The sequence below is a fragment of the Mustela nivalis genome, assembly GCF_964662115.1.
Source record: "Mustela nivalis genome assembly, chromosome: 9".
NCBI classification, from domain to species: domain Eukaryota; kingdom Metazoa; phylum Chordata; class Mammalia; order Carnivora; family Mustelidae; genus Mustela; species Mustela nivalis.
The window spans coordinates 44,122,345-44,266,523 of NC_139028.1; the positions used below are offsets into that span (position 1 = coordinate 44,122,345).

Here is a 144,179-nt window from a genome sequence, read left to right on the forward strand (position 1 = left end):
CTAAAAAGTCCTTCTGTATATGATTGCAGCAGACGTTTCAGTAAATTCCCAACACCATGGGAAAGCAGGCATCCGTCTAAGGAGGCCACATCATACATCTTTATCAGAACAAAGCATTTCAAATTCCTTACCCATGCCTCAGGCTTTCAAACTGTTATCTTGCATGGCTCCACAACTTTCGTCATTACTGGGAGAGATGAATCCCTGATAGAAACCTGGTTTTGACTCTCGTCTTATTTGACTGGTCAAGAATGGGGCAGAAATATGTGTATGTGAAGAGTGACCATCTTTGTTTGCAACTTCATAGACCAGATTAAAAAGGGACGCCTTTTTGGGTTTGGGACGCCTGGGTGGCTCAGTCAGTCAAGTCTCAGACTCTTGGTTTCAGCTCTGGTCGTGATCTCATGGGTCGTGACATCGAGGCCCAAATGGGGCTCCCCACTTGGCAGAGTCTGCTCAAAGATTCTCTCCCTCTGTTCCTCCTCCAACTCTCTCTCTTTCTCTTGCTCACTCTCAAATAAACAAATCTTCTTAAAAATGGAATTTGGAAGGCACCTGGGTGGCTCAGTGGGCTAAAGCCTCTGCCTTCGGCTCAGGTCATGATCCCAGGGTCCTGGGATCGAGCCCTGCATTGGGCTCTCTGCTCAGCAGGGAGCCTGCTTCCTCCTCTCTCTGCCTGCCTCTCTGCCTACTTGTGATCTCTGTCTGTCAAATGAATAAGTAAAATATTTTTTTTAATTTTTAAAAAAATGGAATTTGGGGCAGATAATATATAGAATTAAAGTCCTTAAAGTAGTTAAAATTAGGAGAAATGGACCCAGTTGGACATTTATTTTCTATTTGAGATACTTGGACTACTTTGCTTCTGGAGTCCGTCTCTTCGGAGGTGTATTGTATTTTTATAAAGGAGATTTTAAACTTCTAAATACTTTAAAAATTTTTTGCTCGTCTAAGAAAGAATAAATAGTAAGTAGATATATTGCAGGCCAAATGTGGGTTAGAATGATAAAATATAAAGTTAATACCCAGAGAATAGGAAATTATATTGAAATTGTGGTTCATATATATTTCTGGAATTAAAAAATAGAATTAGGAAAAGAAGCTAAGTTAAATTATGGATTTCTGTATTCTTTCTATCACTGGTATTCTTTGTTTATCCCAAAACAATGCTCTACATTTTCATACCCTATCTTGACTTGATCTGCACTTGGCAACAACAGACTTCATATCAAAGAAGAAAATACAAAAAGGAGATTTCAAATAGATCTCTAGTATAAAAAAGGAAAATTGCAATGTGATCCTGGTATACGAAAAACAAAATTTGCAACCATGTCCTATTAGTAGGTATGGATGTTTTTTCCTTGTTTTGAACAATTCCATTCTCTAAAACTGAATCTCCCAAAACAAAGACTCTCAAACACATATTTTTGTTTTGATGAAGGGCACTTGGCTACCAACATCTCAAATAATGATTATAATGTGAAACTCAAAGATAGTGTTGTAGAGTGGAAGGCTCCATACCCCTGACTTGAAGGACGGTGCTTCCAGCCCAACACAAATTACTTTTGTGATATTTGGCATTTTACTTCTTCTTTCTTGGTTTCAGTTTCTTCAGTTGCATTCTGAGATGACTGAGCCAGATAATCCCTACGGCCTCTTCCAGCTCTACCTTTATATGAATTCACATGAATGAAATTAGTTTAAGTACACCAGAGAAAGATGTCACAACCTCTGTAATATTTTTTCCAAATTAAGTGGATTATATTTCTTTGGGAAAAAAAAAATATTTTATTTATTTATTTGACAGAGAGAGAGAGAGCAGGAACATTAAGCAAGGGAAGTGGTAGAGGGAAAACAGGCTTCCCGCTGAGCAGGGAGCCCAATGTGGGGCCCGATCCCAGGACCCCTATCACGACCTGAGCCAAAGGCAGACACATAATGACTGAGCCACCCAGGTGCCCAAAGTGGATTATATTTCTCAGAGCATTTCTTTTTAGGCTATGGCAATGTGGCAAAGCATAACTTTTTTCCCCCAGAAACATACATCATGCTGATGTCTGCTCACAAGAAATATATTGGTATTGTTAGTGAAAACATCTTGATATGTTTAGAAGGAAAATATAATGGACAAAGTGAAAGGAAATTATACAAGAGCAAAGATCTGGGTAATGACTCTGGAGGATTTCTCAGGACGAAAAAGGTTGCACAGACAACATAAATCTGGAGAAGTCGAAGTCAGGTCCAAACCAATCAGCCAAAGCGGGAAGGGTAGAGGAAGAGCTGTGGGTCAGAGTAGACAGAGTCCAGAGTCTGAGATCAGAGAATGGGTATTAATAGCACTGAAAAACAGAAATCATAAAGGAAAGATCAGATTTTAGGGCTTATTTATTTATAGTTTATTTCCTCTCTAGGCTGTTTATAATTACAGGTAGCTATGTCCCTGTGGTGCTCACTGTAGTCAGAATAATGTGAAAAGTATACTGATTAAGATACTGCCTCAAGTAAGATGCTGACAAAGATTTTGAAGGTTTGCTTTCCATCAAAGAGCATAAGAAGAGTAAGCTGATTTAGAGATACTGGAAGTAGGAGAGGAGACAAGATAAGAAAGGGAAAGCAATATGTTTTTCTAAAGCACTTATTTTGTCCTGGTTCCGTATGGAAGGAAAACAAGCCACTCACTACTGCCCTTTCACTCTCATAGAAAGCTGAACCAGTTGAGCTAGCACCAGGGACCATGATCCCGGTCATGAAGGTCAGGTCATGGTCCCTACCCTTGTGGAGAACTCCACATAGTGCCTGGCAGATTCCTCACCTCTTTCCACTCCCCAACAAGACCCTCCTGGTCTCTGCCAGAGCGGTGTGGAAGGCCATGCTACGTAAGGACTCTCTCTTATCATTTCCATCTGGCTCTGTGTGAAAATGGCCTCACCCATTCCTTACTCAAAAAGAAAGGCTTAAGAGAGAAGTTGTTACAAGAAGTACATGGCAACACAGAAGGCACTGTGGACACAACTGAAGTTCCTTTTCTAAAAAAGAATTGTTCTTCTTACCAATTGACTACTTGGAAAGGATGTTCTCATTTATATTTTAAATAAACCTTGCAGTTACCCTCTGGGGAGTGTACTTCAGGCAGCAAGAATGGAAGCAGAGAAACTAGTCAGTGTGCTTTTTTAGGAATCCAATCGAGGGACAGTTGATTCCTGGCTGAGACCTTTCTGTGCTCTCTTAGCCTCTGTAACTGTAGCTGGTAACATTTTAGATTGTGGATCCATTCACTCTGGAGTGAGGAAGAAGTAGAGCAGATCTCCCGCTGATATGCAATGGACGTATGCCCAAGTGAGAAGGAGACATTTGCTTTTCAAACCACAGAGATTTGGGGGTTATTTGTCATGCAGCATAACATAGCATATCCTAACCACTATTGATACTAACAGTAGAAATGGTGAAAAGTAATCAGATTTGGGATACCATCCAGAGTTTTGACTGGTAGGTCTTTCTGACAAAGTAAAGATAAGTGACAAAAGAAAGAAAAATTGAAGGTGAGCACAGCACAACCATGAGCCCGTAGCTGGCATTGTGACAGTTCTAGTTCTCTTTCCCACAGAGCTCAGCACAGTCTCACAATCCTCGTGAACACGGTGCCATAGAAATGTACTAGAGTAAGAAGAGATGGATGGCACAGCTTGCCACAGCTGAACTGTATGGTCTCTGGAACCTTCTAGTTCTAACAGTTTCTGACTCTATGAGGGACTTAGAAACAGATGATTAGAAATTTTTTATCATTGCATTGGGACAAAGCAAACACAACCAAATTCACTTCAACCTCCCCAAAAGTTAAAACCAAGGACATTTCTATATTATTACTATCTAAAAAGAAAATCAAGAAATCACTGAAGCATTGGAAGAAATCTATCTCGATAAATATTTTATCCTAACCAGAAATCAGAAAAGAGGAGCTAACTATTCGTGCATAGCAGCTGTTGGTAGATTTAAGTGCTCAAAATACTTTACCCTAAAACCAGGATTTGATTGGACTAGATTTACAAGGGAATTTCCCAAAGTCCTTTGCTGAAAACTCTTGCTTTCCAACAGGACTGGAGCTCTGACACCAATTGTGTGACTTTGGACAAGTCACTCTAACCCCTCTGAGGTTTAATTTAGTCATTTATAAACCGAGAGTAACGCTGAGGGTTGCTTTGAGAATTAAATTAAATAATGTGTATCAAACTCTTTGTAACCTATACAGTATGCGTCTAATATGCAAAATAATTAATATTTTTAAAGAGTGGAAGGCAGAGGGGTTTCCCTTCTCTTATTTCTGAGCCCATGTATAATCCTGATGAGGCCACAGAAGAAACATGAAAGATTTAAATCACCATAAATTCGAATCATGACACAACGGCATTCCCAATATATCACAGGCCCCCTGATCCCACATATCAACTCATGTGGGAGAAATTAAATCACTATTCACTGTGCACATTATTAGAACTAATGAAATCAGTAGAGCACGCACTCATGAATTCAAGTATTTGTTAAGCAGTTTATAGTAATAATCACATAGACTAATCTTATCTGCATTCCCCCCACCCCACAACAAACCCCACTTTTAAGAGGCTGAAAGAAGAAATATATCTGAAGCTGTTTCCCAAACTCACTCCAACACCAATTTCTCAGTTCTCTAGGTTTTAACAATGAATGACAGCTGAACACCAGAGATCAAAGGTATTAAAGGAAGACGAGGAGCTGACCAAATAGAATCTCTGAGTGACTTTTCAAGCTAACCCACGTACACAAAGCTCCTGAGTCATAAGGTTCAATTAGACATGCTACGGTTCTGTTCCAAGGCTGCCGTGAAAAATGGCATCAACTAATATCGGGAACAGTTTAGGAACATGTTTCAATCCAATAATGAGGTGATATGATTTTAAAAACCTTTTCTTTGGGATATTCAAGAACTTAGTTAGATAAGATGTGTAATGTCTAAGTCTATAAGTCATTTGTTTTAGTTAACAGCTAATTATGTCCTGGTTTTTTATATATCAAATTTCCTGCTTGTGTGTATCTCCAGGTTGACACAGCACAAAGCAATTTAAAAAGCAAAACAATTATCTAGCCAACATGGGAAAGTCATGGATAGGGCACATTAGACTCTGTATCTGCTTCACTGAAAATGACCAGAGTTTCTGTTTGTAGTATGAATTCACATGATAGTCTCTCATTCTCCATTATGACAATTTTAAGAAATAGTTACTGGGCATTTACAAGGTGCCAGACTCTTGTGTGTACCAGAAATGTGAAAATAATTTGAACTTCTCTGCCCTTAAAGTGCTGAGAGTCTAATGAGAAAGACAGAAACAAACACCATATTGACCCAATGTAGTAAATGTTCAGGGATCTGATGCAGCTGTTGCAGAACCTTCAACCACACCTCAGCTTCCTCAGAAATGTCACCTGAGCTGACTTTCCAAGACACATGAGAATTAGCCAGGTGAGACAGGGAAGAACATTTCAGATATGGGGAACAGCCTGATCAAAAAAAGTAGGAGCTGGCAGACTTAAAGGCAATAACAGGCTCAACTTGGGATGTGCTGTGGGAGAATAGAGTGATCCTAGAAGACATATTGATATAAAAAACAAAAATAAATTTCAGAGGAGGGTTATAGGCTAGGCATTCAGATTTGGAGATCATCAACGGATAGGGAGGACAGGAAGCCCAAAAAACACATGAAGGGAAAAGATTGGAAGGTGAATTGGCAAACTGAGGAGCACCCAAGCTTAAGGGGCAGAAAAAGGGGGAAGAATTCTCAAAGGGGCAGCAGAGGAATGATCAGAATGGCAGAAGAATGATGGGAAGAGGAATCTACCATGTTGAAAGTATCATTTAGAATCAGCCTAAAATAATATTCATTCCATTAGCAATATAAAGAGCATTTACAGTCTCTTATAAAGCAGTTTCAGTGGTGTGGGGTTTGGAAGAAAAGGAAAAGGAGTGAGTTTAGATTGTGTTTCTTGACTAAGAAGAGGAGCGAGATAAAAGGAACGTTAGGTCAAAGAATGATACAGTTTTAAGCTGGAGAAATAAGAGGGTGTTAAAGATAAAGGTTAAGAATCACTATAAAGTAAGAGGTTGACAATGTAGAGAAGATAGCAGATGGTGGACGGAATAAGAAGACTTGTGGAAATGTGAAAGGGTAGGGAGCATGGCCTTGACTAGGATGATCTTCTTAATCAGCATGGCGCACCATAAGAAATGCTTCTCACCCAAGACCCAGTGCACACACAAAAAATACATACAACCAGAGACATAAAACAAAGTTTAGGAGACCATATTTGTCCTTACCACATGTCACCTACCCTGAAATTGTCTTTTCTTCTCTAGTTTCCTCATTAACAATTGCTGTTCACAACCCCCCAAGTTGCTGTCATGCCTTACTGACTGATCAGGGCCCAACATTTGAAAAGACACTGGAATGAAAGAAATAGCTTTCAATCTCAAAAACATCAATGTCTAAATCTCTAAATCTTCCCAAATTAGAAGAAAATAACCTTGGGAAGAAAAGAAGATAAATCTATAGTCATACAGAGGATGCTGAGGCCTTTCAGGCCCAAGGCCTCACCTTTCTTAAAGTAGGAGAGAAGGTCATCTGTGGGGGCCTGTGAGAATGGAGTCAGAGAGCGGAGGGTTATACCCTTCAGTGGTAGAGAGTTTGAGGAGAAAGGAGAAGATCTGGAAAAGTCGCCGAGGAGAAGGAAAGGGGCTGCTCTGCCAAGAGAAGGGAAAGGCTGCCCCGCAGTCCTGGGGGCCCACAGCACAAGCTTTGGTGGTTTCACCCATCAGACTCTCAGAGCCACCAGACTTGCCTCGTTCATTCCTCTTTCACAGGACAATTTAGTAAACTCTCAACAAATTGTTACTGAATGAATGTTGGCTCAGAAATTCTCCATTTAGCTGAGCTAGTTCACTGGCTGAGTTAAAAATGTCACACTGACCATTTCAATTCCTGTCTCGTGGGCAGAAAAGATACAGGGCCCTTTCCTTAGAGCCTTCCCACCAGAACCCCCATTAAGGCCGCTCTCAGAAGCTTTTGCACACAGAGAATTGTTCAACTGTCAAGTTGACAGCACTAAACATGGCACTTGGCACCCTGTAGGTGCAAATTGTTGATTGATTGGCATCTAGTTTGCAAGATACTGTGGGAGTGTGCTATATAAGCAGTCTCTGTGTTTTCTACTGTTTGTCCAACAGAACAATACTTTGCAATGCAACTGTGACTGTCGGAGACAATCTGGCTCCATTCATTCGTTCAAATATTTATTGAGCACTGACTACATGCCAGGCACTATGCTAGGCATGGGATGGAGTGGGAGAGAAGAACGACATGGTCCCTGCACTCAAGGAGCTAGTGTTCTCTTCTGGCAAGGAGAGGAGATGTTTTTGATTTTGCTTTGCTCTGTGTGGTGTTGTTTTTGGGTGGGGTGGGGTCAGGATGGGGGTGGACAACAAACACGCAGGGAGAGAGAGCAGGGCGTGCTAGCTTAAGGCTGAGTATAACATGGAGCTCGGTGCTGGCATGTTCCCTGAACGGAGATAAAGCCAATGTGGCGACAGCCCAGTGAAGGATAGGACAGGCCCAGATTGCGGGCCTTGTAGGCACATCAAAGATATTCATCTCTCCCCTAAGAGCAAAGGGAAGCCATTTTAGACAGGAGGATGTGGAACAGATTGCCATTCCTGGATGCACCTCGGAGTCTGAGCCCTTATCCAATTGTTGATCCTAGTGAGGCATCTCTGCTGGCAGATGAGTCCAAGATCTGGTTTTCACTTGGCTTTGTTTTTGCTTTTGCCCCACATGCAAGTGTGGCTGAGCAAGGGCTGCATTTTGAGCCACTTCCATTCCACCCTCACGGTTCCCTTTAGCTGTGTGGGGTGCTTCTGCCTGTACCCACTCCAAACGGAGACAGACTCTCCGAGGTGGGAATTGACATCACCAAGAGCCTGGCGTTTGCAAAGCAGAGACCATGGAACCCTAGGGAAGAGTTCTAGAGGCCAGCTTCAATTTCCAGCGTCACAACCCAAAATGGGACGGATATATTTCCCTTTGTCAGAGTGGAGGCTTTTGCCTCCACACCGCAATATGGACTTCATTCCAGAGGGGAAATCTTGGAACTAACTCCATGTTGCCTTCCCAGTTTCCTTCTGGACTTCCTGTTGCCTGAGAGCCTCCAAATCCACAGGAGTGGTTCGCTTCCCTTCCTCAGCTCCAGGGGAGCCCACAGAGTGGAGCTGGGATGCAGGACCGCCACCAGGAAGCGTACCAGGCTGGGTGTGGCAAGGGAAATGTGAGCTCCTGGGTCCTCCCTGGGGCTTGGGTCTGGTAACTGCAAATCCCCAGGTTTAATGATTAATTGGAATGAAAACAAGTGTCCTGCTCAGTGGGATGCCCAGGATTCTAGCCCTGCTTGGACTCAGGAAGACCTCACAACCTTGCTCCTGTGGCCACGGACAAGGGATGGGATGCACTGCGGGGTTTTATTTAAAATATCTGCCCTTACCAGGGAGGCCTTGAAGCTAGTCTGGAGTGACCACTTGCATCTGATGAGGGTTGGGGGAGGAAGCTGTTCTCACCATAGGAGAAAAAGCAGGAGCTGGTACTTTTGCAATTACCTTCACTCCACTTGCTAACTTCCCCCCCCCCCAAGATTTATTTATTTTAGAGAAAGAAAGAGAGAGAGAGAGAGAGAACAAGAGCCCAAGTGGGAAGGGTCAGAGGAAGAAGGAAAGAGAGAATCCCAAGCTGACTCCTGAGCTGAGCACAGAGCCTGCCACGGGGCTTGATGTGGGACCTGATCCCTGGATCCTGAGATCATGACCTGAACCAAAACCAAGAGCCAGACACAACCGACTGTGCCACCCACCCGCCCTTCCACCGGCCAACTCTTGATCTCGGCCCCGTATGCATCCTGAGACTATCCCTAAATTCTAGGAATTTTTACATTTTCCTTCAATTCTTTCAAATCAAATTTCCTTTAATGTTTTAAAAAAAATGTTTTTTTTTTTTTCTGTGATGGTATCACAATGCAATTAACTTAGCAAACTGACCTGGCTTTGAGCCCAAGCTCTGTGTTTTACTATTCGCTCATCTAAACCTCACAGAACCTTATTTTCTCAATTATAAAGTGGTGGGGATGATAAAAGTCATCTCATTGGGTTGCTTTGAAGATTCAGTTAAGTGAGATAATGCAGGGTGCCCAGCTGGCTCAGTCCATAGAGCATGTGACTGTTGATCTCAGAGTTGTAAGTTTGAGCCCCACATTGGGTACAGAGATTACTTAAAAAAATAAAATCTTTAGAAAAGATGGCACATTGTGTGTGCTTAATAAAGATTAACTGTTATCACTGCCCTCCACTAATCTAGGCAAAAGGGAAGGATCTGGAAGATGATCTTCTATAGAAATCTCAGATTCTTTGGGTACGTGGGTGGCTCAGTCAGTTAAGTGTCCGGCTCTTGGTTTGGGTTCAGATCACGATGTCAGGGTCCAGGGATCGAGCCCTGCATCAGGCTCTGCAGTTGGCTGGGAGTCTGCTTAAGGATTCTCTCTCTTCTTTTCCCTCTGCCCCTCCCCCATGTGCTCACTCTCTCTTTCTCTCAAGTAAATAATAAATATTTAAAAAAAAAAAAGAAAGAAAAGAAAAAGAAATCTCAGATACTTGAAAAGGATCCAAAGTTTGTACACCACAGCTCAGCTCTGTGTATTCTTTGGTGGAGCAGAACTGAGACAGGATTTCCACTAGTTCTCACAGCCAAACCGAGGGGCTGAGTGGCACCTGCTAGATCCCACTCCGGGTTATGCAGTTGCTCCTCGGGACCGTGCACTCTTCCAAATAAAAGGATTCATGTCATGGAAACACTAACATCCTTTATTTAGAGTCAAAGTGCAGGGACAGGCTAGTCCCAAGCCAATAAACCCAGGGTTCCAAATTTCTAATTTCCTAGAATCTGGTGAAATCCTCCAGACACTGCTGGTGGGTAGGTTTGGAAACAACACTAATCAATCCCATGCTGCATCCATGTCTGTAGCTAATTCCACAGCCGAGTCCTCTCCTTCCTGTGGCTAAAAATCTTCTCACTGGGCCTTCTGGATGCTCATTTTCCACCCTCCATTGACGTGACTCACAACTTGTTTACTGAACCTTGGATGGGCTTCTGGGTTCTGTGCAAAGTGTTCCAGAAACATAACGCCTGTCCTTAAGTTCCCTTCAAATCTATTTGTTGGTAAAATTGTGCTTCCCTGTCCCCAAACATACCTGGTTCTGTCCTGCCTCTGGATCTTTGCTTGTGATGTTTCCCTCCCAGGAATACCATCTCCATTCCCTACTCTCCCCCCATTGCCCATTATCTCTCCTTGTCAAAATTCCCCCTATCGATTGGAGTTCAATTCAAATATCACTCCCTCTTGGCTGCATTCCTATTATCCTCCTGTATCTTTCTTCCTCCTCTGAGTTCTCAGCTTACAGTCCTCACCTTATTCAGAGAAGTACCTGCAGGACCATTTTCTGTGGATTCATTTCTCCCCCTTAATTCAGTACAATATACTCGGGAAAGAAACCCGTGCTATCCATCTTTGTGTCTCTCACAACACTTACAGGACTTGAGGAGCCTGAGTGGCTCAGTGGGTTAAGCCTCAGCCTTCAGCTCAAGCCATGCTCTCAAGGTTCTGGGATCGAACCCCGCATGGGGCTCCTTGCTCAGTGGGGAATCTCTTCTTCCTCTCTCTCTGCCTGCCTCTCTGCCTACTTGTGATCTCTCTCTCTTTGTCAAATAAATAAATAAAATCTTTAAAAAACAACAACACTTACAGGACTTAACAATAGGTGCTAAAGGGTTGAAAGAATTTATTCATTCAGCACATATTTATTGACTGCCCACTGTGGGCCAAATACTGTTCTAGGTCCAGGGGATATAGAGGTGATTAGAGAAATATGGAGCTCACATTCTATATGAATCATTTTCAGATTTGTTTAAAAGGAAGGACATGGGATATATACATATATTGTCATCCATTGTTAACACAAGGCAAGAAAGTATTGCACCTCTTCATTTTCACAAACCAACTTCCTCATTAGCTAATATTTATTTTAAATACTTATTTAAATATTTAATAATTATAATTTAATATATTAAAATCAATATATATTATATATTTATATACAGTTATATATAATGTATTATATATGAAGTATATAATAAAATATAATATAAAATTAAAATAAAATAATTTAAATATTTTTAAATATTTTAATATTTTAATAATATAAAATAATAAATACCATTTATTAATTACCATTTGTTGGAAACTCCACTAACTATTTAACAGAAAGCATTTTGTTTTATTCTCGCAACAATGCTAGACAGTAGGGACTATTATGTTTGCAGAAACCATGACTAGGTAAGTAACCTACATGAGCACAAGAGTGTAAGTTAATGAGAAAGCTTGAATTTGAACCCCACTCTACCTGTCTCTGAAGACATGCTATCTACCAACCGCTGTGTTACACCACCGTAAACTCTGGCGCAGGAGTCTCAATGCCAATAGAGTAAACCATGTAACGCAGAGATTGCATTTGTTGGTCTCCAACCAGGTATGGTATCCCTGCAAACAGACTTCATGGCTAAAACGTCACACACCTCTTTTGAAACACATTACCATGAAAAACAAGTTCTTCGTGAATTTCAACAAGTTCCATGGCTACATTTAGAAAAGTAGGTTTCCAGCAGTTCCCTTCTCCAAAGGTCATGTTATTAGGAGAACAGCTATCATTAACTTGTGGTTCATAATGTCACACGGAGGGACATCTTAACCTTGTGGCAAGATTGCCACACCCCACACGCCTAACAGTGCAAACTACTTACAATGTTTCCATTCTCCCCACACTGAGTCAATGATTAACATGTAAATTACATTCTAAAAATTCTTACTATTTCAACATAGATGTCACTACTGAGATTCAGTGTGATTTAGTCAATATCATCCCTTTGTTAACCAGATTGAAAGAGAATCAGTTGATTTTAGAGACAGATTCACACCATCCTCAAAAATAAGACACAGTCAAGTGAAACTCTTGAGAAAACAGACTGACTTTCAAATGTGCATCTTTACTGACTACTCTGGAACACACCCCTTTGTTCAACCAATGTCTGCTGAACAAACTTAATAAATAATTGTTTACTTTTTTAAATCACTCTGAAGATAGCCAAATATGAGATATATAATGTGCCCCAAAAAAACATTGACCCTATAGATTTAAAAAAAAAGTTTGATTCCTTCCTATTAAGAACTGTGTTGCATGGGACATACTGCCTATTAGCAAACCGCCTTTGAGTTGTACAGTAGGAATGGTGTTATTTGGTTTGACTGTGAAGGAAAACTAGCATAACCTGGCAGAGTACCCAACAGAGTGTCGATACATAGGTCCCCACTAATGTTTCTTCCTTCCAAAAAGGAAAATCCACTTGTTGGGTGGCACTTTTTTGTAAAATATAGATCAAAAGAGTTAGATTACATCTGGGATGGGCTCTTTTTATTCTTGCTTGGAAATTCTTGTCTTTTAGAGGCAGCGATTGTCTATAATCTTTTTTTTTTTTTTTAAGATTTTACTTATTTATTTGAGAGAGAGCACGAGAGGAGGGAGGGTCAGGAGAAGAAGCAGACATTTCCCCCTTCCACTGAGCAGGAAGCCCGATGATATGGGGCTCAATCCCAGGACCCCGAGATCATGACCTGAGCCAAAGGCAGACATTTAACCAACTGAGCTACCCAGGCACCCCAGTTGTCATCTATAATTTTTAAAAACCATTGATGGGCCAGTGGTGAGTGCTTGCCAGGTGATTGACTGTGGTACATTTTCTAGCACTATAAGTGATCATGCTGCTGGAAACATCGCAGGACTGTGAGTAACTGGGTTTAGCCTTTTAGCTCAGCAAACTTCGTAATAGATGGTGTTTCAAGTCACTGCAAGTCCCAATCCTCCCACATGGTGAATGTTCCTCTCACTTCCCAGAGCTTTCATCCAGTGATCGGATCTGCTAGCTCCAGATATCTCGGGGTTTGAATTAAGGGGACTTAAGTAAGCATGATTTCAAGAAAACACTCAAGAGTGACTGAAATGTAAGAAGATAAAGTCGGCTCATTTGACTTTTCCACCCATTTCCGTGGGCTCTGCCATCAAGAGTAGCTTGAAAGACTGTAGGTAAATCTCTGGGTGGATCTGAGCCGACTCTCAACAGATCTTACTTCCTCTCCTCACCCTTCTCTTCTGAGAGAACCTCATAGAAAGCCACAGTATTTGGGCAAACCCCAAAGGTGATCAAAGAAAGAGAAACAAAAGGGTACAGTGCAGTGGGTTTAGCAGCTATCAAGCTATGTGGCTTTGAGCAACGTTTTTCGCTTGTGTTATTGAGGGACAATCCCTTGCAAGTTAATTACCTGCCTATATCCAATTTTCAGCTCCATGAAATGGGACTTGTTATCCTCATGGTTACAAATAAGGACAATGATTATCAGAAAGGTTAGAAAGTTCCCAAGATTGTACAGTTTATGAGTGTTAAAGCTGGATTAAAACCCAAGGTCTCTTTGACTACAGATTATGGTTCTCTCCATTCTCCATATTTCCAGATCTTTGGCTCTAAAAGCGGCATCTTTCAGATCTTGTCCCAGCTCTAAGTATCTATGCGATTTGTTATTTAATCGATTCCCAAAAAATGAGGTTCTACTATGCCCTGTGTGGCTGAAGAATCAACATGAAATTTAAGATCAGTGTTGACACACACACGTGATAATCATAATGCAAGATAGAAGCAGGAACAGTCACCGTAGGGCTCTGGAAAAAGGGCTCAGGGACTTTAGGAGAGGGAGGACTTGGTCTTGCTGAGCAGACCAAGAGAGACATCCTCGTGGAGAAGGAACAGCAGAGTCCAGACCTCAAACGTCTGCTCAGTGCTCAAAACAAGAGGCCCTTCTAGGGCCGAAGTTCCCAAGCTTTCTCTGTTCCTCCATTAAGGTTGAGAGAACTCCTCTGGGGATGGAGAGCTTAAGATTATTTTCCACAATTCAAAGGCAAGAACTCCAAGCGCCCATTGTAAAGTACATTTCCAAGTGCTTGCTTCCAAAGGCCACAGCACTTAAGGTTCAGTTCATCTAAGTTCTTTCAATTCATCATCTGTGTCATTTCTTCTATAAATTGTGCATACATAGATATCCAAATAATACTGAACCTCACTGTCAGGATGCCCTCTAGTTTTGTGAAGAAAAGGGAAAGAGTTTAGATTCCAAATCTTTGACGGTGAATAGAACAATACTTGGTTAGAAATCACACGATAACAATAGCGAATACAAGTACCGCTCATCACGTGCCAGGCATGGTTCTAAGTGCTTTACATACTTTAATACATGCAATCATCCTATGGGATAGATACTATTAATATTTACATTTTACAGACGAAGAAACTGAGACTCCATGAGCTTAAATCAATTGCCAAAGTCACTCAGCCATCACATGTCAGAGCCTGGGTGTAAACCAGCAAAGCCTGGTTCTGGAGCATATGCTCAGCACCACTCTTCCACATGGTAGGCTTACCCAAATGCATTTACCTGGTTTCAAAGCAATAAAAGGAGAAAAACTAGCAAGATTCTAAATATTTGGGGAAGACCAAAAGTGCCATTAACTTGCTTGTTTACTGGAAACTTTTGGCTTGATACATAGTCATAGTTTAGAGGTCTAAGTTTTGTAGGCTTAGATTTGAAAAAATTTTTTTTAAGATTTTCTTTATTTGACAGAGAGAGTGTGAGTGCACAAGCAGGAGTAAACAGCAGAGGTAGAGGGAGAAGCAGGCTCCCCACTGAACAGACAGCCCAATTTGGGACTCGATTCCAGGACCCTGGGATCATGACCCAAGCCAAAGGCAGATGCTTAACCGACTGAGCCAACCAAGTGCCCAGATTTGAAAAATTATTATTAAAATATTTGTGTTGTTATTTTCATAACAAATCAAGTTCATTGTAGAAAAAAAAATTTAATATAGAATCAATAAAGAAGGAAACAAGTCACTTATGAGACAACCACTGTTCATATTTTGGAGTATTTCTTGTCAATGAGTTTTTCCTATGCATAGCTAGGTCTATGCCTTCTAAATAGGCAGATTGAGAATGACAGTATACCCACCCCAGTTTCTCAATCTTTGTCCCTGTTGTGCTTTATGACTAAAATTTCTTCTAAAGTCTTATCTTTTTTTTTTTTCTTAAAGACTGTATTTATTTATTTGGCACACACAAAGACTGAGAAAGATTGGGGGAGGCCGGTATAGGAGACGCTCCCAGGGAGATCAGAAACTTGGAGACTACTAGCAAATGGAGGCAAGGAGAGAGGAATCAGATGGATGAGAAAGGGATTACTGGGCAAAAAGCATAGCGTTGACTGGGATAAGGAGATTTGGAAGAAGAGGAGGAGCAGATCTGACATTTACAAATGAATTCTTTTTGTTTAAGATTTTATTGATTTGACAGAGAGAGTGAGAGCGGGGAGCCTGATTCAGGATTCAATACCAGGACCCTGAGATCATGACCTGAGCCAAAGGCAGAGGCGTCACCTACTGAGCCACCCAGGCGCCCCTAAAGTCCCATTTTAAGGGCAGAAAAATATTCCACCAAGTGGATATTCTATAATTTGTTTAATCAAACCTCTATTTTAGGCACTCAGGCTGTCTCCATTTCCCTTGTTAACATAAATGCTTCCATAAACATCTTTGTACATTTTTTTTTAACAGTATGACTTTTTAGGCTCTGTTAGCATTGTATCCGATTTAATTAATTAATTCATCCCACCAGTACTAAATTTCCAGGATGTGCCCACCAGCTGCAATTGAGGGACTACGGCCCTGTGGTGTTACTGGGTCAAGAAGCTTGACACCTGTGGGCAACCACCTCCTTGAAAGTTTGTTCCAGTAATTTCTCCTACGTAAGCTGCTTGAAGACTGCATTTTTGCTGTATCTTATATGGATGAAGGATCATATTTTCCAATTTGAAAGGTGAAAAATTCTATTTCATCGTCACCTTTGTATTTTTTTTTAAGTGAGGTTATACCTCTTTTCTGTATTTATTATTCATAAATGTTTAATTTTTAAACTCTTGTTCAGGCCTGGTCTAATTGAAGAAATTTCTCATCTCATATTTCTTTATAACTTGAGAAAATGCAAAAATACTCCCTGAAAGCCTTAATGTTGCCTTTTAGTACCCATAAAAGCCAAGGTCAGGCTTTTAATACATCTAGCTCTCAGAAGTCTGGGTCACTGGAGAACATCAGAATGAACCTACTATATGAACTAAGGACTCGGAATGACCTGGACAGGGACATTAAACAAAATTGTGCAGAAGGTATAAAAATCTGTTGGTCTCTCGGAAGTTAAACACATGCGGTATCAACAGTTGGAGTTCTTCTTTTTACAAAATATTTTTAAAAATCCCAGGTTTGTCTCTAGGACTAATTGCTGGTTAACATAACGGAATGTAAATTAATGTAGTAATGTTACATAAGTAACATGTGCATTTCACTGAATCCCATATGCATAACGTACTTCAAAAGACTTAAAAAAGCATTTTTGTAACCTAGTCTCAGAAATGACATCCCTTCCTCTCTGCCATGTTCTATTAGAAGTGAGTCGCTGGGTCCAGCTCTTACTCAAGTGATCACAGGTGGACCTGATCACCCAGAGGGGAAGGTCCTTAAGGGCCGTCTCAGAGGCTGCCAATTACACTCTTGCCTTCACTGTCTTGTAAGGGACTTTATCTGTCTTGTTTGCCACATCACCCCTAGAACCTCAACTGGAACTGGCATACAGTAGGAGTTAAATACAGACTGTTTACTTAATTAACTTATTAATCTAATAGCTTTTAATGGATTGGGAAGGAGCAAAGTCTATGAGATCAGACAACCTAAGTTAAATTTCCTGTCTTTGCCACTCACTAGCTATGTGACCTGAACATGCCACCTCAGGGTCCACATTTGGAAAATGGAGATAATACCTACCTGCAGAGTTGTTACAATTCACTTTAATCATATACACATATTGGTACATATCATACACATTCACTTCATATCATCTCTATCTACCTGCCTATCGATCTATCATCAAAATCCAAAAGATGGTTCTCCCAGCCTGTGGATATAACTAAGCCTCACAGTGATGCCTTGCACTGAGACCAGCCAGGAAAGGGAAGGAGTGTGTATGTCACCTCCCAGGAGGCTTGCTTCCTCCACACCCACCTAGGGCCTTGTTTGGCCAAACTTAGCCATGGAGAAGAAGGAAAGGGTACACACCAAACCAGAGACACATCCCAAAGGAGGGACCCACATTGCGTGGGGCCCATTTTGCATTACTCTCCAGCCCCAGCGACTGACCTCCTGGTGGGTCTATGCCGACCCCTCGACCCCTCACACTCGTTCACCCTATCACCGAGGAGGGGGGCCTGCCCTCCACTGCTGCCCAGGACCATCTGGGGTTTGGGAGCTGGCTGTGCTTAACCCCAAATAAGGGCAGGACTCTGTAGGAAACCAATCATTGGCACAGGTTTTGGCCCAACCGAACTAAACCGCTATGGTCACACGTGTTGAAATTTAAAAAAAGTTGATCAAGTTGGGGTTAAACTTTTCCACTTCCTGCATATGATTCAGAGAGTTTCACACTAATTAAACAAAAATGCACACAAACACTCAGAGTGATCATATGTCCATCATTTATCTGTCCATTTACCATGCAAGCATTTATTTGGTACCCGTGTGCGAAGTCATGTATAAAGCAAGAGGATGCATAGAGAATTGACATATAGTGTTCCCCCCCCTTAGCGGCAGGGGTTGCAACCTGATACCCCCCCAGCAGATCCCTGAAACCACAGAGACTAATGAAACCTACATACTCGGCACTCTCTCCTGTCCACACAGAACCTGCGAGAAAGTTGATGTTGCCAAGCGGTCTCAGTAAGACAGTAACAGCAAACACTCATAATAAAACAAGACAACTGTAACAACATACTATAATAAGTTATGGGAATGTGATGCTCCCCAAAGTGTCCTACTGTGCTGTACTCCCCCTTCTTCTGGAGATGATGCGAGATGCTAAGATGCCTGAGGAGAGGAAGAGAGTGACACGGCCATTGTGACAGAGCGATAGGCTACTGTTGGTGATCTGATGGAAGGATCATCAGCTTCCAGGGGGCTGTGTGACCGTGGGCCACTCTGGGTCACTCGGACCCTGAGAGAAACTGTGGAGAAGGGGGTACAAGTGTAACAAACTTGGGGCACACACTGGGGGCTCCGAGGGAGTTCCTAATTCAGGTATTCACATAGGTTAAAAAAAAAAAAAAAACCTTTGAAATGGGTCGCAAAGAAGAGAAGATTCCTTCCTTCGGTTCGTACTCACCAAGCTCTTACTCCATGCTAAGGAAAGTGCTAGGTGGGGTAGAAAAAAATTAGTGCAAAAAGTCACGTGGTCTTGTGGGAACTAAAAAACAGTAAGGGGAATCAATGGGTGAATGATTTTAGAAGAGGGAAGTTCGAGGCTTGGTTAGGAGATGGTAGTGTGGCTGGAATATGTAAGCCTGGGGATGTGGGGGAACTTGGCAGGGAGCTGGGGGGAGGCTGGCCTGAAGGGAGGGGCTTGGTCCTGACGTGAAGAGCCTCAGGCCAAGCTGAGAAGCTGCCCGTATTATTCTGTGGGCGGCCTTGGGCTGTAGAATTGGCATGTAGGGGTGGATGCTTTCAGACCTGTGTCTACAGAGATCCCTCAGGCACTCGTGCTATATACACAGCTTGGAGGGAAACCCAGTTTTGAAATTTTCCAGGCAAGAAATAACTGGGTCCTGAACCTCGAGGGCAAGTACAGCTGGAAAGATGGGAAGGATTCAAGAACTAGATGAGAGAGATGAGAGGAAGAAAAGCTATAAAATATCGGGAGGGCACTGCATAGTCTCGAAGGGTTTTTAGACTCTTTGCGGTCACCTGCTCTACCCCATTTCACGGATAAGAAAACTTTCTACCAGTGAGGTTGAGTCACCTGTCCAAGATCACATTACTGCCAGTTTATCTGTCTGTCAAGTGGGAAGAAGGCAGCTTCTTGAGTCTCTCTCCGTGGCGCAAAGGCTTGGGGGGACAATCTATGACATTCTATTTTCAGCAGCAAATGCATTTTTCAGGAGAAAGGCCCCATGGAAAGAATAGAATGTTAGCATTCTGTAGTCTTCTCCGTTGCTGACTAATGAGGAATGAGCTTCTAGAATAGCTGATCTGGTCTCGCCCAGGAAATGCACTCCCCGCACTTCCTCCTGCCTCCTCTGGGCACGACAGCTGCTCTGACCTCTAACCTGCCAGGACTTTCAGATCCCCACAGACTCTGTCTGCCCAGTCTGCAGAAAGGCTTTCTCAACCCCTGTGGGCATCAGCAGTACGGCCCCTTGAAGGACGAAGAAGGATGAAGAAAAGGAAGAATGAGAACAGGTTGAGGGCAGATCCTTCTGTGTTACATCCTTCTTGTAAAGCGTACCAGGGCTTTGTAGAAACATTCGAAGGCCCACTGCATTCCTCCCAAGGCTCCCAGAAAAGTGAAACTCCAATCACACTAAATCACCTTCATCTGGAGCTTGGGGTCATTCAAACAGAGCCTGGACAAAATTAAATTTTGTCCAGGCAGTAAGGATTTACTGAGCAAATTAATGCTAGAGTGTAAACAAGGCTTCTCAAGCCGGCCTAAGAGACTTTAAAGGACAACCTGCTTTCATGGCTCGGAAGCAATCCTTTTACATGCTAATTACAAACCCTTCGGTGCTGGTGAAAGCGGGTCCCTCCAGGATTTCTATTTGCCAACACGTTGTTTATTTCCAGTTTAAAAGGAGTGAAGGGTCTATGAATTATTGAGTGGCGATGCTGTGTTTTGCTGGTACTGGATGAGAGCTTGCTTCCCTTCGTCTTTGCTGGCCTCCTTGGAGCGAGCGTTACCCCGGTCTGCACCTGGGGAATGGAGACCTGGCTCAAGGAGCAGAGCAGGTAGGTCCTGATGCTGGGATTCAAACCCCTGGGAGCCTGCCCTTCTCGCCCTCCTCCAGGTCCTGATCAGCCTTTGAATGTATTAAGTCTGCTTCTTTCTAAAGCATATACCCAAATTCAGTCTTCTCAGTATTTCAGAATGGCCTGTCTCTAGCGCAGATTAGCTAGCTCTTGTAAACTCTGTTTTCATTTCAGTAACAAGAAGAAGGAGGCATTCAGCCAGGAGGCAAGCTGTCGGAGGAGAGGGAGGGTAGGGTGCAGGTCTGGGCTAATACCTCGTGGTCTCTGTTGCGTCCTGAGCTCTACCAACCACTCTGCAAGAAGACACGATGGAAAATCACTCCCTCTTTGTTATATCTTTTTTTTTCTTCTTTTGGGAAGATGTGTTTTCACACTGCCTGTGCCCAACATCCCCTTTCCTCCCCGCCCCCCACTGCAGGCCAGAAAGGCGAGGATCCTGACTGGGAAGTGTAACAGAGTGTGAGGGATGCCAACACTAAGGTAGGGAGGTTGAGCCCTTTGTACCTTTTCTGGGGACTGCTTACTCTGTCTACTAAGGTCAGAAACCCTGGCAACTTGTCAGAAGATTACAGCGTGCTTTTAGGATGACTACAGAGATCTACCCTCCCCCACCATGGGGCAACATCTACAAGTCACAGCATAACCTTCCCACTTAGACTTATTTTTAAAGCGTACGCAAAACACATTTTAGCGAAACTGGAGAACTGGAGCCTTCGACCCAGAAATGAAACAGCTGTTGGCTTCTATTCCTCTCGTCATGAGAGAGAAGCCCCAAAACATCAGAAACAGGTTCAAACCCTACAAGGTGCAGTATTCCTCTTTATATATGCACCAAGAGCTGCCCAGCAGCACAGAATGCACAAAACAGGTCTCAAACAATTATAAGACACCACATATAAATCAAGCATTTAAAATATTTATTGACACTGAAGTTTTTGAGGCCAAAAAAAAAACAAAAACAAAAACAAAAAAACCTCACTTGCTTTCATAGGACTCAGTACCCACAGGACCGACCGACTGTTTGGTTGCAAATAATCTTAACTGCTTGCATACCCATTGGTACCCTTTCAGCTAAGCAGCCATTCAGCCTCAGCTTCAAGTGCAGAGGAAGTGCAAATAGCCTCTGCACTTGAGAGCTGAGTTTGCTTTGCTAGGAAACGGTTGAGCAAAATCCCAGCACGCTCTGATTCATTCTGCCTGCTGATTGGCTGCTCTCCTGGCCGCTGACATCATCCTGTTGCTGGGTGGAAAACTGCCTCGCTGCCGTCCATCCTGACTTCAGATTCTGGTGAAGGGGACATTGTACTCAACAGGGAAACCAGACTGTAGCTCGAACGGAACGCTCTCCTTCTTGTGGGATCCTTCCATCACCCTCCACCTCTTAAATGAGAGTGTGCCTGCGCCCCCTTCCCCATAATGGAGCAAAAGCTTTTGTGTGGCGCTCTCTCCTTCAAGTTACCCAATCCCAGCCCCCTCTCGAATATCTGTCTTCTTGGAGTGTGGACGGTCCATGTTGCCTACATCTCCCGGATGAGGCTGGCTTTCTGATTAGTTTAAGTTTGCCTTTATTAACAGAACTAGAGTACGTTCTTACTTGCTACTGTGACTTAGCAGTAGTGAAATAGTACTTCGGACTTACTGTGATAAATATCTTCCCAGCCCTAATTATTCTCCCAGTGTTCTGTGAGGTAGTGATACAGGGGGGAAGGGACAGCAAAGGCCAACTGGGCTAGTGCCCTTTGCGATTTGCAGAGTGCTTTTTATGTTTGTTCTATCGGTCTCTTACAACACTCCTATGAACTAAGTATATTGCTTCCTCCATTCTATAACTAAGGAAACAAGCCCCCCCAATATTAAACACTCTGCCAGCCACATAGTCAAAAATAACAAAGCTGGGACTCAAATCCAGTCTTTCTGACTCTGCCCACTGGGACGTAGCATCTTTCAGCCTCAGGAGGCTTCTTGATTTGCAAGGGTCAATCCAAAGTGGCTAAATCAGTACCAGGACTGACCCAGCAACCCTCCTTCTTTGTATAAGACCTTTTATTCTAAACCTCTTGGGAGTTCTTAAGACACCTATTCTAAAGGTTTTCTTTAAGGATGTTCTTAGATACACATTTATTTTAAAAATCCCCAGGCTTTCACAAGCTTTTACTTATTAAGCGAAGCTCTAAGGGAAAAAAAAAAAAATAGAAGGCTAATAATTCAGATGCATATTTGCATACATTACATAAGGCTTCTATAAGGGGTAAGGTTCTCTAGTTGCAGGCTTATTTTAAGTTTTAATGGGATGACTTTGACAGAGCAGAAATAGCAGGCTTCGTACCAGCTCAGTGACTTAGGTGGCAAAGGCATTTCTGTGGTGGAAAGTGGGACTCCTCATCTCATCTCATCTCTGGAGGCAACACTGGATTTCTCTTGTTGATCTCCGGCTGGGATGATTAACAACCATTTGCTTGGCTTTCATCTCCCCTGGCTGGGGCTTTGCTTTCATCTCATTCATTGCTCCAAACCCTCCCTCTCTTCAACTTTTTTTTTTTTTTAAGATTTTATTTATTTATCTGAAAGAGAGAGAGTGTGTGTATGCAAGCAGGAGGAGGGTAGTGAGCAGAGGGAAAGGGAGACAGAGACTGCCCACTAAGCTTGGATCCTGATTCCAGTGGGCTGGATCCAGGGGACCCTGGGATCATGACCTGAGCAGAAGTCAGATGCTTAGGAGACTGGGCCACCCAGGCACCCCTCGCTTCAGCTTTTAATGCACATTTGAGATATGTCAGCCTCCCTAAGTTATTTTTATACAAGCAGAGCAAGAAACCACGGAGTCACTCCTTGGAGCCTACCACATCTGGTTTGCTTAGGCAAAAACAATACTCCCTCAGCCATCCTTATTTTTAAAGGAGACAGACTCCTTCCACAAGGACTTGGGAGACTTAAAATGTTGGAGGAGGGGATGAGGGAGTGAGTGGCCCAGATGACTCAGATGTGGAACTGTAGGTGTTTATTTTCTATCTTGATCTTTGTGACTGCAGCCCTAAAACATAGTACAGTGACTTACGCTTTGCAGTTGACATAGCTGATCTCAGATACTTTGCATGCTTCCACCATTCTCTCAATAGTAACCTTTTCCCTCTTGGGGGACATTGTGGGGCTCCGTGTCCCTCTCAATCTTCATGCTTCTTGATTCCTGTGTGCAACTTATATTTACGTGGGTCACTCTTAATTTCAGCAAAATCTCTCTCTGAAAGGCTTCATTTTATATTACTTCATTTTATATTACTCTCTGAAAGGCTCATGTTTTCACTGCCTCTGGAAGTACAAGCTTACCAATGCTTGTCTTTCGGTGTTATTCTAAAGTAACAAATCATTTTTCATATTGAAAACTAGATTCTTGATCTCACAAACTCTCCAGAGTGAACCTAGGCAGTCTCCACATCCAATTCTCCCCCCTCTCTTGAGCAAATGAACCCCATCTTTGCTCCTACTGTCCCTTTGCAAGAAATGTTGGTCTTCCAAAAGCATAGAGTTAGCTTTCAGTAAATGTTCAAGAAAAAAAAAAAAAAAATCCTACGGCTGTAATGCTAGTTCATGGTGGTTAAAACTAAAATTAGATCCCAATCTCACTTAAACAAGTATTTTTTGATGAAGAAATACGTTAACATAGGTTAGGACATTTGGACAACATCCAGCCCCTTTCCAAGCTCCAGGCATGAAATGTCTCTCCTGGGATCCCAGGAGCTGGATCACCCCTTTCTCTTAATCCACCCAACCTCCCCTCCCTGCCTTCTGATCTCCATTGGGAGATTCCTTTTGCTTAGAAAGTGACAGATAAACTCAGGCAAGGAGCATCCATCATGTTCTGGGCTAGATGATCTCAAAGGGCACTCCCAGCTTGGTTTCCCAGGTCCTCAGGCCCTTTGCAAATTCATGCCTACTGGGTTAAGAGTCAGGCTCTGGAACGAGGCCTCATTCAAACCTCAGTTCTGCAACACACCAGCAGACTGAGAGGAGGGACGGAAACCAATATAGACATGCAGATAATTTAACCTCCACCCATCTCTTTCTTTCTTTTTCTTTTTAAATAAATCAAGGGTTGTCATGGATGTACTTCTTACAGGCGAGGATTAAAGAGGAGGAGGCCCATGAAATCCATATCACAGAACCAGGATGTGAGATATGGAAGAATCCCAGTAAAGGTTACTGCGTATTTTTGCCAAACAGACAAAAATTCAGAGGCCATAAGGGGAAAAAAAAAAATCAAGATAATGAGGAATGAATGAAAGCAAATTTTAAGAATGAATATCAGTGGCACTCATAGTTCTGTTAAAGGGGGAAAAAAGTGAAATATGCAGGCATAGTATGAAAGACTATAAATATATCTAGATGATTAACATCAAAAAGAGGGGGTTTTGTTGCTGTTATTGTTCACGAGCTTTGCCAAATAAAACTGTGGCTTTTATTACATTTCTTAAGCCTGTTAATTAGAGTCCTATTGGCAAATTCTACCCCTTTTGATATCCTCAGTAAATGAAATTGGGGATCAGCGATGCATAGAAGGAGTTACACATCCCTTTCCTCCTGATTTCACTGCATCACTTGCAGAATCTCTAGGATAAACTACAGAGACTAAAAACTTTTACAAAATAGCAGAAAATGTTTCTAGAGAGCAAAGCCTATGGTGGGGTGGCTCTGACTCTATGAAACATACAGGAGCCTACATTACTAACTCGAGTAGACCTGGGCGGTGGCAGAAAGGCTCAACTTTGTATTTCAGTCCTGGAAATGTATCAGATAACCTGGCTGGTTTGTACAATCTCTGCAAGTCCATAAAAAATGATGCAGGTTACTTTCCCAAGCAAATGTGTCATTTGTGTCCACTATATACAGCATACACAGCATGGTGTGGGGAATCCAGGGATGAGTAAAACAGCCATTCCCTACGGACTGAAGTAAGACACAATGTTGCAAACACCGTGATCCACAGGGACCGTGGGTCCCATCAGTAGTGCGCTTCTCTTTGGCTACAAGATAGGGAGACGCTTCCCAAGATAAAAATACCGTCTGGCATCCAACACGTGCTGATTGATCAATCAATAATCCCCCCAGAAGGGAATCTCTCATACTGCCATGCTAGGGGACTTAAAGTCCCTCTAAGACCTGTCACCAATTTTAAAAGTAGGGTCTTAAATTAGCAAAAAGAAGACATGTTTATCCGATCAGCATATGGCAGAAAGTTGGGAGAGAGTTAGCGAATTGACGATGAAAGTAAGATTCGGAAAGATCGAGCAGGCTGGAAGGATGGCCTGAAACCAAGAAAAATGTAAAAATTTGTATTAAAAAACCAAATATATAAAAACGGGAGGAGAGAGAGAACTGGCTGGGAAGCAGCCTATGTGAGAAGACATAGGGAATGATTAACTAGAAGTTCTTCTTGGTTTGACTACAGGCTTCTTTAACGAAACCAAATGTCATCATTAAACCTTAGTTACAGGGCAGGGACCGCATCTTAAGTATTTTAATAGCCCTTCTTTGCCCATCATAGGACAAATACAGAGTATGAGCTCTATAGAACTTACTTAAACAGGGTCAAAAGTGAAAAAGCTTAAAGCAATAGGGCTCCACTAAGGAAGGGGCTGTGGTCCAAAGCCCCAGGAAAGGCTGTCCATGCTCCTCACCTGGACGACTTTCCTGAGGCTGCTCTGGGCTTTCTCCTCCTGTCCCCTTAAGCTGATAACCAAAATTAGAATCCTCTGCGTGACTTAGAAGGCTGACCTGATGCCTCCTGACTTGAGGGGACGCTGCTTCCTCACCCAGCTCTAGTGTTTCTGTTCCTCCAAGACCCCTGAAGGAGGGCTGGGCTCTGCAGGAAAGACTCCTCCCACCAGCCCACCTCACACACGTATTCTACCTGCTTCTCCTGCCTCCCTCTGGCATGTTACTTTAACTAACTCAGGGAACCACTCCCTGAACGGCAGCTTAGAGCCCAGCCCTCTACTGTACACTCTCCTGGTTCCCAACCATGTGTCCCCTTTCTAGCCCTTTCTGCAGTCCTCATTCAATGTCAGGCTCAGCCACGACACTCGCTGCTACACCATGAACTCCATGAGGGCAGAGACATTGGCCGTCCTGCATCTCCACCACTGTATACCGAGTCCCTAGGCCAGTGTTTCGCAAACTTGAGTGCCCATGAGTGACCTGGAGGACACTGGTAAGCAGCGGATTCTGATTCAGCAGGTCTGGGGTAACACTTGACACTGCATTTGTTCCAGCTCAGATCAGGATCCCAGGGTGCAGAGATTGAGTCCCATATTGTGCTCGTGGCTCAGCAGGGAGTCTGCTTCTCTCTCTGCCTGCCACTCCCCCTGCTTGTGCTCTCTCTCTCTCTCTCTGACAAATAAATAAATAAGTAATCTTTAAATAAATAAATAAAAACTTTATTTTTTTATATGACTTTTTTTTTTTTTTTTTTTTTTAATTAAAGACTGTCTGTCACCTTGTAGGAAGAAGAAACAAACAAATGAAAACCGAGTTTCTCAGTCTGGCCTTCAAGGCTTAACCTGCCTACTTTTCTGGTCCTACCTCTTCTGCATCACCAATCCTGCACCCACTCTCTTGGCCTCTCAAAGCTTTTGTGGATCCTTGAACTCACGAGGCTGTGCTATCCCTCCCTACCTTAGCTGGGGCGGTTGACTTTCCTTGGATTACCCTCTCCAGCTCCATCTGCCTGTCAGAAATCCACGCTCCTGATCTTCTATGAGAAGCATTTCTAGGATTCCTCATTCAATGTCAGGAATTGAATTGGCCACTCCCCAATTTGGGTTCTGCAGCAGCTCCTTGTGCTAAACCAGTTCATTTATAGGGCAGCCTTCTCCTTCCTGCCATGAGTCCTCCGAGTACAAAATGGTGTCTCATTCATCCCTGTAGCCTTCATGCCTGGCACGTGGCTGGTACATCAGGCATGTGTAATGTTACCATGCTCTGCTCCAAATGCAATATTTTAAGGGGGATTCTTGGACACAGTGGAGTCCTTCTAAGGAAGGATATTGGTATTGGTCCAAAATCCCCATGAGAAACAGTTCAAACAATGATCTAACATGAAGCCTAGAGAAGACGTGCTGGCACGTAGTAGGTGCTCAATAAATATTTATGGACTGAATGAACAAATGAGTCATAAGAGCTCTCTTCATTATGGAATGCTGAAGTAAAGGAAAGATTGCATGCATTCTGAATTATCTGTAGGTCAGTAGCTCAAACATTATATCAAAGGCAGAGATATCAGTCCAATAATAAGAATGAATTTTTTTTAAGATTTTATTTATTTATTTGACAGACAGACATCACAAGTAGGCAGAGAGGCAGGCAGAGATAGAGAGGGGGAAGCAGGCTCCCCGCTGAGCAGAGAGCCCAATGTGGGGCTCAATCCCAGGATCCTGGGATCATGACCTGAGCCGAAGGTGGAGGCTTTAACCCACTGAGCCACCCAGGTGCCCCAAAAGAATGAATTTTTTATCAAGACCAAGATGTACCAAATTTCACTTTCTCTAGGAGCCACCCAAATGATCTCGTTCCTTTTCAAATATAAAAACTAAGTGACACGACTTAAGTCTCTGGACCAGTGAGGGTTATTTTTGTGGCAAATGACAGGGAAAAAAATTAAGTTGTGTGTGATTTATTGCCTCAGATGGAGTCATTAGATGTCCCTCTTTCTCCTCCCAGCCCCGGCCTTCCCCTGTGCTGACTTCAGTGTGAAGATCCTCTGGCCCCATAACTCCAGCTCACTTCTCCCAGAACAAGGGAAGGACATTCCCCCACCCTACAGCTCCTCTGAAAGAACCTTCTGGAACTGTGGCCAAGAGAAGCCCATGGCCCCAGGAAAGCGGTTCTCTGATAGAACAGAGAATCACATAGCGATGTTGGATCCAGTGCACCTGAGGGAGGGGGACAGACACAGGGCTGAGAATGGAAGAGAGGGCAATTTCCCAGACTAAAATGGGCTAAGAATTTACCCAAAGGAAAAATAAAAGCAGGAGGACAAAACCACAGTTTGCCCCCACGGCCTAGATACTTGCTTCAACAATAAAGCATGTAACTGCATTCAATATTCCATTTCTTGCACATAATATAAATTTGGTTGACAACCACTGGTTATTAAATACACCCAAGCAATTCAACCTACATTTTACTAACCTGGTAAGAATTCACTAACCAGAGGACTTTTGTGCATTGACCTTCTTTATTCATTTCTTCAAAAAAATTTATTGTATTGAGGATATAATGATGAGAAAAACTGTCCTCATGAAGCTTACAATCTCATAGAGCAGGCAAAGGAGGACAAAAAAAATCACAGAGCAGGTGGCAAGTAGCGTGAGGAAATAACCTATCTCCATATGATCGTATCAGGATACAAAAAGATAAAGCCAAAGTTTAATCAAGCTTCTTCGTGACTAAATATCCATTTTCTCTGCTAACCTGACCAGCTGCCTCTCTGAGTGATGATACAGATTGGAAGGAAAGTTATTTTTTGCTGAAGTAATCTCAGTGTTTCGATGGCCCAACAGAAGAAGAAATGCTATCCGCTGGCTTGGAGCACGCAGTTTCAAACCCAACAAACACTCACGGACGTCCCATCGTGGACGCTGAAGTCACCACCTCCAGAGTACAGAAAACAACAGATTACTTTGATGAAATGAGCAGCTCCTATCCGTGGCTGGGTCTCTGAAGAATAAAAAAAGGAGAAAGTGAGGAGAAAAGCAATGTCTCGATTCCCACACCGTTTAATTCCTTAGGTCATCTGTTCTTCCGACTCTGGTCCTGTTTCCCTTATTTCTCTCAAGCGGATGCTTTGAACACCTACCATGATCTCACAAGGGGTAGGACCTGTCAGATGCGCCCTTTGCTGTGGACATTCTTTGCTCCATCTGTAGTGACATGGCTTCCTTCCTTCATACCTTCCGTCAGAATCTGCAGTGAGGTCTGAATGATACTCTTCCCTCAGGTGGAGAACACCGATGCTCTATTTTACTTGTCTCTCCAGCCTCGATCGTGTGTTTCAAGTTAGTTAGGTCCCAGATGATGGCAGGGGTTGTTGGGTTACAAAGTTTCCCAGGATTCTGCTCTCTGCCTTTTGCCTGATTTTTAAAAATTTTTCCTGTTGCTTATCGAAATCTGAGCAGTTATTAAGAAGCACACCGTACTTAAACTGAGTCGGGGAACATCTAGGAAATCACTCCGGATTATTTTGTTATCCCTCTTATAGGAAGCCCAGATGTGCTACACTCAGGTGATCTAAGAGGCAAGGGGTTCCATGGTAATTGCTGGCCCACAATGTGGGCCCAGCTGGGCTGACATTTTAATTTGTCTCTTTTGTGGCTTCCATTATCCTGGGGACCAAGGTATAAACGTGTCCGGAATCACAATATGTGGAAAGTTAGTAAAATTTTGGAACAGTGCCAGGACCATTCAGAGCTTGGGATGGATTTCTTGGAGTCTCTCCAAATGTATGGGCCGTCCATTGTGCCATGTGGCCAGACTTGAGTCTAGAGGAGACAATTAAGATGAAATTATGTTTACTGCAACCTAGTTGCACAATGGAAAAAAAAACTGAGGTGAGCGGTCTGGAGGGGGTTGCTTCTGTGTTTTAGAAGACTTTCAAAGGTTCCACAGAGGAATGCTGCTTGCGTGTGGTGAAGTTTGGGGATGCTTAGAAAGCAGTTACTGTATAAATATAAAAGGTGATTTAAAGGGGAAATGATGGCTGAGGCTGGAAAGGCTCTGGGTTTTTGGCAACTGTGCCGTCTCCTGAAAACGAAGGTGACTTGATATGATAAACAAAAGCATGGGATTCTGGTTTGGCCTGGGTTGGTAACCTAGCTTCCCCACTTGTTGGCTGTAAGCCTCTGAAAAAGTTCGTTGCTTCTTAGAAAAGCTACAGTATCATGAAGTTAGGGTTAAGTTAGTTAATACATACAAAACTTTTAGTATAATGACTGGCACTACGAAGTGTTCTGCCAAGCCTTATAAGGAGACAGTCTAAAACGTTCTATAAATCCAGGGGCTTATAAGGCTTTTGGGGTCTCAAAATTTCCTAGAAACTTGATGAAAACTATGGGTCCTTGTCCCGCAAGGGAAAATGTACATATACAAAATTTTTGTGCACGATTTTAGGGAATTCAAAGACACAAGGCTGTATAACCATAGACTTTAGGTTAAGATCCTTTGTTCTAGGGCTAGGTCCATTCCAAAAAGAGAGAGAAAGTCCTCAGTTTTATTCATTTTGTATAATTTTTGATCATTTATAATCACAGGTACATAGCTTTTAAGATGGGGAGGGATTTTTTTAAAATATTTTATTTATTTATTTGACAGAGAGCCAGACATAGCACCAGCAGAGGGAGGGGCAGAGGAAGAGGGAGAAGCAGGCTCTCTGCTGGGCAGGGAGCCAGAGGCAGGGCTCCATCCCAGTGCTCTGGGATCATGACCTGAGCCAAAGGCAGATGTTTAACCTACTGAGCCACCCAGGCGCCTCTGAGGAAAGGATTTTAGCTAGGCTAGATCCCTTCCCCTTTTTTCGAAGAACAACATTAGAGACAAAGGACAAAGACAACAGAGTTGAGGTGGTGCTGGCAGGTTGGGGCTAGCCTCAAGTCACCTCAGCTTCTCGTCCTGTTTAGGGGGACAGACCCTAGGGCTCCATTCTGAAGCTACTTTGGATGGCCAACATTACAGGAACTATGGCTCCAACACACCCACACATTTGCCTTCCCTACTTTGCTTTTTCTACCTAGAAAAAAGTCTTACCCCTTTTTGCTAACCTCCACATCTAGAACCCTATCCCTATCTGGCTAAGTATGCTCCCTAGTTCTTGGGGAAAGGGGAGACAGTCTTCTCTGTATTATCAGAAGAATCCAACTCAGACTTGCTTCAGCCCTTTCTTATCTGAGATGTCCTGTGCACTGGGCTAAGAACCATGTGGAAAAGCAAAAGTTATGTTCATGACATCCGAGGAAGGTGAAATCAACCTAATGAGTTGCTTCATTTGCTCAAGAGAACACAAGCATTTACTTAGGACTTGGTAATGCAGCGACCTTTCTTACATGCACCCATAATTTGCAAGCCACAATATTTTTGGCAGATGACTTGCTTATCTCCTCTCCCAGGGAACGCTTTGACAGACAACAGTATAAATATCCTGTAGCCTGGGCCCTTGGTTTCATAAACAACCAGGAAAGAAGCAAGGCATTTTGCCTGATGACCAAGGAAGACTCACAAATAGGCTTCTATAAACAGAGGGCAATTGTAAAAGGGAAAGATGACAGAAGTGATGGCTTGGTCCATCCTTTAAATATCTTGCCCACGACACCACCCAAAGGACCTTCTCAGCCCAGACCCATATTTCTAAAAACCAGACCTATTAATATAGTTGGGCTCTTGCTCGAGCCATACAGAATACATCAGGCAAATTTCTTTCATGATTTTGTTCATGACACAAGAGGTAGTTGCCTCCCACAGACTAAAACTGGAGATCCTTAGCTATGGGCTAGTAGGCAAAACACTTCGAATATTTCGAGGCACGCTATCTCAGAATTCCAGCTTTTCGGTGGAAATCATATGAGCTGGCCAACTGCAATTCTTCAGTTAAAACCCTAAGTAATAATGGTGACTGGCTATCTCTAGCTTAGAAAAAAAGAATTTATCCAGCACAAGACCAATAAAGGTATATACACATCTATGCACATGTGCACACATTCACCTGTACACACGTACAAGCCGAAGGTCCAGAAAAGATCTTTCTTCACCTAGAGGAGGTTAGAATGAGGAATACATTGCTGTCATCTCATTTCTGCAAGCACTTAGGTTCTTTAATAGCCGATGTTATCTCTGACAGGGAGTTCTCTATCTTGGAATGTGATTGGATAGGTTAATGGAAAACAAAAACGTTCTTTGCAAACACAAGGGCAATAAAAATGCTTAATGATAAACCTTGCATGTTATCAAGTACTCAAGGCCCCTTTTAAATCAAAGCAAGCAATGGTAAATGGTATCAGGGAACCCAAAACATTAAAATTCAAGTAAATTTCAATTCCTCTTGGAAAACAGAGTAATTGTTGTATGAAACCTTTTAAAAATAGTGATAGCTAGGTGAACCATGAGAGACTATGGACTCTGAAAAACAATCTGAGGGTTTTGAAGGGGCGGGGGGTGGGAGGTCGGAGTATCAGGTGGTGGGTATTATAGAGGACACGGATTGCATGGAGCACTGGGTGTGGTGCAAAAATAATACTGTTACGCTGAAAATAAAAAATAAATTTTTAAAAAAGTGATAGCTCAGTACTCATAATCGCATATATTTTTTCACTTACTCCTCAAAAAAACCCTCTAAAGTACTAAAAAATGAAATTTGAAGACTTTCGACCAGTGACTAGATGATGCAATCTTGTGACGGAAAAAAAAGTTTTCAGTTTCACCCTTACAGAGCTCTTAGACAATATATTCCAAGTCACAGCTAAAGTTATCCTTGTATCGTAGGTGAATGTTTCCCTGTGCTTCCATTCCTCAGCACTCTAGTTGCCGCTAGACATAGGCATCTCTGAATGTTCATGCTTTCTCAGAGAAGTAGAAAATGCAAAGTGACCCATCTTGTCTCTACAGAAGTAGTTATCTCATCCACAGCAAGTGCAATGCAACCAAAGACTTCCAGGATTGCTCAGGGAGAAGCACCATTTCCTTTGGTTCTGCATCCACATTTCCAAAGGTGTGGCAAGGCACACCTGTAAAGACGATCCTCATTAATAAGGTGAAATATTGCCTTCATTTTCTAAGGGCTTAACATAAACTCAGAACTATTTACCTAGAAGATAAAAGGTCAAGGGTTGCTGAGCTGCAGATGAGCATAATATAAAGGAGAGAAAGAGAGAAGGGGAAGGAGAAAGGAGAGAGAGAGAATGAGAGAGACTGATCTCAGCAAGGGGAGGAAGCAGGGGCTCCCACACAGACAAGGCATATGAGGCACGGCAATGAAAACCAAGAAAAGCCCAGATCTATTAAGGCTAGTGATAGGCTCTACACAAACAGCTGTCATTTGGGCACTTACCACATCTGGTAAATTGAAGCAAATTAAAACACTTATATATGGGGGTTGCCTGGGTAACTCAGTTGGGGTTAAGCGTCTGCCTTTGGCTTGGGTCATGCTCCTGGGGTCCTGGGATTGAGCCCCGCATTGGGCTCCCTGCTCATATGTGTTTATATTTTCAAAACAAAGTGGCCTCCTAGAACATGTCTGATCCCCTTTATGCCTCATGAAGACCACCACAGTGATCTTTAACCTGCAATTTGACACAAAGTCACCCTCGTTCACTTTATCTTTTTCCTCAGCTACTTTGTTCTTGGAAACTTGGAACCTTTGTTCGAGGAAATTAAACTTTGATTTGTTTCTTTTTACTTTTTAAAAATCTTTTGGTTCAAAAAACCCTAGACCATCATTAAACTGGGCCAGGATGCATTAGGTCTGAATAAAGGATAAAGACCTTGGGAAGGGAGAATGCTTTTTGCCTCTCTTCATATAAACACATTAGAATCACTTTGGCATTAAACACGAAAGGGAGAAGCTTGGGTGATGGATGACTGATCCCTACTCTCCAACTAAGAAGGCAAAAAGTTTCTAAAAACTTTGAGGTTTATGCAGAGCAGACTTTCTTAATGAAATGTGGTCTGTAAGAATTTTTTATGTGCAAAAACCAAAATGGGGTTTTCTGGCACAGTGAGTTCTAGTTCTTGCTTTGGGGATGTCTGACTTTCACATCCATTTACTAATGAGAACTGAAAGCAATATTTCATATTTGTAAGTGCTTGACATGAAGGAAGACTGTTTCAGTCAATCTTGTTTGGTTGAAAGAAAGAGAGGTGCACTCAATTTACTTCACAGAGTTGGCACTGGGAGAAGATGAGGGGGGGGTAGGGAATTGTTTCAAGAACTACCCAGCAAGGACCGGACAAGAAACACACCTGGACTGGAGGCATCCCTAAGTAATCCTGTCTTACCGCCTTCACTTTCTTTCTGTGTGTTACTCTGGCTTCCTCAACCTTCACTCTCTATCTGTTCCGATCCTTCAAAGTTTGAGCCTGCATATGGTTCACGGCATCCTCCCACAATCTGACTTGGATGCCAACTGGCTGAGTGTCTTAGCTTCCCATTGCCAAATCTCCAAGACAGGCATCTGATTGGCCCCACTTATCATTTTAAGCTATCTATACAGATGGCTGGCCGGGTTACAGAAAGGGCTGCCTTCAAATCAAGTGTCTACCCCGTTGGTCCACTCATTTGAGACAAGGGACAAACACGTAGCCTGGAGCATAACTATTTAGAAGGATTCCACCAGCAGAAGGATTTCTTTAGAGGAGCATTTGGATGGGACAGGTTGAGATAAAAATCTCTACTTTGCCAACCGATTATGTGGAAACCAGTGCACTCATCTTCCTTCTGAGAGGAGCTTGTCACAGCTAATCACCTTCATCACCTGAACTGCAAGTCCATCTACCACGGTCTCCACAACTGACCAAGCGCCTAGGAATCTGCATACTTCGATATCAAAGTATGAGGAATTCCAACAGAGTGCCAACAACAGTATTTTTCATGTTCCAGGACCACTCAATGGTTTTATTTTAAAGTAACACGCCAGCGGGCAATAAAATATTCAAATAGGGATAATAGATATTACTCGCCTATTCCCATGGCATGTATATTAATAGGAATCCAATTAAGGCAGGTGCCCAAACTGTATTTGGTGAGTGTTGGGAGATCTAATTCAGCTGACCCCACCATTTGGTAACCTAATACAGAGAAATAGTTCAAAGAATATTTATAATAGGGACGCTTGGGTGCTTCAGTTGGTTAAGTTTCTGCCTTCAGCTCAGATCAGGACCCCAGGGTGCAGGGATTGAGTCCCACATTGGGCTCGTGGCTCAGTGGGGAGCCTGCTTCTCCCTCTGCCTGCTGCTCCCCCTGCTTGTGCTCCCTGACAAATAAATAAATAAAATCTTAAAAAAAAAAAAAAGAGTATTTACAATAATGACTAATTGTAAATGCCAAGGCAGGGTTGCAAAAGACTATAAACCCTGGCATCAAGCAAATATGGCTTCAAATCACAGCTGTCTTATAATAACTGTGAGACTTTGGCAAAACTGTTACTCCCCATAAATAATTTGTAAAGTGGATATAATAATGAGCCCTTCATAGGGGTTTTGTATAGTTAGGCAAGACAATCTTTATAATATTATTTTTAAAAATAAATATTTAGACAAGAAAATTTAAATGTAATTTATTGCAAAATGACACGTAGTAAGCTCTCAATAAGTAGCAGTAATGGTTTCTATTACTATCACTATTTTGAGTATAATAGTTACCATGGGTGTTATGGGGATTGAGGAATAGAGATGAGAGTTGTGAGGATTATCTTCAAACACTATACAGTCTTAAGAATGATGATATAGACTTGTGTATTAGAAGTGGGGCATACCTAGAATTTGCACATGCACAAGTGGAATTCAGCACAATGGTGGAGTAAGTGGGAAATGTTATGTGTGAACTAATGTTCATTGATAGTCTCTAATCAGGAAAAGGTGGTTTAAATTCTGGTGAATTTTTTTTTTCTTCTCAAAGATTTTATTTATTCATTTGACACAGAGAGAGAGATCACAAGTAGGCAGAGCAGCAGGCAGAGAGAGGAGGAAGCAGGCTCCCTGCTGAGCAGAGTGCTCTATGTGGGGCTCCATCCCAGGACCCTGAGATCATGACCAGAACCAAACGCAGAGGCTTAACCCACTAAGCCACCCAGGTGCCCCAATTCTGGTGAATTCTTAATAGGGATCATGCCTCTTCGAAAAGAAAGGATTGCTCCTAGTGTAAAAATTTATCTGTGGTAATGTAAAAAGCCAGAATGCCTTATATTTTCATAACTGGAACGTGAACTCCATGGGAAGCATCGAAAACTGCAAATGGAAAGGACCCACTGGATGGAATACCTGGAAGTCACGGTCAGAAACCAGGGGATGGCCCACTGCTTGGGTATACATTTCACTTCCCCGGGGAAGCCTAAACCAAGCTAGACTCCCCAGCTATATGTTCTATTCCTGTGTTTTCCCTACTAAAATACTCACTACATAAAGGCATGACTTGTTTAAAGTCCATCTTCTGTGCTAGGTTGGAAGATCTGTAAGACCCTGACTCGCTATTCATCACTTTATATCCACAACTAGCACCTATTGGTACACGGTAGGTATGCCACAAACATACACCAAGTGAATGAGTACAGGAATGCAAGAATGAATTAAGTAATGTACATGGAATTCAGAGGTGATTTCATCATATATTGTTCTGCATTGTTCTCTAATATTTATAAGGGTTAGTCCTGACTTCCTGTTGACATTATAAATTGCATTGAGACACAGCAAGAATTCTGCATCCTATGTCTCTACCATTACAAGACATCCAATTACAGGCATAAATCCTCAAAGGGTCTTTCTAAGCTCTTTACTAATAATCTTTCTTACCCTCTACTCTCCATATCCTATCTTCTATTTTCTATATCAATGCAGAGATTACACCTCAGTCTCACTATTAGATTATAAACAGGGCTTTTGTTATTTTTATCACCAGGACTTACTGCTTAGTAAAGGTCCCATACATAAATGAGTGAGTAAGGGAATATTTGGACAGCATATACTTCAAAGCATACTATCAAAATGTGCAGACCTCTAGAACTTCACAAATTGCTGTTGTGATTCCAAGCTTTTTGGTAGAAATATAACATCTCAAGCCAACATTTTATATTTGAAATTGCTCTTTGTTGTTACCATTCTCACAAATGTTGAAAATTTCTTCTTGATAACAAGGCAAATTTTACCTTTGCATGAAAATATTTTTTAAAGATTTATTCATTTGAGAGAGAAAGAGAGTGTGTGTGTGTGTGTGTGTACATGTATATGAGCATAATGAGGGGGAAGGAAGAGAGGGAGAGAGGGAATCTCCAGCAGACTCCCTGGCTGAGTGCAGAGCCCAACGTGGGGCTCGATCGCAGGGCCCTGAGATCATGACCTGAGGTGAAACTAAAAGTTAGACACTTAACTGGCTGAGCCACCCAGACATCCCTGCATGAAATACTTTTTATAATTTTAGGATAACTAGAAAACTTCTGTTGGTAAAAATAACATACCCACTTGCTTTCTAGTTAACAAACTCTGATATAGCCAATCGTTTCATTCAGTAAGCTTTTTTGAGCACCTCTTAAGTTTCAAGCACTTGAATTAATCAGATGTTCCTGGAGAAGGTCAAAGTCTTCATGTACCATAGTCACCATCAGAGGGTCTGAAGGTTGAAGTGTAGACTGTTCTTTTTCAAGGATCCCTTCAGTCTCACCTCAGTCCTGCACGTTGACTCCTGCAAAGCCCTCACAATAGACCACTAGCTGTATTGAAGACTTCTGAGTCTGCAATGGTAACTCCTCTGTACTCCCACTAATTAGACCCTGGTCCCAAACTTCCATACTATCATGTGGATTTTTTTCTACTTTATTCATCCACCTTCCTTTTTAACACCTAGACAGCATATTTCACAAAAATCTTTCCTTAAAATATATAAAATATCTCTCTGACAGTGTTTCTTCATCTCTAAAAGAAGGGTATAGAGAATTTGGGACAATGGATTCAAAATACCAAGGAGACAAACTGGCTAACAAGGAGAAATAATCCCTGAGTGACAAAGGAAAACCAAACAACTCTAGCAATTTTGAGGACAGAACAAGTTTTACTTTCTTCCTGTCCACTTGAAGAAATGCTCCTACTTCCGTATCCTGCTTACACTAGATTCTCATGGACATACTGAGACAAAACAGATCCACAGAATTTTAGGATTTGAAGGGGTCTTTGCAATTCTCTACTCCAACATGAATTAGCCACAAATATAATGAACTTTAAGCCTTAGGGTCCATCGCTAGCATTGGCCCCTCCCAAGGCCTTGGGAGAGGTCCAAGCAATGTGTTCACATGGTCAAATTTTTAATTAAACATACCCATTATTGGTAAAGACCACAGTCTCTGCAGCCCAGTCTACCTCCTTCAAACTCACTCTCATGCTGGAGGAACTGGGAAAGCTGTGGGCATTTGTGTTGCTCTGGCTAGGGATCTGCTGAGGTGGAGATACCATTGGCCTGGGTTTACTGGGTTATATACACATATACGTGGATCTCAGCCACTTCAACATGTGGCTGTTCCTTTGAGCTGTTCCAGTGTAAGGATGAATTCTAAATAGTTCCATTGTCCATTGGGCCAATTTACTGGCACCAGGTCCCAAAGATATAGGATTAGGGGCTATCTCATGATATATATATCTCTCTTAAGGCACCCAACACTGGAAAGGAATGGTAGGGAAAAGATAAAATTACCTTTCTATTCTCTCTGGAGAGAAGAATATTGCAAAAATTATTGCCATATGAAGAGGAAATCAGCCCTCCAAATGTGGGAAATATGTAATAAAGCGTTGTCTCAAATAGCTAATTAATAAACATTTATTTGAATTTTGTGATGTTTATGGTATTTTTACCCTTTGAAAATTCATTGTGATTTTGTTACTGATGTTAAGTATTCACTTTCATAGCTAATTTTGCATCTAAAATTTTTATTTTATTTTTCTGGAAAAAAAGGATTATATAAGCATTAGTCTTCCTAAAACCTGGATTTTGCCCTTGGCTTATTTAATCTCCTCTTCACATTTAATAGGTGAAGCCAGACTATATCACATAGTTCACAGCAGCCCCTGAACCAACCTAGGTCTTCCGGCTTTCTGTTCATTGCTATTTTAACCCACATTATCTTACCTTTTTTTTTTTTTTTAGATTTTATTTATTTATTTGACAGACAGAGATCACAAGTAGACAGAGAGACAGGCAGAGAGAGATGGGGAAGCAGGCTCGCCACGGAGCAGAGAGCCCGATGCGGGGCTTTATCCCAGGACCCCGGGATCATGACCGGAACCAAAGGCAGAGTTAAACCACTGAGCCACCCAGGTACCCCCACATTATCTTACTTTTGAGAAGTACCCCAATTCTTTTTAACTCTTTTAAAGAACTTTTTAAGATCTCCACTTAAAAAAAAAACAAAGGCAAATAAAAGAAAAATCCCCTGACCACAGTATGTAATAATAGTAAACACTTATATAGCATTTCTTATACGTTAGGCATTGTTCGAAAGTTTTACATATAGATCATTTAGTCCTCAAAACAACTCTGTGACTAAGCTAATATAATATCCTCATTTTCAGAACAGAAGTTTGTCCATAGATTGGCTAAGTAAGTACAGCAAAGTCACAGTGTGCAGAGACCAGAACATCCTCTATATTGTGGAGCTAGCAGCAAACATTTTCTGAGACCTTACGAATGTTCTAAGCATTTTGTTGAGAGCTATAGTGCATTATCTCATTCAATCTATGTAGCATTATGACCTTGTCTCAGAGACGAGAAACGGAAATGTAGAGAAATTAAAGGACTTGCCCAAGGTCACGTGTCTCACAAGGGGCAAAGTCAGTACTCAACGTCCCAAGCATGACTCTAGGGCCAGGGCTTTTAGTCTCCACATGATAATGTCCATCAAAGAAAACACTTTCAATGTCCTTCTACTATTGCCATATTCCCTGTGGTCCCTCTCTCCTGAAGTTACAATTAGAATGGGTACATGGGCAGAATTAAAGATTGGGGTTAGCAGCATAAAGGACATAGTAACCTGCTTAGACATCTGTCCTCCAACTTGTGGGACACACACACACATACATATAATCCCAGTGTACACACATACCCATTTGGATCTTAGTGGAGTATGTGTTCTTTGGAAAATGAGCTCTGGTAAGAATTTTCTTGGTGGAGATGTGGAGGGGGTTGGTGAGGGCATGTACCTGTGTATGATTTTCCTTGCATCTGATCCCTGTCCTCAACATCGGTTGTACCTTAGAGATGGCAAATTTATTTTTGATTCATATTCTGTGATAAAGGTAAGAATGGCAATCAGCAGATTAGTGATTGAGATGTGGAGGAAACTTTATAGAGGCTGCAAAACCCTACATATGGCAAAAAAGATAACATAAATACAGTGGCAAAATGTAACCCCCAGGGAGTAAGAGTGACCTTGGCAAAGTAGAGAGTACTCCAAACCCTAATAGCAGGTACTGGGCTCCAGCAAAAGGAGCTTAGTGTGACCAGATCACACAATTTTTCAAGAGAAACTGGAAATTTAGATTTGGGGTGTAAAATCTCCTCACTTGTAAAAATTTTAAAGTAATTTTCTTTTTCTCAAAAAAACAAAAAAACAAAAAAAACCCTGTGCTGGCTCACATTGTGGAGGCAAACACCAACAAACCCTACTATCCGTAGGCCTCTCTCCAGACGTCTGCTTTGAATGGAATTAAATTCAGGGAACTCTGAAATGGGAAATTACGAGAAACAACGGACAGAAATTTGGATCTTGGTAGAATAGTGGTTCTTTGAAAAATGAGCTTCAGTAAGAATTTTCTTGGTGGGGGTGGGTGATTCTGGGCGTGGGATGGAAATGGGCACAAAAGCCGTAGCCCGTTTGGATCAGATCCTCTTAATTTCTCCTTTGGAGTAGTAATGGTCTTGGGCCTTGGGAAAAAAAAAAAAAATAGCAGGAATCTAATTAACAGCTCAAAGGGAGCAATCAATTTACAATTGTGTGAAGTGCAAATTCCTTTGTGCACAAAACAAATTACAGTATTTGCAAATTTGTAAATAATGCAGTACTTTCTGCTATCCAAATGCTTTGGGTGCCCCAGGGAGAAGGAAAAAGAAGTCTGAGAAGGCAAAATGTTAGAAAATGACCTATTGTCTCAAGAAATGGAATTTTAAAAATATCTTTAGCAATTGATTTTTTTCAATTGAATCCTTATTTAGGAACTATAATGGGGCCCAGTTCTTGGGTCAGTAGGAGAATATCTAGAGAAGTAAACAATTTCAAGTCCAAAAGTCACAGCATGTTATTAACAGGGTACCTTCTTTCAAAATTACTGAACAGGAAAAATGGCTCCCAACCCTCCCTACACATTGAGTTTCTGGCATTTTATAAAGGCAATAGCAAGGCCCAGTCATAGTAATCATTATGTTCAATGTCAGACAAGGAATTGGTGACAGATAACGACATGAATCCAGCCAATCTGCTCTGAAGCAATGGTTTTGTGAAATGCTCAATTCACAAATCTTTACTGGGGCCCTTTTATAAGATGCTATCACTGTTGTTCGAGATTCAAAAGATACCCTGAAGAATGAATGGTAACACATTATTGAAATGAAATGAAATGAAATGAAATGAAAGTAACACATTATTTTTTTCCAATATTTTTAAATCTTGGAAATAAAATAAATCATTATTCTTTTCCAAGATTTTTAAAGCACTTCTGTACCTGTTGAGCTAGGAATTGAGAATACAAAGTAGAGGCACCTGGGTGGCTCAGTCAGTTAAGCGTCTGTCTTCAGCTCATGTCATGATCCCAGAGTCCTGGGATCAGCCCTGTCCGCTTCTCCCTCTTTTTCTGCTGCTCCCCGCCCCAAATAAATAAATAAAATCTTGAGAGAAGAAGAAGATGAAGATGAAGAGAAAAAGAGAATACAAAGTAAATGTAACTACATCCCTGCCCTCAAGGTGTTCAATCTAATGAGAAAACAGAATTTAAGCCAATCATTTCAATACTGAGATTGTGCTAAAGAAGAGATAAGAGGGTGACACCATAGACACTTGGACAAGTGCTTGACTCCACTGGAAGATCTTTTTTTTTTTTTTTTAATTTATTTATTTGACAGAGAGGGAGATCACAAGCAGGCAGAAAGGCAGGCGGGTGGGGGGGGGACATGGGGGGGGGGGACAGGCTTCCCGCCAAGCAGAGAGCCCGATGTAGGGCTCAATCCCAGGACCCTGAGATCATGACCTGAGCCGAAGGCAGAGGCCCAACCTACTGAGCTCCCAGGTGCCCCCACCAGAAGATCTTTCAACAGGAGATGAAAATCACTAGGCAGAAGGGCGAGGAAAGCATTAGAAGTGGAGGTAAGTGGACTATTTATGGGCCTGAAGCTGGCAAATGACAGTTCAGATGTGTGCTTTCCAAATGATTCTCTCCCCTGTGTTCTCATTCACTGTGGGATGAGTGCAAATTGGTTAAACCTATTCACAAAATATTTTAGCAAATTGTAACAAGAGCCTTAAAACATATTCACATCCTTTCAGTTAGAAATTCCATATCTAGGAATCAGAGGGGCTGCCAGAAACTTATGTATGAGTAGGCTTATCATAGCATTATTTATAACCACGAAGAACTGGAAACAGCTTCTATGTTCAATAATGGGGTAATGGCTAAAGAAGTTATGGAACGTCCTATGTGTGCGGGGTGGGTGTATCACCTTTTAAGAAATATTTCAAAACAAGCAAAAATTATTTCTAAAAACAATGTCAGTTAATAAAGTATCATCCTAATTTTGTAATAAGAAAGTAAAAAGTAGTTCTCAATGTTGGTTGTAATTTTCACCCATATCTTACTTTTCTGAAGGTCTTTCTTATTTTATACATACCAGACAACAAAAGGGAGGAAGTTTCTCCTTATCCTGTGTGAAATCTAAAGAACTGCTTTTTGTTTTCTTCCCTCTTAAGAGTGTGATCCAGGATTCACAAGTCACTCTCTTAAGTCATATTCTCTTTTTGCTATCTGAGCTGGTTAGAAAAGAAAAGGAGACCAGGTGAAAAGTGGAAGAGAAAGGAATGATCCAGAAGTTCAACACTGACAAGAGCACAGAGAAGGACGGTGGGAGAGTGGGGCTTATGAGGACCAAAAGAAAGGGTGAAGGTTGTGTGCTGAGTTACTGCATTGAAGATGTTAGGGGTGAAACATAGACACATATAAAAGGGTTCAATATAAGAAATGTCACAATGCAGCACACCCTTAAATGTCAAATAAATGTCCCTCTGGATAATCAATGTTACAAAAGTTTGGAGGAATTTGGTGGAGAGAGCCATTTTTTGGTCACCTACATGTATCAATGAAGCTATTCCCCTAAAACCTCCCTTTAGCCATCTTTGTCAGAGCAAACAAAGCTGTAGATTACACTTTCCTGGCCATCCTTTCTGGGGAACTTAGTTATGGAGAGCTCAAAGAACATCATTGTGAAGGGATTTTAACTACTAAGAGGAAAAGTTATACGAAAAATATGATTGAAACCAATTTGAATCTAAAATACTGAGAAAATTCAATCTCTGCACAAAAAATTCACTTCACCCTTCAATATCTCCTATCCTTTAAAATGTATTCACATAAAATCTGCTTTACAAGAGAGAACCAGCCAGGAACATAGCCCAAGAAATTTACCACTAAATAGGGACACATATGTGTTTCAGTTCTTAGGAAAACTGTGCCTTGCTAACTTTCTGTCTGGATTTCTCCATTCTCTGCATTGAAGAGCAAGTGGTGATTTCTCTCCTTACCTAATCTTCTTGCTGTTACAGTTTCTGATTGTTAAGCACCTTCCCCACACCATTGCTATTCTAGGTTATATATGTCTACAACAGCATCAAGGGATCTTTGGCTATTACTAGTTAAATGGATCAACACATTTACCCAACCACAAAACTCAGACCCTTCAGGGGTTTTCCAGTCGATTTTAATTTAATCAAACCTGGCACTGGCAGATTTCCACTTCCTTTGTTCCTTGTGTAGACTTTGGTGTATGTGTGTTGGTCTCTAAAAGGGACAGAGGAGGCAGCTGTTGAAAAATGAGATTGACAGTTTTAACCACACAATTTGGTCTAATAGCTTTGATATGCTAAACTTGCTAGCTCCTCCAAGTGTACCTTTCTGATTTTGCATTACAACACCACACTGAATCCCTAAGGAAACCAGGGTGGTTTTGTTTGTTTGTTTGTTTGTTTGTTCGTGTGTGTGTGTGTGTGTGTGTGTGTGTGTTTTAATTAAAAAGAAAAGAAAGAAATGCAAACCAGTGAAACCGTTCTTTTACATCATCTCCAGATTCATTCTGCGGGCCGCAGGCCTTCACAAATCCCTGCCCACTAGAGACCTTTAAAAAAGGAGAAGCTGAGAATACAGATCATGTTCTGAAGAGCGAAAACAGGTGATGTCATAACGCACAGTCCTGTGTGGTCACAGCCAAAGGCGGGTGGGGAGCTCGGGCTCCAGTGAGCACGGAGCTCCGCGCCAGTGGGTGAAGCAAGTTGTCTCCGGGGCCAGGAGGACACCGGTGGGGACCCGGCACCAATCAGGTTCTCGCTCGGCGCCTGCCTTTGTTCTCACTGGGGAGCAGGTTTCCGGGCGTCTCGCGTCGGGAACCCGCATTGGACCCGCACGCGCGTTGCTGGCCTCCTCGAGAGACTTGGCTACCCCTTCGCCTGTCCACCCCCCCCAAACTCTGCCAGCCAGAGCTTTCCCCAATTACATGTGCCCTCTCTCCCTAGAGCGTGGACGCCAAAATCCTGACTCACCATTTTTAGCTTTGGAAGAGGCAAGTCCAGCCCAATAGTTTACATACGATTTGTTCTCTGAACCTTTCTTCCCGGGCAAGGCTCTGTGTTCTCCATGTTTCTGATCAACTGTCTCAGAAAGGACCGTTGGGTGAGAGGATAAACCTGTGTTTTTGGCCCTTTCGTGCTGGACAATAAAGGAACTTTCACTGCTGAAAGGACTGCGAGAAGGTACTTCAGATGGAGGAGGAAACCGCTAAACCCGAGGTTTTGTGTCCACACCACCCCCACAACTCAATTAGTGGCGTAAATATATCTCAGACGTCTACCCCTATCCCTTCCCCACCCAAGACTCAGGTAATTGGTCTTTTGCAAAACGAGGCTCAAGCAAGATACATGATGCAGAAAGTTCTCTGGGATCTCTGGATGGCAAGCATTACGTGACTGCAGTCTTCTTTACAGCTAAGCTAAGATTCTGGCTAAGAGAAAGCCTAATCACTGCCCTGATAGTGTGAACGTTTTAGCTACCGCCTCTCTCCCGTCCCCAGCCTTTCTTAAGAAACCAGGAAATATTTAGCTCAGTCTGAGACCCTCTAGCTAGGCTCTAGCTCCCAGTTTTTTATCTCACTCTCCTTACCATTTTTGCAGGGACCTAGAGAAGGGGGCGTGGCTTGTCTTCGGGGAGGGGCTGGGCTTCCAGGGATGTTTTGCATACGACACACCCTCTTCCTCCTATTGGCGGAGCAGCACAAACTGTATTCCCTTCCACCCCACTACCTAACTAACCCGCCATCTCTCTCCAGTTCCGAGCCTCGGAGATAAACTTAACTTGCCCGGAGATTCAAGGCTTCCTCGGCCTCTGTGATTGGCCGGCGCGGCTCCCAACCGGGCTCTGGTTGCTCATTGGCTGCGGGCTAGAGGCCCAGGGGCGTGGCCGGGGCTGTCCGAATGGCGGGAGGGGGCGGTACCGGAGCGTGGAGGTGGTGAAGGTGGTGGGGAGGCGGGGGCGGGGCCGCACTGAGGCGCTGCGGCGGCGGCGGAGGCGGCGGCAGCGGTGGCGGCTGCTCGTCCTAGCCTGGCGGGGGCGGGGGTCTGGAGGATGGGGGCGGGAGGAACAACGGGCCGGTGAGGAGCCGCCGCCGCCGTCTCCGCCGGCGCTTCGGCAGCCGCCGCGGTGGTCGCCTCGGGCAGCGCCGCTCGTTCTCGGGCCGTCGCCTGCCATCCCGACATTCTGCCCGGCGGAGGCTGAGGCTGAAGCGCAGCCGGCGGCAGGCGGACGGTCCGACCCCGCAGCGGCGCGGGCGGCCGCAGTGATAACCCGGCCCCGGCCCCGCCGTCCGTCTTCGCCTTCGGCGCCCACAGCCACGATGAACCGGGGCGGCAGCAGCCCGTCGGCCGCCGCCAACTACCTGCTCTGTACCAACTGCCGGAAAGTGCTGCGGAAGGTACGGGCTCGGCCTGGGGTCCAGCCCGAGAGGGGCGCTTCCCGCCGCCAGGCTCGGGCTGCTCGGCCCCGGGGCGCACTGTTGGGGCGAGGCTCAGAGGGATCCCCGGGCACCTTCCCCACGCCGGGACCGAAGAAGGGGGCGTGGGTTGAGGGTGGAGGTTTGCACTGCTGCGTTTTATCTCCGCCGGGACAGATGCTAGTCCCGAGGGGTTGGGGATTTTTTCCCCCCCCCCGATTTTCTTTTTGCTGCCAGTATTCTGTTTCTCGGCTCACCTCCCTGCCTGGCCACCTCCGGCCTGCTGCTCGGGCGGAGAGAGGGAGCGATCCTCCTCCGGGTGCTGTGGATGGAGGTCGGTGCGGAGTCTGAACAGCCTGGTCTGGTCTTGAGGAACCTGGCTCCCTCTTTGCTGTGTGGCCAACTCTTGGCGGGGGTGGTTTTTGTTTATTCGGTCGTTTCTGCCTGCCTTGTGCGCTCTCCCTTAACACGCCTTTTTGCATTCTCCTGACGGCAGTCCTGTGTCTGTAGTTCAGTCTTAAAAGGAACTGGTAAAGCAGCTTGAACTTTATGCCCATGGGAAATGCTATTCGACCTTACAGTTCGTCTGGGTTTGGGGGAGGAGGAGACCGAGGTGGACGCGGGTTATCACTCCTCAGCAGTCGTCCCCCCCCGCCCCCGCCCCGTGTAGGTCCAGAAAAATCAGACGTACAAATCAGCTCATTGCTTCCCTGAGTGACTGATAGAAAGTTTACTCCAGAATTGTTTAGCTTACTTGGCTTAATCACTCCGTTAAGGGGTGGGGGAGGGGAATGAGAAGATGTCGCTTTAGACCGAGAAAAGCTTTTAATCAGACTTTAACGGCCTCCACAGGGTAATATAATAATCACTTTCTTTTTCTCCAAACTGTATTTTTACATTTCATTAAGCGGAAACAGTAGTTGAGGTGCTTCTGTTTGTCCAGTACAAATGAATTAAAATTGCTGAGCTGTGCAAATGCATCGGGACTGAAAGACTAAGACGAATACGGCACCGTTTTTAGTCAGTTTCTCCAAATACAGTGCAATTGGGACTGTTATTTATATATTAAAAATAGAAAGAAAGCATGTAAGTAAGCAAGCTCAAATATTTGCGCTCTTTGTCCAAAAACTGTTTTTCTTCCTCTGTGGGTCAGGCCAAGTGCCAATCAAAGTTGTTTTTCAAGCTTCTTTTCCCTGCAGTAGGGCTGCTGCTTTTTTCCCCCCACTATTTTGAGAGCATGAAGAAAGCAAAAGGATTGCAGATTTGAAGTTAATCGAACGGTTAAATATGCCTTAAATTGTGTTTATTGGATATGTTTCTCTTGAAACAGATTTTTATTAAATGTGCATGTTGCGTATGTGCAGTTATTTTTTTCCATAAACTCTGGGATCAAATTACAGTTGATACTTACTCAGCTCATTGTAGGGCAGCTTGTGAGAAATGTAATGGATCAGAAGTGCAGATCAGCTTAGTTGAATGTTAACTCTTTCACTTCAGGGTCAGATGTCATATGAAACTAGCTTTTAAAAAAAAAAAAATTATTATTATTTCCTGACTTCAAAAGTGGTAAGTTATGTTTTTAACATGAAAAAATTGTTGGTTGAGACACATCTGATTAAACTCAGGCCTGGTTAAAATAACAGCTAGTTGTTTTGTTTTGTTTTAACTGAATAAGGAACAAAAGGACTATATTGACTTTGACTTTTTTTTTTAAATGGCTCTGGCAATTTGGTAGGCTAATAAAATGTTTGGAGGTGATATTACGCTTCAAAATCTAGTTTATCTTTAAAGAGAACCATGGCTTTGGATCCATCACTCTTTGCTGGCATTCTTTATATCTTTCTCTTAGCTTTTAAGAAACTTATTTCTATTTGCCTAGAAAGAACATCCTCATTTCTAGTCATTCTTAAAAGAAAGAGGTATATGGAAAATGGATATTCACCATTTCCATATTTTGTAATTGCTATGTACCTCTGCCAATATTCCAGCTTTTAGTAACTCCAAGGTATTTAATATTGATTCATGCAGTAGCATGAAATAACTTTAGATGGAAATGGGATTGTTTGAGCCAGTTATGACATGACTTGGCAATATTTGCAGCTTTTAAAGGGTGCTATTCTTAAGTGCTCTTAAAAGATATCAAGTGTTTAGCATTTTAAATTCTTCATCATTCTAAAAATAGCATGTAAGAGTTTATTTCTAATAAAGATGATTTTCTTTTTGATAGAAACTATATAACTTTAAAATTCATCTGTAACTCTAAAAGTGTGATTCTTTGAATTTATCTTGTTTTCCACTTAATAAAGTGTTCAGTAATAACCAAGTGAGTCATAGCATTTTGAATTTTAGTTCAGTTCATAATGAAGAATGAAACTCATGCACACCCAGTGTGAATTACTCTTTGCTGTTATAATCCTCATTAATGATGGGGAAAGAGTCACCTTTTATGTGGCATGAAGCTTTTTTCTTTAAGTAGCTTAATTTGTTGCAATGTGTTGAATTTGGAGGGAGGGGACTTCAAAAGGAACTGGATTCACCTTCAGTGAAATAACTTGGTTTAAACAATGTCCGAAAATTGAGTTATATATTGTATGAGAGTCACATTCATTATTAGAAGTGCTTTTACAGTTTGGATTCAGTGTCTTCCAAAGTAGAAAGACTTCTTAAAATATTGAATATGCCTAATTTGGTAGCCTAGGTTAGTAAAAAGAATATATTTCCCATACAGGGAAACAAATGAAGGAACAACAAACTATCCTCACATCTATAACTCTTTCTAAGTTCTGTTATCAATGAAATAATTCAATAAAGTTTTTAATAAAAAAGGAAATGCTTCCACTTACTTGGAAAAGTTAATGAATTCTGAAGTAAAATACATGTTTCTTGAAGAAATTCTGGTGACAACTGGATAAATTTCAAAGTGGAGTACCAAACTGCATTAAGGTAGGTAACTGTCAGTCCACTAATCTTCTGATGAATGAAAGGGGGCATATTACAATGTTTTTGAGTATGGAGCTGCCAGTACCAGTAAAGTGAATAAAACTTCACTTTAACATTTAAAAATTCTTCATGTGTTTAGGTAGTTCTAGAGATAGATTTTTGTTGGGTATTGCATTTTTCCACTTTGTTTCTATAAGCAATTATTTTGGCAACTTTTTGGTGGTTTTTAAGCAAAAGGACTCCAAAAATAAAATGGGAAATACTAAATTGAACCATATGAACCTCACTTTTATAATTAAAATTGTCAGTTAATAGCAATTTTATAAGGTTCATTCAGTAGAATGTAGAATGTAATTGCTTTGGCTGATTTTTGTAGCTGTACTCTTGGTTAATTAGGTTTCTTAAATATATATATTTTGATTGTCAAAATCAGTTTTTTACTAATTTATCTTTTTACTTATTTTATCTTAGTTATCTTAACTAGGTAGAGATGAAGCAGTGAATATATGATAGCAAACCATTATACAATGGTTTTCAAGCTGCTTTTTAGGAAGCCCTAAAATGCCTTTTTAAATACAATTACACTTATTCTTAAGTCGTAACTTAAAAATACAGCTACACCAAAATATGTTTTACCAAATTTTAACAAATTGTTTTAAAAGTTATCTTTTGTTACAAGATTATTATGTGCAGGCTGTGAATTAAAGCTTGTTCTGCTATGCTTATACATGTATTTGAATCTTTTTGTTAATATGCTATTGGTAAGAAAGATGGTTAAAAAAATCCTTCCTACGTGTATCTACTCATGTTATATTTCTACTGTTAGAGTTTTATTTGTTAACAAACTTCTTGTTAACAGTAATTGTTACTTCATAACTAAAACACATTAAAATCATTGTTTTGTATATTTATATGTTGCATAGTTCAGATCCAATTGAAATTTCATTTGTAAAAGGGGTTCTGTTACTTCTCCCACCTTCCCACCCCCTGGGAACTGCCAAAACATACCTTCTAATGTAGTGATGGGGGAAGCCACTAGATGTGCTCATGGTCTCTCATAGATCTTGTAGTTTGGTACATCTCTGGCAGGTCTTTTAATTTGGGGCAAATTAGTTAATTTCCTTGAAGACAAATTTTTTTCTGTAAAATGTAGATAATTTCTGTTTGACTTAAAGGCTGCTGCATAGCTCGAGAGAGAGAATGTGTTAAAGTGCTTTGTAAACCATGAAGTGTAACTTATAAATATAAGAAACATATGAGCCGATTTATTTTTCCAGGTCACTGTAGTTCTTTGTGAGTTACAGCAATATATTTCAGTACATAGTGAGTAATTTGGTTAGTCTTCACTTTTCTGTCCTTTTTAACTATAATGTCTGTAAATGAGAGGTAAAGATACTATGCTTTGGTTAGAATGATCAACATACTGGCTTTTGATTTGCATATTTCTATTTATACCTACTCCTCCCCCTCTTATGTACTAATCCAGTGCATTGCTTTTATTTTTTTCAATAATTAGATAAAATGAAATCGCCTTTTCAACACTTCGGCAGATGAGGAAAATTAGTAGTTTGAAAGGACTAAAAAGTCAAAGATGACTATATTTAATAAAATATGAAGATATTTAGGGTAAAGCAAAGAATAGTTCTAATTTAGGAAAAGAGTTACGGGAGGAAAGGTGTCAGTCTCTTCTCCCCATCTCTGCCCCATTTTTCCTTTTTGAAAGTATTGGGTAATAACTCAAGTTTTGTCTAGACTTTCATTCACTATTTTTAGAGGGCTTTCACATTATCTCAGTTGCTTCTCACAGAAAATTTAAGTGCTGTGACCTCTATCCTACAACTAGTAAAAGAGTCCATTTAATTCTTAGAACCACTTCTGTAATAAAACAATATTCTTATGGTCCCCTGAAGTATTGAAGCTACCAGGGAATATCTTCAGCATCTGTGAATGGCTCTAGATCCCCCACACACTCCACCTGGCCATTCTTTCTCTTTATGGCAGTGAATGTCGTTAGTGGTTCTTCAATGAGTAAAAATGCTCATTTTTGAGCATATGTTTATCAAAAGCCTACATGGATAAAAGATCCATTGGAAGTGCAAGCTAGGCAAATAGATTTTAATAGGATAGAGAAGGTTCAGTTTCCTGATAGGGTTTCAGATTCCACATTGTAAGGGACTATTAGGAAACTCAGCTTGTGGAGTTTTGGTGTGCTATCAAAGAAGCATATTCACAGTTAACTCCTTCATTTCCCGACTTCTTAATGTGTGTTTGAGGCCAGATTTTCCTCTCATACTTCAATCAAAACATTGCAACAGATTGAATACAGAATCAGATATAAAATTCAGCTGTCTTCTATTAAACAGATACTAAAGAGATCTGCAAGCCATAAATGTCACTCTGCTCACTATTTTTTTGTTTTGGAAAATAAAGTTATTTTGCTAAAAATATGTGCCTTATGTTAACATGTAATGGATTTATTATTTTAAGTGAATTAACATTTAACATTTTCTCAGTTTTAATTCCTAATACAGTAAATATTGACAGTTATAACCCATACACAAACAAAATCTCTTTGGTTCCCTCTGAAATTTTTAAGAGTGTGAAGGAGTTCCAAGACCAGAACATTTGAGAACTGTTGAGCCAGAGTTCATATACATGTATGGTGCATATAAATGTAATTCTCAGGAATCTATGGGGAAAACAAAAGGCAGGTACCGCTCACAGAAAATGTAGATGAGGCCAACCCAGTCACCTCTATTCTGTGTGAGGATCACTTGCAGAGGCTACTTAGTACCTTTTCAGTGACATCTTAGAAGCTTCTCCACTCTCACAGTAAGGGTAAGGCTAACTAGAAATGATCTTTACTTTGCGTGAGCATCCCCCTACCTGGTAAAAACCAGGGAGGGGGACTAACACGTCTCTGGCTCTGAGAGAATATTCTAAGTACTCCGCAATGAAGAATGGTCAGATCCAAAGATTATGTCCATTGTGTTCTAATCAGTTGACTCTTGGCTGAAAAGGAAAGGTTCAGAGTAGCCAGGTTAGCCTTTTTTCTTGAAAGTTGAGACATGTGGGAGAAGCAGCAGAAGAAGAGACAAGAAAGAATCAGAGAGAGAAGTATTACTGTAGACTGCTGATAACAAGCATTGCTAGAATAAAGGAAAAGAAAACCACCACTGTAGATAGGAATTAGGACAGCTCTGAATGTGGGAGTCCCTAAATACTGCAATCCTCAAAGATAGGGCGTTTTCTATTTTGTGTGTAGGGGGTGCAGGTTACTCTGTCCACACAAGCTACAACAGACAGCCACCTGCAGTTCAGTGTGGTCTTGAAGGCATGGGCATAAGGCTCTATTTATTCGATTAGATCTAGTGAGACCTGTAAATGACTACCAGTATCTAGACTATCCCTATGATACAGTAAATACATGGCAAAACCAAAATGATTGGTGATGTTCCCACACAGTTACCTTAAGTGCATAAGTAGATGAGGTATAAACTACTTAAAAATATATATCCTATACCATCTAAGTCTACAGTTAACATGTAGAATTCCAATTTGTCTTTCAAAAATCTTCAGAGCTTGTGACATCTCCAAAGTGTTTCCTGATCTTCAAACCACTTTCCTTCTAGCTCCTCAGGACTGCTGTTCTGCCCAAATATACTGCATTTATCATACTTACCACATTAAACTGTAATTAACAATTATTTGCATATATCTTTCCCCTATTAGGTTTCTTCATATTTGGGATCTAGTTAACAAAGTTTATTTTTAGCAAAATTAGAATTCTCATTTAAAGATCTGTTGCTCTTATAAACGTTGGCAGTATACTTATATTGAACATAATATAATCTGATAAAATGAGAACTTTTCTCATTTTCCAGAATAGGTTTGATATTTGTCTGATATGTCTGGTCTTTACAGTCATATTTTGTTCTCTACAAAGAAAGAACACTTTGAGTTCAGTGGCAAAGATGACTTTACCATCTTCATGACCATGGGAATGTTTCAGTGAAATAAGCTATGTTTTGGAGGGAGTTCAGATAGGGGGCTGGAATGTCAGTTCACTAAGAGGGTCAGGACAATGGCCTTAGCTATTGGTCTTTTTCAGAAATGTAAAATAGCCATTGCTTTGTTATGGACATATACTCTACTTCCTGGAATGTGCTAGGTTCGTAAGGGATGGCAGTTTTGGGGTACTAAGGACCTACCTTCAAACTCCCAAGATTCGCTGTAGGCCCCTTTCTAAGGTTCTTTTCACATATTATTCCAGGGAAGCCTTTCCCTCTTCCACTTCCCCCACTTTATTTTGGAAATCTCCCAAGCCAGCTGTGATCCCCTTGGCCAGCAAGCACTCCCTTGGTAACTGAACCAGACAACTCTTCCTGGGCCTGGACTGCCCCTTAGTTAGCCTTTACTTTTTTAGATCCACCCAGAAGTGAGTCACTTTTTGGTCTATGGGCCAGGATATTGACTGCGCCCGGAGGGACACATGAATATTATGGGATGTTTCATGGTGGTTTGGAATAACCTTGCATTTTGTTGCTCAAAGCTTCCAATAAGGAGTAATGGGCATTTAACCTTAGATTTCATGAAGAATGTATTAAATGTATCATACATGAATAAGGGTGAACAAGTATAAAAATGGCTGATTTAGGGCCATGTTACTTCTTGCACCAGAGATTTCTTAAAGTGTAAAATATACATTTGAGTGAGACTTATTTTTTCTACTAATTAACAACTACTTGTAGTGGAGGTAGGTATATGTTCTCATTCCTAGGTACATATTTTATTTTTACATCTCCCTCTCTTGCAAAGATGAAACTAGTCGCTTGAAGAAATGGAATTTCTCTTTCCAATTATAGATATAGGCTGAATATTGAGAAGGCTGAAATTAACCTCCTGGCTAACTAAAGCTGGATTCTGTGAAAGATTATTGTAATTACCTGCGATCATAACCCTTAGTCTTGAAGTGCATTTTATAATTACAGTAATGATACTAGCTTTTTTTTTTTTTTAAGGTTTTATTTGACAGAGAGAGGGAGCACAAGCAGGGGGAGCAGCAGGCAAAGGGAGAAGGAGAAGCATACTCCCTGCTCAACAGGGAGCCAGATACAGGGCTCCACCCCACATGCCCAACTGACTGAGCCACCCAGGCGACCCACTGGCTTCTTTTGAATATCTCCTGTGTGCCATAAACTTAACTATATAAGCCCTGCATATGTATCACATTTAATCATCATGATGATCCGATAAAGAATTATTACATTTTATGGTTGAAGAGTTAGGGCTCAGAGAGCTTTAATTACTTGTTTAAGGTCATAGTACCAATAGGAGGTTGACTCAGGATTTGAAACCAGGTCTATCTCCTTATACAGATACAAACACTGAATTTCCTTAATTCACACGTTTTCTTTATGGAACAAGTTTTACAAAATGTGAAATTAACAAAACTTACTAGGACTTGATTCATCAAGAGATTAATAGGGATTTCAAATTCAGATATTTTCTACTTTATTTTTATATTAGAAATGCAAATTTCTTTAAAAGACTAAATAGATTGACAAACAAATTGAGATTCTCATAGAAAGTTTTGGCCTGTCTAATTAGCTCTGTTACCTAGGTCTGTTAATTATTTGATCATTCTTCCTAATCCCAGGATGGATTTTTCCTAACTTTCCAGCAAACATTGACATTTCTTTTGCCAATCAGTCATTCATTAGTTCAGCAACACTGATGCATTCAATACTGCTGACATAGATCTGACAAAAGACATTGTCTAGAAACATTTTGAGTGTTTTGTTTCTGGAGTAGGACCTCTAAAGAAATGTTCTCAATTTTTAGTGACATTTTGCAGTAAAAAAGAGTTATTTAGGAAGATGTAACATAAATGCTCATTTCCACCATATTCCATATTGGCTTTCTGTGGTAAGGAAAAAATGATGCTAGAAGGAATCCCAGATCATGGGACTGGTGTCCAGCCACTGGCCTCCCCTTACCTACCTTTTGTATGTGACATCTACAGAAGACTTACAGAGGAGTTACCATTGTTACAAAGGGTTTATGTTGGGGGGAGGAGTTTGTGGGAAGATGTGGTCCTGCTATTTGTAAATTAGAACTCTTGAGAGTCTCTCCATAGAAACACAGTAAGATATCTAGTTAGTTACTATTAATATTATAGTTCTATCAACACGCCTTTACTCATTAGCTTGGAAACCTAACCACTAGATATAACATTGTCTCCAGGGGAAATTGCATTCCAAAATCTAAGTAACTGCTTCACTGGAGGGCTTTCCTAACTTAAATGCTTAACAGTAAAAAGGGTAAATGATTTTGACCAAAAATATTTTGTCATATGTTCCCTCTGAGACTATGTTTGGTTATTGTGTCTAACAGGAAAATTCCATGGATGCAGTTCTACCCAGTATTCAAGTAACAGTTGAAACGAAGAAGGGGATAAATATTGGGTAATGGTGAGGTGTTGGGATAACCAAGGGCCCAACATCAAGCTGACTTATCCTTGCATGCTTTATACTTTCTTCCTATGGCTCTAGCCCAAGCACAGTTCATTTTAAGCTGGGTGGGATATTTTTTTACTTTACATTTTGTCTTTAAGGTAATACAAATGGAAAAAAAAAATTTAACCCCTCAGGAAGTTTCCTTCTTTATATGAGATTAGGGATTTAGCTTGTATATCTTAATTTTTTTGGTATAAATTAATAAAGGAAAACACACCAAGCAAATTTACTCCACCAAAAGGGGATTAAAACAAAAATCACCTAAGCTAAAGGTATCTCAGCACTAAATCCCAAATAATATTCAAATTCTTTTCTATAAACCTTTTTGTATAATATATTAGCTGAAATTAGTGAATTCTTGGGGGGGTGCAGAATATCTATTTGTGTTGTACTTTTATTTTTTAATAGAGTATGACCTATATAATTAATAATCTTGTAAGCTATTGTTTTATATTGGGTAGCTATTAAGGTAACCACAAGGTCTAAGTTTTAATATTCTTTAGGCAAAGTGTATTGTTGAATACCCAAGACTAGTATGAATTCATAAGTGTTCTTTTATGCAAGAGACCTACTTAGTATTTAGTGCCCTTAAAAATGTTTAGGCAAATATGAATGTGAAAACAATTCTCTTTTTATGTAAAAATACATACATTGCCATTTTACGCTTATTCTGTATCTCGATGTTACTACTCCTTCATATCCTTCATACTTTTAAACAGGCAAGAAATGTAAAGGCTGTTGACATTTATAAACCACTCACATATTATATGAATATCTGTCATTCTTTTATATATTCATTCAGCAAACCTCAGATGCTCCTACCTGTTAAGTGCTGAAAACACAGACAGTGAGGACATCAGCGTTCTTGGTAGAAGCTGGGTGACGATACAGCCTACATCTGGATCTCCGAAAGAGAGCTTCACAATTACGCCCCTCATTTGATAGATGGTATAAATAGTGTTTGGCAAATTTCTTCTGCAGAGGACTAGATAGTGAATATTTTAGGTGAAGCCTAAAGTGAAGCCTAGGTGGTTTCTGTGCAACAACAACTCTGTCCTTGGATGGCAAAACCAGCCATAGACAACTCATAGAGAATAAGCATAAAATGGGAATGTATATATTTTTATCAAAAAAGAATTGTTTTTACATTTTTATTTGCCTAAACACATATTTCCCCTCATTCTTAAGGGCACTAAATACTTTATCTCTTTCATAAAGGAATACTTAGGAATGGATGTGGCTTTTATTCTGATAAAACTTTGTTTATGGACACTGCAGTTGTAATTTTATATTATTTTCCCATATCATGAATATGCTTTTGGGTTTTTTTTTCAATAATTTAAAAATATAAAACCCAGGCAGTAAAAAAAGACATGGCAGGCTGTATGTAGCCAGCAGTCTAGCCAGCTGACCTCTTGGTGTATGGGATGTGCAAGGAAGTGGGCATCAGAGGCCTAGATTAGCTGACTTTTCTGGATTGTGCCTGCTCATTACTAACATATAGACAGTATATTACCTCCCTAAAAAAAGAAAAATTCCTATATCATTCGAACTGTGTTTTCATTAGTGTGCAAAATGAATCCAAAGCTGACTATGAATAAACAGCAAATCTGCAAAAACATCTAATTAGAATGACTTGTCTTTAGTACCTGGTTAGATAACATAATTTGAATCTATCCAAAGTAAAATTTCAAAAAATCTGTAAATACTAAATATCCTTGAAAGCACATTTGTCACATTTGTCAGTCCCCTCCTCTTTTTTTTTTAAGCTCTTTTGCAGTAACTCCGTATCACACCTTGTTGTGGTTTTAGTAGGAGTACCATTATATATTGCACAGTCTTACATTTTAATTACAGTTACATTTCAAGAATTTTGCAAAACCTAACTAACGAATGCTTTGATTTGAGAGACCATAGTGCAAAACTGGCTGCTTAAGATTCTAAATGTGTTCTTTGTGCTGGTCAGAATCCCCATGTTAAGATTTCAGAGCTCTGTCATCCATAGTGTCTTTGAGGCCTTGAGTGAGTAAAATATAGGATAGTTCCCTAGACGCTTCTTATGACTACAGATGGGCAACGCGACATGCATCATACTTTTTCTATAGTGAATTTTAAAGTGTTGAATTCATTGTCTTAATTTCTCCACCAACATTAACATAGTGGCATTCAAGAACTGTGTCATATGGTAAGTGAGACAAACACATATTCCAGAGCTGACAAGGGTAGTACCCGAGTGCTGGGATGGGCAGTATGTCCGAGGAGAGGGTAATTCAGTGGAAAAAAAACCCTCCTCTGGTGAGCAGAAGTGATGGCTGTCAATAATTCAAAAATGGAAAATCGTTAATTATTCAGGATACTTTTTAAGACGAAGAGTTTTAAAATTTCACACCAAGTATTTAGTCAGTGAATATAAAATGGCACCATTTACCAGAGTTGCACCTTTGTAAAAGTATCAGTATATGATGTCTTCCGTGGTCTTCAAATGGCAAAGCCAGTACCGAGTGCAAGATTCAGACCCTGAATCAGAATTTTCACTGAAGTGAAGATTGACAGACAAGCTATGCATTTTAATATTGTGTGCTTCATACTATATCTGGTAGGGAGTTCTTTTGACCAACTCTTGTTATGATTCTATATGGGAGAATTAAATTTATATAACCCAAGTACTGATATGTATGATTATGCTTATCTAGTTCTCTCTTATGTTATGAAGTAATCACTAATCTGGTGTTCTTAGTTTTATTTTTAAAGCATAATTGATATACATTATATTAGTTTCAGGTGTACAGCATAATGCTTAGACATTTGTATACCTTGCCAAATGATCACCACAGTAAGTCTAGTTACCGCCTGACACCACACAAAGTTATGACCTTGTTTTTTCCTTGTGATGAGCACTTTGAAGATTTACTTTCTTAGCAACTTTCCATTGTGCTGCCAGTAGTACAGTCACCATGCTTTATAGTCCATCCCCACTACTTATTTATTTTATAGATGGCAATTTGTGCTGCTTGATCCCCATCACCAACTTTGCCCACCCCTCCACTGTCTTCTCCCCTGTATCTCTCCTCTCCACCCATCTAGTCTCTGTATGAGTTTGATTTTTTGTGTGTTCATTTATTTTTTTAGATTTCCAAGAGGTAACTGAAACCATACAGTATTTGTCTTCCTCTGTCTGACTAATTTCACATGGCATAATACCCTCAAGGTCTCTCCTTGTTGCAAAGGACAAGCTTTCCGTCTTTTTCGTGGCTGAGTGGTATTCCATTGTGTGTGTGTGTGTGTGTGTGTGTGTGTGTGTGTGTGTGTGTATGACATCATCTTTGTCCATTCATTCACCAATGGGCATTTAGGTTATGTCCTTGTCTTGGCTATTGTAAATAATGCTTTCATGAACTATAAATGCAGATACCTTTTTGGGTGTTAGGCTTATTGTTCTCTTAAGATAAACGCCCAGATGTGGAATTGCTGGGTCATATGACAGTTCTACTTTCAATTTTTTTGAGGAGCCTCCATACTGTCCTCTATAGTAGCTGTATCAATCTACATTCCCACCACCAATATACAAGGGCTCCCTTCTCTTGTCCTTTTGATGATAGCTATTCTGACAGGTGCGAGGTGATATCTCATTGTGGTTTTGATTTATTTGCATTTCCCTGGTGATGCGTGGCATTGAGCATCTCTTCATGTACCTATGGACCATCTGGATGTCTTTGGGAAAATGTCTATTTAGATCCCTGCTCATTTTTTAAATTGGGTTGTTTGGAGGTTTTTGTTACTGTATCAGTTTTTTATATACTTTGAGTATTAACCTCTCTTCAGATACATGATTTGCAAATATTTTCTCCCATTCAGTGGGTTGCCTGTTTATTTTGGTTTCCTTTGCTGTGCAGAAGCTTTTTAGTTTGATGTAGTCCCACTTGTTTATTTTTGCTCTTGTTGTCTTTGCCTTTGGAGTCAGAGTAAAAAAAAAAAAAAAACAAGAATGATGTCAAAGAGCTTAACACCATTGTTTTCTTCTAGGAGTTTCATGGCTTCTCGTTTTATATTCAAGCCTTTCATCCATTTTGAGTCAGTTTTTGTGTATGGATTAGGATAGTGGCCCAATTTCCTTCTTTTTTGTGTGGCTGTCCAGTTTTCCCAGCACCAATTTTAGAAGAGATTGTCCTTCCCCACTGTATGTTCTTGCCTCCTCTGTTGTAAAGTAATTGACAGTATATGCTTGGGTTTATTTCTGGGCTCTCTATTCTGTTCCATCGATCTACATATCTGTTTTATGCCAATACTATACTATCTTGATTACCAGAGCTTTTTAATAGATAAAATCAGGGAGTGTGATCTTTACTCTTTTCCTCAAGATTGCTTTGGCTGTTCTAGATCTTTTGTGGTTCCACATAAATTTTAGGATTGATGCACTTTGGTTTCTAAAACAAATCCTATGATGTAAAAGCAGCTATTCATGGAAAATAATTTACTTTTAATTGTTGGTAAGCTTTTAAAGGTAAGTACATCTATGTGTTTTTTTCTTTTGTTTCCTTTACTAATGGTCTTTATTAAAGTGATTGCAGAGACAATGTTTGTCACAGTGGCAAATGGAAAGAATTGATCATTAATGAGTGCCTTGATGATAACTCCATCTAACTTCAGATATTTATAGAAACAGTTGAATTTTTTAAAAAACTGAGTAAGAAACTCACTCAGAATCCTACTATCAGTATGCTATCAGGTGTTACAGCTTTTGCTTTAGAATGCCACTAAAGTCTGAACTTAGCTTTTAATAAACCACAGTGTTACCATTTATCAAAGGTACTCTGATGTCATGAGAATGAAGTAGTTTGTCTACCGGTACTTCTAGCTAGCTCATTACTTTGTCAGTGACAGGTATACATTTCATACCCATAAAATAGTAGAGGAGTATATTGTAATTATAAAAGGATACTTTTTTTTATTCTATCTTTATAGTCATTTTAATGTTAGTGCTTATGGATAATCAACTATTTGACAGAGCTATAGAGCACTTGAAAACCAAAATGCAATGTGCTGTCAGTTGTAGATCAATTCTAGATTGATTGATAAGGGGTGTCTAAAATGAAAATGTAAGTCAGTGGGAAAGCTAGATTGAACTCCCAGAAATGTTGATACATACGTTTTCTGGATCATATGTAAATGCATAATTGGTTTACAGTTATTTCTAAGAAAAAATTTGCATTCAATTACTAAGTTTCTCCACACAAGTCTATAGTAGATAGTTGCTTTTCAAGGCCAGTTGAATCCACAGGAGATGCAACCTTCTTTTGTTGGTCAAGGGTTTGTTTTCCTGAATGTCATTGTAACCCCAGCAGCTGCCTAACCACTGGATAACAAGTGTTAGGAATTAACTTGGTTTTGATTGAATGGGTATCCTTTCCAAATTGCTAAGATTGACTGTCCTCCCCCAGACACACCCCTGAGACCAAAGCTGTTGTTTTATTTAAAATGGTTCCTTTGGGGAAATATGGAAGTGATATATTAACAGAATAATAATAATAATAATAATTCTGTAAGCTAATAAGCCTATTTAATGTCCAGGACAATGGTTCTTGAAGTGTGGTCCTGGAACCAGGAGCATCAGCATCACCTGGGAGTTTGTTAGAAATGCACTATTTGGGGCCCTGACCCAGCTCTGCTGAATTAGAAATTTTGGAGGTGAGGCCTGCCCATTTGTATTGTAAAAACCCCTCCAGGTGATCCTGATGGGTTCTTAAGGGTCGAGAACCACTGGTCTACAGTTATTAACCAAATGCTTCTACAAATCAAAATTGTATGGGTTCATTTTATTTCCAATATGCTTTATCGATTGTTTGAGAAATAGGGTAAGAAGAGGAAATTGTTTCAAATTAAGTCAGTATGAAATCCCTACTTTTTATGGATAATAAAGAGTATCAGCTCTAGAATCAGAAAGATTTCTTTGCCTGTTTAAAAAAATACAGATTTGAGACCATCTGGTACAACATGCTCACCCTAAGAAATATAATGTCTTATTTTATTGTTGCTGGATTCTGAACTTTAGCTTAAGGGAAAAAAAGAGTTGGGTTTTAGAAGCTGTTTTATGACTGAACTCAAATGAAATATCTTTGGAAATTGCTTATTTATATAAATATAGTGTTTTAGTACCAACATTGATAGACTTGGATGGGTCTCACCATCTTAAATTATTTTTATTTCACAGAAGATTATAATTTTGGACCTTTTTTTTTTCTGAAACAGAAAGAGAAGTGATAGTATTTGTCCTAAAGACAGGTTTAGTATTGAAAGATTGGAAGTTTTTGATTGTTTTGTTTGTTTGTTTGTTTTGTTTTGAGTCCCTTAGACAAATTTAAACATACCTGTAAATTATGGATATTCCTCTTTACCTATAAACTGGTTGCTTACTCTTCAATTACAGATGGGATGTCAGAAAGCCAAATCAGGAAGTCTGAAAATTAACACAAAGGAAACTTATGGAATATTTCTTATACGTGGGCTTTCTATAAATCCAAAGGGTAAAAGGTTGCTCTTTGAAGGGAAAAATTGCTTCGGCCAGTTGTAGTTCTCGCTAGGATAGTAAATAGAAATAATTTTATCTTCTTATTTGGTTGCATATAATTTTGAGGTAATGGGAGTTTTTCTCTTATCGTCTCCAGCTTAGTGGTAAAATCTAACCTGTGTTGACCTTTCTCAAGAAAAATAACAAACTGTATTAAATTGCCCCCTACTCCTAAATTTCTATTTATGTGTTTGCTGCCCCCAGAACCATATGTAATTACTTAATTCTAACCCATGGAGAGTGATGCTTTTCTATTGACCACTTTTCTATCCTTCTGCGAGGAAAGGACTAATATAGTACCTTAAATAGAACTGTCTCCATGGCAATGGGCAGTCAGCTTTTGACTTTGAGACTCATAAAAAAGGAAATTTAGAAAGGCATTTTCATGGTCTAAAATAGCAGTGCAGCAAAAGGAAGGTATGAGAATATTTCCTGTCAGTTATTGCCTGTCTGATGAAGCTAGCATAACATGATTTTTTTTTTTTTACATAGCACTTTTCATCTGAGCATTTCAAAATGCTATACAACAATCCTTCCTTTAATTAAGGAGCAATAATTATTATCTTCAGATTAATGGAAAATTTGAGCAACTCAGATATAAGTTTAGGATGGGAGCCCCTGCCTGAGGAAAATAAGGGTTGCTTAGCTCTAGTTGTAATTTTATTCTCATAAAGAATAAAAATACTAAATTATGGGTCATTCTTGATTATATTTAAATAGAATTCTCCGGGGAACACTGGAAGCAGTGACAAGATTAAAAATAAAAGCAACACTTCGTGCCTATTTTTTCCCCCAACTGCTTCCTATAATTTTGTGTCTACAGATCACTTAGGAGACTCCACTGGCAACCTGCCCGCCTTCCTTGTTCCCTCTTGCATCCATACCTACTTAAGAGGCAAAACTTTGGTTCTCACTGTCGGGCCACCTTGCCTTCCATAAAGGTCTGTGAGAGTGCTGTTTAGTAGGAGCTAAAGAATAAAACCACATTATCATCTGTAATCTTTTGTCTTTTCTGTATGTATTTCCTTCTCAACTAAGCCTTATCTCAGTAAGGCTTCATTTCCAGATGAATGATCTCTTACTTTTTAAAGTAGCATCAGTAAATGCTTCCTGATCTGAGGTTACTCTTAATAAGGGAATCAACTGAACAGATATGTGACCTAAATGCAGTAGTATACTGGACTGCTCTTGGGATTATATTTGTGCTTTGAAGTGAATAGTGAATGTATTGTCCGTAATAGGTTATTGAGTAGAAAAGGCTGGATTTATTTTTTTAAAGGATATCTTTTGACATCATATGACTTCGTACCATTTTCGTTCTTAAAAAGGTAAAGAAACTAGAAGGTGGACTCCAGGGGTGCCTGGGTGGCTTAGTCAGTTGGGCATCTGACTCTTGATTTCAGTTCAGGTCATGATCTTGGAGTCCTGAGATCAAATCCCACACTGGGCTCCATGCTCAGCAGGGAATTGGCTTGAGATTCTCTCCCTCTCCGACCCCACTCACACCCGCTCTCTTTCTCTCTCTCTCTCTAAAATAATTACTTAAAAAAGAAGTGTGGGCTCAAATTAGTAATGTCAATTCCTGGGCGATGGGATTGATTACTGGAAATTATTTTTATCATTTACTTCCTGTTATTGTCTTTTGTTTCCACAATAAATGTATATTTCATAAAAATTTTAAGAACTATCACTATTTTGAAATAAGTAGAACAAATAATTTCAGTGCAGAGAGCAAATCCAAGTGAGATGATAAATTAAAGGCCCATTGAGACAAAAACAAAAGCTCATAGATATAATAAATATCCATAGTAGCTGTGGTAAATTGCCCAGGGAATAATACTGTGTGTGCAGATGGTTCATAAGGACTGACACGTATAGACATCGATGTATACAATCTGGAAATGAATGAAGGTATTGTAGCTATCTGAATAGCAGTTTCTGTTCTGTTATCATATGCATCATTCCAAGATTTCTCTATAGGAGCCTGTTGTACTTACTAGTATTTAAACAGAAATTTATTTTTTTTCTTTTAAATTTGAATTCAAAAGATAGCTGCTATTGTATTGTTCTACTTTTAGATTACATGGTAAATAAGACTTCTTGTACAAATTCCAAAAATTTCTCAAATATTTAATTTGACTATTATATGTTAATCTGGAGGTGTAACTCATTAAGACCTAAGGATAAGGAAAGATGGTTGCCGTATGAAATAATTTATTTTTTATGATTTATTTGTTTGAGAGCAAGAGCGAGATGGCTTGTGACAGCAGGGGGAGGGCAAGGGGGAGAGAGAGAGAGAATCTTGAGCAAACTCCCCACTGAGCAAGAGCCAGACTCGGGGCTCCATCTGGGGACCCTGAGATCATGAGAACCGAAGTCAAAGCCAGAGGCTTAGCTGACTGAGCCACCCAGGTGCCCCTGAAACAATTTAATTTACAGTTATTTAATTTATATTTGTATTCCTGCATTTTTGAAGAATAAAAGGGCATACAGACAATGACCTAGGTTTCAGTTACTATGTGGTTGGAGAGAAATACATTTTCTAAATAGCTTTGAAAGAAGGTGAAAATGGAAAACATATTATTTTGGCTTTTTACAGATATTCATCAATTGTTACTTTAATAACAGTTATGAAGGCATGAATAAAATGTCAATTGTAAATACAGTGTGTGGAAAAGACTAGTTAAGTATTAAATACCTTTTTAATTTTCAAAGAGTGATGTGGTCTTGGTGACTGTATTTTTAAGAATTTTTTCAGTCTAAATTTGAATTCTTGAAAATGATCATCTACTCATTAAAGAGTATAACTAGTTACTGTGTTAGTGAGTGTTCCTCACTTAAGTGGCTATATTTTCCAATTCTGTTTTCCATTTTTAATTGTCTGAGACATTTGATGAGCAGAATTTTGAATTAAGGGACTACTGTGAGCCAGTGAATAGTTTTATAAATTCAGTCTATCCTACAAATCTTTCCTTTAACTTCTTAGGTGACGTTTAAACATTTTGACTAATTACATTGTGCTTTGTGAACTCAATATTGACTAATTCTAATAATAGCAGATATGTAGCTGATAATGTGACACTGTTCTAAGAAGTCTGTGGATATTCACTCATATAATTATTGTCACGACTTGTTTTAATGGCTTCTTACTTACCCCATTGGTGAGGGAGAGATCCCCAACTTTGGGTCATAGGACGTCCAGACACACAACACCCAGCACTGGACAGATGAGATCAGCAGTTTGTTCTAGCGACTCACAACCCAGGGAAAGAAAACACTGCACACCCCACAGGGCTGCATGGAGGTTGCACTCAGGAATGAAAAACTAAGGACTGTGGGTGGGAGGCTTTGTCATATCAAGAGGTTGCGATACCCCCTTGGTTCCTGTGGGACTCTGTGATTGGCTTGTTTGAATAATTCCATGGACTTGTGGGGAATTGAAACTTGCTGGTTGGGGAAAAGCCATAATTGTACCTGGTCCATGTGGTAAGGAGGGTTGTTTGGTCTGGGAATTTATAGTTAGGTTATTTGAGATCTTACTTATTTTATCAGATGTCAAGGCAGCTTATAATGTTGAGCCTTAATTTCAGGCTTTGCACCTACCCTTTGAGGTAGGTGTTATTATTATCCTCATTTCATGGAGGAGGATATCAGGTACACAAAGTAACTTGCTTAAAACTATGACCACTGTACGTTCAAGGATTTTCTTATATGTTTTCTTTCCCTCAAACTAGATAGAAATTCTCAGTACCCAAAAAGAACGGAAAAGTACATAGAAATGAACTGACCCAGTGTTTTTATTACTAATTGATGAGTTTTCATTGAAGTGCCCTGATGATTTTATTTCTTTTCCTTTTATAAGTCTGTAAACTCTAATATACTGAGATACATTTGCATTTCTTGAGTAAGAGTTGTGAGACATAGTTCTCAACCAAGAGAGGTGATAGTTTTTGGTTTTCCTCTTCTAAGAGTGTTTGAAACAGAATAATTGATAATTTGGACTTTATTCCACCTAGTATAGAAGGAATGGTCTACTGGTCTCCATTTCTAAAGGCTAGTGTTTCTGTAAGTTATATATTTAATAAATATATAAAATGTCTTTTGGTTGATAGGAATTTTGCTGGTTTGCTTGATTACAACTTTAGAACTTGCAGACTTGATTTATCACTACTGTTTAACTAACGGACTTTGTGTACACACCAGGAAGTAATTGATTATTATCTGAGATATATATCCTATTTTTTTACTCTAATGATATCAGCGCATCTCAATTTTCTTGATAAAATTGGTTATCTTTTTCGTGAATCTGGCTTTCAAATAATGCAAATCTAAGTATAAATTGCCTAAATTAATTCTATTGTTTTTTTTAAATAGGGCCAGATCTTTGATATAAGGAAGACAAGTATTTATTTATAGAGTATTATTTATAATAAACTATATGAAATGATTGAAAGCAGATTTTCCATACTTGAGTTTCTCTCCCTTCATCTTGCCTAAGTTAACTTTTTGCCCATGAAAAAATTTAATTTGCATGTATTCCAAGTCTTGAGTCTGGCATAGTGGGATAATAATAAAAAATGTCTTTAGTCTTCCTGTCTTAAAAAGAGCTGTGTTTAAGTGATATAGTGTTAGAATGCAAAATTCTATCCATTCTGGTGTAGCTCTTAGGCAAAGTTGTTCCAGTTGATATGGAAGGGAATGATTTGGGCATAATGGTGAATTCTGCATTTACTTTGTACAATTTCATCTGTGAGAAACATGAGGTAAATTCATTAAAGTGCACCCATCTGACCCGAGCTACCTAGGAATAACCCCCCCCTACACACAGGTACCTCAAACATCTGCCCTCTACCTCAGCGCACCATGTTAGGAGCTCCGCCCATCCTCCTCTGGTGTGAGGCCTTCCATTGGTTTTCACATCATCCTCTTTCCCCGGCTTTGTAACTCAAAAGTGGGTGTAGAGGGGGTTATAGTACTAACAATAAGTTACTTTGGTTTTTAATGAAGGTCTCAGGGAAACATTATCCAGAATGTAGGAAAATTAGTAAATCTTGTCAGAAATTCTACCTGAAATCTGAATATAAGGCTGCTTTTCTTTTGGGGCCTACTATATTCCTGAAGGCTTATTCTTCGTACCTTATTTTATTCGATCCTTGTAACAATCTCGTAAGGTTGAGATCCCCACTATATGATCCTGTTGTATTACTTCTCTTTTCTCAAGGGAAATGTGTATTTTGAAACATGTGTCTATCTTCTTGTAATAGGGAAAACATGATCATCTTGTTTTCTAAATTACAAAAACACATTTTCTGGGGGAAAAAGTTTGTTAGCTTTTGTGGAGAAGGACACTATAGCCTTATAACATTGTAGAATATTGCCATACAGAACTTACAAATCTGTATTTTGTGTTTTGCCACTACAGAAATAAATGTTATTTCAGTGCTTAGCAGTTAAATTAAGGTTTCATGTAGCATCCTTATTTGAAAATTTAATTAGTTTCACTAAGAAATCAAATAATAGCATTTATAAAATACAAAAGAAACTATTGACTCCTGAAATGCAGAAGTCTGTTTTGGTATGTTAAAAGTATTTACAAATTTGCCAACTAAATTCTGCTTAAGTAATCACATATCTATTCAGACTTACTAACAATAACTTTATTTACATGATGGGTAAGAGTGACTTAACATCGCTAAGGTCACTTCTACTCTTGATCATAATATAAAATCACCATTTGATTAGTCTCTGAATCAAGTTCTTTTGGTTTGGAAAGGTACTTTGTGTTTGTGAACTTAGTTTGTAGGTCTTGGTTCCACTTGTAATTGTGCCTAAAGAACTGGTTGTTCCCACTCTAATACACTCATCTTGGAACAAAGGTAGGCTGGGGTGCAACTAAGAAAACTAAAAAGTTTTTGCTTTTGAAAGTAAGGTTAGGCTTAAAGAATTATCAATAAAAACTCATGGGGAAGACCTGCAGTTTCAGCCTTTGCCAGTTGGTTGTGGGGTTTTCTGGAACCTAGCTGCCATATTGGAGGAAGCAAAAGCAGCCCACGTGGAAGAGAAGCATGGCACTCCAGCCGAAAGGCAGCACCAACCAGCCAGATGAGGGAGGCATCCTGTCTTAGTGGCCATCCCATCAATTCTGATCACTGTATACATGTTAGGCATACTGATGGTCACGTGACTCTTCTTTTAGAAGAGAAAAATGTGGGTTTTTTTGAAGATTGCATTCTAGTGAAGAAATAGCTGTATTTGAAGATCTGTTAAGATTATATGAACTCCCTAAAAAATAAATTATGGACAATAAAGACTCACTAATATATAGAGGCCTAATAATCCTTAATGGTGAAGATAAAATTCTACAATACATTTCTTAATAGAAATATCTGAAAAGAACAAGTCCATACATTATTTTGTGAGGACTTGGAAAAATTGTGTAAAATAATAGAGATTTTTAATCTTATAAAGCAACATGAATCCTTACAGGATGTGAATTTTTTAATTTAATTTAAAAATTTTGTTAGAGTATGGTATTTCTTCTCAACTGGATCATTTATACAGAACAGAAAATGTAGAACATTGAAAAAGTTTTTAAATAAATTTAAAGTGAAAGTCATTGTTATAAAAATATGTCAGTTATATCTGTAATAAGGTTTATTTTCTAATCTTGGTTTTATGACATTTTACCAAAAATTCAAAATCTGAGTTTATCAGCTTTTTAAGAGATTAAGTAAAATGGTTATTTAAAAAAAATTTTGTTTTAAACTAGTAAGAATAATGAGAAGGTAATTTTAAGGTATTTTGGTTATTTGTTTCTGAAGACTGTTTTTTTAGAGTTGCTTACAGCATTTTGTATGACCAGAGAATGGGAATACAAAAAGGCCCTTAGAGATGATCTGTTTCATTTTTCAAGTGAGAAAATTGATGCCCTGGAAATTGAACAGGTTCTCTCAGTGCTGAAGAAGAATGCAGGTTTTTGGTACCTTTTCATCATATCACCTTGCCGGTAGCATTTAGTTACACACTGTTCTGTTTATCATTGTTTGAGGTGCTTATGTCTAATTTCACCAGCTAGTTTGTAAAATCCTTTAGGCAGCTTTTCTACTTTTTATAGTCTTAAAAGTGCTATTACACAAGTTGTTTAACAATGAAGAATTCAGGGGCACCTGGGTGGCTCAGTCAGTTGAGTGTCTACCTTCAGCTCAGGTCATGATCCCAGGGTCCTGGGATTGAGCCCCACATCAGGCTCCTTGTGCATCAGGGAGCCTGCTTCTCCCTCTCCCTCTGCCCCTCCCTCCCCCTCTTTCTCAAATAAGTAAATATATATATATATATATATATATATATATATATATATTTTTTTTTTTTTTTTTTAATGAAGAATCCAGTTTGTGCAAACTGATTTGTTGGTTGGTTGGTTGATCTGAATGTGTGTTTTTAACTTAGAATTGCTCTGGTTCCCATTTGATGTCTTTTTAATGCTAAAAAAAATTAGTAAAGCTTATATCATATGAATGCGCATCTTTTTTTTTCCCCCCTGAGGTCTTGTTTCTGTTTATTTGAGAGAGAGAGAGAGCCCAAGCTGGGGGAGAGGCAGAGGGAGAGAGAAGCAGGGGCTCCATCCCAGGATCCTGGGATCATGACCTGAGCTTCGCAAAGGCAGACACTTAACCAATTGACCCACCCAAGAGCCCCTCTCATCTCTGAGTTGATTAAAAAACTAGGGATTAGTATACTCACACTGAGGCCTGAAAAAGAGGCTGTCCTTAGTTAACATAAGTTAAATTAGTTACACAGAATGATAAAGAAGAGAAAGGTGTGTGAATGGCATCTATATAGAAGTTAATCTGGAAAATGGGAGGAGATATCAAGACAATAACAAATTAAAGACAGTCTTTTTGATAATTAGAAGATACCTTCCATGGATTTTAATTGTAACATAATTATAGCTCTTTCAACCAGAACTACACTCTGAGAATTTTGTTGCCCAAACAAATTCCAAACGTTTGGATGTGGGATGATTCTATTCAGTGTGATTGTCTGTGTGTGTGTGTTAGTGTGTGTCTTAGGACTAGCCTGAGTCCAGGATGACAATAATTGTTTAAGGCAGGGGGTGCCTGGATGGCTTAGTCGGTTGGGTGTCTGCCTTTGTTTCGGGCCATGATCCTGGGGTCCTGGGATTGAGCCCCAGTTAGAGCCCCATGCCTGGCTCCCTGCTCGCTAGGGAATCTGCTTCTCCATTTGCCTCTCTTTCTGTGTGTACTCATTCTTCCTCTCTGAGGGAAATGAATAAAATCTTTTAAAAAATTGTTTAAGGTGGTCACTGCCCCGAAAGATGCTACTTAATATCATCATTAAATGTGTAATCGTCTCAGTAATATATCGAGATGTTATGGGGTCAGTCAACATTTGCTGAGCACCGGATCTGAATTTATGATCAAGTAAGGTGGAATTACTTCTAGAATTAAATTAGTGAAGTAGAAGACAAAGCTATGTAAAGGTAGATCAGGTGTCATTTAAGTGAGAAACCAGAAGAAGGTACAAACTTGCTGTTGAATGATTCAGTATAGAGAATGTAGGAACTGAGTTGGGTCTGTGGAGAGAAGTTAGTAACACCGTGATAAATACGGTGAAGAAGGGACGTGGCATTCCCCAGGTGGGGGTTCAAGGACAAAGGAACAAAGGTACAGAAATATGCAAAGGAGTGTTTGGGAGTCAGCAGATCAGGGTAGTTGAAGCCAGGTGTTCATGGTAGGACCACTTGGAAAACAAGCACTGGAAAGCTAGATAAGGGCCAGAATATTAAAAACTTCACCCTCTTTCTACCGTCTTCCCTCCCCTTCCCACCGCATAGCTGGAGATACAATGTGTATAATAATGGGATGGTGGTGGAGGTGGGACACATATTAGTCACTGACAGAGACTTTGTGAACAGGTGGTGAGAAGTTGCCATTAAATGTTAGAGTGTTCAGTCTAACAGGAAGTTTGAGTCCTTAAATGCAGATGAAAATAATCAAACACTTGACTCTTGCCAGTCTCCTCTCCCTGAAACTTATATCCATCCTTCTATATTCCCGCCTTATACAATTATATCAATAGATTATTAGAGTCATCCTAAATCTGAGCTGCCCCTTCTCTTGATTTCTTTTCTGTCACTTGGTACCACCATTATTCATCCATCCAGGCACTTGACAGGAAACCTAGACTTCTCTCACTCCTTCCCCCTCCTATCCAGTTAGCCCCTCCGTACTGTTTATTCTGTCTCCTAAATAGCTCTCAACAGAATGCCTTTTAATCCACACTGTTTAGTGAACCCATATCTTCTCTCTCCTAGAAATTATAGGAGCCGTCTAACAGGTGTTAACATTCTCCAGACAACCCCACATCTCTTTGATGTCAGAAATATTTTCTTAAAAGATAAATATAATCTGTTTAATATTGTCTGTTCATATGAAGTCCAGTCTCTTTGGTCTGGCATTCATGATACAACTCTTGCCTATCTCTCTAGGCTTATTCCCTGAGAGAGGTTCAGGGATCAGGTAGAACAGTATATAATTCCCTAAACATGTCATGACTTTGCATATTCTGTTCTTTTTACCTGGAATGTTGTACGCATATACACCCATCTGTTTTCTAGATGGCGTGACACATTTCCATGCCTTTCTAGAGATCTGTCCCATCGGGAAGGCTCTTTTGATCCATCCCCTTGCAGGCAGAGTTAGGTATTTCTGTTTTGGTCATCTCCCTTATAGCTCCTAATGTCTATTGTAATTGTACATCCATATTTTTTTACATGATGTTTGCTTGAGGTCAGCACTTACACTTTATCTTCGTACTCCCAGTACTTAGCCCAAGACCTTTCAAATAAATTTTTAGAAAGAAAACTTCTGGGGGCCACCTGGGGGGGTCAGTTGATTGAGCAGCTGCCTTCTGCTCAGGTCATGATCCCGGAATCCTGGGATGGAGTCCCACATCGGGCTCCCTGCTTGGCAGGGAGTCTGCTTCTCCCTCTGCCACTCCCCCTGTCTTATGCTCTCTCGCTCACTCTCTCTCTCTCCAATAAATAAATAAAATTTTTGAAAAGATCATAAAAAACATCAAGCTATACAAAAGCAGAAAATACCATACACCAAGCCTCCAAAAGCTGTCACCAAATTCAATATTGCAAGATATTGCCACTTCATCAATCCAGTGCTGTTATTGTTGCTGAGGTAATTTAAATTAATTAAATCTCAAAGGCATTTTCTTTTACCCCTGCTACATTTTCATCTAAAGTATATGAATGCATTCTTGTATAACTACAATGGGAATTATCACACCTAACAAAATTGACAATAATTGTGTGATATCATGTAATATTTCATGTTATTCAGTTTCCTCTCATTGTTCCATGTCTTTTTAGAGTTGACTTTTTCTGACTTAAGTTCTCTGAAGCTGTGTCTTTGAAGTCTGTCTTCAGAATAGGCTTTCCTCTTTCGTTGCTCCTGCTTTTTTTTTTTTTCCTCCCCTATGCCTTTAACCAGTTGGGGCAGTTGTCCTATAGGATCTTTCATAATCGGGATATTTTTCTCTGTTTTCTCATGTTGTCTTTTAACTTTGCCTTTCACCCTCTGTGTCCTGTTAATTTGAAATCTGGACTAAAAGCTTGATTAGATTCAGTTTCAAGTTATTTTTAGTACATAGACATTTTCCTCGTCCTTTTTTATGGCTGTATTGATGGATTAGATTCTCAGAATTGAGATTGCTGGGTCAAAGGATAAATGCATGTGTAATATTTCCAGACATTGTTAAATTCCTGTCCCTGAGAGTTGTTGGATTCTTGCATTCCCACAATTTTTGAGAGTGTCCGTTCCCTCATAGTCTTGTCAATAAATACTGTTGCCTAACTTGGTTATTTGCCAATCTGATAAATGAAATATAATGTTTGCTTTTCTCTTTTTATGAGTAATTTCTTCTGTTAATGCCTATTCCTTGTCCAGTTTTTTTTTTTTTCCTTTGGTTTTGCTTTTTTCCTGTTGATTTTTGGGAGCTCCTTAAACAATTAGAGAAGTAACTATTGTTTGGGGTTAAATTTCAGGTGTTTATCATGTGATTTTGCCTATGGTGTTTTTGTAACATGTAAAAGGTGTGTGTGTGTGTGTGTGTGTGTGTGTGCGTGTGTGTGTGTGTGTTTGAATTACCAATTCCAGATACTGAGTCATAATTACAAATGTTCCATTGGTTTGTGAATCTGTTCATATGCCAACACAACTCCTAATTATAGAAATATATTTTACTATACGGTAGTAAATTGTGCTTTTCCTACAGGGTTTTCTTGATCATTTGTATGTACTTCATCTGTTGAAAGTTTATTTTACAAATGAGCACTTCCATAGAAGTTCTGTGACCTATAATAGACCTAAGTTCTATAATGAGAAAACCAAAACATCGTAATTGTTCTAAGAGCTTCTTGATACTCTGTCTTACTGTGAAGGTGAAATGTGGCAATCTTTTGCAAATGACTGAAACCATTTATAAGGATACCTAACCTCTTTTAATTAGGTAACCTTATAAGCGGTTTCAGTCATTTGCAAAAAGACTTATCTTTTAAGTCTCTTTCAAAATAGAGACTATGCACAGAGCGCTGCAGCAGGCCAAAGTGAGGCGGTTCTCCAGGCAAAGCAGATGTGACACTGAGTTGTGAGCCACACTAGTCATTTTATTGAACACCATTTGCACGTGAAAGAATGACAGATGGTTACTCACACTTGGGTATCTGGCAGTTTCAATAACTAAGTCACAAAAACTAACCAAGTGAGCCTGCCACTTTGAGGAAAACAACTGACAGAACTTACTGCTCATGATAAAATGTGAGCGCTCATGAGAAAAGAATTTTTGAAAACTGCTATCCTCTACCATGAGCTTGACCACTTCTCCGTACTTACAGATGCCTCTGATGTGATGAGGTGGTATTAACAAATTTTATTTTTAATATTATATTATATGTATCACTATTTTAAAAACTTGCAAAGCTCAAGGAACCAATACTTTCTAAATGACCAGTGGTTAACATTACAAAATCATATGTGGGTAAATGATCCATTTATTACAAGATAAGCCAATGAATTTTAATGCAGCACAGTAAGAAACTTATTAATAAGGCTTCAGATTCTACATTGCAACAAACTTATAAAAGCTACCATTTGTCCAGTTTTAGTGTAGTATCAAAGAATGTGCAAAATGGTGTGCAAAGACTATTAAAATAGACCTCCCTTTTCCAATTACATCTTTGTGAAGGCCAGACTTCATTCATGTTGTACAATCACTACAACAGATAACAACATTTTGAATGCAGAAGCAAATATAAGACTCCAGTTCTTTTTAATGAAGCCAGATATTTGCTCAAATGTAAAATAATGCTCCTTTTCTCAAAGATTTTTTGCTGCTGTCTACAGTTTCCAAAAAATTCACTTGTGTTAACATGTAATGGGTTTATTACTTCTGTTTTTAGTTTTAAATGAATAAATACTTCAAAATGTTCTTTGGTTTAATTTCTTACATGGTAGCTATTGATAGATATTACTTACATAAAAGCTTTTGGAGTCAATAATTTTTAGTATAAAGAGGTCCTGATATCAAAATGTTTATGAACCATCCACTGAAATGAGCATAATGGGTGCCTTGGTGGCTCAGTCAGTTGAGCGTTGGGACCCTTGATTTCAGCTCAGTCATGCTCTCAGGGTTGGGGAGTCTGCTTGAGATTCTCCCTCTTCCTCCCTCCCCCCATTCATCTTGTGCTCTTGTCTCTCTAAATAAATCTTTAATAAAAAAATAAATGAGCATAACAACTCATGGTTTTAATTGTAATTTCAATAGGCTTTAAATTTACCTATGCTCATTAAAGCACAGTTTTGTAGTTCTCTGTTTGTAGACTTAGGGGTTGACACCATAGATCAGAAATGAAGTTAATGAGAATTAACTATTAGATTATGATTATTATTTTATTATTCAGATCAGATTTTCTATTCCAGGCAAGAATTAAAAGACGACTGTTCTTTCCAAAACGAAACAAAAAATTCTGTTTTTCTTTTAAATTTCATTACTACTAAAGTTGAATGTAATTCAGTGTAAAATCAAACACACTTTAATTTGCTCAGTTGTTGTGTTCCTGGGAGGCTGTGAAAGGTACTTTCTCAATTTAAATTAGACCGTAAGTTTCTTGTTATTTTTTACTACTCAGTGTGTAAAGAAGTATTGGTTTTCAGGTGGTTAAAATGCTGATGTTTTGTAAATCTACAAATCAATTGTATTTGATGTTTTTCTCCTGATTCCTCTAAGGTAAGCAAGTGATCTGTATTTTGTTAATCATCCCGTTTTGAAAGATCTGGAAACTGTGCCGGCCTCCTGTGTTGCATTAGAATAACCTAAAGGCCTTTTGATTTTGTTATAACCTAGGTGGTAGATGCTGAGTTTAGAAGATTGATTTAAAACTGTGTTTCCTTGGGATACGCAGGTGGCACAGTCGGTTAAGCATCTGATTCTTGGTTTGGGGTCAGGTCATGACCCCAGGGCTTGGGGCTCAGACTCTCTCTTCCCCTCCCCCCTCTCCCTCTGCCCCTTCCCCTTGCATGCTCTGTCTCTCAAATAAATAAGTAAATCTTTAAAAAACGAAACTATGTTTCCTTCATATACCAAGGAAATTACATTCATAGCATTTTTGTTTGTTTGTTTCTTCAAAAGTCTTACTTTCTCAAACTCCCAATTTTAATTTCCTTTAATCTAGTTAGGACCTAATTTTAATAGTAAAACTTTCTAAAATCAAAGAGAGTTTTTATTATTACACAATACAAAACTTGAAACATTGTTTGTAGAGAAGTAAAGCCCTTTTTAGTACTTTTGTGGAACTTGAGGAGAGATCCTATAATTGGTAGTAGGAAAGTATATTGTCTATATGTTAATAGAGAAGTACTGACTTAGGTAGTTATTATGGACTCCCATTATCTCAGATACAAAGAGTAATAGTCCTCTCCTCGTTGTCTTGGGCTTGAGCCCAAAATTTTAATAACATGTTTAGCAAGTGTATTTCTTAGTTCCACATCTCTTAAAAAAAAAATTTTAAAAAGTGCTCAACACTGAAAAGCTTATATAGGAGCGTTTATTGTTCCGGATTATTAGTGTCACAGCATGTAATAATATTATTACTGATTTCTAAAAAATATTACAAATTATGAGAAATTGCAGATATTATTTGTTTTATCAATATAAGAAAATAAGCAAGAAAAAGTGTCACATAGGGAACCCAGGGGGTGCAGGAAAAGTAATGGATTGATGTCCAGGACTGTTTATGAGTTTGACTTACTGTTGTTTCTCACTGAGAAGACAGACAATGGCCTCAAGTGCACAGGATACTTTTGCCCTGAAGCAAAAGTCTGTACCAGACTCCTGTCCCCCATTGTTTTCATGCTGCTGTGCTGTCACACTACAGATACTGTATCAGAAATTGATCTTGCTCTTTAAGGAGCTTATTTATTATTTGAAAGGAGTGAAAAGATAACAGTATATGTCAATAGTTATAAAAGAGAGGAACACAATTGTGAATCTTAAGAAGAATAGGTTTAAATTCAAAGCAGGTCTTGGGAATTGGTAGGAGTGGAGGGGAGACCAAAGAAGATGATACTTGAGCCAGGTCTTAAAGGGGGAATGGGTAGAATTTCAATAGACATCAAAAAGGCAAGGCAGAGTCTCAGGAAGCTCTGGTTAAATATATCTAAGTTCCACAGAATACAGAAAAGACCTGTTGTATTAGAACTACTGATTTTTAGGGGCACCTGCGTGGCTCAGTCAGCTAAGGGTCTGCCTCTGGCTCAGGTCATGATCTCAGGCTCTGGGATCGAGTCCCGGGGTGGACTCCCGCAGCTAGCAGTTGGAGGAATGCCCTCTCTTTCTGCCCCTCCTGACCCCCCCAGCTCTCTTTCTCTCTCTCTGTCTCAAATAAAGAAATAAAATCTTTTAGAAGAACTACCAACTTTTAATTTATAGGTGAAACTAACTTGATAGATTTATGCTACTTTGTGGCATTACATGGAAAGTGGAACAGGATATGTGTTCTTTACTGCTTGCCTCTGGATGGCCTTGGACATGAACATGATTTTAGATTTACTTCCAATTTATAGGATTAGCTTGTAATATGATACTACTCAAGTAATTTAAGACTGTCCCAGCTCCATATTTTATTTTGTTTTGTTTTATTTTAAGAGAGAGAGATTGAGAATCCTAAGTAGGCTTCACACCCAACGTGGAGCCCGATGACGTGGCGCTCAATCTTAAAACCCTGAGATCATGACCCGAGCAGAAATCAAGAGTTGGGTGCTTAGCTGGCTGAGCCACCCAGACGCCTCTCCCATATTTGCTTTTAATATTCCTACCTTTATAAGTTGGTATCAGTCTGTGGTTGTACAGGGTGCTAGTGGTCCTTTTGTTTTTACAAGTTGGCTATTTCATAGTCTGTATAAAAACAGAAAAACTTGCCTGCACTTTGCACGGAGTTCACCATGTGTTCTAATGAATAAAATTTAAGAGATTTTTGTTACTAGCCAGGGGAAAGCTCATTTAGAAATTCAGCTATACTGCAGTGCAAGTTTAACTCATTAGCTCCCCTTTGCTATATGGATATACGTGTTTAATTATTTTATTGATGGGATGAGGCCCATTCATCTTTGTGTACTTGACTGCAGCTGCTATAGCAACTATTATTACTGATTTCTGCTCGATAATAGTCCTACTTAGTAGGCGAATTTATGTATCTTTAGGCCGACTGTTGGTAAAACACATTTACCAAATGGTTCCTACAAAACGGCCCACCAAGGTTTTTTGTTTTTTTAATGAGAGTTGCTTAATCTTGATGCCTCATTTCTTGGAACTAATTTTTTGAAAAATGAAATAGAAAAAAAAATCCTGTTATTCAAATGATCATTACGTAAAACTTTAAAAAATGGACCAGATGTTTATCTCACACTGTAGTCTGTATTAAGTTGAAATGCTCAAAGATGGACAAGGCACTATGCAGAACCACCAGGAGCTGACGGCTTAGCAGGGGAGTGAGAAGGTAAAGAAATCGCTAAAATACACTGGATGGCGGCGCCTGAGTGGTTCAGTTAGCTAGTTAAGCATCTGGCTTTGTCTCAGGTCATGGTCTCAGGGTCCTGGGATCAAGCCCCATGTTGGGCTCCCTGCCCAGAGAGTAGCCTGTGTCTCCCTTTCCCTCCACCCCTCCCCGCCAATAAATATATAAAGTCTTTACAAAAAAATACCTTGGATAAGTGCATTGCTTTTAGTGGAAGTGTTTTGAGGTTTCAAGGTAAAATTTTAGCCAGTATGTGTTCGTAAGGAATCGCTGAAATTCAAAGTTAACAAGGTCTTTGCATGTTCTTCCAGTGACTCTGGCCGGGTTCAAGTTGTTGTTGATAGAGGGACTTGGTAGGCTTCATTTTACTAGGTGTGTAAAAAGGAGTCCACTCCTGGTCTCAGGCCCTGGAAATGAGGCAGGGTCTCCCACCTGTGAAGGGGAATTTTGAGCGCTCTTTGGAGTGTCAGTGCATCTCTGCCACGGGCTATGATGCCTGGCGGGGCTCCTGACGTCAGTGGTTCTTTCCACACCCTAGCTCCAAGTCATAGGAGAGATTTTGGCAGGATTTGAAAGGTTCCCATCCTTGGTGCTCTTGCCATTTTCCGCTACCAGATCTTTTCTCACAAAATGACCTTGGATCTCAGTTATTATATCATGCAGGTCAACACATATTTTAATCTAGTGTGGGAGAAGTCACAACTTTGTTAAATTGTCTTTTAGGCCATTTAGGTGGTGGGAACACAACGTATATTCCAGATCATTACAGAAATTTAAATTTGAGTTTACTGTAAAATTACCAGTCTGTTACAATTAATCTTAGAGCCTTTAGGTAGTGATAAGAGTTTTTAATCTCCTAGTTCCTTTCCATTTGCCCTTTTCCTCTGAAATATGCAATGTCATCAATTTCTCTAAACCCAGGCCTTATCCCTGAAATCGTCTGCCAAGGAACAAAAAGATGGCATCAGCATTACCTAATAGCCTGTCCATCTCTGCCCTTCCTGCAGTAGTTTGTGCCAAACACCTGTAAAGAGTAGAACTGAAACGTACTGTTCGTATTGATCATTGCAGTTGGCTTTCTTGTAGTCACAAATTAAAATTTTTGCTTGGGCCATGTGTTACATAGGCAGGATGCTTTGTCATTGTTGTATGTTAAAAAAAAAAAAGAGTTAAAAAATGAAGGTATTAAATTGCTTTCTTGGGATTTACTTACTTACTTATTTATTATTTTGTTTTAAATAAGTTCCATACCCAATGTGGGGCTTGAACTTGCGACCCTGAGATTAAGAGTCACAGGGTCTCTACCAACTGAACCAGCCAAGCGCCCCCTCAGGCTATCTTTAAAAGCTATGGGATCAGTGTGCATTCTGGAGTCAGATTTCTGTTTTGCCATGATTTTTATATGTTAAGATTTTAAAAACCTCTCTTAAAGTGTCTCTGTGTCAAGTTAATGATACATATTACTCAATATATTCTCTCCTAAAGAGATAAATTCATACATAGTTTTTACATTTTAATAAATGGGATGTGCATATGTTTTGCTTTCCTGTGATAAACTGGTGAGATAAGTGAAAATGAAATTTAATAATTTTAAAGTATTTAGGAGCAAGAAGTTATAGCACTTAATTCTGCAGGGTAATCAGCTTTTTAGGGCTACATATTTTATTGATTACCTCTAAAAACTCATAATTTTAAGAATTCCTGACTTCCAAGTGTCTGAAATTGATTTATATAAAGTTATCTGGAAAATTGCTTAGCTGTTACATGTCAAAAGAAGCCGTTTTCTAAATGTAATTAATCTTCATCCTTACAGTGTTTTGTTTTCTAGCAGATAATGACTTAATAGGCATAATCTCCACTGATGAATTTCACACATAACTTCTTTCAGCTATAATAACATCCCTGAAAAATGAAACTTTCCTCATGGTAGCATTCTTGACCTTACAACCCTTGTAAGACCATCTTAGAACACATAGAACTGACAGAGTCTCGGTTCCTATTTTATACCTAGTTTTCTTTTCTTGATTGAAATTACGGAATTTTATGGAAAAAATTTAAACAAATCCTGTGACTACTGTCTAAGACATTTGAAAACAAAGTCTACTTACATTTACTATTGTTTAAAGTTTCTTAAAATTCTCTGTGCCCTTTTATTTTTTAACACAAAAGTCAGCATTTTAGAGATGTTCTTTTTACATAGTGATTTGAACATTGTCATCAAATTGAGATTCCGAAGAATGGTATCTTCCAACTTTATTGCCATTGTAGTTGTTGGTTTTCCAGTTTTAATATGCAAATCAATTCTTATTTTATTTCTATAGTTACTTTTTAAAAAAAGAGTTATTTAGTTATTAGAGAGAGAAAGCATGAGTGGTGGGCCCCAGGGAGGGGCAGAGAGAGGGGGAGAGAGAATCTCAAGCAGGCTCCCTGCTGAGCATAGAGCCCAACATAGGCCTTAATCCCCGGACCCTGAGATCATGACCTGAGCCAAAATCAAGAGTTGACTGCTTAACTGACTGAGCCACCTGTGCCCCTACAGTTACTTTAATATATGTTTATTATGTTTTTGTTCATTCCTGAAATTTTAACCATTTTGTATCTTTGCATCATCCCAGCTGCCAAAATCAGGACTAAGTGATGCTATGGAGCAATGCTGTACCACAAACACTTGGGCGATGATTAGAAAAATCCTAGATTTGCATTGTGCAAATCTCAGTAGCCACCTGTGACTGTTGTACACCCCCAAAGGTCAGGAATGCAATTTGGGCGCTGCATTTTTTAACTTTATTTAAAGTTAACTTAAATGGAAATAGCCACATGTGACTATTGTAATAGATAATGCAGCTAAAAAAAACTCGAGAGCTAGCCTTGGGAATTTAGATTTTCTTTAACTTTTTTTTTCTTTTCTTTTTTTTTTTTTTTCTTAAGTAATCTCTGCACCGTACGTGGGGCTTTTTCTCACAACCCCGAGATCAAGAGTCACATGCTCCACCAACTGAGCCGGCCAGGCGCCCTGGGATTTTAGACTTTCACAGAAACAAAACAAGGCCATTGTACAAGAATCGCTGGTATGATCAAAGCCATTTGCTTCTGCAGAATAAGATATCAGCTTTATACTTAAAAAGAGGAAAATAGGGTGGGGTTATTCCTCAAGATTAGTGCGGCTGCAGGTGACTTTCACTTCTAGAACAACCCTTGAGTTCTATTAGAGCAGCGTCTGTTGAGAAAATAGAGCTATACTTATTTGGGGTGTTTGGTCTTGTTTTACATCAGGGGAAATTGTCAGAAAGAAAACTAAAACTAAGACCTCATTTTGAATTATGCATTGCATTTTTTATGTGTTATCTTCTCAAAGCCTCCCCACAAGAGGGAAAGCTAAGACGCTGAATTGACATTATTCTCAGTTGTGAAGGGAAAGTATTTCTCAATTCTTATGGCTGAGGAGGGTCTGTGGAGAGGATGACTTAAAGATTGAGTGGGGAAAAGGCAGTTAACAGTGTTTGGCAAATGTTTGAACACAGGCTCCTACGATGAGGAGTCAAAGCTAACTATCCATTGGAACCAAGGCTACTGCTATGTGTGGTGACTTTACAACTCAATCAGGAAAGTGAGAAGGGACAGTGGGTTTGATGTAGAAGATTTTTTTTTAAGATTTCATTTATTTATTTGAGAGAGTGTACAAGTGGGGTGAGGGGCAGAGGGAGAAGGAGAAGCAGGACCCTCCCGTTCCCTCCCCCCATGCTCAGCAGGGAGCCCCACTTGTGACTTGATCCCAGGACCCTGAGATGATGACTTGAAGTCAGACACCCCAGAAGAATGGTTCAAACGTGTTGATTTTAAGGTGCAAAAATTACAAACAGATGAAGTCAACAGCAGCTCAGAATGCCCCACAGCCAGACTGCAGGGCCAGGAAGAGCTAGCTCTGAGCTAGAGAAAAGGATTCAGGAGTCAGTTGCCTGGCTTGCTCATTTTCAGTTCACATGCCCTTTTTTCCCTGCTTTCCACCCCCTACCGCCCACCTCCCGGTACAGGGACTGTCACAAAACCCAGTAAATTTGGTTTTATGGAAAGAAGATGTAAACCCTAGAAAAGAATGCTGACTTGAGAGAATGAATAGTAATGAAAGAAATGCCAGGGATGTCCAGGGAAAGTGCACGAGTGGTCAAGGACTCCGTAGGATGGGAGCTCCAGTGTGAGAGAGGCAACCAAGAGTGGAGTTGCGCAGGAGACAGATCTGAATGGTGCGAGGAAGCAAGAAGGCTGGTGATTAGATAAGGAGCATCTCAGCTGGGATCTAAAGAGAGTGCTGACATAAAAAGCACAAAGTAGTGGTTGCCAAGGGTTGGGGGGTGAGGAAAATGTGGAGTTGTCGTTCAATGGGTATAAGGTTTCAGTTACACAAGATAAGAAAGTCCTAGACATCTGTTGTACAACACTGTCCTTACAGTGAGCAATTCTGTACTATACATTTGACTTGTCAACGTGGCAGATCTCATGGTGTGTTTTTTTACCATAGTTTTCTAAAAGGGAGAGAAAGGTTTTATTTTTCTGGAGACTGTTCTAAGAGCAGAAATTGAGACAAGGATTCTTGGAACTGGCTGATTGTTTGTTCGTTTTTCCTGAATTACCCTTATCTGGATTCACTCTTAATTTGGTTGAGAGCATTTCTGCAATGACATTAAAATGCTTGGTTATAGGATTGAGTAGTTGTGATCATCAAATCAATCAAATCAATAAATGAAATCATTTATCATTTCAAAAAACCATTAAAATGCCAAAGATGTGTTTTTGGTTTGTTTGTTTGTTTGTTTTAATTTAGATGAAGACTCGAGAGCAGTGCTATTTGGTAGAACTTTATGCGTCGCTGCAGGGGAATGTCGGCATTGTCCTTCATGTTATGTTAGCCATGGATGTATGAGGTGGTTGAGCACATGAAATGTGACTAGCATGGTTGAAGAACTGTACTTTTAGCTTTAATTTTAATTAATATAAATGTCATCACATGTGATGACATGTGATGGCCACTGTACAAAGCAACATAGGCCGAGAGACTTCAGAAAAGTTAATCAGGGTGTGAATGAGGTAGCAACTTGGTCCTGGGCATTTTGGATTTGAAATAAAAGCTGAGGAAAAAAAAATAAATACAATTTTAAAAAGAATAAAAATTTAAAAAGCTGAGGAAAGGTGTCACAGGGTATTACAGGAGACCAGAGCTTCAGCTTAGGGTTTGAAGATGAATCTTTGGGATATGGTGCCATCCTCTTTCTTTTGGGTTTGACTTTATCAACTTTCAAAACAGACAGAAAGTAGGTGGGCTGAGGGGTATGGTACTTAGAAAAATGAGTTCACAGTAGAATTTATGAGCTGCCATGATCATTTTTTCAATTTTGTTTTTCACCTTCTTATAAATATACAAAGCAGCTAACTGAGCCAGTTAAAATATTAGTTAGCCAGCTAACTAAAATCCTCACCAGAAAAGGTGCTCCTTTTATAGAAGCAGGAACTAGCTGATCATTTCAGTAGTGGTGCCATTTAAAAAACGTAACCAAAGAAGGATACATGATGGCAAAACTTACAAATGATGTTAGTTTTCAAGGGCACCAGGGTGGTTCCGTTGGTTAAGCATCTGGTTCTTGGTTTCCACTCAGGTCATGATCTCAGGGTCATGAGATCGAGCCCCACCCCAGGCTCCATGCTCACTGCAGATTTTGCTTGTCCCTCTCTCTCTGCCCCTCCCCATGCTCGCACGCGCTCTCTCTCTCTCTCAAATAAATAAAAATCTTTTTTTTTTTTAAATGACGTTAGTTTTCCCTTCCCTTCAGTGTTTAAGCAGCTCTCTTAGTCAGCCCACATCATCTCTCCCCGGGGCTATTGCAGTAACTGCCCAACTGGGGAGTTTCTGTTAGTTGGTTTCTGTTAGTTTGTGTTAGTCCCTGGTTCAGGGGCTGCATCACCCCCAGATTGTATTATTTAAAAAAAAAAAAAACAACTATTATTTAAAATATTGTATTGTTATTAATTATATTACACATCTCAATGTAAGAAATTTTACCTCAGATATCATGAAAAGTTTCAATCACATTTTTGGATGCTGTTTTTCACTTTTGAAGTGAATGAGTTAAGTGGGCGTTCTCTCAGCTGATGAACCGTAACCATTTTATTACCATAAAATTGGTAAAAGATTTTTGCTAGCACCTTTGCGGTTTCCAACAAGAACTTTAAGGCTATTTGACCTAAAGCTCAGGAAATCCACATCGGGGAATTCTTCTAAAGAACCTATCCTGAATACCACAGTCTGCCCTCAAATCTCTTTATACAAAGATCCTCATCATAGCATTATTTATAATAGTGAAAACTGGACATAACTTTAATGTTCAGCCAAAGGGGGATGACTGGGCAAGTGGTAATTGTTAAAATGATCTCTTCCTTCATCACCGTGGGTATGCATCTGCTCTGGGCTCTGTCATATGCCGCGTGGTTGGCTGTAGGCATTTCTGTCAGGTTAATCCTTATTTGTGTCTGGCGCGTTGTAGATTCTCAATGTTTGCTGACTAAATGAGCAAACGAATGTTTACACAAATGAAATTGAGTCTCTGTTGCTTCTTATCAGTTGGTCAAACGAAGAGATGTTATGTTCTTTGAAGTGCAACAGTGGGAAGTTCCATTTGTAATGAAGACTTATTTCAGATTTAAACATCTTCTGTTCCAGAAAATACTACGGTAGACAGAATAACAATTTCAAGCATGTAATGGTAAATTCAGTTGATAAATGTCTCAAAGCTGATTTTTACAAACAAATCATATTAGTAATAAATCATTCTTTGTCTCCCAAAGTCCCTTCATAGACTTTGGGTTTTTCTCTCCCTGTCTTTTCTCTGAATTTTATGTATTTTTTATAAATATAAACAAAAAAGCCCACTTACCTTTCCATTGGCATTTTTTCTCCTCAAACCTGTGGTAGGTCCTCACAATCAGTTTCTCTTAACTGCTCTATTCATTTGAAATGATTCATCATCAAGGAAATTGCTTTTCACATAGGACTGCATTAGGCTGTATTACAGAGAGAGTATTTGAAATGTTTCCTATAACTCACAGCAGCTAGCAGAGAGAAGAAATCTGTTATTTTCTTTTAAATTATTTTTCTGGGTAAACCTAGATTTGGGTTGTTTTAGACAGGAAATGCCGATATTAGAATTTCTAAATCACTCCTTTTTACATGGAGTCTTCTAGTATTTTTGACCAGTAGGTTAAGATATATTTGTCATCATTTTATAAATACAACCTAAATGCCTGGTCCTTTCTGAAACCTGAGCCAGTTTAGGTTATCATTACTCAATATATTTATTCTGATAGAATTCTGAAAATTGATGGAGGTTGTATGCCATGCTTATGGGGGCAGGGACCCTCCCTCTTTTGCTTGCTCTCTATCCTCTGAGTCTGTCACAGTACCTGATCAGATTCTCAAAAAAAAATCACTGAACGCTTGGGCTGTCTCCTTTTGTCCATTGGTTTTGTAACTGCTGTTCATTGAAGTAAGGGGTTGGGGGTTACCTGGGTGGCTCAGTCATTAAGCGGCTGCCTTTGGCTTAGGTCATGATCCCAGGGTCCTGGGAACTAAAAGCCCCACATGAGGCTCCCTGCTCAGCGGGAAGCCTGCTTCTCCCTCTCCTACTCCCCCAGCTTGTGTTCCCTCTCTGGCTGTGTCTCTGTCAAATAAATAAATAAAAATCTTTGAAAAATAAAAGCAGTGGATTAGAATAACTATTTTGTGTTTGGTAGGCTCTTTGATTTTAAGGAACAAAAAAGACTCCAATTACCTTATGGGGAGAGAAAGAGGGGAGGATGGAAGGGAGGAAAAGACTCGGGAGAGCCCGTGATTAGACTTGACTTCGTTGGTGACCCTATAGAAACGCTAGTGCTTTTCCCCTTAGCAGCAGACATGTGTTAATGCATCTTTATTGTGTTCTCTGCCTCTGTTTCTGAGTGCTATGTTGTTGCTCTTCTTGTTGTCAGGGTCCATTACTTGCATATACCTCCAGTAACTCTAGAATCTTAACCCGTCCAACAAATTGCCCTCAGTTGTGTTTGGGCAGAACTTCTACATCAAAGCACCCATAGGCGGCAGATCTCTTTCTATGCTGATTTGTCTGATCTGCTCTGGACAAGAGACAAGGTCACATGAAATAGATATTGCCAACATTGGATAAGGAACCATTTACAGTCACTTCCTCCGTGTGGAAGTTGCCTGAGGAGGGCTTGGTAGCACCTAAAGCTTAATGCACTCTTTTCCAGGAGACTCTGTTCTCATGTTCTTCAATTTCCCACACAGTCTTTATAATCTTTGCAAACCATGGCCGAGTCCCTATTTTGTTTTTATTGAAGTTTAATTGGCATACATTATACTAGTTTAAGGTGTACCACATAATGATTCGACATTTGTATACACTCCAAAATGATCACCCCTTTAAGCCGAGTTATCATCTGTCACCCCACACAGTGACACATTTTTTGGTCTTGTGTTGAGAACCTTTAAGATTTATTTTCTTAGTAACTTTCAGATTTGCTATGTAATATTACTGACTGTAGTTACCACGCTGTATATCACATCCCTGTGACTTGCTGATTTTATAACTGGAAGTTAGTACCTCTTTACCCCCTTCACCAGTCTGCCCACCTCTCCACCCTTCTCCCCTCTGGCAACCACCAACCTACTTTCCCTATCTGGAGGTTTGGTTTGGTTTTGTGTGTTCATTTGTTTCATCATTTGGTTCCGTATGTAAGTGAAATCACTCCATATTTATCTTTCTCTAATTACGTCACTTAGACTAATACCCTCAAGGTCTGTCTGTGTTGTCGCAAATGGAAGGATTTCTTTGTCTTTCATGTCTGAGGAGTAATCCATTGTGTGTGTACAGTATACCGCATCTTCTTTATCCATTCATCCATACCTTGATTATTGTAAATAATGCTGCAATAAACATAGAGGTGTATATATTTTTTTCTAATTAGTGTTTTCATTTTCTTCAGATAAACACCCAGAAGTAGAGTGGTTGGATCATAGGGTAGTTCTGTTTTTAATTTTTTGAGGACCTTGCATCCTGTCTTCCACAGTGGCTGCCCCAGTTTGTATTCCCTCCATCAGGGCACTGGGGTTCTTTTTTCTCCACATCATCATCAACACTTGTTGTTTCTCGCATTTTTGAGTTTAGCCATTCTGATAGGTGTGAGATGATATTTCATTGTTGTTTTGATTTGCATTTCCCTGATGATGAGTGGTGTTGAGCATCTTGTCATGTATCCACTGGTCATCTGAATGTCTTCTCTGGAAAAATGTCTATTCAGGTCCTCTGCGCAATTTTAAATTGAACTTTTGTTTTTGCTTTTGAATTATATGAGTCTGTTATGTATTTTGGATATTAACCTTTTATCAGGTATATGATCTACAAATATCTTTTCCCATTCAGTAGGTTGCCTTATTATTTCGTTGATGGTTTCCTCCACTGTGCAGAAGCTTTTTAGTCTGATGTAGTCCCACCTGTTTATTTTTGCTTTTGTTGCCTTTGGCTTTGGAGTCGGATCCAAAAAAAATACCACTGAGAGCAATGTCAAGGAGCTTACCGCCAATGTTTTCTTTTAGGAGTTATATGGTTTTTGGTCTTACATCCAAGTCTCAAATCCATTTTGAGCCAATTTTTGTGTATGGTGTAAGCATAGTCCCTGTTTTTATGTTACAGTTTTAGAGGGCTTCTTTTTTAGAACTTCAGAATATTACTTACAGTATAGAAAATTAAGTAGCCATGACTCCTCTCTCTCTCCTCCTGGCTAAGAAGGACTTCAGAGCCCTGAGAGCCTCTCTCTGACTATTCCAGCTTTCCAACATGCCTGCAGAGAAGGAAGTTATTACCTGATTGGAATGTTTGCAGCTTTATAGATATCACACTTAAATGGGGTTATCAATATATTTTTTAATTAAAAAAATTAACAAAAAAATAAAAACTTCAAATAAATCAAAACTTAGAATACCACTGGCAATCTCCCAGTTAGTCCTCAATAGAATAGCAAGTGGGCCAATATGGATTGCTAAGTTCTCCATTTCTTACTTTAAGTTAACCCCTACTTCTCCAAGTTTTACATTTTTCTTACTTAAAGCTTCAAAACTTTTCTATTTTATTGTGGAAAAAAACCCCACAGGTCAGGTCATTGCTTTGGGGAATTGCATGGAATCCTCTGATTTCAACCTTTCCTGGAGCTTCCAGATTGAGGTCTAACAGTGCAGTAGTATACTGTTAGATATTATTTTATTATGGAGATCGACACTTTCAGTCACGCCAACTATGGGCTAAAAATCTCCGGGGCTGTAGAAGATGACTGAGGGAAATGAAATTTTGGACTGAGGTAGGCACTTGCCCCATTATCCTTTTTTTTTTTTCTCGTTTTTATTTTAATTCCAGTTAGTTAATATGCAGTGTTTAAATTAATTTCAGGTGTACAATATGGTGATTCACCAATTCTGTCCACTTGCTCATCCAAGTGCTCTCCTTCATCCCCATCCCCTACCTCACCCATCCCCCCACCCGCCTCTCCCTGGTGACCATCAGTTTGCTCCCTACAGCTGAGAGTCTGGTTCTTGATTCATCTCTCGCTCTCTCGTTTTTTTCCCTTTGCATGTTTGTTTTGTTTCTTAAATTTCACATAGGAGTGAAATCATATGGTGTTTGTCTTCCTCTGAGTGACTTATTTAGCTTAGCGTTATACTCTCTGACTCCATCCATGTTGTTGCAAATGGCAAGATTTCATTCTTTTTGTGGCGGAATAATATCCTGTTGTATATATATACTATACCCTCTTTATCCATTTATGAATCAGTGGATACTTGGGCGGCTTCCGTATGTTGGCTATTGTGAATAATGCTGCTTTAAACATAGGGAATCGTATATCCTTTTGCATTAGTGTTCTTGTGTTCTTTGGGTAAATAGCTAATCATGTGATTGCTGGATCATAAGTTCAGTTTTTAACTTTTGAGGAACTTGCCCCATTATCTTATTCACACATTAGCCCTGTGGATTTTCTGTGATCTGAGACCTGTCCCTTATTTTGATTTTATGTTCTATTTATTCAGTTTGTTTCAGTACCGCAGCAATTTATTTGCACCAATTTAACTTTAATTAGAATGTCATCATTAACACATAAAACTTTTCTTTTGAAAACAGGATAAAAGAATCAGAGTATCTCAGCCCTTGACAAGAGGACCAAGTGCCTTTATTCCAGAGAAGGAAGTAAGTTTATCTGTCCTAAAATACATTAAGTGTGATACGAAAAAAATAACTGGATTATATCAAAGAATATCTCCATTTTTAATATGGGAGTAGACCTGTGTTTTGCTTTTTGTTCCTTATTTCTGTTTCAGAGAACCACAGAGATACTTTCTTTTGAACTTCACTTAAAAGTTTATGTGTTTAGTAATCTGCCATCTTATTTTAGAGTTAGAGTTAGAGTTCTGCAAGGTTAGAAAAAAGTGAATTTTACCATATTTGATTTCAAATATAACTTTTCTGAACAAAGCTACTAATAGTAATAAAGTTTCTTTTAAATAAAGTTTAATATTAATCCAAAGGTTTTAGGTTTTTAAATATCCACTGTTTCATGGTGATTATAGGTTTCATAAATGTTAAGAAAATATATTCTGAGTTGAAAAAAATGAGTTTCCCAACTAAACCTATTAAGCAGAATATCATTAGTCGTTACTAATTTAATGACATTAGTCGTTACATTGTATGTAATGTAATGGCATTACATCATTAGTCCTTACTCTTTTATTTGTTTATTTTGGTTCTAAGAAGTCTCTTGGAGAGAATGTCAATTCAGTCTGTACAGTATGTACCTTTAGTTGGGGGGGCGGGAGGCAAGATGGTAATTTCAAGAAGGAGAGGTCGTAAAATGAACAATCAAGAGAAGATTTGTGCCTTTTTGTGGGTATACGTCCTTATAAAAGATCACAGCAAAGTGCCCGACATCCTAGATTCCTAGATGCCTCTCAGATAGATACTTGAGCTAAGAAAAGTTTAAGAACCACTAAACTGGGGAGTTTTTCTCTGCTAGAAGGAGTTATTGCCTTATTGAATACAATTGTATATCCTGATTCACTACTTCAAAGACATTTATCTTAAAGCACCAGCATTATTCCTATATTGTTCTGAAAGCAGTCAACAAAGATACACAGAGCACCTGTTATGTGCTAGGCATTGTCTTAAAAGAAGGGATGAATAAAATTTGAAAAATACATGCCAGGCCGTTGCCAGAGTCAGTAGTCCTACATCTTCATTTTGCTTTTTGAGTGACCTTTCCATCTGAATGGAAAGGTTAAAGGGATGTTAACAATCATGTCATGAGAAACATGTTAACAAGTTAACATTGGGAACTCCGTCTCTAGCTGATGTAGATGGGACCAGTCGTTACAGAAAGGGCTGTGTTTGTGCCCATCCAGCACAGGGATCTTGGTGGAGTGATTACCTCATTTACATAAAGACTTCCTGAAACAGTCTTTTTCACACTATATATTGAAGGTAAGGTGGTTTGCAGAAGCCACCGATGTTCTTAGGACCTCCTGCATTTGTTTACGCCTTTGGCATTGCTTAAACAAAAGAAACTCTGCTGGAGAAGACAAAACAAAATTAACAAATATTCTATGTTTAATTACATGTGGTTAATCCAGAGCTTATTGTTTTTAACATCACTTGGTCCCTGTAGTTGACAAAATGGGGGGAAATGAGTAAATGAAAGTGTACTTGGCTTTATAACTAGCTGAACTGAAATTGCTTTTTTACGCCATTGTAATTAACATTTCCTCACAGTTCACACTTTCCAAACATTCTATTTCCTTTGGGATTACGTCTTCCTCAGTCAATAGTGCCTTTGTATAATTTGTACTTATTTTTCAGAAGAGACTGTGAAGCCAGCCTTAAAGAGTAAACAGAGTTTCTAATAACAGTATGGATCTCTGGGAAGACCAGTAGTCTGGACTTTAGAAAATCTGGATTCTAGACCAGGCTCTGTGGTTAACTAGGTGCATGAGCTCGAATTTAATTTTGAATCTGAAATAAGAAATGTATTCTTAAATCTAGAATTCTAATTCTAAAATATCATTAAATAATGAACCAATCCTAGAAATATTCATCTCATGTCCATTAATTCCCACAGAGCTGGGTCCTTCTACAAGGTGCTAATAAGCTCTTAACACCTTCAGACCCAATTCTTGGTGTGATGCCCAAGCTGTCACTGTGTATAAAGCTACATATAATAATCTATTTTTGAGAAGGCTCTTTTGAGTCCCTGGGATAGAGGATGTCCACTTTAATAACCAACCTTGTTTTTAACAATTAATACAATAGGCTGAAAATAGGAATCACAGTATTCTAGTGTCCTTATTAATTTTTCAATTAACACTTTCCTACAAATTATCGTGTTTTCCTTTGTCCCTAAAAAGATTTCAGAAAGCTTTTTATTTTATGTTGAACAAAAACAAGTGCAAGATCAGACTGAAACTCTTGTCTTAAGACAATGTGATTAAATATCTTCGTAGGCCGTTGGGATAAAATTGTAACTGTGGGAATCGAATACCACCGCTTCCCGCTCCACCAGTTGGCGTGATAACGGCCAGGCAAGTGGGCCCTAGAAATTGTGCCTTCCGCGCCTGGCAGAGCAGATGGAAGCTGCTTTTCTCCAAGTTCAGAGCTGTGTGTTTGATGATTTGACATTTGTTGTTTAATAAATTGCGGTCCCAGAGCCAAAAACGAGCGGTGCTTTTTCCTTTCCTTTCTTTTTTTTTTTTTAATTTATTTTTTATTTTTTTTTTTTATTTCCAGCACCGGTATGAGCAACTGTGTAATTTCGGGGCCTGTTCCTACCCAGAGAACATTCGCTTGCTTCCAGAGTGGCACCATGTGTGTAAACAAAAGATCCATTGTTTCTCAGTACTCATTGTGTGCTTCTCCATCACCAGGTTGTCCAAGCGAACACGGTGGATGAGCGCACGAACTTTCTTGTGGAAGAGTACTCGACTTCCGGCCGCCTGGACAACATCACGCAGGTCATGAGTTTGCACACTCAGTACCTGGAGTCTTTCCTGCGGAGCCAGTTCTACATGCTGCGCATGGATGGCCCCCTTCCTCTACCACACAGGCACTACATCGCGATAATGGTGCGCCCGCTTCCCGGCTGCCTGCGCTCCCTCCACACCGCCCTGCTCGTCCCTTCTCCCCGCTCCTAGTGTGTGTATGTTTGTGTGTGTAGAGCTCAGTACCCTTTTCTAGAAATAAAACTTGAAGAAGCCTGTGGTCTTTAGGATACCGTGTGTCTGGGATGCATTTGGAATGCTTGACATGCCTTAAAGGTTCAGTTTCTCCTTGAATTTTCAGTTTATTCACCTATGGTTGATGATGCTAGTAGGGTCCAAGGGACTATCCCTAAGATCCCACAGGTCGTGTTTTGCCTCTTGATGCCTTGTTTTTTATTATTAATATAAAACAGGTTGGTTGTGACATCTGATTTAGTCATTTTCTATTTGAAGAATGTTACTGATTTGGCCAGAGGAGAGGAGAGTATCCATTAGCACCAATGGGGGAAAAATTCTTAAATGAGTCATAACCCCACTAAATATAGTACTTGGTACAAACTAGTGAACTAGTTAATGTTTTAGTGGGGGTGAGGAGAGAACTATAAATCGGGATGAGAAAGGTAGAAAGGAACAGTGTCATAGGTGGACTATTCCTGGAGAAGAAGACAGAGGACCTGGGCCCAGTGCCCTGTGTTGGGGTGGTTTAGGAGAACAGCTGGCTGGCAGGGGTAGCTGGCAGTCCGCAGGTTCATTTTTCCCAACTTTGATTAGATTATCTTGTTTATGCTCTCATCAAAGTTTTAAACAAGAAAAGGGCAGCACTCTGTGTTTCTTCACAGATGAACACGGCTGAGACTGTAATTCCAGCTTACAGATTTGACCACAGCGAGTTCCCAGGCAGCCTTAGAATGATCATAAACTAAGAGATAAGCAAGATATGGAAAATAGAATGAAGAAACAATACAGTTTTCCTGAGAAGCAGGCCTAGGGAAAGGAGCAGTGAAAAGTATGCTTTGCAAGGATTTCCCAGACTCCCAGTGTCAAGACTGGTTTGACTGCACGGGCAGGAAGGTGTCAGTGAACTTGTCTTATCTCAGTGGGTGAAGTGCCCAGATAAGACTGAAATCGCAGTTATCTTCAAGGGGGTAAGAGGAGCACCCAAATTAGCGTGTGTTCTGAATGGGTAGAATACAAGTTAGTGAGATTTTATTGTTTTAAATAGAACGTAGTTTATGTCATTTACCATCATGAAATGGACGTGTATGTTCTTGAGATAACCAGGAAGTGCATTTGAGGTTAATCCTCACCCACCTCTGGCTGAGGAGGTAATTGCCTACCTGGGACAGTTATTTGCTTGTACAAATATTGACTATGTGTACTGGTTCAAGAATCTATGGTGTATTGTGATAGAAGTTGGAGGAGGAGGAGGAATCTGTAAGAAAAGAATTATTGGTTATTAAAATTATTAAACTCCAAATCAATTATCATTATTATGATTGGTTTAGAACTAGTAGAATGCGACATGTACCACGATTGCTGTATCGACAGAGTCTTCTTGTGTTTTAGGCTGCAGCTAGACATCAGTGTTCCTACCTAATAAACATGCACGTGGATGAATTTTTAAAGACAGGAGGTATTGCTGAGTGGTTGAATGGTTTGGAATATGTGCCGCAAAGACTGAAAAATCTTAATGAAATTAACAAGCTGCTCGCACACCGACCCTGGCTGATCACAAAAGAGCACATTCAGGTACTGAGTGCTGTTTGGAAATGAAAAAGAGGTTTGCTCATGATTCTGGCTGAGAGTTCATTTTTCTTTTCTTTCTTTTCCTTTTTTTTCCCCCCTTTTTCCTTTCTTTCTTTTTTTTTTTTATTAAAACTTAATTTTAAAATACTTGCATATTAGAAACTTACAACATAGGCTCTCAGTGTATAGAAAAGATAAATGTAGAAAGTCTGTGGGTTAAATTTAAGTACCAATGGATATTCCTCTTAAGGTAATCAATAATGAGCTACCCAGGTGCCTTAGTGAGTGGCCATGAGAAAAGTTGATTTCTGTTTTCAAGCAGGAGGTAGACGAAATAAACCACACAATGGACTCCCTGGGTTCTCACACCCCTGACCTTGAGTAAATTAACTTCTGTGGACCTCAGTAGCTCCCCCCTTTATAACATGAGGGGCCTAGATTAAATGAGTTCCAGGCTCTTTTCTAGTTACAACATTTCATAATTTTAAGATCTGCAAATTACAGTTTTGCAAATAAAAAGCGATGTGCCAACTGGTGTGAACACTTCAGTGCCTTTAGAAGCTAGCGCTTAGATGAGAAACAGAGTTGCAACTGACTAGAATACTTGCAGATGGAAAGGGGCTTCCGTCAAAGGCACACAGAGTGAGGCCTTGGCACTGTGCTTGGCACTGGGTCACTATTCAATACATAGGTATTTAAATTCCCTGCTTCTAATGAGTAGACATGTCTTTGGTTTTGTTGATCCTCTCAGTTAGACTACATTTTTGTTAGTTATTTGCCGAGTTAAACCAAACTGAGCTTTTGTCAGTCTCTCTACTCTTAGAAATTGAGTTACCTGTCTAGGAATATATGAAACCTAACATTTCCCTCAGCTTTATGTTCTGACTTGACAAGATGTTACTTAGATAGAAGAATTGATCCTTATTTTTATGTCCTGTGTTCATTACTTTGTGCCATGTTCTTTGGTGGGTCCAAAAAGGTAGGCCCTGCCCTTCAGCATGCTTGGAATCTAGGGGAAAAAAGAGGGAGAGAGAATGACAATAAACACAGCATAGTGATATATGAAGGTATGAACAGAAAGAATCAGGAAGTTGCATGAAAGAGGTAACATTTGAGATAGGTCTTGAAGAGTAAGTGGGAATTTTCAAGGAGAGGTGGGTGAGGGGGTTGGGGGGGGACTTCTGAAACATTGTGTGTTGGAAAAGTAACTAATGGCTTCAGGTTACAGTAGGGAAGGTTATGTGAGGTGTGGGGGTAGGAGATGGGAAGAATGGGGAGCATGTCCTTATGACACAGTGAGTACTGTATTAAAGAATTTATGTTTTATTCTCAGAAACCTATGTTCTTCAGAGTTATATTACCTTACTTCAGGGGACGCAGAAGGCAATCCTTCAAAATGTTGGAAAATTATTTGTGTGTGTGCACCCACGTGTATTCTTACCTTAATAAATTTCTCTGTATATTTTACAATATTAGTATTACAGTACATGTGTATGACTCATCTATATAAAATGTTGTATTTTATAAGTGTTTATTTATAAATAAACGTACATACTTTCAGAGGTTGGAGCCCCCAGCTGTTACTGTTAGAAGTATACATGATCAAGGGGCAGTGGGTGGCTTAGTCAGTTAAGTGTCCAACTCTCGATTTGGTCTTAGGTCATGACCTCAGGGTCCTGGGATCACGCCCCATGTAGGACTCCACACTCAGCACAGAGTCTGCTTGGGATTCTCTCTCTCCCTCTCCCTTTGCCCCTCCCCCTGCTTGTGCCCCACCCCCCTCTCTCTCTAAAATAAAATAAAATCTTAAAAAAAAAAGTAGTAGTATATGTGATCAAAAGATTTCGGAGATGAGTATGATGAAGAATTAGGAGTCATCAGAGGTTTTTGAGCTGAGTTGTAATATGGGTCAATCATAAAGCAATTGCAGTAGTCCACGTGAGAGATTTTTTTTTTTTTTTTTTTTTAAAGCCAAAGGAGAGACCAGACTGTATGTAAGCATTCTGCATGAAAAGAAACAGGACATGTTAACTAGCAGAATGTGAAGATGGAGGAGAGGGGAAGGACAGGAGAATAAGTAAGGTTTCTACCTTCCTGACTGGGAGAAGGCATGAGCAGGACAGCACACTCTGGGCTGAAAGCAGAATACTGTTAACTCTGGATAGTGACGTCCAGTTACTGAAGGAAATACAGGTCTGTACCTCAAGATAAAGGATAGATTAGAAATAGGATCAGATAGCTATTGGCAGTAGGCAAAGGTCAAGTTGAAGGAATGAATGATCCATCCGGGGTCAAATAGAGCAAGCCAACATTTGGAGACAAGCAGAAGAAGTGGACTGAGAGGAAGACAGGGAAATGTGCATCTCAGGGGAGAACGGGTGCAAAAAAAATTTAGTGGAACTGCTGAAGTCAAGGGAGATTAATTTCAAGAAAGGAGGAAGTAAGGAAAACATAAATCCTACAGAGATCCAATAGGATAACTACTAAAAAGAAATACTTAGATTTGGCCATTGGGAGTCATACCTGACCTTTGCAAAAGTTGTTTTCAGGAGGCTGCTTAAAAAAGAGAAGAAATTATAATGAATTAAAGAAACAGAAATGAATGTGAGATGAGAAATTCGAGGTGATGAGTTCTGGCTGTCTATCTTTTTGGTTTCATACTCTTCGAAAGACTGACAGAGGCATTGTAAATTCTACCTGTTTTTTGGAAAAGGCTCTTTGGCAGTATTATGAAAAGTCCATAAAATATGATTGCCCTCCAAATCCCATTAGGAATTAAAGATGTTATTTATAGCATAGATATAGCAAGGAATGAAGGTGCTATTTATAATAGCAAATACAGAAAAAAAAAACTTAGAAGCAGTTTGAATATCTAACAGTAAAAAAATGGAGAAACAGCTCTCTACATCCTTTTCTATGCAGTATAAAGGCCATGCTCAGTCTAAGACATTGTAGCCTTATGAGAAAAGAACATGTCAAAATATCAGGTTTGCAAAGCAGAGAAAATTAGAAGTGTTACTCTGATTATATAATTATGCTTATAAAAATAAAATATGGGAAAGCTATCTTAGGGTGGTAGAATCTGATTAATTTTTCCTTTTCCTTTAACTGAGCTTTTGGTAATATATTAAATTTCCTGTGTGTTGGAGGGGAGGGCAGTTAATGGAGAGTAAAGCCAAAGAGGTTTCTGGTGGGGGCTTGGCTGTAAAGTGAGCAGAATTTAAAGTGTAGAAATGTAGCGAGCAGCAGAACACGCACGCCCGTGTTACCAAGCTAGACAGAGAGGACACCGATGGGAAAGACTCTCTGATGTGCTGACAGATGGGATTGGCTCTTGGAGAAAGTGGGGTTGGAGACATCATTGTTTTTAATGCCTTCACTTGTGATTCCATCCTTCAGTTGGAGGATCAAGTGAAATAGCATATGAAAAAGTGCTTTGAAACTTTTAAAGTTCTTACTCAAAGGTGAGGTAGTAATTCTACTGTTCCTATCCTCTGCCATTAACTCTTTCTCCATCAGGAAATTCACCTAAAAGTTGTCTTAATGAATTAGGGTTTTGGGTTTTTTTTTAAATTTTTATGTGACTTTTAAGGTCAAGTCTTTACCTAAAAACCTTAAAGTGGATGGCTTTGCTAGATAATCTTTAAAGGCCCTTTTAGTTTCAGTGTTCTTTGATTCTCTGAACTATCTTACTGAAACAACACAATATGTAAGCGTGCTGTGGAAACAGGATCCATGGTACCTATAAGGAATTCAGAATAATCTACAACATAATTATATTGTTAGTTTTGCCGGTTGAATATAATGTTGTTTGACCAAAGCCGTATCTTTATTACATGAAACATTTTTAAAAGGAAGTTTTAAAAAGGAGTTTTAAAAGTTTAAGTTTGATTGCTTTAAATGGACCTAAAAATTTGGTGGATTTTCCATGCTTTCTAAAATTGCTTTGCAGCATTCTGTGGTTTTCATTCTTACTTTGATTCACTTTCTCATTACAGAAACTTGTCAAAACTGGAGAAAATAACTGGTCTCTGCCCGAGCTGGTACACGCTGTGGTCCTACTGGCACATTATCATGCTTTGGCAAGCTTTGTTTTTGGTAGTGGCATCAATCCGGAGAGAGATCCAGAAATCTCCAATGGATTCAGGCTAATATCAGTCAACAATTTCTGTGTTTGTGATCTCGCCAACGATAACAACATAGAGAATGCATCCCTTACAGGCAACAACTTCGGGGTTAGTGTTCTGAACTTTGTTTTTCTTCACTATTTTGCCTGAAAAATACCTAGAAAGAGTTTGTCTGACTCAACAGGATATTGTATAATTGAACTACTTCTGCCCAACTTTTACTACTGTAAAAACTTAACTTGTACATGAAGTTCTGAATTGTCTTAAAGATAAGGCTTTTAAAGCAAATAGATAGGGGTGCCTGGGTGGCTCAGTCAGTTAGGCATCTGCCTTTGGCTCAGGTCATGATCCTGGGGCCCTAAGACTGAGCTCTCTGCTCAGCAGGGAGTCTGCTTCTCCTTCTGCCCCTGCTCATGCAATCTCTCTCTCTCTCTTTTTCAAATAAATAAGTAAATAAAATCTTTGGAAAAAATAATAAAGCAAATAGATATTATGACAAATCATAAGGCCACCTTATTTTTAAAAATAAACTATAACTGAATATATACCACATGCTCAAATTCTAGATTAAATATATCTATACTTCTAAGTTTTCTAGATTTATAACTGCAGCAAAAACATCATACTCTGGAAAACGTTTGAATCTGTCATTTGATTTTCTTTGGCATTAATGGAAAACCCACTTAGGAACTTAAGGGTCCACACCTCTGTACATAGTCAGGTGGCATTTACTAGACAGGAACCTTTACCGGAATAATTCTTGGTATTACTAACACCCAACACCATCTTACCTGGCTCCAGATTGTCGATTCCCTAAGTGAGCTAGAGGCCTTGATGGACAGAATGAAGAGACTTCGAGAAGAGAGGGAAGATGAAGAGGCATCTCAGGAAGAAATGACCACTCGTTTTGAGAAGGAGAAGAAGGAAAGTCTTTTTGTGGTCTCTGGAGACACTTTTCACTCCTTTCCACATTCAGGTGAGCTCCCCCAGCCTGCCCTGTACTGTCTTTGCCTTTGAGTTGTTGCATCCCTGACAGACCACGTTCCATGTTTTCCATACGGATCTGTAAGAGTGCCTCTACTACCATGTCTCTTTTATTTCCTCCTCCTACAGCCCCCCTGATGCTGTTCCCCACCCCTTCTTTTGGTGCATCTTTGAATACACTCCAGGTCAAGTTGAGAGGGACTCCCAACCTTGTAGTCCACACTCATCCTGGATAAAACACGATTTGAAGCCAGAGCAGTTGCCTGTAAAGCTAGATAGAGATACCTAATTTGTTCTACTTTTCTGATGTTTTTAAGTGATAAGTGAAATCCTCTTTCAATAGATAAAATTTAAAAAAAAAACAACACATGCATCTCTGCCTTTTTTGCGTGTGGGGAGTATGTGGGAGGATTGTTCTTGCGCTGCTACTTTTCCAGATCAGTTCTAAAATTACATTGTACTCGCATTTGCATTTCTTTGGAGACATCTTTGGGATTTTATAAAAATGCATTATTTAGGTCATTTTCTTATACTGAATTTGAAGGAATTCATTCTGTATTAAAAGCTAGACGTCTTTGCTCTAGTCTTAAAAAGATACTTTTTACCCCCTAATGCTCTAAGAGACTTTGAATTAGACAGTTTTTCAGTCTTGACTAAAAAGATATTGAACATCACATAGTAAATGTTATTAAAATAGCCTTGGGGTGCCTGAGTGGTTCAGTCAGTTGAGTATCTGACTCTTGGTTTCAGCTCAAGTCATGATCCCAGAGCCATGAGATCGAGCCCCGAGGAGTCTGCTTGAGATTCTCTCTCTCCGTCTCCCTGTGTCCCTCCCTCTACTCTCTCTCTTTCTCTCTCTCTCTAAAATAAATAAAATAAGTCTTTTAAAAAATAGCATTGACAGTAGAAAACTGAAGCCCTCCAAAGTCATCAATCTACATAACATTTTAAAAATAGAGTTCCATTGGTTTAAGAAATGTTCAGTCTTAAGGACAGTTAGTCTTAAAATTCCGAGGGTAACTGATTGGGCCATATCTTGTTTGTTAATGTTAAACATAGCATTGACCAGTAGTTCTCAGAAGTTTCGCCAGAAAGAACAAAAACCCTTTATATCATCTCCCCTGTGGTCTTTTTTATGAAAGATTTTATCAACCACATTGACTATATTAAGTTCTAGTTTCTCAGAGCTTCTAAGCAGCAGGAAATCCCAAATAAAGAAACGTGGTGTTTTAGTTATTGCCTTAATATCCATTCTGCAGCTACTGAGTACCCTTAATGTTCTCAGCCCTGTAGTGGGTACTAAAGTTTTCAGGATAAATAAGAGACGATTCCTGCCTTCCGGGCACACTCCTTGCTGATGGGAGAGAAACAGTTTCAATCCATAGCAGAGTGTGAGCAGTATATGAACCCAGCCTCAGTGGGGAAAGAGTGTGCATAGAAGGGGTCCTTGAGGAAGACTTCCTCCAGTCTTAGGGACTCAAATGCAAGGGAGTCAGGCAGTGGCTGGCGTTGGTGGTAAATAATCGATGGAGCCAAGGCCCCCTCCTAAGGAAACAGGATGCTGGGCACAGGAGCGATTGGGCATAAATCATGAAGCAGGTAATGTCATCACATAGGTCGGTTAGGTAAACAGAGGCTTTATCATGATAACATTTCTAGCCTTAAGAAGCATGCAGCCTGTCGTATTTTGGACATTTTGAGCTAAGAGGCCTGTAAAACCTGAAGTCTGGAGATGTCTAGTATACTGCTTCTTAACCTTCCATTGCATTGTGTCACTTGGGAATCTCACCGATAGGCGGATTCTGATTCAGTCTGGTCTAGGAACTGAGAGGAAACGTGGCTCTCATTCCTCCTCGTGGTGGCCAGGCTGCCAGTCTACAAACCACCCACAGTACTGAGGGCCTGGCAGATGGTCTGAAGGTCAGGACAGGCTTTTAAACTCCAGACAAAATTTTGGAAATTATCAGCATATTATTGGGCGTTAAAACCAGGAGAGTTGTTTATAAAAAACCATCCAGAGGGAACACATGGGACAGAGGAAAATCATAAGCCTAGGGTGAACCTTCAAGGGAAACCAAGATTATAAAATGTAAAGATTTTTATTAAGGCTAGTAATCTCTATTTGCTTTTAACCCACTGAGCCACCCAGGTGCCCCTTTATTTGCTTTTAGACATTAATTTTTAAGAGCTTCTCGAACATCACTAGAGCTTGAGGGATATAAATGTTTTATTTCCCTTAGTCGTTTTTTAATGTTGAAAATAGATTTTGTTTCCTGCTATGGTGAGTGCTGTGAAGTGTGTAAACCTGGCAATTCAGAGACCTGTACCCCTGGGGCTAATAATACATTATATGTTTATAAAAAAATAAAAAATTATTTTAAAAAATAGATTTTGTTTCTTTAATCAAAGCTCTTCTGAGAGCTTCTTTTGTTTTGTTTTGTTTTGTTTTGTTTTGTTTTGTTTTCTTATTGAGTAGACTCCACACCCAGCATGGAGCCTAACGTGGATCTTGAACTCATGACCCCAAGATGAAGCCCCGAGCTGAGATCAAGAGTTGGACACTTAACTGATTGAGCTACTTAGGCACCCCTTGAAAATATATTTTGAACCCCCGCCTCTACCTTCTTGAATCCTTGAGTAGGGACTCCTGCTGCGTACGGTGGTGAATTTTGACTAGCAAGTCTTAGGTTGTCGCCAAAAATTATGTTCTAGTTTTGACAGAAGAGGCTGTATCATTTGTAAATCAGACAAGGAAATAAGTCATTTCGTTGTTTACCCTTCAGCATTCCCAGTACTACATTTGCTGGTCACACAAAGGTAACAGAAAAATGACTCTGTGGAGTAGCTACATGAGTCCTTTTTATAACCTTACCATGTTTTAAAATGGAAATAGAAATGTATTTTTTTCTATAATGAATTTCTTGGTTTGACCTGTGTGATAAAGCATTCCAGATTCCATGTGGAGATTCTAAGAATAGCTGTTCAAGCCTTTGGAAGAAAATAAATGTTTAAAATGTTCTACAGAGGTAGTATTCCATAGCTTGGTAAGAGTTAACCAGCTCTTACTCTTTTTTTGTTTTTCAAGTTAGAAGGCTGTTCCGTTACTATAATAGAGCGTTTTCTGCATTATGTTTGGGACAGCAGAATTGAGCCAATGTGCAAAATGCTATTTCCTTTGAGTCCAGACTTGGAAATATTTGTTTAGTTAGAATTAAATTGGAGGGGTGCGTGGGTGGCTCAGTGGGTTAAGCCTCTGCCTTCGGCTCAGGTCTAGCCCCGCATCGGGCTCTCTGCTCAGCAGGGAGCCTGTTTCCCCCTCTCTCTCTGCCTGCCTCTCTGCCTGCTTGTGATCTCTTTCTGTCAAATAAATAAATAAAATCTTAAAAAAAAAAAAAGAATTGAAATTAGAGTTTTAGATTTGTTGATCAGAGTACTGATCTTCTTAAATTTGAAAAAAACGATCTGTAGTATGAGAGACCTGTGTACATTTCTTTCTATGAACAAAATGGTCTAGAAGACAGGTCTTGATTGACTCCTAATTTTAAAATGAATAAATGGATATTATTCATAGGATAAATTCTATCTTGTTGGAGTCCAGGTGCTCATTATTGTTTATTTTAAAATGTTTCAAAGTCGTATGACAAGTTGAAAATGTTTATGGGCAAATCAGAAACTAACATCAACATCAAATGAACCAGCTGTGTGATCGTCAACTCCAGAATCGGTATTTGCCCAGTGAAATCAACTGCTTGTGCAGTGTGGGTGGAGAGATCACATCAGGGGAGAAACTTGTTTTGCAGACTTTAGTTCTCACTCACCTTCCTGGGTTTGATTTTACTTCACAGCCCACAAAACTCCTAGTGTTCTTAGCAGGGTCGGTGATCACTAACCACATTTTCGATTTTTTTTTCTTTGTTTCTGTTGATTAGTATGTGATGGACTGAATTAAGGAAACATAACCTCGTTCGTAAATATGGAGAGACAGAACATTGAAAACGCCATTTTTCGCGTGTTTCCATTTACCCGAACAGAGTTCTGCAGACCAAGGAGACAAAGCAGCTGTCGTGGGTTGGGCTAGGGATAAGCCCAAGATTTCACTTTAGAAAACTGAAAGTCACTTAAAAGCTTCCGATCAGATTAAGTAGTTCAGAGTTCACAAATTTGCCACACCATCCTAAACTAATTTGCATTGTAGTTCGTTCTTACGGTACAGACAGTGCTACTAGAAGCTTACAGTTAGTTTACTAATTTCTTAAGAAGGTATTTCTTTTTGCGTTAATAAAACGAAAAATTGATATTAAGCATATAGCATAGTACCTGGTGTATATTAAGTACTCAGCAGGGACGCCTTGGTGGCTCAGTCAGTTAAATGTCTGCCTTTGGCTCAGGTGATGTCCCAGAGTCCTGGGATCAAGTCCCACATCAGGCTCCCTGCTCAGCGCTGAGCAGGGAGCCTGCTTCTCCCTCTGCCCTGCCACTCTCTCTGCTTGGGCTCTCGTGATAAACAAATTTAAAAAGTGCTCAACAAATGTCAGTCTCTTTGCATCATGGGTAATAAAGAAGTTAGGTAAGAACTTTAATATTTCCAGAGTTGGATAGCCTGGGTAGTTGATCTTTCCTGCCATTATCGAGCACCCTATTAGTCCATGGCAGTGACCTAAGGATTCAACCTTGTGAGGAAAGAGTAATTATTGCTAGGATTTTCATGAAATAGCAAAGAGTAAGATAATGAAGACACTACTAATTTACTAGATCTTTTGGATGAATTACTGTAATTGTAACTGTTCTTTTAAACCTCTCAAGACTGTCCAGTTCTTATGCCATCAAATTGTTTAGGTGGGGCGCCTGAATGACTCAGTGGGTTAAACATCTGCCTTTAGCTCAGGTCATGATCTCAGGGTCCTGGGATGGAGCCCCAAGTAGGGCTTTCTGCTCAGCAAGGAGTCTGCTTCTCTCTGTCCCTATGCCCCTCTCACCACCTCATGTTTCTGCTATCTTTCTCTTTCTCAAGTAAGTAAATAAAATGCTAAAAAATTGTTTTAGAAACTGTTTACTAGTTGTTTATTAATTATTAAGTATTACATTTATTTGATATTGATTAAAATTCTTAATAAGAAAATATTGTTCTTTGCATTGAAGGAGCCTTTTTTTAAATTTTGAAAACATTATGTTCATTTTCTAGAATAGGAGTTGGTAAATAAAAGCTGTTCATTCCCTTTCGGTGATTGAAATAAAAAAAAGTAATTATAAAGACAGACTAACTACCCTAAAAAAAAGTGAGTGAGAATTTTCTTGAAGCAAAATTAACATGCATTTGGCTCTTAAATTTTTCACTGGTAGATTTTTAATATTATCAAGTATGCAGAAATCAGCCATCTTAAAAGATTGTTGTAGTCTTCCAATCTTCCTGAATGCCACTTATAATATTCTGATCACAATCTTATCAACACATTGTTTTACTTCATACTTTATATGCTTTTTTATTTCCATGTACATAGAAAAGCGCACGTGGGTTAGGTGTCAAACTCAATGGATTTTCTCAAACTGACCCTTCCTATTCTAGTGCCCAAGCCAGCTCTGAATAATGGTGGCACCCAGAAGGTCACTTTCCTCCTTGTTCCAATTCCCTTCCCAGACCTTCTCCCCAAATGCCTCTTTGTGAGCCAAAAATGGATGAGATTGCACTGATTTTCAGCATGAACACATCTATATGACGTACTATTAAATTTTCACAAATTCTATCTTAACATTAAAGTCCACTCAAGTTACCTTTCACCTTCCTGTCTTCTCTTTCCCCATAACCCACTTCATCAAATAAGAGTTCAAAAAATGTTTAAGCTCTGTACTCAAAGCACTGTGCCATCTTCCTCTTCTGAATAAGGAAAGCTAGGATGTTGATTCTTCACGGCTACTGCTTAGCTGTTTCAGTGGAGGCATGTTTTTGCCCAGACAAGTACAGTTAAATGTTAAGATCACCAGTATTCTGTAACACAGTTGAACTGAAATTGAATTCAGACATAAGCCAAGAAGTCAATATTGTCACTTTGAAAATCCATGGGAAAGCTAAAAAGTGGAGGGAAATGGCGCATTTCATTGTTCTATGCACAGTTTCCTTTATTCTAGATTGTTCATTATTGTCCTCAGATTTTGAAGATGACATGATTATAACATCTGATGTCTCCCGATATATTGAAGACCCTGGTTTTGGGTATGAGGACTTTGCCAGACGAGGAGAAGAACATTTGCCAACATTCCGAGCTCAGGTATAAGATGCCTTTAACTCAGAGAAACTAGAGAAGAAATATTGTCGTTTTAACTGTGAAATGTTGAGATGTAAGTCCATTGCCTTCTAAATTGATAGAGTCTGTAGATCTTTTTATGTAATCTCGTTTTTGGCCCAGTCTAATTTGATCTCCCAGTAGATAAATTATTTCAATGTTTCCGCCTCTAAGAAGGCAAAAGGAAATGGTTTCATTCGGTTACTTGCAACATTACATGGTAATTGTATAATGTTCATAGCCTTTTTTTTTCTTAAGGAGCAGGGAGAAAATCAAGCGACAAAGTTACATTTATAATAAAATGGCATTTTGTAGTAAGATCATATACCAGTAGTTCTGGGATTAAGGGCTACCCCACCAAAACCCCTAGAGGCCAGAGTCACAGTAGCGATGTGGCTTCCAAGAGAGTGGAAGTTTGAATTAAGACAGACTCCTTTGCACTTGTTTCACTAATCTGCTAATTGTCCGTATCACTGAGTAGGTTTGGTCACATGGGAATTTTCTCAGATTTCCTGGGGCTCTTCCAGATAAGGATGTAGTTTGCATAGTACCCGACTTCAGGGGGAGGCCAGAGTTCATCACCAATATGTCCAACCAGGAACCCCACTGAGGAAACTGCATGGCGCTCCGATCCAAGAACCGATGTGAAGGATTCTTAGTAAGCCTGTCAACTTAGAATACATTTGAAATATCTTCACTTCCTTGCTTCAGTAGTTGTTTCCCACAAACATGGAATTTAAATGGAGAATGCCCATTTGGTAACTGGATACAATTTCTTCTTTCAGGACTATACCTGGGAAAATCATGGGTTCTCCCTGGTGAACAGACTTTATTCTGACATTGGACATCTTCTTGATGAGAAGTTCCGCATGGTCTACAATCTCACCTATAACACTATGGCCTCCCATGAGGATGTTGACACAACCACGCTGCGCAGAGCTTTATTTAACTACGTTCACTGTATGTTTGGAATCAGGTACGTTTGTGGTCAAGACCATTTTAAACATTTCTAAGTGACAGTTCTGACCCAAGTTCTGCTCCCGTTCTTTTTAGTGCTATAAAGCCCTGGGGAGAAAAATACTACAAGTGGACTTCTGATTTTGAAAAATGACTTCCAGTTTATAGAAGAACATTTTTTCTTGTTTGACTGTTCAGAATCTTAGCATGCACCTGTAAATACAGTAATGAGAATTTACTAAGGAGGGAAAAAAAAAGTATCAGTAATCATTGGGGGATACAAGAGAATCGGACTCAATTTAAGTATCCTTCCTGGAAGAATTAGGCAGTTAAAGAACGTTTATTGTGCCTCTTCGGCCCACTGTAATAAATGCTGGTTTGTTTGTTTATTTTAAAGGAATGGTAATTAGGGTATAAATAAAACTGGGATAGATTGTGTCTTCATAAAGCTCACATAAGAACACTGAAATGAAACTATCAGTCAATATAAATTAATGGCCTCTAAATTTAGAAATTTGGCATGGAGAGGACAGTGAGTAAATGAGTGAGTGAGATTGAATGGTCTAATCAGGAAAGCTTTTTTGGGAGAATGTGCCTTTTTGAGCTGGGTTTTGAAGGCATTTATGGAGATAGATTTGCAGAAAGAAAAAATGCCCAGTTACGAATACATTCAATTTGACTCTACTTTCTCCTTTCTAATATAGTCACAGAAAGCCTTTATGGCATGGAGTTAGAATTCAATTTGCTAAGCAAAGTATTTTCTATCATTTTAATGTAAAAAAAATTTCCTGAAACATCAGCTAATAGTCAAGCATTCTACCTAGAAGACACGGGCATGATGGTAGTTAACTATGCTGTTTGCTCATATATCATTCCAGACAATAACTTAACACTGAATCATCACATTTTAAAACACATACGTCATAACTACCTACTTGAAGAAAAATAAATACTAACAATTCAATTCAATTGTGATAAATTATGTTCAAGACGATACATGACAGATGTTATGGTGATTATATTAACATGTTGGATGCTACCAAATAAAGCTCATATAAGATTTTTGAATTCTTATTTTTTAACTAAGCATATGTTTGGGTTAAAAATTAACTGAAGGGGGGCTCCTGGGTGGCTCAGTCGGTTAAGCCTCTGCCGTTGGCTCAGGTCATGATCCCAAGGTCCTGGGATCAAGCCCCGGGCTCTCTGCTCAGCGGGGAGCCTGCTTCCCTCCCTCTCTCTCTGCCTGCCTCTCTGCCTGCTTGAGATCTCTGTGACCTGAGGGTAAATCTAAAAAGCAAACAGCAATAGCAACAGAAACAGAAACAGACTGATACAGAGAACAAACTGATGGCTACTGGGGGAGAGGAAGGAGAGGGCTAAGTGGGTAAAGGGGATCGAGAGGTCAAAGTTCCAGTTACAAAGTAAGTCATGGAGATGCAGTGTCTCAGCCCAGGGACTTCAGTTAGTAAGATTATAATGACTTTGTATGGTGACAGATGGTAACTACATTGGTGGGGAGCATTTTGTGGAGCATATTAATGCTGAATCACTGTGTCCTACACCTATCACTAATATCATACGATATGTCAACTATAAATAAAAATAAAAGTTCCTTGTTCCTGGGGACCCTGGGTGTCTCAGTCAGTTAAGCATCCAACTCTTGATCTCAGCTCTGGTCTTGATCTCACGGTCTTAAGTTCAAGCCCCTACTTTAAAAAAAAAAAAAAATTCTTCCCTCTCTCTCTTGCAAAACCAACTTTACCCTCTTCACTGGATCTTTCCCATCAGTATATACACACTGCTGTGACTTCTCTCATCTTTAGAAAAAATTCCTTTCTTCCTCCTTCTTTGCCCTCTAGCCTTTGCCTTGTCTTCCTGCTCCCACACACAGCCCATCTCTTTGACAAAGTGTTGTTTACTTGCTCACTATTTTATCCCCCATTCCCTCTTGAATGCACTACAGCACCACACCAACAAAACCCCTCTTGGGCGAGGTTGCCTGTGACCCTCCTCACGCCTGCTCCCAGGGCTCAGGGCTCAGTTCCTGTCGCATTTGATTCATCAGCAGCGTGGGACACAGTGGGTCACTCCCTCTGCCCCCCATGATGACTCCCACCTCAGGGCTCTCCGCTGACACCTTCTCCTCAGAGAACAGTCTTACCCCCTGCCTAAAAAGCGCAGCTTTTCTTCTCACAAACCCCTTTCCCTTTCCCTCCACAGCAGTGAACAGCCCCCAACAGATCACATGCTTGTCTATGTTTTAACTTTCTTCTCCAGTAGGATTTAAACTCCATGGGACTGGAGATCTTCGTTTATTCTGTTCATCTCTGTATCACCAGTGCCTAGAAAGCTCCATGGAAAGGACACAGCACCTAACAAACACCCAGAAATATTTGTGACAACAATTAGTTAATGAGTTTTTGGTATTGAATTGCTAGACTGTAAACATCTCTTGATACCGACTTAGAAATCAGAAATTTTGATTTTTTTATTTGTCTTTGGCCCGTAGGTATGATGACTATGATTATGGAGAAGTTAATCAATTACTTGAACGAAGCCTGAAGGTTTACATTAAGACAGTGACCTGCTATCCAGAGAGAACCACCAAGCGCATGTATGATAGTTACTGGCGTCAGTTCAAGCACTCAGAAAAGGTGTGTTTCATGACTCGACGTTATAGACACCTTAGGCCTGTGTCTGGTATAATTAGTAACGATCAGCAAACATTATACAGGAAAATATTGATAAGTTAGTGCCATGAAAAGAAGTGACATCATTCGGCTGTCTTTTCAAAATGTGTTTAAATTCCAGTTTACTGAATATTAACTAAATTTTGGTTCTGTGTTTCAGCCAGTGTTGTGGGTACAGCACACTTGTAGCATCAGCCTTTGAAAGGCTGGGTCCAGATATTGGTATTTTTAAAGTACCTTTAGGCAAATGTCTACCATTCTCATGATTTATAAAAATCAAACCTAATGATCGGGCCAGGCCCAGAAGGTATGTTGGATTAGGGATTAACTCTAGCCACTAGAGTTGACTTATTAGAACAACAGTTTCTCATTCCAACTTGGTAATTTAGTATTTTGATAATCTAATGCATGACCTTTGAGCCAAATGTATGTACCATTATATAAGAATATTTCTTTGGATGAAATGTATAGAAATCATTGTTTAAGACCTAATAAATGTTAAGGATCTCTACCAACATTATATCCTAGGTCTTTTCAACCTGTAAGTCGAAGAATCTTCCATGTATACCAGTTTCCAAGATTTTGAGAGTAAAAAAAAATCTCTTTAGGGTCCCAATAATCACTAGTTAATTCTATGACCTTGGCAGAGGCTGTTATGACCTCCAAACCTAAGCGATTTTTTTGAAGCCTTAGAGACAATCCCACATCAGATAAACACCCATGTTACCGCCAGCATACTTCTTGATGGATCTTTATGCTCTGTTTATATGTTTGTAATAGATTTTCTGCCTTTACCAGGTTGTATCTAGAAATTCTCTTTACTCATCAAGAGAATATACCTAACAGCATGTCTAACCTGTAGAACATTATAAAAATAAATATAATATCAAAAACATTGTAGTAAATTTCAAAAAAAAAAAGTGGATATTCATTTTAATCTATCAGCTAGGGTGTATCTCCCCCAAAACTTAGAGGCTTGTTCACAGTTGTATCTGAAAGACTACAGGGAGCTACCCAAATCTAACAAGGACCAGACGCTAATTACAAACTGCTTTAGGCTTCAGGTTTTTACCTAAGGATCTTTCAAGGATCCAGTAAGAAATATTGTTTAAAAATGTTGTTTAAAAGCTTTCCAAGTAATGAACATAGGCTCTAGTGAGTGTAGAGCTGATTTTTAGACCTCTAAGATTTAGACCTATAAGATTTGATGAGTGAAAGATAGTAGCACTTGCAGGAAATAAATATAAATTATTTATTTATAAATAAATATATATATACATATACATATGTATATATATATTATTAATATATAATGTATTATTTGTTTCAGGGGTACAGGTCTGTTATTCATCAGTCTTACACAATTCACAGCGCTCACCATAGCACATACCCTCCTCATTGTCCATCAGCCAGCCACCCTGTCCCTCCCACCCACTCCCCTCCAGCAATCCTCAGTTTGTTTCCTGAGACCAACAGTCTCTTATGGTTTGTCTCCCTCCAATCTTGTTTCGTTTTTCCCTCCCTTCCCCCATGACCGCCCCGCCCTGCCTCTCAAATTCCTCATATCAGTGAGATCATATGATAATTGTCTTTCTCTGATTTACTTATTTCTACTTAGCGTAATAGCCTCTAGGTGCATCCACACCATTGCAAATGGCAAGATTTGGGGGGTTTTGATGGCTGCATAGTATTCTTGTGTGTATATGTGTGTGTGTGTGTGTGTGTGTGTGTGTGTGTGTGTATGTGTTTAAAAGTTATTGCATAATCCAGGAGATTGGTTGGCTTTTCCTAATATATATCTTGACATAATGATTGGTATTTTCCAGGCTTTTAACAGTCATTTTCACTGCTCACAAGACCCATTGCTTTTTTTTTGAACAGCTTTCGTCAATGAGCGTTACATCATTTATGTGTGTAGATAACACCCATTTGCATGGTAAACGTTCATGAATGTCTGATATGTTTAAAGAAAAAAAGTAAGTTTTTTCAGTTGTTTATACCGGTCACTAAGGAGATAACATTTTCATTTCTAGGTTCATGTGAATCTACTTCTAATGGAAGCGCGGATGCAGGCTGAACTCCTTTATGCGCTTCGTGCCATAACTCGGCATTTGACCTGATAGCATCATCACCCAGCGAAAATGTCCTACGTGTGGAAAGACCTTTTCACACAAGACACACATCAGAAGCTGTTTGTGATGTAGCATCAAAAATTTTCAATTCTCTAGTGGCAAAGTTTAGCCGTTCTTTCTGGCGGCTGTAATGTGCAATGACGTGTTTTCTTTTTCTTGATGCTTAACATTACTAACAATTGCAAAAATAATACTGAGGAGCACTACTTTGCATTGTTTTATAGCTGGATTTTTTGGATACTGATCATAAATCATGAACCTGGTTTATTAATGCTTAACTTCAGCGCTTTGGGGTTTGTACGTATGTGTATTCTTTTCTTTCCTTTTTTTTTTTTTTTTTTTTTTTTTTAAGTAAGGAAAAGCGCTTACAATCTGCTCAAGCAATTGTTTTTCAGCTAGTGGAATTCAGCATAGAATGACCTCCTCTGGCCATTCTAAACTTTAATGTTGTGTCCTAAATCTGGTGGAGGAGAAGCATGCGCTGTTGAATTAAGCTGCTCACAGGACACGTGTCTGTGTCCCCAGGAGATTATTTGTCAGGCACTGTTTGTGGGGGTTTTTTTTGTTTGTTTTTGGGTTTTTTTGTTTGTTTTTTGTTTTGTTTTGGTTTTGGTTTTTTTACTGCTATTGGCGATAACGTGAAATGTGATACAGCCATTGTCCATAATTTAATGTGAAATTAATCATGATGAATTCTATAGCATGCTACTGAAATGCCAAATTCAGCTGTTTTCTTTCTCTTCGGAAACAGAAGTTTCCGTTTTCCATATCAGATGTATATATTAAAAGTGAAATTATGTACAATCCTTTCTATCACGGACAGCCATCCTCGGTCACCGGGATAATCAGTGCTCTCAGAGCTGCTCACAGTTCATTCGGTCGGCACGTCCAAGCCTGTACCCACACAAGATTGACCAAAAAGTTTCTTTGCACATTTTTCTTTTCTCATAGTGTTTTCTGTATTGCAGTTAAGCAGAGGAAGGTTAATATACTTGTATTTTTTTCCTAGTAGGCCTTTAGAACTTCTTTCCTGTTATTTTCCTTCTAATAGGTTGAACAGTTGAATATTCAGAGGTAAAAGTTGTGTTTCTATGCATTAATGTGATTGAACAGCAACAACAAAAAAAAGTGCAATATGTTGGGAAAAAGTACTCCGCGGAACCCCCCACCCCATTACGTCATTGCGGAAGTGTCCTTTTGAACAGAGCCATAAAGAAATTTGTTCCAGTTTCTTTATCGCGCAAGGCTTTTGCCTTACTGGGGTTGAACGATATTCTTTTCCTAATGCCAAAGCACCCCCTTCCCCAGGGGGGAAAAAGTCTCTTTGGACAACTGGTTTTAAAAAAATATCAAGTCTTAGGGGAGGAATAAGCATCCAAAAAGTCACATTTTTGCATTGGTTTATGTTGCTTGATTAGACTATCTTCACAGAGCACAACCTAATGTGTTTATAGCTTTAATTTGTCTTGTGTTAATGAACCAGTGAAGTGCCTAAAGAGATGCTTACAGCTATCCAATAGGACACAACTGCACTGCTTAAACACTTTTTGGTTAATTAAGGGTGACTTGAATTTTAAACATGCTGATTTAAAAAAAAAAAACAAAACAAAAAACAAAACTGCTCCATTTGTTCATAGTAAATAATATTGTCAAAATTCTCCGTTAGGGTTCCCACAAAGATTTCGTCTTAGACTTACTTCCTTACTTGTTTTGTAGGAGTTTTTGTCATGAAAGAATCGTGGATGAGTGTTTTTGTTCGGCCTATCCATTCGTCATCTGTTTCTGGTACAACACGTTAGGTTGCTTTCTTTTAGATTTTGTTCCAGACAAGAAAATACAAAGGTGACTGTAAGCCTACAAACATGAGGCCGTTCTGCATTTTTTGATCCCAGGATCTTGTGTGAGATCTTGCGTGTGAGGAAAAAATCACTAATATTTTTTAAGACAGGGTGGTTTATTTAAAGATACTATTCAGAGAATTCATGCCAGATCTCTTCTGTTTAAATGCATATACCGTATGTTGATTTTATTCAGCATCACGTTATACAGAGATGTATTAACTGCACGGAAAGTAGGAAAATGACAAAACATAGATGATAGCATAAATGTTCATTTGATGTCCCCAACCTTAGAACTTTTCAAGTTGGGGATGTCTTTTATTCTTGACATCTGGGTTTGGTTCTTTTTATTTTGTTTTGTTTCCTTTTCCTACAGTCCTTTCATTTAATAGCCCTCTATGTTGTGCAGCTGACCTGTGTTACAGGATTAGAAACGATCTTTATAAAAGGAAAAAGAGAAATTCTCACAGAACACCATATGAGCTTTAGACCAAAAGGGGAAACAAGGTGTAAGTAACAAAAATGGCCACTTAGTTTTTGTCTTTTATTTTTTTACCCCCAGAATTTTTTACATTAAGTAATTGGAGTTTGGGTTTTGGAAATATTTAGTGCCTTTACTAGATCTCTTTTCTAGCAAAGTTTCTTTTTAGCTCTGCATTGATCTATCTCCTCAGTAATCAGGAACCTAAGTCCACTTGGACCTATAAACAAAAACAAAACAATATATTTATGAACCTCAGTGAACCAGCCTAGAAAAATCGACTTCTGGGGGTGCTAGGGCACCCCCAGTAATCTACAGCATGTGCAGCATTCCGGGGCATGAATACCATTTTAAACAAGTTTGCTAGGAACCTTCTCTAACGCAAACTTGAAATTCTGATGTGGTTTTCCAGGGTGGTATTTTTTCAGAGTATTGAATTTACTATGTAGTAATTTATAGTATAGCTTTTTATATTAAAATGTGATATTTTTAAAAGAGATATCTGGTTCAATTGGTGTAACGACGTGATTCTACGGTATGCTAACCTACACCTGGGGGCTCACATTGTGCCAAACTTTAAACGTGCAAGTGTACTTGGGGGGAAAAAAAAGCACATGCGAATGTGAAATCTCTGACTTCCTTGCTTATCATGTTAAAATTAGTCTAACAACCCACCTATGTATATGCTTGATCAATGTCTATTCACTTCCCAGCTTCAGTAGTAATTCGTGATTTCTCAGATCACCATAGGAAATACCTGAGTACTCTCCCGTCAGAAGGCAACTCTGTTCTGGAAGCGGATCGCTTGGCGGTGGCAGCCGCCCCACTTGATCCTTCAGTTTAGACCCCCTCAGATGGACTCACAATAATCAGCGCCAAAGAGGCTTTCTGAGATGAGACCACCTGTTACCTTCTTTACCTTCTTGAACCACATGTGTTATCTTAGTCCCAGGAAGAGTCTTCGTCCCATCTGGGGTATTTTTACCATAAAAGATGACTAATGTGGAATCCAGGCCATGGCCTTGGCCTTTAATTATGACTTTAAACCCAAATAATGGCAGAGCAATGCAGGGCTCTTTTAGAACAGAAAACTCAGTGGAAACTTTATATTAAAACCATATATGAACCAGAGCCCCTATTTTAATTGTGTTATAAAGTCTCCTAAAGTTCTTAAATTCTCTGAAGACTAAACATTATCCAGAGCAGTTTTTTTTTTTTTCCTCCTCTTCCACCTTATAGAGTTTTTTAATCCAAAAATCCTGGGTTTTTATGCCATGGCAAAATAAAATGATTGGCAAAAAATTAAAGATCTATACTTAAAAATAGTTCACCATGCAAATATGACCGTAAGATTCTTTTAAACTCTTAAAGACAACTAGCTCGTCAAGGGAAAAAAAATAATAAATTTCAGTGCATGTGATAGAAATGATTTGCACTGTGGTAGTAAAATGAGGTTTTTGTTTTGTGTTGTGTTGTGTTTTGAAGACAATTCAAAATCATTCCTCTGAAAAGCAAGACCTTAAACTCTTTATCTAACAGACTTTTTCTTCTTTTCTGCAAATAGGCGGTCTTGCACGAAGTAAAAAGTATACAACAATAATGATATATGAACAGTACCCGGAATTTTCTTGGTGGTGTAATTCCACAGCACCCTAAGAGACATGCGGCCCCTCAGTTCAGATCGAGTGCAAAGTTACTTAATTTGTCTCATCAGAACCCACTCCCGGTGGCCGTCGTCTTTATCTGTGTTTCCCTACTGTATCCCTCTGGAGACTGAGAATCAAATTATGGAGTCTTTCCTCAGAACAGTACTGTAACATGAATGTATTCCTCTCAGTCACCAGAATTTAAATGCCTCCGTGTGTGGAGCTGATTTCCATGCTAATTTGGCTTTGTGAGCAATGTCCACTCAGGTGAGACCTAGAACAAAAGCAGCTGTGGCGAAATGGACCCTAGAGGCAGAGGCAGAGAGAGCCCTGTGAGGAAGGAAGAGGTTGTCAAAGAACACATGGAACATCACTCTGAGTGTGGCCATCCTCAGCATCCTACACCTAGTATCAAGGAATCTTCCCTTTGGGAGTTCCGACCCGCATTCGGTCCACCCTTCCCTGCCTGCTTTCTTTCCCCCAAGTGCCTCAACCTTCTCCACGCTTGCTTCCCCCCCACCCCTGCCCTCAGCCCACCTTGGCCACCATCCAAGCCAAACATCACCAGCCACCTGCTGATAATCACCAGCATTTACTTTTCTGAGTTACTTTTTCCCCAGTCATTAAGAACAGGACTTTGTCCCAGCTCCCCTACATGCCTCAACCATCCAGCTACATTTTGGCTAACCTTCGCCCTGGACACCCTACCAGATACCATGCTGCACCAAGTGGAGTCCTGTCCATCCCATGCTCTTTTTCCCCTTTCCCGACTGCCAAAATATCTTGCTGTCCTCTACCTCATCCCCAAAGAGCCTATAAATTCAGAGTATCCAACCTTTTCATGGATTCACTCTCTGTTGTTCAGTAATGCTACTTCCATATTTTAATAAATCGTAGAAGATTTTTGCCTTCTATCAAAGTAGAAGTCTTTATATTTATACATGATACAGAAATGGAACTATTTCTATCATGCAGAACTTAGCATTTAGTGGGACTTTAACGTGACTGAGTTACCATCCTAAACTGGATCTATATTAGGGAATAAAGACTGGTGTCAGTCCAAGTTATTTGAATGTACATTTAAAATTCTCTAGCAATCCAGATCGATCTATCACCCTTCGGTGGAACAGGAACCTTCTGGCATAGAAACGGCTGGTGTTTCAGAGACTTGTTTGATTGCTGTCGCTTGAGCTGTGAAACACAGTTCTTAATAGAAGGACATGGGACAAAGGGTGTTCAGACGATCCTATTGGATCACACAAGCCCATTTGATATATAACATGGAAAATATACCACAAAATTGGGTACATCAGAGTTTGGACAAACTTTCCTGGGTCAGACTAAGCTTCTCATCTCCTTTCTTACCCTGCTGTCATGGGGGTGAGGGAGGGGATGGGACAGAAAGGGAATGCATTGACTTCGTAGTCGGTCTTCCCCTGGCTGCATTTCAGGTCTATCCAGACTTTGTCACTCTGAACATGTGCACAGAGGAGGAAGAAGCAAGTTCTTCCTCTCCAGCCAGTGCCCGAGCTGTGTCCTTCATGGATGGAAACCCTGTCAGGTTTCTAACAGGGGGCGTGTAGCTCTACCAATGGTTGTCTGACCTGAGGATGAACCACCCTGTTTGGAAGTAGAAAGTATTCCAATCTGAGGTGGTATTCGAATGCTGTACACTCTGTTCCTGAGCAACACAGCCGGACAGCAGAGTCTAGTGAAATGCCTTCAGGGGCCCAGGAGTGAATCAATGTGTCGTTAAGAAATGAGACTTAATAATAGACGCTGAAGGGATGGTTTTTACTAAATCATATGTCATGAGGTGTTCGTTCTAGCTTTAAATTCATTATGACTGCACCACCATGAAGTAGAGAATTGAAAAAGGAAAAATCTGGGAGTGGGGGGAGTAGAAGGAATATCTGATATTTTCCCAGTGCTTGTGGAAATCTTTGAGATAATGAAACGTATCTTATAGCCTTTAGAACAAACACCCCATTCTACTTATAGCTGATAGTACAACATCAAACATTAGTAAATCTAAGTATGGTAAATAGAATTTTTGGTATATGAATTTTGCTAAAACAGTCTATTTTTCTTGTACCCCTCGGTTGAACCTCTTAAAAAAAATGAATGTATAATTTCCACAGAAAGATTATCAAAGGGAGAGAGAACCTCTGGTCTTAAATGCTGAAGTATTGTTCATGACTTCTGAGTGGCTGAGTGTGTGCCTTTCGACACTTAGCAAATGATAGTGGCTCTACATCTCTTTCTTAAATTAATAGGTCTTTACAGATTTCCACAGACTTCCAGATCTCATCAGGAAAGATCAAAAGGAAGGATAAAGGAAACCCATCAGCTGGGTAGGAAGACATTTCCTTTGTGATGTTGAGAGACTGTTTTCTCTTTTCTGAATTCTCTTCTGAGTTCTCTAAAAGGAAAGGCAAGAGTTCAGTGGTACCCTTATTCGTCAAGGACAGTGAGGCAAACTCTGTCTAGGGCATGTTTTCTTTGCATCCATAGATCTTCTCCGGAAAGAAAATACGGTTTTTCCCCTTCCTCTTTCTCTTCATATCTACTCTTTTCAGCCCAAATTAAGAGACACAGGAAGCCAACCAAGCCAGTCCGGCATCTTCTCCATGCTAATAGAATAGTCCCATCCACGTGCACCGTCTGAGCGAGGTGACAGAGAACCCCGTCAGGTCAACTCAGAACATGGCCTTGCTCCTCAGATTAGCTCCTTTGAACCCGAAAATAACTTTCCTGGTCATGGAAGAACTGGATGTATCCTTTAGCTTATGAAATAGGATTTGAACTTGAAATCTCTTTTTAAAAAAAAAAAATTCCTGATTGTTGCAGGGCGGCTACATGATGAATGTATATATTAAGACTTTGTAGCTGAATTGCACATGAAATCCGATTGCCAACTTCTTGACTTTCAATTTTAGACATCCTTTTATCCTTCAGTTGTGAGCGATATATGTAGCATGCTGTGAAATGTCTATTATAGTTCTTTAATTCATCAGTATTAATACAGATTTATCTTTTGTGTTCCTTGGTACTTTTTATTCAATGTAATCAGAAGCTGTGATGTTTTGCCTTTGTAGTCCTGTGCTTTGTTACTGTAATTTTTTTTTTTTTTACGAAGCACGTGACTTTGGACTAATGTGAGGCAGATGACATGATCTTTGAGACTGCTATATAGGTCAGTCTTACTATATAAGGTTTTCAATTAGAATAAGCTTTTATCAAATAGATCATTGATGCAACTTAGGATTCACACAGGTTTCAGCATCAAACGGCGGTCCTGTATTTATAGTTTCAATTCTGGAAATAGCAGACTTGATAAACAGCCACTTTAAACTCATTCTGGCAAACCAGACCCTGCTCTAGATGTAGTCGTCTAAGGTAGTTAACCATATAAGCCTTTTCAACTATATTATGCCCTCCACGGGAGTCAGCCGTAAAGGAGTTTATAGAACCCATGAAAGCTTTTTGTATGTATAAGTAGGTTTTATTTTTCTTATGTTGCCGATTTTACAATTCTGACTAAAGCTGACCTGAATGGATCAGTTTATGTGTAATATTGGAGTGCTTTAATGGCTTTGTGTTTTTTTTTTTTTTTGGAGGGATGGGTAATATTATTTGAACAGATGCAGAAGGAACTGTTAGTGGGTCAAGACAAACACATTTGAAATAAAGGAACTGTGTATTAAACATGTTAACAACAATTCATAACTGCACTTTTTATGACATTTTGAAAATCTATTTATAGGTACAGAACAATGGGTTTTGTTAAACTGTATCACATTTATACTTGCAGAAATTTATTTCATTGTTATTAGTAGGAATTTTATTGGTTCAATAAAATTGGCAAAACTGAACTCTGATTATTTGCTTTATATATATCTATCTTTACACTGAAGTAACGTTCTTGCCTAGGTTCATTTCTGCATGATATCAAGACGTGCTTTTGGAAACACATCAGAATCGTCTTTTTTTTCCCCTTTATTCCCGACCCATGGTTTTTTGGGTGACATTTCTTATAATCACTCGATATTGCATTAATGGAATATTATGATAGCATAAGTGGTGCAAAATATATAATTACTGCTGCCTTTTAAAATGTCTGTTGTGGTCACAGAAAGAGGCACATTAATTTCACTATTGTCTCTTGTTAGCTAAAATGGTAATGCAGAATGGGAAAGGGGCATTGAACCTGGGGTCAGAGCCTGGCTTTAAAAACTTTTTCTTCTCATTCTACTACTAGCTTTGTGACCTTAGAAGTAATTTAATCTCTGGGAACCTTGATTTCCACACCACAATCTGAAGGGAACAGTACCTTCTTGATGTAGTTGTTGGAGAACGAGGTGAAATGTAATCACGTATTTGAAATATACAGAACGGTAGCAGGTTTCAAAGGGTAGATGAGAAAGCTTGACAACAGTGTTGTTTCTAATTGAAATAAAGAGATGAGAAGGACAGCAGATGGGGAAGGGGAGGTTTTTCACCTATAATGGGCGGGGAGGGTAAGGTCTCAAGGAGGTATGGAAGACAGGCTTTTGGAAAGCTACAGAGGATGTGTAAAGCCTTTCATGCAAGTCCTAATTCTGATTTATGCTGATTACATAAAAATTTGTATGATAGGTGAGATCTCTCCCCTTGTGCCCTGTGTCCAGCTGTCCACTGACAATTGGCAGAACCCAGGTCCTTGCTGATGAGAGCCTGTCTCTTTCAATAATAGACAACATCTAGGGGAGAGGAAGGGGACACATCCAGCCAACTCAGCAACTCAGCCCTTCCTGAAGACACCCGCCCCCCACCCCCAAGAATCTGCCTTTTTGAAACTTGTTCCCTGGGAATCTAACCATTCTTCAAGGTGAAATAAAATCCAGGTTTCTGTGTGTGCTTTGTCCTTTCACATACACGATCTCATTTACTCCTCAGGTTAACTTTGGGAAGAATTGTTACCTCCATTTTACAGGTGGGGAAACTTGAGTATCAGAGAGCCTTGCTCAGTGAGGGTTTGACCTTCTGTCCTCCTAATACCACTTCCTGTAAGGAACTTCCTTCCTTAGTTCAGTCTAAGTTTCTTGCATGATGGTGTAAAGACTACCAACATGACATTTTACTTGAAAACTTAAAGGATAAGACGTCTATGCTCCAAACAAGAGGTTAGATAACTTTCCTATCCAGCTAACTTGCAACTTTTTTTTTTTAAAGATTTTATTTATTTATTTGACAGAGAGAAATCACAAGTAGATGGAGAGGCAGGCAGAGAGAGAGAGAGGGGGAAGCAGGCTCCCTGCTGAGCAGAGAGCCCGATGCGGGACTTGATCTCAGGACCCCGAGATCATGACCTGAGCCGAAGGCAGCGGCTTAACCCACTGAGCCACCCAGGCGCCCCGCAACTTTTTTTTAATTAAAAAAAAATCAGGTTTCTTTCCTCTAGTCATGTAGGGGCATTTTGATTTAAAAGATGGTCCCTAAGGGGGAAGGTTCCCAAACCAATTATATCAAATCTGTACTTGTAAATTCAAAGGCTAAGAATTTCCCCCACGAGCACAACAAGCTTGATCCTAGAGAAGACTCAGGAAAGCTTAAAACTATATCACATTTCTGTTTTTAGCACCATTCCACCAAATGGTGGAAATCAGCAGTTCAAAGTCATAGTTGCTAACGCACCTCACTTTCTCCCACAAAAGATGTCTCTTGTCCCTCATCTCACATCTTTGACATGTTTCAAAACACAGGTGAGCAAATCTTTCCCAGAACTCTTTTGAAAGCAGCTGAGGCAAGAGTTCATACTCCCTCTGGCCCAAGCCTGCTCTTAAAATGAACGTGAATAAACCCTTACTCTTCATATCAAGGTGAAATTTAGGAAAAAGGGCCAAGTTACAGAACTCTCCACCACCCGTTGGCTCTCTCCTTCACTTGCCCAGAGGCATTAGAGTACGTCCCTTCAGCACCATTGCACAATCACGGTAGCCCCTTGCTGACCCAGGTTCAGCGGGAGAGCATGTCTAGTGGCCTTGGGACTGCTGACGTCTGGCTTCTGCTCACCACCCTCCTCAGGGGGGCTGCCCTGAGCAGGAGTGTAGGATGCCAGAGGGAACTGCCTTTGCGCGAGGTATGTGAAATGCTGGGAGTGAACAGTTAATCCCTGGCCATAAGGACAGGATGGGCGCTTCCTTCTTTTAATCTCCCAGGCAATGGTCTAGAGACTCCGAGGGCCTGGAGAGTCAAGGACTGGCTCAACTCTATTGCCTTTTCCCCTTTCCCTCCTCGCTCCCCTGCCCTCTCCACTTTCTCCAGTCTCCTGAACAGTGGTTTCTGGCTTGGCTTCCAGGATAGCCTAGACCAAGATAAGGCAGTACAGGATAGGAATTTAGAAAACACATCCCAGAATAAATTCAAATCTCAACGCCAGCATTGCTAGCTGTCTGGCCTGGAACAAGTTACCTAATCCTGTGGTTTCTTAAGTTCCTCTTCTGTAAAATGCAGATAACAGTATGAAGGACTGGCCCCTGTCCTTAAGAAAGGGGAAGTGTGGGTAGGAAGAAGCTAGCTTAGGGACATCAGACAACAGAGGAAAGAATAAGGGAGTAGTTCGTATAGCAGGGAGTCATAAAACTATCATTTATCAAGAACCTTCTAAACGTTAGGAACTTTAAATCCATTAGTCACCCTTCAAGTAGGTATCTCCCCTCCTTGAAAGCATTAAAAAAAAAAAATAGGTGAAAAGAATAAGTGACTTGTTTAAGGTCGAATAGGTGAATGGTAGAACATTCTCAGGTCTGTTTCATTTTAATTGCTGCTCTGTTTCTTTTTCGCCAAATAAAGAGGAATGTTTCTTTTTGTTTGGTGTCTTCAGTAAAGGTTTAACTGGTAGAACTGGTAAGATTTGGGTTCGCAGAGATTAAGGAATAGCACAATTAGGCAGAGCCGACCTAGGGAGCAAAAACCTGAAGTACAATATTCAGGCCGGATGTGTAAGGCTTTGCATTAGATGAATTTAGAAAGTGTCATTTGCTCAGACCATGCAGGGTTGTCACGGTCAGGCTAAAGCACTGTATTTATTCATTCGGAAAAGGAGATGAAAGCCATTTTCAGTAGGTCTTGAGCACAGGAATGGATGCGTCCCACTTTGAAACCACAGCATCTCCTTGACAACCAGAGCCTGCCTAGCATTTCAGGGGCTCATGGAAATAAGATGTGCAAAGTCAGTGCAATGCCATCTTTAGGAAGTTTTCTGCCTGAATACTTTTGCCCCTCCCCTCTGACGATGTATGCCAGGCTCCCAACGGCAAAGTATAAGATCCCTGCAAGCACACTATGGCCATGCAAGGCTATCCCTTCCCACACAAGAGCCTTCCGATGCCCAGGACCAATGTGGAGCCATTAGAATTCCATGCCTTCGAGCTAGGCATTACCCAAACAGGCAAAGTTTAAGTAATAGATGTGGGAGATTGCTTAAGTGCAACAGTTAATGTCCTTCTAGCAGCCACCATCTTTGGACTAGAACTCAACAACTTCTCTCATCAAGAGGTGGAATCTACTTCTCTTGAATCTGTGTTCATCAGGTGGCCTGACTTTTCCAACAGTGAGGCGGCAGCGACATGGTACGAGTTGCAGACCTAGGTTCTGAGAGACCTTGCATGCTTCTGCTGTCTCTCGGAATCCTGCCATGTCTGGGACCAGCCTGCTGGAGGATGAGACGTTGGCAGCCCGCTGAATTGTTCCAGATGCTCTGGCCAAGGCCTGGGTTGGAGAAACCCACCCAAGATCAGTAAGGACATTAGCCTACCTACAACTGATTGCTCACTCGCCAAGCCCAGTCCAGATCAGAGGAATCTCCCAGGCACCCCAGACGCATGAGCAAAACTCATTCTTTTTTTTTTTTTTTTCTTGAGAGAGAAAGAGTTTGAGAGAGATTTTGTGTGTGCAAGTGCCTGTGCGTGAGCATGAGCTGGGGGAGAGGCAGAGGGAGAAGCAGGCTCCCCGCTAATGGTGGATCCTCACATGGGGCTCAGTCCCAGGACCCCAAGATCATGCCCCGAGCCAAAGTCAGATGCTTAACCGACCGAGTCACGCAGGCGCCCCAAAGCTCACTATTTCTGATTGTGCTATTGAGGTCCTGTGGTTGTATATTCTGCAGCATGGTTGTGAGAATAAGTAGCCAATACAATGGAAATGCTGGAGGCAGTCAGTACCGCATCCCAAACAGAATCTGGATTGGGAAATTTCTCCTAGTTCAGTTTACTAAGGATAGCCTTGGGGAAGAGTCTTAAGGATTTTCATTTATATATCTAGAGTTCATGTAGGTAGTAACTTAAAAATCAGTCCTCTGCTCATCCCTGTTCTCAGAATGTTCATCTGCCTGGGGTTAAAATAGATCACATTCCTATTAAGCTTGTTCTTGGGTCCTCACCCCAATATTTTGGACTCTAAACATGACTGCACCTGTAACTGGACCACTGAGTTCAGGGCAGAAATACCCAAACTTATAAGCATCACTGAGGAACTTGTTAAAAATCCAGATTCATGGAACCACCCCTAGCAATTGTGATTCAACGAGTATCGGCCAGAGACTAGGAGCATCCTTTTTTAAAAAGCATCCAGATAACTGGCAGTCATGTGGTCAGACTTTGAAGCAAAACAGCTGGGTCATAAGATCTTTCCAGTTCTGAATGGACCAAAACTACAATACAGGTGCATACCACAGGATAGTCTTTGAAGTCTGCAAAAAGAAAAAGGAAAAAAGCAAATCAAACCACAGGAGGACAAGTGGTTACAGAAAATAATCATGAAATCATGAGTGCAGGAAGGGCACAAGGGAAAGGAATATTTTTCTCCTGGCTTTTCAGTGAGCGTTCCTGCTATACTTTTATTTCTTCCTTGGGTGGAATGTAGGTCAAATTAATAGTTCTTGACCATGATGCTCTCAGAATCCCCTGGGGACTTTAAAAATACTAATATCTGAGAACTGATAACTCACCCTGAGATTCTGTTGGAATTAGAATTACACCCAGAACATTCGGTTTTTTTTTTTTTTTTCAAGATTTTATTTATTTGTCGGGGAGAGAGAGAGAGAAGAGAAAGCCCAAGCAGGGGGAGCATCAGGCAGAGGGAGAAACAGGCTCCCCACTGAGCAAGAAGCCCAATGCAGGACTCGATCCCAGGACCCTGGGATCATGACCTGAGCCGAAGGCAGAGGCTTAACCCACTGAGCCACCCAGGTGCCCCAGGACATTTGGTTTTGAAATCTCTCCTGGTGATTCCAATGTCCAGCACATTTTGAGAACTCAGTGGGATGAATTAAAAACACATTCCACTGAATGGAAAAAACTGCACCCCTGATTTACCGCTCTGACCTGCAGACAACGGGGAAGACACAGTCAGATTAGGCACAAAGGAAAAGGAATTCCCTGTTGCTTTGAAGACCACATTCTTAGGAGGACTCTCAGCAGTCGCTGGGAAGGTGAACATGGAAACCCACACCCATTTCCCAGGACCCCGAGGAAAAGACAGCAAGTGCCCATTCCTGACCTGTGAGCAGAATGCTTTTGCCGACTGAAGTCATTCTAGATTTTTCTACATTTTTATACCCATGTGTTTAAATGTCTATGTATCTCTATGTGCACAAGCCACATGGTGTCTTCTGTCACTGCTCTTCTCCCTGTCACTTTGTGGTTAGAATGAAATATTCCATGAAAACAAGACATGGAGTCCTTAAAAGCTAAAAGGACTGTGCTCCACTGCAATCTAAATTGTAGTTCTCAGACCTTCTCTGAGCATCAGAATCTATAGGGAAGAGGGTTTAAAATGAACATTCCCAGAAATACCCAGGCTTACCGGATTAGACTGGAAGGTGAGGACTCCTATGATTTCCCTACTGCTAAGCTCCACACACCCATTTTTTGGTGTGCTCTAGGCACCATCCTTCAGAAATCTCCTTTGGAGAAGCATGTATGTTTGGGAAGCAAGTGCCCTTGGACAATGTTATCCACAGTCACATGGCCTGAGGTCTGCTTTGACTATTCATACACTCTCTGTGCTCAGTGTATGACTGGAACACCAGATGGCACCTAGACCTGACCAAGAGCGGGGGAGGGGGAGGTTGAGGGTTGCAGAAGAAAGACCCCGCACCCTGACTTTGGGCCCTGGGCATGGTGGTGATGCACGCAGTCAGCTGGGTACAGCCCCTCCATGTCCTGGGCCTTATGGGGCTCTTAACTGCTTGGAGCTCTCCAGAAGGAACATGCCCCTTCTTGCCTCATAATAGTCGATTCTAACCAAATCCTACCACTGAGACCTTTCTGCGTAAAACAGGATTCTGTAACTAGACTTCTTTCGACTCAGTTCTGCCTGTAGCCCCCAGAAGGATTCAGGAGAAGGTAAAGCGCCCCCAGATTCCAATGTGAAATGATGTCCCGTGTACTAAGGACCGGCAGCAGAGGTGACCCCACTCCTCTTGTGACCCTTCCTCCAGCCCCACTCCTGGCTATGGAAGAGCTGAGAGAGAAAGGCAGGAAGAGAACCTTTCTTCAGCGAGAACTGGGTTTGAATCCCCGCTCCCTTCACGGAGACCACTCTAAGGAATTTCCACAGTCGTGTGGAGTTTAGGGGAACTTAACAGACTGCTCTACAAGGAAAGCCCATAGCTAAACTGCACTCCCGAGTGTCCCTCACTGGCAGGACCCATACAGGACGGACACCAAGGGGCGCACGCAAGGGCCCTCCAGCACCTGGCACGCCAGGAGGCCGGATCTCCTTGCAGACCAAGAGCAGACCGTGGGGGGTAACCAGTCTGGGGCATCTTGAAGGGACACGGTCTAAGAGGGGGCCCTGCCAGAGGGAGATGCGTCACCCCACACGAAGGCCAGGTTGGGGTGTCTGCAGAGACCACCCCAGAATACATCTCCCGAGTCCCCCTACTGCAGTCGAGGCTGTTGGCTGTTAGTGTAAGAGCAACGAAATCTACGGCAGAGTTTTGAAGGGCGCGTGTAGAGGAGGGAGGAATGACAGCCACATGATTGCATATGAATTTCAAGAACATTCTGGCAGGAGCATGGAGAACGGAGGGACCAGAATAGAAGTGTGAAGCCTGGTGAAGGAGGCAGGCAGGGGGCATGACGGGTGGATGCAGCGGAGAGCGGGAGAAGGAGAGGGATCTGGGCACAGGTAAGAAGCCACTGGGATTAGATGGGGTGGGGGGCAGGGTTAGACAATAAGGAGGAGTCAGGACGACTCCCAGCGTCCGGCTTGGCTCAAACAGCTGCCCAATGGAGTCACTTACTCAGAGAACTCCAGGAAGGGGCCAAGCCATAGGGAAGAGGTCATGTGTCTTTGCCTTGGTCACGGGAATTTGGGGTGCCTTTAAGACATACAACAATGTCATGTAGGGGACCTGACGCTTAGGATGGCTTAGGACCTGATGGCTTAGGAGGGAGAGTGAGAATGAACATGACCTGAGAGCCGGCCTCCAGGGACTCAACAGTGAAGGCCAGGCAGCGGAGAAGGCACTTAAGTAGGAAAAGGGGGTAATGCAGGGACGCCCAGAGATGCAGGCTGAAAGTCCATGCACCCCGCATGCGCTCATGGCTGGCTACCCAACAGGGGATAAGGAGACACGCAGCCTGCCAACGTGGGGTTTCCCATGCATAAAATGAACTACAAACCAGAGGAAGTGTTGTAAAGGAAAAGGCAGGGAATTAGGGTGATTTGGGGGAGGGCAGAGAACGGTTGTCAGAGAAGGCCACGTGTCTGTCTGCAGATCAGCCCCTCGGCATGGGTTGCTAAGGAGAGACAGCTATTCCAATGCCACAGGATCCACACTGATTTCTTCAACATCTGGACTGAAGATACCAGGGCCCAGTGAACAGGAAGGGTTTGACGGGGTGGGGTGGGGGGGAGATGTGTCCCTGGGGCCCACTGTCTGCTTCCTCATTGGGGTGGTTCTCCCCTCCCCAGCAACTTGCCAGGAGGGGTTAAGGATCCACAGGTACCTAATGACCAAGTGTTTTTGACCAGTGAATGTCTCCCAAAAGAAGGGGAGAACCAGGTGAAATGACCCAGGACCCAAATACCTGGGCCAAAGGTGAATGGGGGGAAGAGGAGCTACCGCAGGCCCTGGGCCAATGAGAAGATGTCTGGGCACTTAGTCACAGCCTGGGGACAGGGACAGTCCACCCTGACCCCCAAGGCAGTCAAACCCTTGTTCCAAGCAAAGTGGCCCAAAGGGTATCAGTTCACACCCAGTCCTGCCAAGGGTTGTCACGGCAATTTTTGTGGTGAGGACAGCAAGGAGTTAGATGGCCTTGGGGATACAGCCCAGGAGTCCCCCCTCCCAGGCTGCCTGAAATACACCCCAGACTCAAGGTGTACTCTTTCACCCAAAGTCCCCGTCGACTGATTTACTGGGTTCCTTTAATCTAATTCTTTTCCATGTAAATGGTATTGCATTGTTCATATACAACCCAATTTAGCGAGGCAAATAGGAAGCACTGTGTTAGGGCAGTGGCCTTAAACACTGAGAAAGCACCAAGTCTCAGGGAAGAGAGTCCTCAGGCTTGGGACTCAGACCCAGACTCTAATTCCAGCTCCGCCACCTGCTGGCTCCGCCCCCACTGAGTCAGTGACCTTGGCCAAATGACGCAGGGCCCATCTTCCTTCTTGTCTTATAGACCAGGACAATAGAATTTTACTTCCCAAGGGTGTTTTGAGAATTCAGTGACATAATGCCTGGAAAGGACTTGATGTTAATAGTAGTAATAATAATGATGCTAATATCGATTGAGCACTTCTGGTACCCCTGATACGGTCAACGTGGCTGACGTGTACGAAGGAATGAATGACCTATGACGTGGAACTCAAGGCCTTCCCGGTCCACACCCCTCCCTTGCACCCTTCCTCCCTCCCCAAGCCAGATGCCAGACCTTCATTCCAGCCACATCTGCTCCTTCCTAACGGGCCCCACCTTCTCTCCACTCTCGGAGGCACTCTCCAGCAGGTTCTGTCCTACCTTCTTTCAGGTGCAAATCAAATATCCCCAGCGGATCTTTGAAGCCTCCTCTGCTGCCCACAGGGCGGGCTGTCAGCTTCACCCTTTCTGCGCTCCCACGCACTTTCTCCACACCTGAATGAGAGTGGTAAACACAAGGGCCAAGCAGGGCACTGAAGGACCTCAATGTTTTAAACTCATCAAAGCGCCACAAAACCTGTAGTGTAGTTTTGTAATTAACTTTGTTTTAGGATACAAAATGTCAGGCACAGAGAAGTTAAGTAACTTGCCCAATGCCACACAGCCCATAAGCAGCAGAACAAGTGCACAAACCCCCTGGGAAATTCTGATTGCAAAGCTGGTGCATAAACAGCACCCTGGGTTCAGGACGCCTAAGTCTCTCTCCTCCATGTGAGGCTGGGCGAGCAGCCCAGTGCCTGGCAAACAAGCACCTGCAACCTCCTTCCCCCTATTATTATAAGAAGAACCACTGATCCAGGAAAATTCACCCATGTGTCCTGGTCTTCTCTTTCTGTCCCTGATTTCTGATTGGAAAATTGTGCTGAGTCCTGTACAAGGGGCCAAGTACAGTCTCTTTGAAGTTGATATATAAAAAGAACTTCTAGTTCATCCAGTTTTTGTTTTGTTTTGTTTTGTTTTGTTTTGTTTTTAAACCATTTCCACCCCCCCCTTGGAGAAATCTGGAGCCTAACTCTAAACAGAGACATAGCATTGGTCACGACATCTTTTCCCATTGTAAAGAAGGGATTCTGTTTTTAAAGAAAAGAGTAGTAGGGGTGGGTGGCTCAGTGGGTTAAGCCTCTGCCTTTGGCTCAGGTTTTAATCCCAGGGTCCTAGGATTGAGTCCCACATTGGTTCTGCCTGCCTCTCTGCCTACTTGTAATCTCTCTCTCTCTGTCAATTAAATTAAATTAAATTTAAAAAAAATAAAGAAAGAAAAGAGGAACAGCGGAACTCAAAAGGTCCCTTCCTGGCCAGGCAGCTTCAGGAGGCAGCCAACAAGTCAGAGGAAGGTGAGCTGGCTGAGCCTAGCCCCACACTCACACATCTGGGCCAGAATGGAGCTGGGGAGGCAGCAATCCCAAGACGGGGAGGACCCTGGAAAAATCTTCAGAGTTAGCAAGATGGAAAGGTGCCTGTCCCTTCCTTTGCCACCTCCCCGTTTAGTGTCTAACTCAGTTATTTGCAGGATTCTTGCGTTCCCCACCAGAGGTGGGTCAGGTCTGGGGCCAACTGGTCCTTTGCCCGAATCATCCATGTTCCTTGCCCTCCCCCCCCCCCCGACACTTAGAAACAAAAGGTACGGCTTTGCCAAGAAGGGCATTCCTTCTAAAACGCCAAGTCTGGCTCAGTTCAACATGCATAAGAGGAGGCCTTTGAAGGTGCTCTGGCTAATTTTCTAATAAAGCGAAACTATCCGGCAGGACAGAGGCCAAAACAGAACACACGTCTTTCAAATTCAGGTCTTAATCAGCTCTGTAAAAAATGGATTTTTTTTTTAATCATAGTAGCTTTATTTTATTTTTTTATTCACATATAATGTTGCTATTTGAAGCCAAAGCTCAAACTCAGGCTGAAACGTCAGATTTGAAAACTGTTTGCAGCTAGAATTGGGAGGCGACCTGGGAGGTGGTCAGGAAATGGGGGGGCGGGGAAGCACTGGGGGACGGTCGCACAGTGACTGAGTTCATGGGTTCGCACGCTCCTGGCCCCATTGGGAAGTCTATGCTGTCTAGCACGTCTTCATGCTAAAAGTCAGGGTGGAATCTGAAGGTGTCTAACACAGGACGTCACCCTCTGAGTGATTCATCAACTTCCCGAGGAGAGGGGACCCAAAGTAAGCAAAGATCTGTGTATAAAGGACTTGGCACACGATGGGGACCTCTCAAAGTCACCTCCTGTCTGCTCTTTGGGCTGCTGGAGAGGAAGTGATGACCATGAGAGGTGTCGGTGGGTGGAGAGCAGAGCTTTGACCACAGAGAGGCAAAGTTCACCATGGGCCCCTGCGGCCACAGGGAAGGGGGAAACGGCCAGGGGTGAGATGGGCCGTGGTGTGTGAGCATGAGCTGGCAGATGAGAGGGGGGATGGGAGAGGACGGCAGGACGCTCGGGCAGGAGCCCCCAACACCATCTGAGTCTGGGGTTCATCTGAGCCTGGGTTCCAGATGGGAAGCCAAACTCTGACGGCTGTGGACATGTGTGTGCATTTGTTTGCTCTTTGCTATCACATGATTTATTATACATTTTCAACATCTGAATTTGAAAGTCTGAGGTTGGGAAAGATTCGCGCATCAAAAAAAAAAAATTTTTTTTTAAGATTTTCTTTATTTATTTGTCAGAGAGAGAGAGAGAGAGCAAGAACAAGCAGAGGAGCAGCAGGCAGAGGGAGACGCTGGCTCCCCGCGGAGCAAGGAGTCCCATGCGGGACCGGATCTCGGGACCCCAGGATCATGACCTGATTCAAAGGCAGAAGCTTAACTGACTGAGTCACCCAAGTGTACCCTCTCTTCAATGTTTTCTCTCTTTAAAATTTACTTATTTATTTGACAGAGAGAGAGAGATCACAAGTAGGCAGAGAGGCAGACAGAGAGAGAAGGGAAAGCAGATTCCCCACCGAGCAGAGAGCCCGATGTGGGGCTCAACCCCAGGACCCTGAAATCATGAACCAAGCTGAAGGCTGATGCTTAACCGACTGAGCCACTGAGGCACCCTGCCTCTCTTCAATGTTCAGTTCAGCTCCAGACCCCCTTCCTCCTGTTGCTCACACAATTCCTGCATTTTCGCTACCTGTAAGGCAGGTAGGGACTTGATCTTGTGGTTACAGATAGGTAACAGGAAAACTGGACACTTTTGCAATAAAGGAAATGGCCTTTCAGAACTCATACTCATAGGTACCATTGGCATTTAAATACAGATGCCCAGTGAAATCTGCATTTCAGGCAAACAACAAAAATATTTTTAATACAAGTATGTCTCAGTGAAAATTATTCATTGTTTTTCCAAAACTCAAACTTGACTGAGCCTCTGGTTTTGGGCTTTGGCTGAATCCAGCAAGCCTACCCATTTGGCACGGATCAGATTATTGGGAGGAAATAGAGATCAACTGCGGAAGTTGTCCAAGATGCCCACAGAGAAATAGGCCACCTGTTCCTCTAACTCAGCAGGGGGCTGAACAGGAAGGGAGCGGGTCAGAGGAAAGAATGGGCAGATTCTGCAGTTGGTTGGAGATGTGGAGCAAAGGCCCAGAAGCCACCCAAGACTTAGAGAAACACTATCTACAGCATAGCTCCAGCGCTCCATGGGGCAGGACTTTCCCAGCCTGTTTCCCCATTAGCGTCTCATGGCCTGTGGTGATGTGTAAAGAGACAGTGGCAATGTCCTACAGGTGCAGCATAACCAAGGTCCCAGCCCCATTCTTTTCCACATACGGGGCTGCTAAAGTTAGGTCTCTTCCATGCTGTCCTTGATCGAGGATTTTGAACACGGGGGTGACATGTCCCCTTCTTCATTTCCCCATGGGCCCACACTGCTTGGACCTGTACAGTTCCCCACTCTTCCCCAGGGGCACTTGCAAGTGGTCAGTTTCCTATCCTTGGCAAACTTGAGGACCTTTCCTCTGCTTTTTTAGGGAACCGTCGATGAAAATGTTTCTGAGGGCAGAGTTGGGGACAGAGCCCCACAAGCCATAAATCTTGGCCCTCCAGGGGGCGCTCAGTCTGTGATCAAACACTCCATAGGGCCCATCAAGTGCACCTGCAGCCACACCTGGTTTCTCCGTGCTCCACCGGCAGGAGCAGCCTGCTCCGCTGATGACATAGGCGATGAGTCCAGAGACAGACCCTCCCCTCTGCCCTTTTCTACCTCTGTGACTTGGGACAGATTATGTGGCTTTTTCATCTAGAGATAAAGTTTCCTTTCACCTTTTGATGTCCTTTTCCTTTAATTGTTTTTTTCTTTCTTCATGTCAATTTTTAGGAGTCGAAACAATTTCTTCCTGAATTACAAATGTTGGAGGCAAACAATGCGATCCCTTGCCTGGATTTCTTCAAATCACCTTGCCTTTGCCCTTGGTGGCTCTGCCTTCCTCGCATACACCCCCGGATCAGGGCTCCCTCCAGGATGAGGTACCTTTCCTTGGCCTCTGTTGCCACCTGCAGGACCATTTGGGAGAGAGTTCAATGACCCTGCATGCTCCAGGAAAGTGAAGGTAGCAGCAATCTGAAGGCTCCAGGCTTTCGGGGTTGTCAAAGACCTCAGGAGGCACAACCTCATTATCTCTCTGGAGCTCAGGCTCCAATATTTAATTAGCTGAGTGACTTTGGGCAAGTAATTTCTTTGAGCCTATTTCTTCATCTCTGAAACATTATTTTACACCCATAATTGCTTTGATCGTGATTGTTGATGGGCCATTCATTCATTTACGTATCTGTGAAGCAAACACCATGTCAATACACAGACACACACAAAAAAAGCATTCCAGAGGAAATCTCCATCTTACAGTGGCATCCATCAAATCCACAGGAAACTGTCCTTTTGTTGTGACACTTGCTACAACAGACGCATGACCAAAGTGTCCCATGAACTAAGAAGTGACTAACTCTGTCAAGTGCAACCAGGGAAGTCCTCACAGTGGAAGAAACATACGAGTTGCCTGTGAAAACACACATAAGAATTCACCAGAATGTGGAAGAACACACAGGAGTTGTTCACTAGCTAGAGAACAAGGGAAGGGACATGCCAGAGAGAGGAAGCAAAGAACCAAAATGCTTTTACCTCGATTGCTCTAGAAACTTCCAAGGTGTGACTGAACTTTCAGATCCTGCAGCAGCCTTGGTAGGAGAGAAGTGGAAGGACGGAGAATTTTGCTACCTTCAAAGCGAAGAGATAGCTCCTCACTTTGTGAGCGGTGGGGCCCGGCCCTGCTGGGGGTCTAGCTCATGGAGGAGAAAGAAGAGCTGCAAGGTTGGGAGGAGAACATTCTGGGCAGGACCAGGAGGGAGTGGGGTCTGCTTCATGCCCTAGGCTCTGCCACCCACTCAGTGTGCAACCTTGGCTAGGGTAACCATTCTTTCTATGCTCAGAGCATTGTTACCAAGATACAATCAAAACTGTTAGCACAGTGCCCGACACAGACGTGCTCAAATATATGAACGGCTGGTATGACCACTAGGTGTTCACCTTTGGGACATTCTTTTACCTCACCAAGCCTACTTTCCTCCTCTGGAAATGAGAAGAACAGTGCTTGCCCGCATGCATCTGGAATTCATTGTGAAGATGCTATCAGGTAATAGAGTCTGTGAAGTTCATATATACCTGAGTTATAAATAAGAATGGGATCCTCAAGCCCGCATCTTAAAAACATACTGAGTGCCTACTATCTGGAAGGCATTTTCACTTTCATTGCCCCATTTAGCGTTTCCCAACAACCATCTTAACAAGGTAGGCATCCCGTTTTGCTTGCCTTACCTGTAAGAATCAGATGTTCTGTGAGCAGGTGCTGGGACGGAACCGTGAACCAGAGGGGATCACGGGAACTACAGCTGAGCAAAGGGACCAGGCGTGATGCGCGTATGGGCAGCCCCAGACTCCGTGCTTACACTCTCCTGTCCCACTCGCTGTTTCCAGATCTCTCCAGATCTCAGACCTTCCAGTGCCACCTCTGTGTATCCCGACAGCCCTACATTCCTATCTCCAGCCCTGACATCGCTAGTCAGCTTCTTCACCCCTTCTTCCGTTAGACGCTTCCAGCTTAGCATGACCAAGACTCAGCTCGTCCGTGCCTTTCGCACAGCTTTCCAGTCTCGGTCCTTCCAGCGGCTTGGGGCCATCCTCGATTCCTATCGATCGCACCTCACAGCAGACAGGAATTATTTTTATTCTAGTTTGAAATGCATACTCACAATGTGACCACTTCTCTCCACCTCCAGCAGCCCCCACCTGGCCCAAGACAACACCCTTCTCCCCTGGGTCCCTGCTGTGGCCATGTTGCTTCGTGATCTCCTACCATCTATTCTCAATGCAGCAAACAATGTAAAAAGCAAATGCCCACTCGCTGCTCGAAATCTACAAATGATTCCCCATTTCTTTCACATGAATGCCAAGGTCCATTAAATCTTTACAAAGCCCTGTAAAATGGACCCCTTCCAACAGATATGATTTTATTTTTATATGTATTGCTTACTGTCTGACTCCAAGCCTAGCAAATAATCCTTTACTGGCACACAGTGAGGACTCTATAAATATGTGTCGAATGGATAAAATGACCATAGTGATTAAGTGCTATAAGAAGATGCAGTCTGATGACGCCTGGGTGGCTTAGTCGTTAAGCATCTGCCTTCTGCTCAGATCCTGATCCCAGGGTCCTGGGATCAAGCCCCGCATCTGGCTCCCTGCTCAGCAGAAAGTCTGCTTCTCCTTCTCCCTCTCCCACTCCCCCCGTTTGTGTTCCCTCTCGCTCTCTCAGTCAAATAAATAAATAATCTTGAAGAAGGAGGAGAAGGAGGAGGCGGAGGAGTAGGAGGAGAAGGCTCCCTCTAATAAGAGGCAACTCATAGGGAGGAAGCCAGAATTTCAGCTGGATTTTTATAGCTCCGAACCCAGAGGTTCTTCCACCAAGACAGTGTGCAGTGGAGTGCCTGGCACAGCAGGTGCTTTTGTATGCTCCCTAAATTGGCATCTGAGATGATTTCCGGAAACAGGGAAGGTCTTCCCTCAGCCTCCATCAGAGGTTTGCCCTCTAAGGACACACACACCCTGCCTTCCCTGGACCACTTCGTGTGCGTAGACTTCGTAGCTCCTTAAAATGTAAGCAGTTCCGAAGAGAAGGAGTAAAAGAAAAGTCAACTGGGCTCACGCTGGCTTTTCTAGAGACTAAATGCGCAGCCTACCCCCGTCCCCCCTCCGTCGCCGCCCCAGCGCCTTCCTGCAGGTGATGGAGACGCTGTAAAGGAAGAGGTACCCAGGTCCCGCCTCACGGGAGAGGTGGGGCGAGAACCTGGAACCAGGCTGCCCTCTGCCGGCGAGCCTGTGGAATCGGCGCACGGTGGAGGAGTGCGGGGCGGGGGTACCGGGCGCCAACTTCAGCCCCGCTCAACCGTAACCCGACGCCCCTCTGAACACCTCTCAGATGGGGCGCATCGCCAAAAAAGGGGACACGGGGTCTAGGGAAGGGCGGGCCCTACGGTCTCACTGAGATGGGTCAACAGACGGTCCGAGGCTGACGCAGTTGTACCTTTGATTCATCTAACCCCCTGCTTTGCGTTCACGTCTTCAGCAGCTTCTGCTCTGGCCTCGCCTGGGGAGGGTCTGCGGGATCAGGCCCCGCCGGGGTCTTCAGCGGGTCCAGGGAGGCCCAGAGGGGCAGTGCGTAATTGGGTGGATGAGAGTGGCCGGTCCTGGGAGTCTAAGGCTTCCCTCGGACTCCCAGGCTCCCAGCCCGAAACCGGGGAAGAGCTCGCGCCGGGAGGAGGGACGCGAGGTCCGGAGGACGAGGAGAGCCGGGGGACGAGGAGCGCTGGCGGCCCCGCCCGTCGCAGTCCTTCTCCTCCCGCTCGCCGTCCCCGCGGCCGCGAGGGTCACCAGAGATGCAAGGAGCGGGTGGGGGACGGGAGCGGGATGGGGCCGCGCCCTTGGACACGTAGCCCCCTCCGCGGACCTGACCTCACCTCGGGCCTCCGCGGTCGGGCTCGGCCGACTGGCGCCGCAGGGCGGGCCCCCTGGGGGCGGGCGGAACCTCAGGGACCCTCGAGAAGCACGGTTCTTGCCGAAGGGCCTCGGGATCCCCGAGACGTCGGACGGCCCCGAGCGCCCTGCTGCCCTCCCGCACCCCCCAGGGGGTCCCATCGCCGCCCTCGTGGGACCCGGGGGCTGTCGGAGGAGGCGCTAGCAGTCCGGGTGGCGGGGCACGCTGTGCACACCCCGGATCGCAACTGCCCGACCGCCCGCGTTCGGAACCAAGCCCCTGCTCAGGCTCCTCGTACTGACTGGGACAGGGGAGAGGTTTTCAGCTCAGTTCGAGCCCTGGTGTCCTAAGCATCAGCCTGTCCTTTCTGCGCCGGAGGAAACGGGCAGAGGGGGCTCGGAAGGACCCGCTGTCGCCCAGAGGAAGGGACAGTGTTGTCACCTGGCTGCCTCCCCGAGGACCTCGGAACTTGGAGTGGGAAGGGGGAGGGTGCACAGCCTTGATTCAGCCCAAGAAAAGGAGTGGCTTTCTCCCCCACTCACCCCAGGGGAAAATAAACAGTCTCTGGCATTTTCCTGCATTCCTGATTTTTAACCAAACTATTGTTGAAGGTTGGCCACCATGGGCTGGGTTGGAGGACTTCCCCTCCGGAGCAAACCTACCCACCCCAGGCCCTGGGCGGAGTAGGCACCTCCCCCAGCCAGCCCTCCAGGAACAATGCCCCTTTGTAGCCTGCCTTCCTAGCCAGAGGCCACCCCTCCACGCCCAGGGCTCCCACTCTGAGGACTCCACTGGAGCTTCACTGTGCTTCCAGGTCCCTGCCTGGGAAGGAAACAAAGTGACCTTCCTAATTGCTGGGGGTAGTGGAAGGGAAGGGAAGAGTGCCTGTGCTTTGAGTGTTGGCAGGCACCTGGCTCCTCCCTGCCAGCCTTGTCCAGAGGAATTCTTATTCTCAGGCTCTGTACCTGATGCGAGGTCCACAGTTGTGAAACGGTAGGGGGGTCCCAAACCCAGCCCTGTTGTGTAGAGAAATTATGCATACATATGTACACGCATGTATACATGTATGCATTTATACACATGCGTTTTTTACACACACGTAAATTAATATATGCATTTATACGTGTACATTTTTTCCTTTCCACCCCCCAGGGTTGAGAATTAATGGCGTTTTGATGTTGTTCCCTTTCCATCTAGAGCCTCCAAAACCGCGGCTGGCCTTTGCTTGACAGTTCTTCTGTGTGCCCAGGAAGGAGCACCTCCCCGCTCCTCCTTCTCCCATCTCCCTCTTCCAGCTGCCCCACCTCCCTGGCGCAGGCCCCCTGCCTCCTCATTTAGATCGGAGAGACGGTGCCTTCTGCTTGGGTGTGCCTCCCGAGTGGTCCTCTCCCTTCAGGCTCTGGCTTGCCCGGCCTCCCTCAATACTCCTGCCAGTGTCTCGGTCCACTGCCAAGGCCTGGGAGGACCTGATCCCTCCCATCTGCTCCGCAAAAGGGCAGAACCTCAGGGGTGCTGGGAATAATGGTTACCCTCTCCACCCTGGGCAACTGTTGGCAGCCTCCACAGGCATTCACACAAGCTAGAGCCAGTCCCGGACCAAAGATGACTGCCAAAGCCCGGAGCAGTGGATGCTGGCTATGGGGTCACTGAGGGACCACAGACTGCAAGTACAGACTGGGTGACTCCTTGGAAAAATATTCATGTATGGGGTGCTGGTAATTTTGTAGGAAGCAAAAATGAGGTCCTTGAACTCACAGCTCCATACATTTCCAACCTCCCACCCCCTTCCCTGCCTGCACTCCTCCTCTGTTTGCACTGGCTGTGGACCACTTCTTCTTGCCAAATGACTCAATACAGTGGGAAGTTTTGCTTATTTGAGGGAGTCCTGTATACTCTATAGGTACCAAGACTGTCACACACACACACACACACACACACAATTGAATTAATTAAATAAAAATAAAATGCCCAGAAACAGATAACTGATCCCTGTGAAATTTACAATCCTTGATGTCCACTGGATGTTCGCATCAACCAAAAGCAAGACCAGGGTAATCCATGTGGGGCTCATGGACCTCAGTAACCTTGAGGCAGGACGATCAAGGAAATATTGTGCAGGCTCCAATCTGGCTTAGAATCCTGGTTCTGACACTCCCTGTGTGATCTTGGACCAGTTATTCAGCCTCTCTGAGCTTCAAATTCATCTTCCTCAAAAACAGAATTAATAATTCTTAATCTCGACAGGGGTGTTGTGAAGAGTAAATGAAATAACACATTTGAAAGTTTCCAACGTACATCAAGTGCTTAGTAAGTGTTCATTTCATTGTCGGCAGTTCTATTAGAAATGAAGCCAGGAGAGGATTTCCATCATTACATGTCAAAAAACCTCTGGAAATGCGGTCCATCAAGGTCTTTGGGCCCCTCAAGCAGGACCTAGAGCCATTTTGAAAGGAGGACGTGAAGGTGGAATGAGGACTGGGGGTTCAGGGACTTCCCTCCTTCTTGTTTCCTGTTGAAAACAGAAGGTGCAGAAGGAGAAAACGTGGTTTTCTGGCAGCATGAGTATGTTTTGGCAACATTTAAAAAATTGTCCCCTCTTCTGATAAATGGGCTCAACTCCGGTCTCCCCCTCCCTTCCTTCCTGCCTTCACCTCTTCCTCCTTCTCCTCCCTCTTCCTCCCCACATTTCCTCATCTGAAACCTGGCAGTCAGAATAATTCATAGGGTCACAAGAAGGGCTAAGTGGGATAACACAGTCAATAAATCAGCCCTGTCTCCTTTAAGCGGTCTCTTATTTTCCTCATCCCGTTGACTTCTAATTCTCCCGGCTCCTCCGTCCCCTTCTGCACAGAGATGGAAAGTGAGGCTGGACCAGGCCCAGAGACAAAGGGTAGGTTTGGGAAATGTGTGGTGCCTTCATGTCATTCCACCCTATTTGGATGATTGTCATCATGATGGGCTGCTAATAGCTTGTCACCTAGCAAGCTCCTACCAGCGGCATCGAAGAGTAAACAGCTCCTGAATTATTTACTTGTAGGAACTTTTCACTGGGTGTGTGGTCACAGCATGGAGTCCTAGAGTAAATAAACTCAATACTGTAATTTGATTCATTTTGGGGTCGTGCCTAAACTCAACAACATTAAAAATGTACCTGTCTGTGCTGAGGACTCCTTGGGCAGGTAGATGAATGGACTTGCCGTGTTCATCTTAGTGCTTTGTTTGGGCTTAGAGAGCTGGCTTCTCCTTTTGAGGAAGTTAGGGCCTGAATGTTCTATCGTGCTACGGGAAAGGCAGTCCTGGTCCAGGGCTATGGCTGGCTGTTCTAGCACGTCAGCATTCCCCACCCCTTACTCCCCACAATGTTGCCTCCTTTTATAGTTCAATCTGGATCAATGGCTTGGAATTGGTTCATTCAGCAACCATTTACTATGATGCCTGCACAAGCTGGGTGGGAGGGGTGTTAATAAAGACAAGACCCCTTGCTCAGGACAACTCTGAAGGGCTATCCCGGCTTCAGAGCCCCCCAAGGGCCTGCTGAGTCCTTTGCTATGACAGTAGCAGCCCACCCTTTCCTTTGCTTGATGCTGTGTCCTTACATCCCCTTTCAGGTGATGTCCCTGATCTCCTCAGTGACCTTCCTTCATGCTGATCTCATGTCATCGTCTGATTCCTGATTCCCAAGCTCAACGTGGAGCTGCTTCTGGAAGATGGGCTGAGACAGACTGGGGTTTAAATCCTGGCTCTATCACTTAGTGCCTATGTAATTTGAGGTAAGTTATCTAACCTTTAAAATTTCGCTTTTCACCTGGGGGAAAAGATTTTAGTAAAGATTAAATGAGTTTATATAGAGTGTGTAAGTACCTGGATCACTGAAGCAGTGATTAAAGAATGTTAGTTCTTCCTTTAATATTCATTAAACAGGACATCTCAACTCCTACTAGAACTTTGATGTCAAGTTTATACATTTTACTAGAATATACTTTTATGTTCTCGAAAACAATACTGCATCTTTGAAGAGGTGACTCGTTAATGTTTTAGAACACTGTCTTAAGTGAAGCAAAGTGGTTAAGAAATCAGAGGGAGAATGGATTTGGTTGCCGGTAAGGGAGCAAACTAACCAAATGACCTATCGAATCACAGCAAAATACCCTCATGTGTAGAACAGTATATTAACAGTAGATACTTATGACAGATGGTATTTTCCTTGAATGTCTACACTAATATTTCTCATGCCAGCTGCTCTTCCAGAATGACCTTGTCATTTTGGAGTGCCTAGGTGGTTCAGTCCGTTAAGTATCTGCCTTTGGCTCGGGTCATGATTTCAGGGTCCTGGAATCGAGTCTCATATAGGGCTCCCTGCTCATCAGAGAGTCTGCTGCTCCCTCTCTCTGCTTATGCGCTCTCTCTCTCTCAAATAAATAAATAAATAAATAAAATCTTTTAAAAGAAAAAATGAAAAATAAATAAAGAAAATGACCTTACCATTTCTGTCAACAGATGACATCTAATTCCCATTCCCCTTGCATCCTGCCTGGCCTCTGTGACTCCCATGACCATAGAATGTTCCAGAAACAGTGTTCTGGACCTTCAAGGCTAGATTACATGAGACCAGGTCATTTTGTCTGGGTTTCATGTAACTCCCCGCTGGAAACCAGCCGCCATGCTGTGAGAAGGCCAAGGACTTGGAGAAGTTTAGCAGTGGAGATATCTGCTTAACAACTCAAGCTGACAGACCGCATCGACTACCAGTCAACGGAGAGAGCCATCTTGGATGTCTCGCCCCACTGAGCCATTAGATGCCCACGGCCCCAGCCAACTGTGACTCCATGAGGCCCCAACAAGAATGGCCCTGCAGAGCCCAGTCCAACCACAGACCATGACAGGGAATAATCAACTGTTGCTTGAAACCACTAAATTATGGGCTGGTTTGTTATGCAGCAGTACAAGCCCAAACTCTACCTCCTAGGGCTTTTGTGAGATGAGACAAGGCAGACAAACAGAAGAAGTGCTTGACCAGTGATTACTACACTCAGAGAAAAGGGTAAACTTATTTACATGGGGAGATAGAAGATGGGGACACATAAACTCAATAGTAACCAGACATCTTCTGAATCAATATTTAGTGAGCCCCTGTGCCATGCTCTCTATAAGATCATAAAATCTCTGAGGAGAAAGGAATCTTGAAATTCTTCTAGTTCTACCTGGCCCCCAGGAAGGACATTCCTTCAGGAAAGTTTGCTCAATCCAACAGTTACTTATTAACCCCTGCTCTGTGGGTACTGACAGAAGCAGAATACCAAGATGACTGAGACCAAGGCCAGACCCAAGCACAAACGCAGGGACAGCATGACCCAGTGTGGTATCCGCACGTCCCCAGCAGAGAATGGGCGAGCCACCTCATTGTTGGCCAGCTCTGGTCACACACTTTCCCCATGCTCGGGCTCCTGCCGATCTGTTTTCTGCATACTGACTTGTATTTTGGGTGGCATTTCTCGGGTTCTTTGCCTTCTTGTTCCGTATCCTGAAGTCGACTATTTACACAGGCACTTGCCCCTCTCAGCCCAGGCTCCCCCTTCTCAAAGAAGGACCCTGTGAGGGCGGTCCCTGGGTCTGTTGGCCACCGGGGCCTCGGTTCCTGGAATGACCAAAACCAAAGGAGAAAAGCAAAAAGAAGAAGAAAGTGAAGAGAAGAGAACAAGGAGAAAATGTATCCCGTTATGGGCGGGTCCAGAAAAATGCCAGAGATCTCCTTCATCCACGCTCACGTCAGTCTACGTGCTGCCGTCGGAAGCCCAATCCACATTCATTTCAAACGACAGCCTAAGCGGCTTTCTCAGCCTTCAAAAGTGACATGAAGGTTTTCACAGGCTGGAATTTTCATGGACAGCAGAAACCAGTTGTTTTTTGTTTCGTTTGTTTTAAATCTCGGAGGGGTTCACTCAGCGTTCACTGCAGCCAAGTAGTTAAGAAGCTGCTACAGTTTATGAGCCATCCCGGGTTCCCACACACAGACATGTCTTATGGCTTCTTAAAATTATCTATAAAAAATGTGTCACACCCCATGAGCTTCCCACAGATAGAGGGTTAGAACTTTCATTTCCAGTGAGAAATGGAAGTTCCATGGCACAGATGAGAAAGCCTTCATCATCTCTTGGGAAATAGAGGTAGAAGAGAACCCACCAGAATAGCACTCACAGCCCTCGGAAATCCACCTTCCTCCTCCTCACTTGATTCACCTGCTGTGAGCTCCACCCCCACCTCCCAGGTGTCAGGACAGAGCAATTTCGCATCCCTTCATTACCCATGAGATCACTTTGGGTCCTCATGCTCTTTCTTCTCCTTTGAAAACGTTATCCCGGGACACCTGGGTGGCTCAGTTGGTTAAGCGACTGCCTTCAGCTCAGGTCATGATCCCAGCATCCTGGGATCGAGTCCCACATCAGGCTCCTTGCTCGGCAGGGAGCCTGCTTCTCCCTCCACCTCTGCCTGCCACTCTGACTGCCTGTGCTCACTCACTCTTTCTCCCTTTCTCTCTGACAAATAAATAAGTAAAATCTTAAAAAAAAGAAAGAAAAAAATGTTATCCCTTGTTTGTACTGATGTTTCTCTGCATGTCTGTAACAGGAGTTTATATACAACCCAACACAGGGCCCTGGTGTTCCGGGATTTACTCTATTTTGTGGCTACAGTGTATTCATACCATGGAATAGGGGCAGAATCTGTTGTTATCTCTGAAGACAGAGCAGCCGCCTTCACAAGAGGAAGTCCTAAGAAAAAAAAGGAACTTGGTGGGGAACAAGGGAGCCAGTTTTCTGTGAAGTTTGGCAATGGGTGGGGAGACTTCATTGCTGATACATTCTCTTGGTTTGTCTGGTTTCTCAGCACTCAAGAACGCTCCTGGATTGAGATGTGTCTAGAGGGTCCTGACAGACCCTCCGAGATGGGTCTGAGGTGTTCTGCTGAGCCTCCTAGGATGCGAAGGACCGGGAAAGTCATGACGCCTCTCCTAGAGAGAGATGACCCGTGGTCATAACAAGAATGCCTTTGGAAAGACAGACCTTCATTCTTGCTTCCATTTGGCATCAGTCCCAAGGGCCTCCATCTGTTTTCTCATCTGTGCCCGTGCCCCACGAGCACATCTCCACCATCTTCTTCTTCCTCCTTTCCTGCTCAGGGGTGAAGACAGCTCACATCCTGGTCTGCAACCTCCATCCTCCTGCAGCTGGCCCTGGAAGGCTGCAGCTGCTTTTCTGCAACTCTTGCAAATGAGTCTATGGTTCACAACAGCACAGATGGCAAATGACACATCAAATGGGAGAGGGCAGTTGGTTGGGGGTCTGCCTCCAGCTCTGTTGTTCCAGAGTCCTAGGATCCAGTCCCATATCAGGATCCCTGCTCAGCAGGGTGTCTGCTCCTCCCTGTCCCTCTGCCCCCAACCCCCTTTGGCTTGTGCGCTCGCTCTCTCTCTCTCTCTCTCTCAAATAAATAAATAAATAAAATCTTTTAGAAAAAATAAAATAAAGGCCAGGGAGAAGAAACTACAGCAGAGGGAGCACCCAAATTCTCAGTGCTGTGAATTGTATAAGACTGATGGTTCACAGACCTATACCCCTGAAGCAAATAATACATTATACATTAATAAAAAATAAATAAATAAAAACAAAATAAAATGTGAATTAATGTCTTTTTTTTTTAGTTTTTTTTTTTCCAGAAAAACAGTATTCATTATTTTTTCACCACACCCAGTGCTCCATGCAATCCGTGCCCTCTATAATACCCATCACCTGGTACCCCGACCTCCCACCCTCCCCCACTTCAAACCCCTCAGATTGTTTTTCAGAGTCCATAGTCTCTCATGATTCACCTCCCCTTCCAAATGAAGCAAATAATACATTATACATTAATAAAAAATAAATAAATAAAAACAAAATAAAATGTGAATTGATGTCTTTAAAAAAAAAAGTTTGGCCACGGTCACAGTGTTTACCTGCAGCCCACTAAGCCTGCCTAGCTCTTCGGACCTCATCCAAAGGGATCGATTAGGATACTCATTCAAAGGAAAGAACATTTGTGTGCTGAAGGTTAGGAACAAAACAATTTTCAGGGATAAGATCTGCTTGCATTTTTTAGTCATCAAAAAAGAAAACTAGGGGTGCCTGGGTAGGGCTCAGTGGATTAAGCTGCTGCCTTCGGCTCAGGTCATGATCTCAGGGTCCTGGGATCGAGTCCCGCATCGGGCTCTCTGCTCAGCAGGGAGCTTGCTTCCCTCTCTCTCTCTCTCTG

At 41.2% G+C, this 144,179-nt stretch overlaps 2 protein-coding genes and 2 long non-coding RNA genes across 17 annotated transcripts in view; 2 read left to right on the top strand and 2 right to left on the bottom strand.

Moving 5' to 3' along the window:
* Window positions 1-28,325: 28,325 nt before the first annotated feature.
* Window positions 28,326-46,840, bottom strand: LOC309840874 (uncharacterized protein). 11 transcript variants are annotated; one of them, XR_014298838.1, is made up of 6 exons: window positions 45,258-45,641; window positions 44,642-44,749; window positions 43,822-43,908; window positions 42,724-42,862; window positions 28,966-29,647; window positions 28,326-28,826 (listed from the first exon to the last, which is right to left on the bottom strand). XR_014298838.1 is itself a non-coding variant. In XM_082683386.1 (4 exons), exons 1-4 carry the CDS (start codon window positions 45,331-45,333, stop codon window positions 28,809-28,811), a joined length of 267 nt encoding a protein of 88 aa, XP_082539512.1. In that variant the 5' UTR covers window positions 45,334-45,641; the 3' UTR covers window positions 28,326-28,808. The 11 variants fall into 11 exon arrangements, 2 of the variants coding, with proteins under 2 accessions (XP_082539512.1, XP_082539511.1); XR_014298836.1 differs by lacking the exon at window positions 28,966-29,647 and having other exon boundaries at window positions 28,326-28,760; XR_014298837.1 differs by lacking the exon at window positions 28,966-29,647.
* Window positions 45,641-119,075, top strand: SESN3 (sestrin 3). 3 transcript variants are annotated; one of them, XM_082683383.1, is made up of 11 exons: window positions 46,997-47,169; window positions 48,812-49,026; window positions 89,419-89,484; window positions 92,208-92,405; window positions 93,888-94,070; window positions 98,066-98,302; window positions 98,996-99,170; window positions 105,323-105,441; window positions 106,242-106,432; window positions 108,923-109,067; window positions 111,137-119,075. In XM_082683383.1, exons 4-11 carry the CDS (start codon window positions 92,298-92,300, stop codon window positions 111,221-111,223), a joined length of 1,245 nt encoding a protein of 414 aa, XP_082539509.1. In that variant the 5' UTR covers window positions 46,997-47,169; window positions 48,812-49,026; window positions 89,419-89,484; window positions 92,208-92,297; the 3' UTR covers window positions 111,224-119,075. The 3 variants fall into 3 exon arrangements, with proteins under 3 accessions (XP_082539508.1, XP_082539509.1, XP_082539510.1); XM_082683382.1 differs by lacking the exons at window positions 46,997-47,169; window positions 48,812-49,026 and adding an exon at window positions 45,641-46,065; XM_082683384.1 differs by lacking the exons at window positions 46,997-47,169; window positions 48,812-49,026 and adding an exon at window positions 61,189-61,226.
* Window positions 119,076-131,154: 12,079 nt separating this feature from the next.
* Window positions 131,155-134,564, bottom strand: LOC309840876. 2 transcript variants are annotated; one of them, XR_014298843.1, is made up of 3 exons: window positions 133,682-134,564; window positions 132,989-133,170; window positions 131,155-132,866 (listed from the first exon to the last, which is right to left on the bottom strand). It is a non-coding gene; the product is annotated as an uncharacterized lncRNA (long non-coding RNA). The 2 variants fall into 2 exon arrangements; XR_014298844.1 differs by having other exon boundaries at window positions 132,989-134,564.
* A 100-nt stretch (window positions 134,565-134,664) lies between these two features.
* Window positions 134,665-144,179, top strand: part of LOC309840877 — an 11,281-nt gene continuing 1,766 nt past the window's right edge. The window contains exons 1-2 of the long non-coding RNA XR_014298845.1: window positions 134,665-138,786; window positions 139,505-139,666. This is a non-coding gene — a long non-coding RNA (uncharacterized lncRNA). The remainder of the gene's footprint in view (window positions 138,787-139,504; window positions 139,667-144,179) is intronic.

What these genes read in the sequence shown, in the direction of transcription:
- LOC309840874 (XM_082683385.1), bottom strand. Translation starts at nt 45,333, where the DNA reads ATGCAAAACATCCCTGGAAGCCCAGCCCCTCCCCGAAGACAAGCCACG. An exon ending in TCTAGGTCCCTGCAAAAATG is followed by an intron (nt 44,750 to 45,257) that starts GTAAGGAGAGTG and finishes TTTCTGAGACAG; the next exon opens with TTGATCAGAAACATGGAGAA. An exon ending in TGGAAATCTGCCAGTGCCAG is followed by an intron (nt 28,827 to 43,821) that starts GTTTGATTAAAT and finishes TTTATTCTTCAG; the next exon opens with AGACCCAGCCACGGATAGGA.
- SESN3 (XM_082683382.1), top strand. Translation starts at nt 45,988, where the DNA reads ATGAACCGGGGCGGCAGCAGCCCGTCGGCCGCCGCCAACTACCTGCTC. An exon ending in TTACAGGCAACAACTTCGGG is followed by an intron (nt 98,303 to 98,995) that starts GTTAGTGTTCTG and finishes ACCTGGCTCCAG; the next exon opens with ATTGTCGATTCCCTAAGTGA. An exon ending in TGCCAACATTCCGAGCTCAG is followed by an intron (nt 105,442 to 106,241) that starts GTATAAGATGCC and finishes TTCTTCTTTCAG; the next exon opens with GACTATACCTGGGAAAATCA.